Source organism: Natator depressus, chromosome 3 (genome assembly GCF_965152275.1).
Source record: "Natator depressus isolate rNatDep1 chromosome 3, rNatDep2.hap1, whole genome shotgun sequence".
Lineage (NCBI taxonomy): Eukaryota > Metazoa > Chordata > Testudines > Cheloniidae > Natator > Natator depressus.
The window spans coordinates 110704598-110813824 of record NC_134236.1 but is presented as its reverse complement, the minus strand read 5'-3'; the positions used below and the strand labels follow the sequence as shown (position 1 = coordinate 110813824).

Here is a 109227-nt window from a genome sequence, read left to right as displayed (position 1 = left end):
GAAACCCAGTTGGCAGTTTGCTGTCTACATTACAAGTTTTAACTATTATAACTGGGAATGGGAATAATTGTGTTGAAAGCAGGAACCCTGACTCAGTCATAATGATAATGTAGAAGGTGGTTAGAATACCCTTTCTTCCTACAAGCAAACAGGTCTTTCATGATTAAAGGCAGAATGCATTGAAGCAACAGTAAGAAAAATCTAACAGGTCATGAGAACTTCTCAAACCACTTTTCTTATAATGTCAGTATGCCAAATGCTGTGAGGCTTAGTATTAGTATTATTGCTATCCTATGGCATGAACTCCAATTTTTACTGTTTGATGTTTTTAATAGGAGCAGATGAGCTTTGCTGGAAAGGATTGTGAAGTGCCCCCATGTGGGATTTAAAAAAAATTGGGGGAAAGGGGCAAATCTTCCAGTGTGCCTTTGTTTGAAAAGTTGGCCCTCGATGTGTATTTTAAACTTAGTATGAAGTCTCTGTTGTTTATATATATATTTCCCTCTGAGATCTGTGCATACAAACAGTGGAAGTTGCATGTGCAGATCTGCAGCCAGAATTCGATACCAAAACTTTTGATTTTTACACCTTGCTAAATGGAAATGCTTACATACTTGTAAATCTGTTGCAAATGTGTGTTGAAAGCATTTGTACCTATTTTCATATTTACAGCACTCGCCAAAACTTTAAATATTTTTGGTGTACACACCAATTCCCATGCACAAATTCTTGCAAGAGAAAAACTATTCTAAACTTGGGTATTTATATCTACTTGCAACTTGAGACAGAGCTTATGTATTTTAAAATTTATGGGAACAACTGGCATGTAAGAAGACTGGTTCTTGGCAAATAATTTGAACCTAGTTGTAGATTTGGAAACTTCTAACATTTTACTCACAAACAACTACTAATTTGCAGGAGTTTCTCAGAGCCTGCACACACAACTGAACAGCTTCACACTTGATCATAGTTTTTATTTCAGACTTGTGGAAAGAACTGGATGGCATTTGGCCTGAGACTCAATTAGATTTTGCATAATTCACACCACAACTTCCCACTGACTTTTAATAGGAGTTCCACATGCAAAACAATACTGGCTCAAGCATAGATTCTCCATTTCCCTTTATAAGTAACCAGAATGAAGTTTCATTCATTTTGGACCTGAGCCAGCAGAAAATTGCCTCCACAGTTGCTTACTCGCAGAACCCTCACAGGCCTCTGGACCCTGAAGCAGTGGAATCCACTGCATTCTGTGCTCACAGAGTACCACCTCTTCTTTAGTAACCACAGAATGCCAACTGTGTGATTCCACCCCGCCTGATCACCCTTAAATGGCAGCCATGCTCATGGAAATTACGTTGGTTGGTGGAGTAAAGGGCGAGAGCTCACTGAGTATGAGCAACTCATACTCATGAGTATTAATGCAAGGGTGGATTCTCCCCTCTGGGACTGAACATCTACGGGTGAGATCAGCCAAGGGCATGAACAAAAAGTCCATGTACTTGAAAATTATTCTCCTTACTCAAAAAAGTAGTTAGAACAAGGAGACCCGCTATCACAACAGAAGTCCTGCCATAGCACACTGGAAATTGGAAGCATAAGTTCTGTACATCAGCGGTTTTCAACCTGTGGTCTGCAGACCCCAAGGGGTCCGCAGACTTTGTCTAAGGGGTTTGCAAAAGGTTGTTGTTACCATATAACAGTGCTTTTCAACCTGGGATCTGCACACTACGTCTAGGATTTCAAAAGTGGGCTGCACCTCCATCTGAAATTTTTAGGGGTCTGCAAATGAAAAAAGGTTGAAAACCACTGCTGTACACAAATGCACACAGTACAAAAGAATTAACAATGTTTAGCCAGGTTGATCTCAAACTAGACATGGAATTCAGTTCACATTCCCAGTTGGAGATAGTAGGACTACAAAAACTCCCATAGGGTGCACTAGCCCAAATACAGATACAGGGCCAATAAGTGAAAGTTGGACTTCTTTAACTCCTTGGGAATCTCTTTAGTTGTCTCCTGCATAATTTAAAGGATTTTTTTTTTTTTTTTTTTGCTTTTGTATATAGCAAGGACTGGCTCCATGCCTGTCTTCTTGAGCTTACTACACGGGATACTTGTGTCCTGATCCTGTAATCAGATCTATGCAGGAACAAAGATCTCGCCACAGGAATCTGAATGCAGGATCAAGGCTTTTTGTAATGTTGGCAAACTTGCAGATATTCATTATAGGCAAAGCTGGCCGTGCTTCCTATTATTAGACCGTTTTCAGTTTATATATACACCTCTTCTGTGTGTTATTCTTAGAACAAGAAAAAGTAAGAAGTCCTTATGTTCTAAATAAAAATGCATGGGTCCAAGTCTGTATTTCTTACAGTGCACTTATTAGCTATGGGATAAATCCTCAGAGATACCGAGCAGCCACAACTCTCATTCACTTCACTGCAGGTGCTCAGAATTTCTCTGCATTTGACCCTTCAATAAGAGTTGGCCTGCGTGTTGACCATTTGAAGAAGGGTTTTGAAAAACACAGGCGGAAGCGGGGCATGAGGCAAGTACGCCTTTGGCAGCGAATTACAGGCCCACTCTGCTCCCCTTGGCTTTTCCCATGGGGCGCAGAATTTAATTCATTCCAGCTCCTACTCTTGGAACAGATTTAAAGCGGCAATAAGTTATTTTTTAAAACGTTCTCTTTTCCCAGGGCCCACACACGGTCACACCGAACAACGTGCCCGTGTAAAACACCAGCCAGCATTCAACCCGATCACAGCCCTCTCCAGCGGGCCGCCCCCACGGGCGGGGGGGACGCCGCAGCCGCAGCCGGCGTCCGGCTTCGAGAAAACGCGGGGCCCGTTGCGCGCGGCGCCGAAGGGAGCCGCGCCCTCGCGGGGTGACAGCGGCCCGGGGCGGGGACCGAGCCCCTGCGCTGTGACGAACCTAAGCCTGCCCCACCCCCACGGCCGTCAACCTCCAACGCAAACCACACTCGTCTGCGGAGGCCCCACGTCCCAGCAGGAGCCGAGGCGATGACTGAGCTCAGAGTCCCCTGGGCAACCCACACAGAGGGGCGGGCGTACATCCGGGGACTTGACGCGCACGCGCTCACCTTATCCAGTGGGACGTTCCACCCATCCCTTTCTTTCCTCCCCTCCTGCGGCGTGCGTCATAGCGTCACCGGCGACCCGCCCCACCCCCGCTGCATGGAACCTGGGGTAGCGGGACGCCGCTGGCAGCGCCAGTCCCAGGGAGGAGTCGGCGCGCGCACACTCTCTCCTCCTTCCACCCCGGAACCGGGTCGAATCCGGAGGGGCTCGCTCGCTCGCCCTCCCTCCCGGCGCGCGCGTGCCCGCCCGCCGGCTCGCGCGGCGGTTGGAGGCAGGAGCGGCCGGCAGCGGGGCTGCACGGAGCCCTGCCCGAGACAGAGCCGCCGCGCGGACGGTGAGTGAGTGACCGGGGCCGGGCGGGGTTTTCTCCTCAGTCCGCATCTTCCCCGTCGGCGCCGCCAGGGGCAGAGGGGGGCGGGGTCTCTAGGCCGGGCCTGGGGCGGGAGCAGCCGCGCGCCGGCTCGGCAGTGGTGGAAGTTCAGGTGCTGCGGGGCGAGAGGCCGCAGCCGCGAGAAGCTCGGCGACCCACAGGAGAGTCCGGGGCCGGGTGTTTCCCTCCTTCCCACGGCCCGGGGGACGGGTAGCCCGGCCGTGGGTGGGTGGCCGCCCGCCGCCCTTCTCTGCTGCCCCGGGGGGGTGGGGGGGTCTCTCGCTGCATGGGGGGGTTCTCCTAGCCCGGCCCGTGCGGGCCCGCCCGGCAGGGACAGCCCGGCGGGGGGCGGGGCGGCGATCGTGTCACCCCTCCCTTGGCTGCTGGGCTTTAATACCGATCCTAGCCTGCGGCTGGGCGTATGTGGTGGTAACATGCCATTTAGGGTGGCTGGCGAACCAGCTCCACCCCTGCTCTCTAGCTCCCCACCCCTTTTCCCTGTAAGGGCCGCTGCCTGGGTAGGTTTCTTGCGGAGCACACAATGGCTATGTGGCGGAGACGTTCGTCATATGGTTGCTTTCCCCCTCTATTTAGCCTGCCCATTGCTGCTATTGTTAATATTATTAAAAAAAATATGTATTACAGTAGCCCCCAAAGAGTAGGGTCAGGATCCTGTTTCGCTAGGTGTGATCCAAATACAAAAAGTCAGCCCCTGCCCCACCGTGCGGTCTTGCTCTTTTACTCATAGAAAAGGGAGCAAATAATTCCTAGTTGCTTAAGGATTTCTCTGATCCTTTATGTGAGTATTATAAGTGACAGTTCCAACTAAGAGAGGACTTGGTCCCTTAGTTGCTTAATCCATTGAAATAAAAAAAGAGGAGGCAACTTGTTCCTATATAAATACAAAGGAGATAGTATAGCTGAACACTGATAATACTTAGTCTTGCCATGAGTGCAGGGGACTGGTCTAGATGACTTCTCAAGGTCCCTTCCAGTTCTACGATTCTATGATAATAAAGAATAACAAACATAAATATAGGGGGGCTGGGTAGTGACTTTGCCTAAAACTTTTAGCTGTAAAAAAAATCATGCAGTCTATTTTTGAGAAGCCTTTAACACCTTTGCAATTTGGCAGGGAGAAAGCTGTAGGGTTGGGTAAGTGTTTTTTCTTTGTCCCCTGGAATTCCATTCAGATTTGTCTGAGAAACTTTTCAAATCCGCATTTCTCTTCTGTTGTTTGTATTATTAACATGTCAAATAAGCAGCAGCAGCACATCCTGCACTGGGAGCCCAGGGAGCTGATAACCTCCCCAGGAAGTGGGGAAAGAGAGAGCTGGGCTGGGTTCCCTTCCCTTTCTCTGGGCCCAGAACGTAGCCCAATCCCCCACCTCACCCAGGATAACAACCTTCTGTCACTGCTAGGTAATATAACTAATCCTGTAACTCAACCTGTGTTGCAGTTTTGAAGGCTTAGGGTTCAAACTCTGCAGAAGATGCACAATAGTGGGATTGTCATATTTGCATATACTTTTGTTTTTACTTTTTTTAAAAAAAAGTTCTAAGAAATTACACATACAAAACCGTTAAAAGAATATTATTTAGGTTGGGAAGTCAAACACCTGAAAGTTGAAAAATGTCTAAATTTAGGCTGTCTGTGCAATTTTAATTCAGTTCTCTTGTGTGTATGCATTATGATAGTCTCCGATGAAGTGAGCTGTAGCTCACGAAAGCTTATGCTCAAATAAATTGGTTAGTCTCTAAGGTGCCACAAGTACTCCTTTTCTTTTTAATTACATGATCACATACTTTTTTTTTTTTTTTTTTCCTACAAGAGCGTTTCTTTATTCGGTGTAGAGAAATGAATCAGGCTTGTGTGAGCTGATCGCCATATTTGGGGTCGGGAAGGAATTTTCCTCCAGGGCAGATTGGAAGAGGCCGTGGAGGTTTTTCGCCTTCCTCTGTAGCATGGGGCCCGGGTCACTTGTTGGAGGATTCTCTGCTCCTTGAAGTCTTTAAACCACAATTTGAGGACTTCAATAGTTCGGACATAGGTGAGAGGTTTTTCGCAGGAGTGGGTGGGTGAGATTCTGTGGCCTGCGTTGTGCAGGAGGTCGGACTAGATGATCATAATGGTCCCTTCTGACCTTAGTATGTATGAGGTTTTTTGTATGCTCTCTGCCTCATTTGTTGCAGAAGTGTAAAGGTATTTAGAGAAGAAAGGAAGAGACTGAAAGAAGACAGTGGATGGTCTCATGTTCAAGGCAGGTGAATGCCACATGAAAGCACAGTTTTCTCCCTGCCTCTGTTTCAGACTTCCTCTGTGATGTTATACAAGTCACATAAACCAAAATTTTGGCAGGGGGCTTCTTATGTGCTGCTTATATTCTGGGTGCTCAACTTGAAAGACTTGGAGCCTGATAAGCAGAAGTGTTGAGTGCTCACACTGCAAATAAAGTGGATGCTTTGCACTCTGTCAGTCATCCAATGTGGTCTGGAGGTATAAGTATAGGGTTAGGAATCCTAACTCTGTCTGTATTGCTAAATCACTGTATGGCATTAGGCAAATCTCTTGTCTTATTTTCCCCATCTGGGGATAATGCTCTTATCTCACAGTGGAGATAAATTCATTTGTTAGTGAGGCAGTCAGTCAGATGCTACGATGATGAATACCCTAGAAAAGACCACGAGGAAATTAATAATTCTGTGTTAATTGAAGGCTTTGGATGGTATGCAGGAGCCACTATTAGAGGATAAAAAGAAGTATTGAACAGCTGCCTCATTCTGTGAGCATAGTCCATCCTCTCTGCACTGAATGAGGCAATGGTCCTGTTAAAAGTAGTATGTGATCATGTAATCAAAGACTGTATTGTAATACATATACACAAGAGAGCAGAATTAAGGTTGCAAGGGCAACCTAAATTCTTGGATTTTCTAACTTGACTTTGAAAACTAACTAATACATTTTTTTTGTATACACTGTAATTATGAAAGTACCTATGACTTACATATAGTATGTCTGAATATTTTCATGTTGAAATACCTCTCAGTACCATGCGTATATAAAGAATATGCAATGAACATTTATTAATCAGTGGAGGGAATATAATCACATAGAAAACAATTTTTTTCATTCGCCAAAGGCAAAACAATTGTTCCAAGCACTACTATGAAATAAATCCTCTCAAATGGTTTTTTAAAAGCAAATATAAGGTATATTGGTAGCGAAATTTCTAATTAGTAAGCTCACTGCCTTTTAGTACAAAATCTTAGCAGAAGTAATGGTCAGTACAAAAAAATTTAACAAAAGACTTTGGTTCGAGTTGTTCATCAAACTACTGGTATCTGTTGCAACATTTTTTTAAAAACTTCATGTAGGTGCTAAAATTATCTTCAGTTTTGCCAATCATATTTACAGTTAAGGTAAATTTGAGTGGCTTAGAAGTAGAACTCTTATAGAATCAGTAGTCCCGTCCCATTCCCCGCCCCGCCCCCCGAATGTGGGCATGTTTCTGTGCTGTGCAGAAGCATAACAGATTTGAGTGACAGCTCAGTTACAAATGAGGTAGTTTTTTTTTAAAGTATGCTTTGTTTACCACAGCCACAGTGCATTGCAATACTCAAAACACTCTGTTTTAGCTGAGTCACTATTGTCATCAGCCCTTGAGAGGGTTTGGACAAGCATGCTTGTTTGGAGCCCATGGATTATGTATCTTAGTTTCATGTCTGCTGACATTTGGAAAATACTTCTGTTTTTAACTGGCAAGTATAGATGAGAAATTGGTGATTCATTGTCCTCTAAAAATTCATCTCAAAACAATCTTGAAGAGCCAAGCTTTTTTTCTTTACACAGTCGTCTTTATTTTAATTCAATAACTATGAAACAGCTAGTATATTGACAGATATGATCATTGGGCAGTTATCAGTACACATTCGCTTTTGTGTTGCTAAAAGGTACATCCTAGCAACTATTTGAGAGAGCTCTTCAATTTTAAGCCCTTGTTTACACGTCCTTATAACATTCTGAAAGTTACTTTGGGGGCTTAGATATCTCATAGTTACTTGTAGCTCAAAAGTGGGTTTTTAAAGCTTAATGAAAAAACATTGAATTGTTTTTCCTCCTTGTTTTGTATTACTCAGTTACCTGGTAAAAAAGGCCTATGATTTCTGATGCTCTGAAACTCAAATAGAGGGGAAAATAGGGGGGGAAAACATGCTAGACTGCAATGAGTATGAATGTTTCTGATTGTTTAATGAAGCATGGTTTAATGATACTGAAGTTAAGTTCCTGAAAGTAGAAGGGACATTAATTTTCTTAAATTTTAACACACAGGATGAACTTAAGGGAACTGATCATCCTGCTGTTTAGTGTATCATCCTATGTATGGTGTATCATTCTCCTGTCTGTTGTATGTCTTGTTTATTTAGATTGGAAGGTCTTTCAGGACAGAGACTGTCTTCGTGCATTGAAAAACGGGGGCCTGGTTGGGGCCTCTAGGTGCTACAATAGTACAAAAGAATGATCAGATCCCCAGATATGCATGCATATATGTAAAATTACACAACAATGCATTGCATCTGCATTTTAGTGCTTGATCACTAGATAAAGGTTTTCATGTGTTCAGTTTGCATTTAAATATGCTTGTTCATTCCAATGTGGGCACCTACAAATGTCTGTGTAGAAACCACAGAAACAAAGTTTCAACAAGATGTTATGATTGACATCTATAATTAGGCAAAGGTCATGAATTTAGATGTTTTCCCAGCAAAATTGCCACAACATGCATGAATTAAAGTATTAAACTTAACACCCTCTGCAGAAATAATATATATCATATATGCAAGAGGGTGTGTGTAGCTGTGATTTTGGTTGTGCAGCTAAAAATGTCAACCATCGTGCATTAATGTAGATCTTTGCATTTATAAGTATAAACACAGGTGCATAATTATTCTTATCTTTGTGCAGTGTCTCATTACTTCTCTAGGTCAGACTGCTTCCCTCTCATCCTTGTTTCTTAATCTCTGATTTGGCTTTTCTGAAGACAGAACTTTTCTGAGAGAGGGTACCGTCCTAAAGGATACGTTTTCCCCCTTTGTTTTTACCATCCCGGTGCTCCCATATCTCCTAACAGCTACTAGCAGTGCGTGGGTACATGCATATACAGGGCAAAGATAGGGCACCTGAAGGCTCTTTAATGCTGCAGATAAATGCTTAACAAAATCCAATGTCTGGAAATTGAAACTACACAAATTCAAACTGGAAATACAATGCAGATTTTTTAAGACTAATTAACCACTAGAATCTATATCCATGGGCTTTGGTAAATTCTTCATAACTTGTAACCTTTTACTCATAATTGGAGATCTTACTAAAATATGTTCTTATTCAAGATGCCAGTTTTTGAACTAGATGCAGGAATCGCTATGTGAATGTTGTTATGCAGGAGGTCAGACTAGATCAACTTAATGATTGCTTCTGGCGTTAATCTATGAAATAGCAATCTCGTGTGACTGATAACTGGCATCAGACAAGTGTTGCAAAACTTACCACCTTTGGTGCTAAAGCTGTTTGCCCTGTTCTTTATTAAGATTAATAATAAAACTAATTACATTTTATTTGTCCTTTGTGGAATATAGAATTTTGCAAAATGTTAGTCATACAAACCTACTTGCAGTCCCAGATAGGCAAGCATATAACTCTTTTTAGAGGACTGTACAACTAGGGAGTGACCCTTACAGTCAAAAATGAAGCCTTATATCTTTTTTGATTTCATCTTTTGCAGAGTCTGCAACAATCAAGCAGTTGTACTGAGGTCAAGTTCAGAAGTGATTTACAAATGAAGCCAAACTGGCTCTCTAGCTGACTTCCCTCTGCCACCGTCTCAGCAGGTAGAGTGCTTTTGTGCCTGAGCCTTGCATTAAGTATAGTTGCTCCAGGTGTAGTTGTCCTGTAGTAGTCTATTGCCCAAGGTTAATCAAAATTTTGGACTGTTAATTGGGAAATGGGGCAAGAGATCAAGAAAGCATGGCAGACCTGTCACAAAAACACAAAAGGGAAATCCTGGTGATTTAAAATGACAATGTTACATAATTTATTTAAGGTTCTTGGAAGGAAGGCTGAGTTCCACCTGAGAGAGGCTTGCATTCTAAAATAAAACCGGTGTCTTGTAGTCAAAGGCACCAGCTGGAGGGGTCCAATCTAGAAGTGGTATAATGGTCTAATGGTTTTTTTCTTTAAATTATTCTATTTCTGGGCTATAGTCAGAAGGCTTTCTGAAGGAAATATGTCTTAATTCAGGGATTGGCAAGCTTTTGTGCGCAGCCCATCAGGGAAATCCACTGGCGGGCCAGGACGGTTTGTTTACCTGCAGCATCCACAGGTTCGGCCGATCGCAGCTCCCACTGGCCATGGTTCATCGTTCCAGGCCAATGGGGGCTGTGGGAAGCGGCATGGGCCGAGGGATGTGCTGGCCGCTGCTTCCGGTAGCCCCCATTGGCCTGGATCGGCGCGCGACCAGTAGGAGCTGTGATTGGCCAAACCTGTGGACGCTGGCAGGTAAACAAACCGTCCCATCCTGCCAGCGGATTTCCCTGACTGGCCATGTGCCAAAGGTTGCCGATCCCTGTCATCATAAATACTCTGGAGAGTGGGGAGATGGTTTTAAGACAAGAAATCGGAGGCATAAGGGGCCTAGAGACAGGCTTATAACTCCTAGAACTAGTAAAATGTATAAAACTGTCTCACTAATATTAAAATCTAAAAAGGAATAAGTGCTGAGGATTTTTATTTCTTCTACCGAGTCTCATTGCTGTACTACTTAGAAGCAACTATAATTTTGCGTCAGGCATGATTTTAGGTCATTTGCCTTTCAAATCATTATAGTATTTGTTTTGATCATTCATCAGAAATAGTTTGTTGATGCATAGAACTATAAGATGCTAACTGAATCTCTCTTAGTGGTTTTTTCCCCATAAGATATCAGGAAACAGTGTTGTGAATGTTGTTTTTCTGCTTTCTATCGTATGGTGGTTGTAAATAGTCATGCTTTGTGACAGTAAAGTTAGTAGTATGTTCCTTGTTTGTTTTCAGAGCTCTCTCTTCTGAATTTAGTGTCTAAAGTAAGTTTACTGCTTTTTATTCATGTTAGCCATGGAGAGCCAGCACTTTAAGAAAAGGAGTGGAATTTTGTTCCTTCTTGGGCATCAAAAGCCTTGGTCTAGTTGTATACACCTGAGCAAATGCTTTGAGGGCAGTTGCTTTGCACAGGTATTGCTGAAGATGTAACTGGCCTGCAGAACCTTATGATGATGATGGTATGTGAGAAGAAAAGAACCCAGCATGACTTCTAGATGCTATGGGGGAAAACCTCTTGTAAACTGAATACATATGATTTGACCTAATTACGAGAGAAACATACAACTCCATGAAGCTGCCTTTACGGTAGTTTTTTTCTGAAAACGGACTATGGGATTTTATAAATCCATATAAAATACAAAATCCTGTTCATTGTATATGCTTTGTGAGGATTAGATTAATTTGTCAATGATCTCTCTTTTTTTTTATGCTGCTTTCAGACAAGTCATGCCTTCTCAATTCCTTTTTTCTGAACAAAGGTTTTGTTCAAGTATCTCCTAAAACTCACTTGACTCTTGCTACAGGAAGTGTTAATTTGCTCTTAAAAAATTTGTATGGAATCAAGACGTGCGCATATCTCAGCTGAGAAGCTGCTTAATCTTGAAACTATAACCCTTACCCTTGCTAATTCATCCTCCTTACTGTTCTAGTTTTATAAATTTAAAATTAGATTATAAACTCATCAGGGAAGTGCCATATTTTGTATTTATCTGAAGTGCCTAATACCATTGGGTGCTGTATCTATAATAATCACACATTTCTTTATCCAAGAAACAATTAAAAATTGCATAATAATTGTTGTACATAGTAAAATAAAAGGGCTTACACATGTGTATTAAATATATACTGAGATCAGTGTCTAAATGTACCTTGTGTTTATATGTACAGCATTATACATGGCCATCTACTTGTTTTAGATAATTATTTCGTATGAATGATTACCAAATAACACTAGATGTTATTAATTAAGTTCCAATCACTAATTTTTAATAATAGTATGCATTTACAACTAAAATAAAGATTTTATTTATTTACAATAAAGAAACTAATACTGGGTTAAATTCTCCTCACAGTCTGCACTTGCTTACAGAAGTGGGAAGGGAAGTTTGAACAGGAAGTTGAGGCTGCAACCTCTGTTTTGTGGTGGCAGAGGCTGCATTAGCTTTGAAGAGGTCATGGCTGTAGTCAACTTATCTGAGCACCTTTGTTCCTCTGAAGCCCTCAGTGGGCATTAAAGCTACCCTCCTTTGGTCAAAATCCATAGGGATGACAGGTTGTGGTATATCACCTGCCTTCTTTTAGCAGAAGAGTTCTAGTTGAAGCAAGGATATAGAACTTGCATGTCCCTCTACCAGTTAAATGTATCTGCCCCATTATTTGAAACTTAATAAAACTGAAAAAAACAGTGCTACGAATAATATGCATACTTGAAATGTTAGTGTTATTGTCCTGCTATAGTAGAGAATGAGTTCTTATCTCACTTTTTTCTAACTTGTAAATTATTTTAAACTTTTGATGTGGGGAGGATGGGCTGGGGAAGATTATGTAAGAGCTTAAATTTATGTAAGAGCTTAAAAAAATTGCCTAACACTTACTAACCTGAGAACTAAATTTACGAGTTGAAATTTTTCATTTTAACTCGTAAATTTAGTTCTCAGGTTAGTAAGTGTTAGGCAATTTTTTTAAGCTCTTACATAATCTTCCCCAGCCCATCCTCCCCACATCAAAAGTTTAAAATAATTTACATCAGAGTATGCATCGTGTAGTTTAAAAGAGTAAAATAGGTCTATCTTTGTTTTGTATCTAACTGTAACATTGTCTATCCATTTTCTGTAATGCACTTTAAACTTGCATTTCTTTGGGGGGGGCAACTTGGTTCACCATTTTTCCTTTTGTGGGTTCCTTCTCCTGTGATGGATCCTGATGAATATTTTCCTGAGTTGTCTTCAGTTTTTTTTTCTCCTGCTTCCATGTACTTATCTTTTTATCTACATTGTGTTCTTTACCTTCTCCAGTATTTTTTTCTCCTTTCTTCTCCTCCTCCTCCAGAATCTTTCAATCCAGTTGTTTTCTAACACATCATAAATCTTCCCCATCTCTCTCTTCTGCCCACCTACACTCAACACATAAATCCACCCTCTCAAATATAGGATGTGAAATTTTTACCAGACACAATAGACAGAGGACTCAATCTACTGGTGAAAAACCAGTATGAAAGATGGAAGGGTCAGTAGGGTGGCAGTGTCCAGGAGCCATTCCAGGTGAGATGCCAAATATTTCCACATCCTCCCCAAACTACTAGGATTCCCTTCTGGGTTCTCTTTCTGGATTCTGCCTTTTGTATTAACCATCTGGCTGCTAAAAAGGGATGTCTGTCTTCATTTTTTGAGTCATAGAATATCAGGATTGGAAGGGACCCCAGAAGGTCATCTAGTCCAACCCCCTGCTTGAAGCAGGACCAATTCCCAGTTAAATCATCCCAGCCAGGGCTTTGTCAAGCCTGACCTTAAAAACCTCTAAGGAAGGAGATTCTACCACCTCCCTAGGTAACGCATTCCAGTGTTTCACCACCCTCTTAGTGAAAAAGTTTTTCCTAATATCCAATCTAAACCTCCCCCATTGCAACTTGAGACCATTACTCCTCGTTCTGTCATCTGCTACCATTGAGAACAGTCTAGAGCCATCCTCTTTGGAACCCCCTTTCAGGTAGTTGAAAGCAGCTATCAAATCCCCCCTCATTCTTCTCTTCTGCAGACTAAACAATCCCAGCTCCCTCAGCCTCTCTTCATAAGTCATGTGCTCTAGACCCCTAATCATTTTTGTTGCCCTTCACTGGACTCTCTCCAATTTATCCACATCCTTCTTGTAGTGTGGGGCCCAAAACTGGACACAGTACTCCAGATGAGGCCTCACCAGTGTCGAATAGAGGGGAACGATCACGTCCCTCGATCTGCTCGCTATGCCCCTACTTATACATCCCAAAATGCCATTGGCCTTCTTGGCAACAAGGGCACACTGCTGACTCATATCCAGCTTCTCGTCCACTGTCACCCCTAGGTCCTTTTCCGCAGAACTGCTGCCTAGCCATTCGGTCCCTAGTCTGTAGCGGTGCATTGGATTCTTCCATCCTAAGTGCAGGACCCTGCACTTATCCTTAGTGAACCTCATCAGATTTCTTTTGGCCCAATCCTCCAATTTGTCTAGGTCCTTCTGTATCCTATCCCTCCCCTCCAGCGTATCTACCACTCCTCCCAGTTTAGTATCATCTGCAAATTTGCTGAGAGTGCAATCAACACCATCCTCCAGATCATTTATGAAGATATTGAACAAAACCGGCCCCAGGACCGACCCCTGGGGCACTCCACTTGACACCGGCTGCCAACTAGACATGGAGCCATTGACCACTACCCGTTGAGCCCGACAATCTAGCCAGCTTTCTACCCACCTTATAGTGCATTCATCCAGCCCATACTTCCTTAACTTGCTGACAAGAATACTGTGGGAGACCGTGTCAAAAGCTTTGCTAAAGTCAAGAAACAATACATCCACTGCTTTCCCTTCATCCACAGAACCAGTAATCTCATCATAAAAGGCGATTAGATTAGTCAGGCACGACCTTCCCTTGGTGAATCCATGCTGACTGTTCCTGATCACTTTCCTCTCATGTAAGTGCTTCAGGATTGATTCTTTGAGGACCTGCTCCATGATTTTTCCAGGGACTGAGGTGAGGCTGACTGGCCTGTAGTTCCCAGGATCCTCCTTCTTCCCTTTTTTAAAGATTGGCACTACATTAGCCTTTTTCCAGTCATCCGGGACTTCCCCCGTTCGCCACGAGTTTTCAAAGATAATGGCCAAGGGCTCTGCAATCACAGCCGCCAATTCCTTCAGCACTCTCGGATGCAACTCGTCCGGCCCCATGGACTTGTGCACGTCCAGCTTTTCTAAATAGTCCCTAACCACCTCTATCTCCACAGAGGGCTGGCCATCTCTTCCCCATTCTGTGATGCCCAGCGCAGCAGTCTGGGAGCTGACCTTGTTAGTGAAAACAGGCAAAAAAAGCATTGAGTACATTAGCTTTTTCCACATCCTCTGTCACTAGGTTGCCTCCCTCATTCAGTAAGGGGCCCACACTTTCCTTGGCTTTCTTCTTGTTGCCAACATACCTGAAGAAACCCTTCTTGTTACTCTTGACATCTCTTGCTAGCTGCAGCTCCAGGTGCGATTTGGCCCTCCTGATATCTTTCCTACATGCCCGAGCAATATTTTTATACTCTTCCCTGGTCATATGTCCAGCCTTCCACTTCTTGTAAGCTTCTTTTTTATGTTTAAGATCCGCTAGGATTTCACCATTAAGCCAAGCTGGTCGCCTGCCATATTTACTATTCTTTCGACTCATCGGGATGGTTTGTCCCTGTAACCTCAACAGGGATTCCTTGAAATACAGCCAGCTCTCCTGGACTCCCTTCCCCTTCATGTTAGTCCCCCAGGGGATCCTGGCCATCTGTTCCCTGAGGGAGTCGAAGTCTGCTTTCCTGAAGTCCAGGGTCCGTATCCTGCTGCTTACCTTTCTTCCCTGCGTCAGGATCCTGAACTCAACCAACTCATGGTCACTGCCTCCCAGATTCCCATCCACTTTTGCTTCCCCCACTAATTCTACCCGGTTTGTGAGCAGCAGGTCAAGAAAAGCACCCCCCCTAGTTGGCTCCCCTAGCACTTGCGCCAGGAAATTGTCCCCTACGCTTTCCAAAAACTTCCTGGATTGTCTATGCACCGCTGTATTGCTCTCCCAGCAGATATTAGGAAAATTAAAGTCCTCTTCTTCAGTGACTAGCTGCATTGCCTATTTCTGCTCCATGTTTTTCCAAAGCAAACATTAGAATGTAACTGTCAGTTTCACAGGATTCTGAATAGACTGGTCAATTTTCATTCTGCTGCAGCTTAAAAGGTGCTGAGGAGCAATAGAGGCACAGAGATTGGTCAGTCTGGAGTCAAGCAGACGATATAACATCAGTTTATACTTGATTCACATTGGAAAGGTTCCCTTCAAAATCTTAAGGGCTAGAAACTTTTTTAAAAAGTGAAAGCAAGTAGGAAAGTGGCCTTTTTAGCATCCTGACTATGCAAGTTGTGACAAAACGAGACAGGACAGCTACCAGAAAGTGGTGGAAAACTGATATGAGCCCTAGAATGGTAAAAGGCTCTTTTCCCCATGAACTGAAAAGAGGTTACTTCAGGTGAACTTAGGGATACCTCAGTTCAATTAAGGGCTCCCTGTGACCTTTTAAAACCCCTTTTCTAGTACGTGCACATGCGTGTCAGACAGACAGAGACAAGCTGCAGCAGGGAGAAAAATCTTTTCCTGGCTGGAAGACTGCTTTCTTGCTTATAAGGGAAGCAATCCAGCTAATGGACTGTTTGGGGAAGGACTGGCACTCCAGAGCCAGCATAACAAGGCAACACCCCAGAGAGGTGACAGGGAGAGGTATTTCCTTTTTATGTTATGAACTTGATTCTCTTTGTTTGGCTGGAGCTTACTCCCTGGGCCTATTCTGAGGCCCAGCTTGTAAATATTCAAAAATAAAATCTGAGCGAGGAATAAAAATTCTCCGAAGTGGGACTGATTTGCTCCGGGCCCCCAACTGCTAGAGGGGAACATGTTGAGCCCGGTGAGGTGAAGGAGGTGCCTTGCTACAAGGTCTAGAAGATACCGTTTTGAAGCCATTATTAAACTGTCTTAATATTTGTATTAGCACAACAGCTATAATCATGAGGTTGTTCATAACAGCTGGAATTTTAATCCTTTTCATTATGGCAGGTTTTCAAAGCATGTTCTGGCTGATCTGGTCAGCTGACTATATTGTATGTACAATAACATCAAGTGATCCTTCAAATTCTGAGAGCGGTGGTCACCTCACTGGAACTGGATGTATTTTTAGGTTTCTCTGCTAGTAACAGTCAAGCGTAAATACTTCAGCTTCTCAGATGAACTGAACCTAGTTGCTGACATTATATAATCGGAAAAGTACAGCTGTTCATTCTTTGTATAGTCACTAATTTGACAAAGTATGGTAAGTAACTAATATCATGTAGGGTAACATAAAATAAGTCAGTTCTTTTCCTGGCATGTTCTATCTGGAAATAACGTTTATATTTTCCCTTGTCATTTCTGATATGATTGCAACACAACTACTTGATCTGTTTACTCTTCGAGTTTTATATTACTGTTTTGAAAGAACAACTTTCACACACTGTTAAACATTCAGGTATCTTCAAACCTAAATCCTTTTTTACCAGAGTTTTTCTTTTTTTCAAGTTAACACAAACATTAGTGTTTCACGGTTCTTGCTCCCTGTTTTCAGTGAAGTAATAATGACTCATTTTTCATTTAAAAGATTGTAGCCTTAAATTTTAAGTAATAAAGATTTCTTTACTTGCTAGATCATGTAAAAGCTTAGCTGTGAGGGATATTGTAACTAATGAAAATGGAAAAATAAAAATGAGGGGCTTCAGTAGGTATGCTAGCTTGAAAAATTAAATGTAGTAATGGCAACTAACTTGTCATTCATATATTTGATTATTCCGAAAACAAATGAATACTACTTAAACTTAAATTTCCCAATTGGAAAATGTACACATTTTGATGTAGACTTAAACATTTTGTGTTATGGGTAAGACTCAGATTTTGTCTTGAATATTTTTAGTAAAAATCATGGACAGGTCATGGACAATTAACAAAAATTCACGGAAGCCCATGACCTGTGATTTTTACTAAAAATATCTTTGACAAAATGGGGAGGGAGGAGGGTCCAGGACCCATAGTGGCTGGGCTACTGTGGGGTCCAATCCCCACCCTGGCAGCTGGGCCAATGCCGGGGGACTCCCACCACCCCCCTCAGCTGGGCTGCTGCGGGGGATCCCCTGCCATGGCTGGGCTGCTCGGGATGGGGGGTTCCTGTAACTGCCATGGATGGGCAGCTGTGAGCCCAGCTGCCCGTGGCGAGTGGGAGCTCTGAGGGACCCCCAGGGAGGGAGCCCCGAGGTCCCCCTGCTGCCCAGTGGCTAGGAGCTGCTGTGGGCCTCCACCAGCAGCAGCTGAGAGCTGCGGGGCTTCTTGCTGAGACCAGTCCAACCCCAGGGCAGAAAATGTCATGGAGGTTTCTGAAAGTCAGTTTTCATGATCTCCATGACATAATCATAGCCCTAGTTATGGACAATTGATTTTAGGTTACTTTAAAACACTGTCAGTGTATCAGTGAGTTCATGGTTGGTTTAAACTAGTGAAAGTCCACTGTAGATGTTCAGTGTTGATTAGCAGGGATTAAAATAACAAATCCGTGAAAAGAACATCCAAAAAGATTTGAAGTTTGGTAATAAGATACGAATAAAACTGACACAATTACACTTCATCAACTGGGGTTCTGAAGTCCTAACTGTGCAGCATGCAGAATTTTGGTGAATTTGAAGTACTCATTGCCTCCTGAAAATGTAAATCCACTTCTAAAGTATTTTTTTTAAATATTTTTATTAAGAAGCAGATATACATTCAGTGCAAACACAAACACCTAGCTAATACTGGGCTAAATTAGTTGAGTCTGCCTAGTATAAGTGATTAAATTTTAGTGTCTGATCTGGCGTTAATATAGTGCCCATTAGGTTTATTTGAAAAGTCTCCACCACGTCCTCCCTCCCCAGACACTTTAAATTTTGTCTGTATGTGTGTAATAAATACTTGACTCAGTACTAGTGAATGTCAGCTAATGGCTGAGAGAAGAGGCTGGGAACTTAACAAAAGATGAGTTACTAATCACAGAGCTCAAATTTCACACAATCTGACTTTAAAGACTAATATAGCTTGCTAGGGTGCATTAGTGCTATAGTAGCACGCTCTTGTGTAAACTTATATAATCTATTTAAAGATAGTGTTTCATGATGGCTACATTGATTTATTTATTTGTTTCGCGCTTTTGTATTCATAGAGCCAAGCAATAGCATTCTTAGTGGCCAAGTGGAGCTCTTGGAGCCCACCGCCAGATTTGGTTAGCAGGCACTTCTCGACGATGTACATCATTGTTTGATCTGGGCTGCAGCTGAGTTAGTGAAGTCACTGGTCACTTTTAATGATGTTTGTAGCTCTCTTGAAAAATAACTATGGAAAACTGAATAAACCAAGCCTTGCTGCTACAGGGCTATTTCTCCCCTGCCCCCAAGTCCCCCCCCCCCTCCCAAAAAAAAAATCTCAGGAGGGCGTTTGAGCGCATAGAGGGGGAAAGGATGACATGAAGGAGCAGGAGATACGCAAAGGTTCATGGTTGGGAGGCACCCAGAGTACATGCGCCCAGTTCTTGGCATTTTAAAGACGCTACATTTTTATTACATGTATCTCTTTAGGGAATATATGTTAAAGTACACCAGTGTTAATTGGCTGCCATAGTTTGCATGTTTAGTAGAACAAAAAATTTTGTAAACTGACAGTCTGAAAAATATCTTGGTTTGGGTTTGTTAAAACATTTGATGTTGACCTTTTTATTAGATTTGTTTTATTATAACTTAAATGTTACAGACATTTAGAACCAAAACAAAGGATGTTTCACAATTTTGAAACTTTCCAAAGCTTTTGAAACCAAGAAACTTGGCATAACTGACCCTTTCCTGAAAATAGTTTTGGTTTTGACAAATCATTTTCAAACAAAAATGTTTCAAATATTCCTGACCAGCTCTAATATTTATGAAAGACAAGTTTTGAACATCAAGTTTGGGTGACTAGATTTTAGGGAATAGTTACTAAAAATCATAGAATTGTAGAACTGGAAGGGACCTCGAGTGGTCCTCTAGTCCAGTCCCCTGCACTCATGGCAGGACTAAGAATTATCTAGACCATCCCTGAAGGTGTTTGTCTGACCTGCTCTTAAAAATTTCCAGTGCTGGAGATTCCACAGTCTCTCCAGGCAATTTATTCCAATGTTTAACCACCCTAACAGGAAGTTTTTCCTGATGTCCAACCTAGACCGCTCTTTCTGCAATTTAAGCCCATTGCTTCTTGTCCCATCCTCAGTAAGGAGAACAGTTTTTTTTTTTTTCCTCCCTCCTCCTTGTAACAACTCCATTTATGTACTTGAAAACTGTTATCACTTCCCCTCTCAGCTTTGTCTTCTCCAGACCAAGGCTTTGTCTACACTGCCAATTGAACGGCAAAACGTTTGTTCACAGATGCTTAAAAAAGCCTCCCCCTGAAAGACAAAAGTTTTCCAAAGCAAGTGGCAGTGTAAATCGCTCGTTGTAGGCAGGAGCGCTCTCCTGTCGACAACGTGAACCCTGCTCATAGGAGGTGGAAATATTTTGTCATCAGAAGTGCCAACAAACAGTGTTTACGCTGCCTGACTTTTAGCGACACGGCTGTAGTGTAGACAAAGCCTAAACAAACCCAATTTGTATTTGAGGACTGCTGGCAATTTGCTCATACAACAAAAAGTCTTATTAGTTAGCCTTCAACCATACGTTCAATGACTAGGTCACTTTGTGATGGGGAATTTTGTAACATCCCCGTCAATAAACTTGCTTTTCTATTTTCACATTTTGGTGTGGGTTGACAGTTTCAATGTATGATTTGAAGGATTATCAGTACATCCGTTGGGATCAACTGAACATGTTAGCAAAATTAATTTTTGTCACTAGCTAATTTCTGTGATCCAAAGTGAATGTAACTGGTTGTAATTTTTTTCAATATGAATCCTTACTTTTTCTTCTAAAAACAAACACAGCATTCCCTCCCCAATATTCATTTTACTAACACAGTTGCTGCCCTGATCCCAGAATCATGACAGTCCTTCACATAAACCCAATGTGGATATGGCCTCCTCCCAGGCATCACCACGTACCTTATCCCCAGCAGCCCTGAAAGCATCTCTCTTCCCAACCTGAGAATAAAGTTCTCAACCGCTTCCAAAATAGCAGCCTCTACTACTTCAACAATAGTAAAGACAAGCTTCTCTTCCATCACCATGAGTCCTCCTTTTTTGGGTCCCTCTTTCCACCCTGGACTGGGAGGGAGGTCATGAGTGAGTGACTGTTGTGCTTCAGAATTTTTATTTAGAGAGCAGAGATATGAAACGCGGGCAAAAAAAGATCCTCTTTTGAGCTTGGAATAGAGCTGCAAACATAGTCTTGCAAGCACACCCTCTTCTGTGGAACTCTCCATGCCCTTTAGTTTTCCTAGCTTCGTAGAAACAGATTGCAAGCTGCCTGTGTGTGTGTATGTGTGTGCGCGTGTGCGTGTGTGTGCGTGCATGGTGGGGTGGTCCTATCAGAGAAACTAATTCTAATATGGTGAAAAGGATGCTTTCTTTGAATAACCTGCTCGATGTTCCTTTTCAACTAATAGAATCCGAAGGGGAGGGAAATATTTTTCCATAGCTGTAAAGAGGCCATTTTTTAACTATTTCTGTTCAGTTTAGAAATTTGTGCAGGAGTCATCTTAAAAGGCACTCCTGGCAGAATAGAAAATTTATGGAAAATTCTGTTACGGACCTTTCTTCCCCCACCCTCCTTTTAATTATTTACAGTCAAAACATTTTAAAACTTCATTAAGGAATTTCCTTAGACACTGACTTAATCTGTAGGACATATGCAAGAAGCCTTTGACTAATTGCATAACTTTAGTGATTGGTAAACTATTTACAACATATGATGAGTTCCTTTTTATTTATATGTAACAAATTAGCTTTTCTTCATAGTGGGGGAAAAATAAACCAGCTGTGTTGTGCCTGTCAAGTGCAGCACATATGTTTCTTTGTTAGTAGAGTTCAGCAGAGTGGGTGGCCAAAACATTTGAATTATTCAAATTTAGGGGGCTGATACTTCACATTTTGAACTTCAAGACAACTTTAAGCATCAGAAGAGCATAGATTTAAAATCCCATGAATAGCATTCTGTGACAAAAACACCTTAAGTTACTAAAAAATATAAAAACTTGTGAGTTCGTTGATTGGTTACTTACATTTGTCAGTTTAGACAATGAAAAAATTCTAGTCACTTTCATTTCTATTTATAGTCAGTTAATTTCATTTCAGAGTTTTTGCAATAGCATACTGCTGCATTGCTTGAGTTGAAAACATTGCAGGGTATATTTGTTTGCCATTGGAAATAAAAATCAAGCATGGAAACATTTCTGTTCTATCAACTTTAAGTTTTATATTCAGCTTATTTTTAGAAAACTTATTTATTTATTTATTGGTGGGCAGAGGGATGTACATTTGTTCTGTCCCTTTAAATCTCTACAAAAAATTAAAGATTTAAGAATATTTTCCATACTTCATCAGTGTAGTCTTTCAGTAAAACATGTCATGAGAATCATGGAGTGATGCAGTATGATGCTTGTGATATTCTGAGATTGCTAATTGTGCTAATGCAAGCAATGATGAGCAACCTGTAAATTTATTTTTTCCAAGATTAATAGTTTAACCACAAAGGTTTGGGGTAAAAATGGACTGAATGTGAACAGCATGTGAATGTGAAGAACATGTTGTTGAGCAATTGTCTCCTTTTCTCTGCCCTCTAATTTTAAGTGTATTCCTCCCCTGTATCTTAAAAAATGTGTGTGTGTGTGGGGAGAGATAAACTGACTTTGAAACATAGTAATGTAATGTACTTTCAAATACAAATGTTTGCAGTGGCGAAACATGGAATGCCATGTTTACTCTGCCCTCCAAATCAGAACAAGGAATCCAACTTTCTAGTGCCAAAGTGCTTTACAGTCGCGGCTGCTTCACAATAAAACTGATCACATGACTCCAATTATGTGGAGTTTTTTTATTGCTCCCCCATCTTCTCACTAGCATTAGCATAACCAAATAGGGAGGAGCAAAAGCCATTTAGGACACCTGGAAATGCACCTTTTTGTTTTTACTGATGGAGTGGGGGGAGGGGGTTAGCAAATTAGAAAGGATAGTAAAACTGCTGCATGCTAGAGCTTTGAGCAAACATTTTTCATAAAGGTGTGAAATTATTTTAAAAATTTAAGTTTAAAAAGTGTCCATGATCTTGTTTGAGGTCACTTTAAAACAGTGTAACTTGATTTCTTCTTTGAGTGACCATTGCACATTCCCACTCATGGGATGCACTAGCAGTGCAGCTTTGCTGGTGGCCACTGGAGTGCCCCCCTACTGTCTTCCCCTCACTGTTTCTCAGCGTTTTATGGGCAAGATTGTAAAAGGCACCATGACGCTCCAACTGCCTTATTACTTTTCAACTGTGGCAGCAGATGGACTAGGAACATCTTCAGACTTACCCATCTTCTTTAAAGACTTGGTGCCTTAGTTAGATTTCTTAGTTAGGATTAATATTAGAAATTTTAGCTCATTTGTTTTCTTTATAAATGTATTTTTTATGAGTTCCTGCACCTTGCTTCGGGCTTACTGATCCTATGGTGGATTCAGAGGAGAAGAGACTAGCATTTAAGAGGTTTGCCTCTTGTCCTGCTGTGTTCTCCATCTTGAATAACAGTTGAGTAACAGTTACAGTTGAGTAACCTTCATTTCTCTGTTACTCAAACTCTTTTTTTTTTTTTTTGGTAAAGTGTTACTTACGGTTTGTGATCAATTAGTGTACTGTTCATTTATACCTCTGTATACATTATAGACCAAGAATATGTAGTTATTTGTTTTATTAGTAAACTTTAATGAATACTGAGTTAAAAATTAAGATTGTTTTATCTCCTTTCTCTTCCTCTCCCTGCCCAGAGCTGGACTTGCAATCATGGAGGAACATCAGCAGCATTTACACTGTGTCAATTGTGTCAGTCGGCGTTGCATGACCAGACCAGAGACTGGAATTTCCTGTGACTTGATTGGCTGCCCGCTGGTTTGTGGAGCAGTCTTTCATTCATGCAAAGCTGAGGAGCATCGCATTTTGTGTCCATTTGAAAGAGTGCCTTGTTTGAATAGTGGCTTTGGATGTCCCTTTAATGTAGCCCGAAACAAAATTGCTGAACATCTAGAAACTTGTCCTGCAAGTGTGGTATGCTGCACTATGGAATGGAATAGATGGCCAGTCAGTTATGCAGACCGGAAATCTTATGAAAATCTAAGTAAAGATGTTGATGAAGTAGAGCAGTTAGACATGGCTTTAGCCCTTCAAGACCAGCGCATGCTATTGGAATCCCTCAAAGTAGCAACTATGATGTCAAAAGCAGCTGATCAGATATCAGAACCTAGAGAGCAGACTTCTGTTAAGTCAAGTGCTCCTGACACAGTGCTTTCAAATGGGTTGATACCTGCCGATGAAGATTCCTACAGTGCACTTTATCAAGCTACTGTAGAAACTACTAAGAGTTTAGCTGCTGCATTAGATATACTGAACACTGCTACAAGAGACATAAGCATGTTAAGTTCAAGACTATGTATTTTGCCATATGGGATGAATGAAGATTTTCAGATTAAAGAACAAACTGCTAATGGATGTATCCAGAGTAAATTGTCAGACCATGAATATCCAGATGAAGATAACATGGGAGCAGTTGGTGGAATTGACTTTGATGTCTTGAGTCAAAATTCACAATCGGAACAAAATGGTTCAAGTGATTTTTGTTATGATGTAGTGCAAAAACATGACTTCAGTGTGAATCATGGTAATGCTTCTGCTTTGTGTAATGGTTTTCATGCAGAAAATATAGGTACAGAGACATTGGACCAGAATGAAGATCTAGATGTGTGTGATTCAAAACCATCTAATGTAACAAGTGGTGAATGTATTGCATCTCCTGATGGTGGAGCACTGAAGTCTTGCAGCTCCTTTCCTGTAGCAGCACAACAACTTAATGAAGTAATAACGCCCCACAGTTTATTTAATGGCACTGTTAACCATATACAACTGCCACGTGACTCCAGTGGAGAGGAAGTGTTAGAGAGGCAATTGGAACAAGAAAGGTTGAGAAATGTAGATGTGTTTTCTCTAATTCATCATCGATCCTACAATTTTCTTGTTAACCACTATTGGTCTACACCAAAGGAAGACAAAGCTGTTGATACATCAGATTTGGAGATAACAGAAGACCCTATGGGTCTTCAGGGGATAGATCTAATCACAGCAGCTTTGCTGTTCTGTCTAGGAGACTCTCCGGGTGGTAGGGGGATATCAGATAGTCACATTGTTGATGGATATCGCATTGATTTTGGGACTCAAACATTTTCCCTCCCATCTGCGATATTGGCCACAAATACAATGGTAGGGGAAATAGCTTCAGCTTCAGCATGTGATCATGCCAACCCACAGCTCTCAAATCCAAGTCCTTTTCAGACACTTGGGCTGGACTTGGTATTGGAATGTGTGGCTAGATACCAAACAAAACAGCGTTCAATGTTTACATTTGTTTGTGGACAATTGTTTAGGCGAAATGAATTTTCTTCACATTTTAAGAATGTGCATGGTGACATTCATGCTGGCCTCAATGGCTGGATGGAACAGAGGTGTCCCTTGGCATACTATGGGTGTACATACTCTCAACGTAGGTTTTGTCCTTCAACACAAGGGGCAAAGATTATTCATGATCGCCATCTGCGGTCATTTGGAGTTCAGCCTTGTATATCTACAGTATTAGTAGAACCAGCTAAAAGCTGCCTCATTGGTCCATGTAGTGACCATCTGAGTAGTCTTCCTTTTGAGGTTCTACAACATATTGCTGGTTTTCTAGATGGCTTTAGTTTGTGTCAGCTTTCAAGAGTGTCACGATTAATGAGAGATGTATGTGAAAGCTTGCTTCAAGCACGTGGAATGGTCATACTGCTTTGGGAAAAGAGAAAGTACCCAGATGGAAGTTCTTCATGGCAAATAAAAGAAAAGGTAAGATAATTTTGTTTCTTGGAGATAAGAAGGTATGGGACATATCTGCTCTTGTCCTGAGGATGACTGTTTTCCCTAACATCCCCTCGCCCCCTCCAAATAATATGTATTCAGGTTAATTGACGACATGGTGTCTCTTGAAAAAGACCATCTTCTCTGGAACCCAATGCTATTTATTCTGAGAGCCAATTTGAAAAAAAAAAAAAAGTGCTACAGTAAGTAGTTTGGTTGTCACCTTCCCAGCACATTCAACGTATCCCCAACAGTTTGGGGAATGGGATTTGAGGTAATTCCTGTTCATTGTTTCTGTTGTGGTAATATGTAAAGTAATAGTTCTGTAATACTGGGAAAAATTGAAATATTTATCTAGAAATCAGAAATCTGCTTCCATAACTTTATTTAATACTATATATATCTGAAAGCGGGAATTTTGTCTATTTTAAATAGTATATAGATAGCAAATGAAAGCACAGAATTCTAAGTTCTATCTGGGTGTTTATATCATGTCTCTTGCCATGGTACTGAGTGCCTTCGTCAGGTAAGTAAATAATTTTTAAACATTCAAGTGACCTGAAAAATCAAGCACAAAGTTACACATTACATGAAGAGCTGAGTACCTGCATCTCCTTTCTCTTCAGTTGGACTTGAAGATACTCAGCACGACTGATAACCAGAACCTTACTTTTCAAACTAGAACCACACTGACTTAAAACTACACAATGTTTTTGCCTGACATGTAACTTCCTGATCAAATGTGTTCAGTTTAAAAGTAAAATAATTCTCTTCCCCACCTCAGCTCCTGCCCCAAACTTCCATCTTGTAAAGTCAACCTAGAATCTGAAAGTCAAGGTGGATATTACTGACTGGAACTTAGTAAACAGTACAAGCTGATAATGTTGATTTAGCTGTAATTAATGGGGGACCCAAATTAGTTACAAAACGAAGTGTTCATGGTAATACTAGTTTGATTCTCTGTTTACAAAGAACGATTTGACACTAAGCATGTACTTGTTTTCCAGGTGTGGCGGTTCAGTACAGCTTTTTGTACTGTGAATGAATGGAAGTTTGCTGACATCGTAAGCATGGCTGACCACTTGAAGAAATGTAATTATAATGCTGTAGAGAGAAGGGAGGAGGCTGTCCCGCTGCCATGTATGTGTGTAACACGAGAACTCACTAAAGAAGGACGTTCACTCCGCTCCGTCTTGAAACCTGTACTTTAAATGCTATGTCACTCCACTTGCACATACACTCAAGCACCTGATATAACCTCTGTGTAATACTATGTGACACTTTATTAATGTACTAAAGATAATTTCTAGTTAAATCTACTCTGTCACTATGTATATAATGTTTTGAAGTGACATTTATTTTTTATAATACTGTTTAGTTGAAAGTATTGAAAGTTGCCTTAATGTTTGAAAAATTTGGAACTTGCTGGACAGGGTAGTTTTATCTAACTTATATAATTTTAAAAAAAATTCTCTAATGTATGTTTGTTTGTTTTTTCCTGATTCACTGGTGCCCATATTTTTGCTGAATTAATAATATTTCAGAAATGGACTTCTAAAGGTATGCACATTCAAATAGGATACTTTGAGTTGTAGTGAGACAAGATCCTGACTAAACACATTTTGTGTGTTTGGTCTTGTTACAAATTACTAAACATTCAAAAGCTAAACACTATTCAGAACTTTGAAGTAGATGTCTCAGACAAACCCTTGACTTTTTAAGCACACGTGTGCGAATTTCTTAGTTTAATCAGTGTTCTAGTGCTCATCCTAGTTAATATACATGTGACCTAGGATATGAATTTTTTAAAATATGTAGCAACGAGCTAAGTGAACTCTGATTTATGGCAGATTAATTTTAGCACAACTTTCTTTTGATGTTTCAGCAGTTGTTACTTTTCTTGGGAACTAACAGTTATTTCACTTTTGGGAGAAAAGCTCTTGAAGTTAAAACCATGAAATATTAGCCCTTAGTTGGCATTTGAGTTAAAAATTACTTTCTTTTAAAAAAAAAAAATCCCATTCCCCAAGCCTGTAGTTGATTAAGGGAGAAAATGCTTGAACAAAATCTTCCTATTTCTGGTGATAAATTGGAATATGGGATGCACAACTGTGGATTTAAAATGCAGATAACAAAAGGGCTTAACTTGTTTTATGGTATTGTAACATGTATTGTCTTTTGTTTCTGTTAATTTGTCTATAAAAATGCTACACTGGTTGAGGGCATTTTAATTGCCTGAGTGTATCAAAATGTGTCATCTTCATAAGATGAGGCAGTTTCCATAAGTTGCATAAGGCATATCCAAAATGTTCTGTTCAGCCACAACTTTGATTAAATGAACAACTCTAAATTGTTTCCACAGTCTCCTGTAATGTAGAAACTTGCATAGCATTTTGTGAATAGGAAGTATGTGCTATGAGAAATGCCCTGATAATTGCAAAAGTATAATAGCTTAATTCAAAATGACTTTCAGACTTTTGTGTTGGTGACCATGGACTGTTGCACTTGGTAACTGTGCCACACACTAAAACAGAAACAGACCAGAGGTTGGAACGATGAAATATAGTATGTATTTCAATTTTAGGTAAAAGAGGATGCTACAAAAATGGCTACATTTAAAGCTTGTAACTTCTAGAAGAGATACTTGTTTATGGCTAACCTGGCTACAGTTCACAATTGCAGCATCTGTGTATTGTCCATTCTGGGTCCAATCCAGCTAAACAGTCATTGCCCTTTTCTGTTCAGAATGCTAAAGATGCTCCAGAAAGAAACCAAACCCAGTTCTTCAGTGCCATATGACAAAACTGTTGAAGAGCTCAAGTAAAACAAGCTCTCTGCATCCTGTTCTCTAGAATGTCTGAATCTTGGGATCATGTGTCCTCTTTTCACACTTCTTCCTCCCACCTTGGATGGGAGAAAATTGGGGAAGAACCCTCTGGAAAAAAAAAAGTTCATCTGTTTTCAGTAACTCTCCATACATATCCATGGTGCTGGCTGCAGGGAATGTGGATGATATAGTAATTTGGACATACAAATTAGGTTTTGGTTGGAGGTAGGAGGATCCCTACTTCCCTGCCCTCTAGTGTGTTGGTAATGCTGTTTACTCCCAAAACCAAGAGAAAAGAAACCTCCAGTCTCTTGCAGGGAAAATTTCCCTTTCAGCACTGTATCTCTTAGCTGTAATGGACCCTTTGCTGCCTTTCCCTGACTTCCAGAAGTAGCTGTTATACTGGAAGAACTCAGACTATTTAGATGCATCTTTAAAGCTGCCTCCCAAGGTAATAGATATTCACTTAGCCAAGGACTACTGTGACTTTGGTACTTAGTATTCTTTGTAACTACCAGGATCCTGCTTCCTGTAGAACAACTGGGCTGGGCAGAGGTGTTTCTCTAGAGAGAAGAGGGTACTGCAAGGGCTTATGTTGACAGAATCTAGCCTGTAGCTCAGTGCAAATATGCAGCTAAAGTAAAATCGGTTCTGCTGCTTTGTTAAAATAGGCATTTTAAATACTAGATATTTTCATCTTGACAGATAACACTACATTCTCAACACATGCACTTTTGTTCTCAAATATTAGATACTGACTTTTTTGTTAAATATAAGTTTCTATTTTTATGAAAATCTAGAGCTATTAAAATATCAATGCTGTAAACAAAATTTCTGCTTGTAAATTGTTTCATATGCAGGAATACATTACGTAATTAGTATAACAGCATTTATTTTACACTGCTATGCAGTCTGTAAAACATCAGTAATATGTAATCAGTTTATCAAACTTGGCTGTTTTTGTTCATATTTGTCCTGGGACTTTAAAAATATCTCTCATTTTCCCCAAATCATGATTTCCCTGTTGCAATCTCCTTTACAGCATATGTACACAGCAGTTGCATTCTTTGTCCTTTACTTGATGCTGCATTGCTACCTTTTAAAAATGTTGTTTTCAATCATTATGCAATTTTTTTTGCAATGTCTGTTAAAATTCTAATAAAATACATTTGGAGTTTCCCTTTATTTAGTATGAATTTACCTTATTTTTTGTTAAGCTTCTGAACATTTCTTTCAGTATTTAAATGTGGCACTCTATGGCTGGCTATTGGATTGCAGTTAGGAATATTTTTAAAATCAGATTAACTCAAGGGAATTTCATGGTCAAATCAGACTTCTGAAAACTGGAAGATACATAATCTATAAATACACTTAATCTCTAAACCCAAATTCACTTTATGCTCCTGAAGAATGTAAATTCCGTCTCAATATGTGTTGATTTCCACATAATTAAAACAATGATCAACTTTGATGTTTTGTTTTTGAAGCTGACAGATGCTGTTATGTAGGTTTTCCTCCACAATTAAAGATAGTGGCTTTTGATTAATCTAGTTCTATCAGTTATCCTTATAACTCATTCAAAAAGCTCCAAGTGGAAGTAGTAGTAAGGAAAAATTAAACTGACAAAAAGGTTATATTTTATTGGTTGTAATGCTCCTCATGGTCATGAAGAACACTGTTCAATATCTAGTCTCCTGGGCCTATGGCTAAAGTTTTTGGGCATATGGAGAAGGCTGTTGCTTAAAATAATAGTAGCAACAATGCAGAGCAATTAGGCTGTGAGGAAAAATTATAGTGGGGGTAGGCTTTATACTAGGAATGTGAGGGGAAAATGTAAATCGGAAAACCCTTGAATTTTTTTTAAAACTATATTAGAATTCATGAAAGACTAAGGCTCCATCCACGCAGCGGCTTTTTACTATGCTACAGACTGGTATGGGGATATAGCTTTAAAAATAAAAAGTTTGTGTCTACACAATACATGAATATTAATCATTTAACCCACAGCTGCCTAGTCTGACTCATGGCTTGGTTCCTATCAGTATATAGGCATATGTGGCTATTTTGTTAGGCAAATCAAATTTTCAATTGAACATCTCACATTGTGGAGGATGTCACTTGGTTTTTCCTCTGGGGACTCTTTCTGTGTGCATAAGGTATTCCAGAGGACATACCTGATTAAGTTAGCAGGAAGCCACAGGCAGATTTAAAATGTCTTACCTGTTTTGCTGGGTAAATTGTTGATAGCTGTGACTGGCTGTTTGGCCCAGTGGGGACTTTGGTTACTCTGACAAGAGGAGAGCATTCAGGCTGAACTTAATTCTTCCAAACACAGTCAGAAGGTGTATTGGGGCATCTCTTATCTTGTGGAGAGCAGGATCCAGTGAACTTAGGCAGCACGGAGAGAAAATAATGTTCATGATGGTGCATTACAGTCGGGAAAGATGTTGAAAAGGTCTCTGATAATCAGTGCCCTGTCACTATTTCAAGGAGCCGGTCAGTTCTCACAGGCTTGCTATGGAGTTGGTTAATCTCATAGACTGGTGGGTAAAACAACTGGAGGAGCGAATGGAGGAGGAGAGTAATGACAGTACTGATGAAGCAGTCTAGCCACAAGATGAGGACCTTCCCAATTCAGATATTGTTTGTAAGAGTGCAGTGAATTTATGGCATGGACAGGGTTGGGATAGAGCATTGGTTCCTCATTTATGTATTCGCAAAAAGAAAAGGAGTACTTGTGGCACCTTAGAGACTAACCAATTTATTTGAGCATAAGCTTTCGTGAGCTACAGCTTACTTCATCAGATGCATCCGATGAAGTGAGCTGTAGCTCACGAAAGCTTATGCTCAAATAAATTGGTTAGTCTCTAAGGTGCCACAAGTACTCCTTTTCTTTTTGCGAATACAGACTAACATGGCTGTTACTCTGAAACCTGTCATTTATGTATTGTGTGTGATGGGAGGGGAGAAGAGACATGCTGGTGGATCCATCCTTCAATGATAGCAAAAATTCTCTTGCTACTACTGCAGTTCGCTTTTGAAAATTTTACTCCCAGGTTTGAAAATTTTGGCTGCTGTTGGATAAAATATGCAGTTAACCTGTTTTCTAGGTATATATTTTCAGACTTCTCTTATTGCGAGCTTTTACTTTCCATTCAGGGATACATTTAAAAAGGGTTGTTATGACTACATTTAGCCAGAGGTGTCTATGCCATTGTGTATGTGAATAATCCTTTTGATAAGAACTCCATCTGTCCATTCAAGTAGAATCATAACTCTGCTGGCTAATCTTAGTTCTAAAGCCTGGCAGTGTTACAGATTCAGGTTGTATTATGCACACTGGATCTTTTGACACACAGACAAGTAAGATGTTCATGATTTAGCCATGCAGTTAAAGAAATCTGCCAGCAGATAGTATTTTATACAGCGTGGAAAAGCAGTTCTGCTTTTGTGCTAAAGCAGCTGCATGCAAAATGACACCTGAAGGACTTAACTATAGTAGTACATTTTGATCAAATCTGTTCCAGCGGATGCCATTTTGGGCAAAAACTAAAATAAACTAAGGGTAAAAATATGATTAGTCATATAGACAGAACATCATTCTGCCTCTGTGTGAGAAGCATGTGTCCACAGACTCTTGTAGTGGAATTGTGGAACTAATGATTATGGGAAGTGGTGATGCTATTGCACAAAAGTAGCAATCACCTTTGCTACATGTGCATCGGATTCCACTTGTCCATGACTAAGAAATGAAGTTCCAGGATGGACATCATAATCACTTTCTCATGCTTTTAATCCTCAAAGTACTCTTAAAAATAATCCATGTAGAAAAAAGAAGCTTAAATCATATTTAAAATCACTGAAAAATTTCTTCAGACACTATAATGACTTCATCTCGGAAGTCTAGCCACTTGCTAATCTGTGTCTGTTTGAACAAACACCTGAGACAAATCTTTCAAACAGGGAAAGTGCTAGGATTCTCATTTTCCTTTTATTCAAGCAGGCAAACAGATGTGATTCAAACTTGGTCTTTTTTTTTTTTTAAACACTATATGTGTAAAATTTTGTCCTAAAAACCATCCTACTCACTCAAAAAGTTAGGAGATACTAAAAGCAGTATTTAGAATTGATGTGGTTTTCTCAACCTTAGCATTCATGATAAATGTCAGTGAGTAAATACTAATTCGCTACATAGATGGGTGTAGCTCAATATGCACAGTTACACAATATAACTATAGGAAAAGTATTCAAAATCTTAAAATTCTCTTGAGGAAAAAAGCTACAAGGCTACCTTTATCAGCCTCCCTTGAGATGAGCAGAACTTTCCTTTTTCATAGATTATGACTTTTTCTGAGATATGTTAAATCTTTTTTCAAAGAGATAATATATTTATTTTTTGCCCATCCTCTTTCCTTGAGTTTTAAATAAGGCTGACCTAAAAGCCCCAGTTTTGCACCCCTTCCACAGTCGAGTGAAGTACTAAGCCAAGTAGTCCCATTGACCACAGCAAGACGATGTAGGTATGTGCTTGCCAGTCTGAGTGATAGTTGCCCAATTGGATCCAGGGAGGGAGGAAGTGATGATGATACTGAAATATTGTCCCAGTAGCTCATGGTTTGTTCTCGTAGTAGGACGTTATATTTTGCTTTGTCTGCAGCAGCACCTAGTCACTTGGGACCAGCGATGGTGTGGCATATTGATCTAAATGAATCTTGTTTGCCTGTGATAACTTGGCTTTTGAAAACGTGTGCTGAATCTCTAATGTTAAGAAGGCAATAACATCTAGTGAAGAGGATCTGCCAGTTTCTCAGCTGCTGTAAATCATAGCAGTGATCATGAGATGGTCGAGTACAGGATCCTGACAAAAGGAAGAAAGGAGAGCAGCAGAATACGGACCCTGGATTCAGAGAAGAAGACTTTGACTCCCTCAGGGAACCGATGGGCCAGATCCCCTGGGAAGCTAATATGAGGGGGAAAGGAGTCCGGGAGAGCTGGCTGTATTTTAAAGAAGCCTTATTGGGGGTGCAGGAACAAACCATCCTGATATGCAGAAAGAATAGCGAATATGGCAGGTGACCAGCTTGGCTTAACAGAGAACTCTTGGTGATCTTAAACACAAAAAGGAAGCTTACAAGAGGTGAAAACTTGGACAGATGACTCGGGAGGAGTATAAAAATATTGCTCGAGAATGCAGGGCTGTAATCAGGAAGGCCAAAGCACAATTGGAGTTGCAGCTAGCAAGGGATGTGAAGGGTAACAAGAAGGGTTTCTACAGGTATGTTAGGGACAAGATGATCAGGGAAAGTGTGGGCCCCTTAATGAATGGGGGAGGCAACCTAATGACAGACAATGTGGAAAAAGCTGAAGTACTCAATGCTTTTTTTGCCTCAGTCTTCACAGACAAGGTCAGCTCCCAGACTGCTGCAGTGGGAAGCACAGTAAGGGGAGGAAGTGAGCAGCCCTCAGTGGTGAAAGAACAGATTAAGGATTATTTAGAAAAGCTGGACATGCACAAGTCCATGGGGATGTATGCAATGCATCCAAGGGTGCTGAGGGAGTTGGCTGATGTGATTGCAGAAACATTGACCATTATCTTTGAAAACTCGTGGCAATCAGGAGAGGTCCCGGATGATTGGAAAAAGGCAAATGTAGTGCCCATCTTTAACAAAGGGAAGAGGGAGAATCTGCAGAACTACAGACCCGTCAGCCTCACCTCAGTACCCAGAAAAATCATGGAGCAGGTCCTCGAGGAATCCATTTGAAGCACTTGGAGAGGAAGGTGATCAGGAACAGTCAACATGGATTCACCACGGGAAAGTCATGCCTGACCAACATGATTGCCTTCTATGATGAGATAACTGGCTCTGTTGATATGGGGAAAGCAGTGGATGCACTATACCTTGACTTTAGCAAAGCTTTTGATACAGTCTCCAGTAGTATTCTTGCCAGCAAGTTAAAGAAGTATGGATTGGATTAATGGACTATAAGGTGGATAGAAAGCTGGCTAGGTAGTGATCAACAACTCAATATCTAGTTGGCAACCGGTATCAGGTGGAGTGCCCCAGAGGTCGGTGCTGGGGCCAGTTTGTTCAACATCTTCATTAATGATCTGGATGATAGGATGGATCACACCCTCAGCAAGTTCGCGGATGACACTAAGCTGTGGGGAGAGGTAGATATGCTGGAGGGTAGGGATAGGGTCCAGAGTGACCTAAACAAATTGGAGGAGTGGGCCAAAAAAAAATCTGATGAGGTTCAACAAGGACAAGTGCTGAGTCCTGCACCTAGGATGGAAGAATCCCATGCACCGCTACAGGCTGGGACTGACTGGCTAAGCAACAGTTCTGCAGAAAAGGCCTTGGGGATTACAGTGGATGAGAAGCTGGATATGAGTCAACAGTGTGCCGTTGTTGCCAAGAAGACTAACGGCATATTGGGCTGCATTAGTAGGAGCACTGCCAGCAGATCGAGGGAAGTGATTATTCCCCTCTATTCGGCACTGGTGAGACCACATCTGGAGTATTGCATCCAATTTTGGGGCCCCCACTACAGAAAGGATGTGGACAAATTGGAGAGAGTCCAGCGGAGGGCAACAAAAATGATTAGGGGGCTGGAGCACGTGACTTATGAGGAGAGGCTGAGAGAACTGGGCTTATTTAGTCTGCGGAAGAGAAGAGTGGGGGGGGATTTGATAGCAGCCTTCAGCTACCTGAAGGGGGTTCCAAAAAGGATGGAGCTAGGCTGTTCTCAGTGGTGGCAGATGACAGAATAAGGAGCAATGGTTTCAAGTTGCAGTGGGGGAGGTCTAGGTTGGACATTAGGAAAAACTATTTCACTAGAAGGGTGGTGAAGCACTGGAATGGATTATCTAGGGAGGTGGTGGAATCTTCATCCTTAGAGGTTTTTAAGGCCCAGCTTGACAAAGCCCTGGCTGGGTTGATTTAGTTTGGGTTGGTCCTGCTTTGAGCAGGGGGTTGGACTAGATGACCTCCTGAGGTTTCTTCCATCCCTAATCATCTATGATTCTATGATAAAGTTACACCATCTGAGAATCTGACCTATTCCATCTCCAAACAATTTTCAGTTGAAAATAGCAAACACATATTTCCTATGTAGTTCAGAGTTCATGCTTTCATTGTTACTGGATCTCCTGGCATTTGTTTTGGAGTGCTTGTTAAAATAGTTCAATTATAGGGTACTGATAATCGCATGTGGGGCTGTCAGGAATAAACTTGATGGGTTTGTAATTACTGTGCAGCATTTTTAGAGACCTAGCAATAGACTTCATGTAAAAGTTTGAACTTCCTTTGCACAGTGGGTTAAATGATTAATATTCATGTATTGTGTAGACACAAACTTTTGTGAGTGGCCTTTGTATTTATTATTTGTTTAGTTTGCATCAAAATATGGCATTTCTGGTAACTATTTGGATCAAAGAATCAGGAATTACAAATACTATTGTTCATTAAATTCTTGCTAGAGCCAGAAGTGATAAATAAGTTCTTACCTCTAGTTTACAGTTTTCCCTGAAATGTAGATTCAATATTATATTCGTGTCCAAAATGCTAAGAATCCCAAAGAGATGAAATTACATAATTTAAATGATACATGGCTAATAGTGTTGGAGGCAGCGTTGGTCTAAAGGTCAGAGCAGACTGGAAACTTAAGTTTTCCATCACTCTGTCAATCTGCACTGGAAGAGTGATGGCTGGCAACATGAGCCACAGAATTATTTTCAGTGATTAACCATTATTGGGGCAAGATTGTTTCTCAGTCTAGTGTTCTAGAACTGAGTATAAAAGCCCCTCTTCTGCCCCAACTCTCCTGTGTGAGAGGATCATCCCTTTTAGGAGAAGGTAGTACTTACTTCATCCAGGGCTTCACTGCTGAACTCCCTTATCTCTTCCCTAATAGGACTAGATCTGTGGATACTGTTTATCATTTGCCTGATTCATTCTTAGAATTTGTTACTAAATTATTATTGTTCCAAGACGGAAATAAGCAGGATGAACATCAGAGGCTCCACATCATGCAGGGATTCCCCCATGCCCGGGGTAATCTCAGATCCCAGCTAGTGGTAGTTTGAGGGGGACATAGCATAGACCAGGATCTATCCCTTAGTGTCAAACTGATCAGCTGTTTATGGCTTCCCCTAACTTGCTCAGCCGTTTCTGTTTCCACCTGCTGGCACTAGTCCCTGGTTTGTCATTGTCACTCCTTATTCTGCTCTTCTTCTATCTAGACCTCATTCTGATCTTGTACCAATGTAAAACAGGAGTAATTCCACTGGGGCAAAAAAACCATTGGCCTGGAGCGGCGAACCACGGCCAGTCGGAGCCGCAATCGGCTGAACCTGCGGACACGGCAGGTAAACAAACCCGTCCGGCCCGCCAGGGGCTTTCCCTGAACAAGTGGCGGACCGGCTTTGAGAACCACTGATCTAAACCACCTATATTGTGAGTGCATATAATTGCACCTGCAAAATTGCAGGCTGAAAGGCAGGCCTGGCGTAAGTTTGATCTGAAAACAAATGATCCTCTAATTGTTAATTTAGTTTTAATCTTTCAAATATTTTGAGATGATTTTTATTCCTGAATCCTTTTTGCTATATAAGTCAAATAATGGTTCAGTTCCTGTTGAGGCTATGCATATTGTCTACTGTATATGTAAATATGCTGTGTGCATATATACACATTATATATAATTATTTTATATGGTATATAAAATTGAGAGATTCTAAATAAACAAGGATTAAATCTTGAGCTTCTCTAGGCAGAGAATATTTAAATAGAAGAATATTTAAGACATGCCATATGTCATTAAGAAAGGTAATTTTACCTATTTTTGCAAAATATGAAGCGTTTGTGTGTGTGTACAGTGTGTATGTGTATATGTGTATGTATATAAATGTTTATGCTGAATATAGACATAAAGCACAGTGAATATTGTTGATGTTGATTGAAGGAGCAAAAACTCTCTCTAGGTATCCTTGGTGGCTGTTATTGGGAACTCAGCCAGTTGCCCAGATGAACCAAGTGGGCAAAAAAGGGGAATTAGCAGAGTAATGCAGAGTAAATCCACACCAGTGGCTCCTGTTTCTATAGTTGTGCATATTTATATCCTTTTCTTGTGGATCTCCTCCACATCACTCCCTCAACTTCCCTTAAAGAGCCATGCAATTTTACTGACTCTGGCCCTTTCCTGCTAGTTTCCATAGCCCCTTCTCAGTGGCATGTTTGAACAACCTCAGATTTGATTCAAAAATTGTCTACTGCCACAAATAATTTCTGTTAAATTTGAAGCTGTAAGGATTTTTCCGGGGAATTCATAGAAACCTGTGCATAAAGGACTTCAAAATCAGAATATCAGCTATGAGATCCTATGAGATGTCATTAATGTTTTTAGTATGATAACCAAAGCCACAGGTTCTGTGTGACAAGTGGACTTAAATTAATGGGTTTTAAAGACATTAGGAACTTCGTGTTAATCCAATCTGTTCTCCTGCATAATACAGGCCAAAAATTTCAAACAATACTTCCTGCATCGAGTCATAATTTCTGAAAGAGTTACTGCCTAAATTCAGTCACAAGATTGCTAGATTCCATCTGTGACTGCTTCAGATAATCCTATAATATAGGTTTTGTATTGAATAAAATATGAAAAAGAATAATATAGTCAGTGCAGTAGCTCCTGTGTTGTTTGTTTTGTTATTCAGTTTACTTTATACTCTTCCTACATTTTCATTTTTCAGTATACCACAGACTGTCATCTTTAAATTTCAGTATTAATCATCTATTGATATAAATGGGGCAAGTCATGCCTCCCAGAACTATTTTTTTAGGCTGTCTGCAAACTCCGTCAGACCATCACTGCATTTGCTTTACACTCGGTTCATATTTTCAAGCTTTTCTTTGCAGCCACAGAATAGAAACTGTGTTGATTCTTCAGCAGGTATTATTCTATGTTATGTAAATCCATTGAGTTAAAAAAGAGCTATGCTGATTAATCCCCACTGAGGATATGCCCCAGAATTTTTGTTTAAATGAAAGATGAAATTCTGGAGCACAATTCTGTGGCTGCAGAATTGCTGAATACACGGAGTCAAGATGATGAAGGAATGTGTTCAGTACACTGGTACAGAAATAATATTAAAGTTTATTTAAATATATAATATTACGTGATAATTCCATTCACCTCTAGATTATGGAATAAAACTTGTGATTTTTTTAAATACAGAAATGCTAAATGCTATTGGATACTTATCAATTTATAGTCTTATTTTGATAACTGTAGTGAAATACTCAAATTAGCAAAAGCTATATCCAATTCCTTTAGGCCTCATCTTTGACAGCTTGACTCTAGAGAAACATGTAATCAACCTTAGTGTGGTCATGGCTTGCTGTTCAACTGTGGAAATAAAAGATTCAGGATATAGTATGATATCTTTCATGGACTCCATAACTTCTCTGGATGCTCCTCCAGTGGCCTTTGTCTTGACACAGGAATAACCTTCTAAGGATAAGAGTGTATTCAAAGTACCTATCTGATCACTTCTGAATGGATGCCAATTAGATTTGCTTTTCAGGTGTGATGGGTGCTTTCTAATCCCAGTTTTTAATCACAAATCCAATTTTCTTCTATTTTGCCTTTTTCTCCTTCCATAGTGAACTTTGGTACAAGGTGCTTGGTCACTCTCCTGTGTCAATATAAAGGAAACAACAATAGGAGAAGGTTAGATGCCTAGATTTTTATAAAACTGGAGAAGGTTGTCAAGGGGTGAAATGAGAGCCCACCTGCACCATCTCCACACATGATTTAACTTTTTTATGTTGCACACCAAAGAGCACCTGGGCACTGTATGTTTAATAATAATGATGATAAACCAATCCAGCTATATTTCCCTCCTCCACACCATTTCCTCCCCTTTTTACAAAGGTTGATGGAAACACAGTTAAATGATCCAAGAAGTACAGGGTTATGAAAAGCCTGACTGTTCTCCCCCTCCCACTATTACTATTATTACTGTTATTAACTTTAATTTTTGAACAGGAAATGGGTTACATCTGCTATATTAATTGTTACAATGTGGTCAGCTGGATCTAGTCTCAAGCATATGCCCATCTATACATAATCTCTTTCATTTTTCTGATACCATTATAACTTCCAATAAAACTATGGAGCTGTAGCTATGCTAAAAGCATAACATCGGGTGCTAGAGAGTATAGTGAAAATCTTCTTTTCTAATTTCACTCTGTTTCCCATAGTTGCTTGGAAACTGACCATGGCACTCCCATACCCCTCCTCCCCTTTTATACAACAGTGGGGATTTTGGTTTGTTCCTGAATTCAAGACAAAAAATTGCGGCCACCATTATTCTAAAGAAGGCAAATGAAGCACAATTAATATTATTTAAGTGAAACTCAGATCTTCCAGATGAATCAGTGCCTAATGTTTTGCCCTCTGCTGCTTGGACTTCTTCAAGTGTTGTTAGTCATGCATAATGCATTTACAACAGAGAACCCCACGTAATAGTGAAAACTAAGCAGTAACTCTTTCTTAAAGTAAGTGCCAGGAAGGTAAAATATAGGAATTTTCTACCAACTGGTAGAAGTTGCTAAAGTGCATTCATTTCTAAGGACAGACTACAACGATGCACTGTTACAGATACTACATTAATTGGGTACCATTGCAGGTCTGTTACTATGGATTGTGACAGGTTTCAGAGTAACAGCCGTGTTAGTCTGTATTCGCAAAAAGAAAAGGAGTACTTGTGGCACCTTAGAGACTAACCAATTTATTTGAGCATGAGCTTTCGTGAGCTACAGCTCACTTCATTGGATGCATACTGTGGAAATTGCAGAAGACATTATTATATACACAGACACCATGAAACAATACCTCCTCCCACCCTACTCTCCTGCTGGTAATAGCTTATCTAAAGTGATCATCAAGATGGGCCATTTCCAGCACAAATCCAGGTTTTCTAACCCTCCGCCCCCCCCACAGACAAACTCACTCTCTTGCTGGTAATAGCCCATCCAAAGTGACCACTCTCTTCACAATGTGTATGATAATCAAGGTGAGCCATTTCCTGCAGAAATCCAGGTTCTCTCACCCCCCTCCAAAAGCCACACACACAAACTCACTCTCCTGCTGGTAATAGCCTATCCAAAGTGACCACTCTCCTTACAACGTGCATGAAAATCAAGGTAGGCCATTTCCAGCACAAATACAGGTTTTCTCACCCACCCACCCCCATACACACACAAACTCACTCTCCTGCTGGTAATAGCCTATCCAAAGTGACCACTCTCTCCTTACAACGTGCATGAAAATCAAGGTGGGCCATTTCCAGCACAAATCCAGGTTTTCTCACCCCCCCCCCCACACACACACACAAACTCACTCTCCTGCTGGCAATAGCTCATCCAAACTGACCACTCTCCCCACAATGTGCATGACAATCAAGGTGGGCCACTTCCAGCATAAATCCAAGTTTAACCAGAAGGCCGGGGGGGGGGGGTAGGAAAAAACAAGGGGAAATAGGCTACCTTGCAGAATGACTTAGCCACTCCCAGTCTCTATTTAAGCCTAAATTAATAGTATCCAATTTGCAAATGAATTCCAATTCAGCAGTTTCTCGCTGGACTCTGGATTTGAAGTTTTTTTGTTGTAAGATAGCGACCTTCATGTCTCTGATTGCGTGACCAGAGAGATTGAAGTGTTCTCCGACTGGCTTATGAATGTTATAATTCTTGACATCTGATTTGTGTCCATTTATTCTTTTACGTAGAGACTGTCCAGTTTGACCAATGTACATGGCAGATTGTGAGTGTTTGCTTTTGAAAAATGAAAGGGTTATATTAGGTTTGTCTCTACAAAGGAAACATTTTTTCTTTGTAAACACTCATTTTGTGTATGTCACATTAATTTTGGGTCACCCACTCCCTCCTCTAATGGAATAGTGTTTTGATGTCAAATACAGCCATATATGTTGTTCTTTTGTTTTGTGCCTCATTTCAAACTGAATCTTTTTTTCTTCTAAGACCCCAATTGTTATAATTAGATTGACTTTGCAATAATAATTTGCACTTACTGTTATGCAGCACCTTTCACCTGAGGACCTCAAAGTACTTTGCAAACACTAAGTAAGTCTCAACACCAGGGTGGATTTGATTTAAATCAATTTGATTTAAATCACTAGTCAAGAAGACTCGTTTTAATCATGGATTTCTACATAAAAGTGCATTCTTGTTCGTTGTTATAACCTTTATACACCTCTACCCCGATAAAACGTGACCCAATATAACACGGGTTCGCATACAACACGGTAAAGCAGGCCTCCCCCCCCAGGGTCTGGGAGGCAGGAGCTGTGGGGGGGCACTTTGGGGGGCCCCGCAGGCCCAGAGTGGCCTGGGGGATTAGTGGGGGGCTGGGAGCAGCCCAGTCTGCTTCCCTCGCCCTGTCCCCAGCTGTGTCGCTTGGGGGAGGGGGCTTAGGGGAAGGGATCTCTCACAATTCAGAGATAGATGTAGGTTTCATTTTTAGAAGGTACACACACTACATTTTTAAAGTGATTTATTTTGAAAACTTTTCAGATTAGTTTTACAGCTATATCAGAAAATGAATGATTGGTTATTTCATTTACCAAAGGTAATTGAAGCAGATATTTATGAAGTCATTGGGAGGTGAACTATCTCCAATTCAACAGGTTAATCATTAATATTTGGAGGATTTTCTTGCTATGCTGTATTAGGAGGAGAACATGACCAGACAGACATTTAAATTGTTTTATTTAATTTAAACAACAACATTATGTATTCTGGATTTTTTCTTCAACAGCAAACATATTTTAACAAAACAAGTATATGAATTTTTGAATTTAGTTAAACATTCAAGTTTTTTAAAATCAGGTTTGTTTTTGTTAAAGTTGTTTTTAACTAAAATAGTTAAATGAAATAGTAAATTTTTTTTAAATATGTCAGCCAGGTCAACATGAGAAACATAAAATGTTGGCTTCTGCAGCTAACTCAGTTGTCTTCACGTTCATTTTCCTATTTGTTCATAATCTGGAAAAGAAAAACAAACTTTCCTGCTTTTTCAGGTCCCAAACGATTTCTCAGTTTGGAATGAATTAGTTCAAAGGAAGAAAATATTCTTTCTACACCAGCAGAAGAAGCTACTGCTGTTAAAAGTGAGATGATCACTTCAACAGTCTCTGAATCCAAGTGCTTGAGTGACTTCCTCCAGTTCACTGGTGTGACTTTCTTTAAAACATCATCAGCAAACACAGGTTTCAGAGTAGCAGCCGTGTTAGTCTGTATTCGCAAAAAGAAAAGGAGTACTTGTGGCACCTTAGAGACTAACCAATTTATTTGAGCATAATGGACACAAATCAGATGTCAAGAATTATAACATTCATAAACCAGTCGGAGAACACTTCAATCTCTCTGGTCACGCGATTACAGACATGAAAGTTGCAATATTACAACAGAAAAACTTCAAAACCAGACTCCAGCGAGGGACTGCTGAATTGGAGTTCATTTGCAAATTGGATACAATTAACTTAGGCTTTAACTGGGAATGGTTAAGTCATTATGCAAGGTAACCTATTTCCCCTTGTTTTTTCCTCCCCCCCCCCCCGTTCCTCAGATGTTCTTGTTAAACCCTGGATTTGTGCTGGAAATGGCCCACCTTGATTATCATACACATTGTAAGGAGAGTGATCACTTTAGATAAGCTATCACCAGCAGGAGAGTGGGGTGGGGGGAGAGAAAACCTTTTGAAGTGATAAACACCCATTTTTTCATGGTCTGTGTGTATAAAACATCCTCACTGCATTTTCCACTTTATGCATCCGATGAAGTGAGCTGTAGCTCACGAAAGCTTATGCTCAAATAAATTGGTTAGTCTCTAAGGTGCCACAAGTACTCCTTTTCTATCAGCAAACACATATTTCTTGAATGGTTCACCCTTAGCTCTGAAGTTTATTATAGTTGGCAGTATGGGAGGGATGATTGCTGTATGTCCATGTCATAGCCAACTCCTCTTCTTCAGCAGTTAAGGTTTGACCGTGGTACCAAGTACGGAGAATATTTGCAAGAAAATGAGCTGAAGATGGTGCTTGTCCCATTTGTTTTTTTAATGCTTGTAATTTAATTCTGTCATTGCATATTTCTCTTTTTAAGATCTCACTCAGTTCCTTCCAAATTTCAACAGGGTCAGTAATAAAACAGGCAAAGATCAAGTGATCTCTCTCCTGCCATCCATCTCCACCCTCGGACAAACAGAGGCTAGGGACACCATTCCTTACCCATCCTAGCTAATAGCCATTAATGGACTTAAACTCCATGAATTTATACAGTTCTCTTTTAAACCCTGTTATAGTCCTAGCCTTCACAACCTCCTCAGGCAAGGAGTTCACTCAGAGCACAGTCAACCTGTGGAAGAAGAACTTCCTTTTATTTGTTTTAAACCTGCTGCCCATTAATTTCGTTTGGTGGCCCCTAGTCCTTATATTATGGGAACAAGTAAATAACTTTTCCTTGTTCATTTTCTCCACACCACTCATGATTTTATATACCTCTATCACATCCCCCCTCAGTCTCCTCTTTTCCAAGCTGAAAAGGCTCTTTAGTCCAGAAGGAAGACCGGCAGGCCTTAAGAAGTATGAAATAAAAAAGTTTACCAACCTGAAGATCCTGCATGTTCAGACATGTTCCTTTCATCATCTTCAACGCAGCTTCTGCCTGAGAAGAAACATTTCTCATGATGTTGTTTCATTCGGGCAACTAGGCCTTGCATTTCTTTGTTGCACTGTTTGCATTTTGCACACATGCCTGTCTTACCCACAGGTAGCGGAACTTCATTAAAATATTCCCAAACTGGATCTCTTTTACGGCCTGCTGCCATTACAGGTTTTCCCTTCTCGTGAGAGAATGGTATGTTAGATCTCAAATCAATGAAGGCTACACTCAGAAAGACCTCAAGACTTCTAGAATATGCTGCTCAAATAGTTTCACTTTTGTTTCTACTGCTTGTCCCTCCCTTCTCACATTTATCTCCAGACTGCTTCTCCTTGTCCAGATCTATTCCGCCTCCAACAATCTTCTATTCATCGAACTTTTTGAAACTTTGCACTTTTAGAGAGTGGTCAGGGATTGACTCTGTGTACACAAATTTGCTGAGGGACAATAGGGTAGAGGTCTGTTATCTCTCCCCTCTATATATTATTTATTTATTTTAAAAGATTTTTGCTGTTAACAAGCATGTTATCTCTGGAGACCCAAATCCACAGTTTGAGAACTGCAAAACTGAGCATCTCTGATGGTATCTTCTAGACTGAGCACTGAGTCCCAGTGTGTAGATAGAAAGATTAACCTAAATAATCTATACAGAAGCCCCTGGAACCCCATAAGATTGGGTCCCTAATCCATGAACTATTGGAATTCATTTACAAAACTTTTCTTAAACATTACATTAATGTATTCTCATACTATAGAATTAGAATTTTTAATCCCTATTATGTGATATCTTTGAGCTATAATGTATCTTAATTAAAACTATCTTTAGATAATTTTTTTCCTCAAAAAACATTGTATTAAAAAAATCTGATTTAAATAAAAAAAATCAGATTTTTTTAAATTGATTTTTATCCACCCTGCTCAACACCCCTCTGAGGTAGATACGTATTATGTATAAACCCTGTGAGTGAGATCCTCACCCCCATTCCAGCCCCTTCATATGAGGTTAAAGGGTCAGAGTAGTGTAAGGGGGCCCTAAAAGCCCTGTATTCGGTCAAGGAAGAATTGCCTCAGTGCAAGCACTGCAGAAGAAAGAAATAAGGACATCTTTGCAGGATGACATCTTGGAGAATGAGTCTGCATCATGCAGTGCTGCACTGATTCTGGGCAGTTCTGTAGCCCACATGGTACTTGGGAAAGCCTTCAGAGCTTGTACAGGCCCTCTGGGCTTTTAAGTTACAGCAGAGGGCATGCCCAACACCCAAAACAGCCCAGGATGGGAGGATGTAAAAGTGGCTTAAAGCCCCCCTAGATCCTCTCCTTCTGGGCTGTGACTTCTGTAAGAACAAGAGGGAATTGATAGCTATTGTACTGATGGGTAAATGAAGGCACAGAGAAGTAAAATTTTGCCAAAGTTCACATAGCAGGTGTGTAGCAGAGTCAAGAGTAAAACCCCAGAGTTCTGAGTCCTCACACCGTCCCTACTTGAAACCACTAGACAGTATTGCCTTTGCAGACATTTTTTAATGGTCTATGGTGTTTATAACTTCTTTCTGTATTGAGAGTCTTTATAATGTATCATTCCCACCTTTTTTGCCCATTACTGTAGTGACACTTGTAGGGAAATACTTGACTGGAAAGATCTCCTAGACTCAAGGCTGCTTTTGCAATTAACATACAACTCTTCTCATCCCTACAGGGGGTAAGCTATATTGGCCAACGCAGGCGGGGATGAGAGTTATGACTCTGGCCTCCATCCCACTCCCAAATGAGGTAGTCTTTTGTGGACCCCTGTGGTATCTAAGTTCAAGTACTAAGAGTACACTCAGCCCTGGCATTATTAAATACTTTCAGATTTTTTGACCATCACCAGCTTTACTAGTACTGAACCGTGTATTTCAACATGCTGTGTTATGAATAAGTAATTACTATTTTTTTTTTTGGTCATCCTCCAATACCCATTTAAGTCCAATGGGGCGTCCTTTCATTGACATCAATTGGCTTTGATCAGGTCTATATAGCATTAAGTACTATCTTTTCATAAAATCACTAGTAAAAACAAATATGAAGAAACTATAAGTAAGAGAACTACAAACTGGTGTGATTGTGTGAAAAAGGTCATAAAGGCAATGTTAAAAAGGTGAATGTTATTTTATATAAATAATACTGCACAAGGGAAAGGTTTTTAGCAATTCATGTTTTACCCTGAATACCGCAGTGTGCTTCAATATGGTAACAGTGTAACTGTTTTAAATTAGATGAGCAAAGTTATTGCTGACATTTAATCTTTAGACTAGATTAGATGTTAAAAAGAAAAGAGAGTATTAGCACCTCCAAGACATCTCATTGTGTTCCTGCAACTGTGGTAAATGCTAGCCTCATGATTAAAGCCTTCAGAACAAGATAGCAAATGTCTTTATAGTACTATAATCCTTTATAAAATAGCACATGCAGACACAGAGTATAATTTATTCAATAATTTCTTACATCTTCACAAATAGCCAGTAACATCACATAAGCTTTGCACAGCTGAGCCTAATGAGCTCAGACGGTCTTAACTGATGTCATGGCAAAGTCAATATAATGTAAAAATAATTCAATTTGATTAAAGCTGTTAGGATTTGATTTAAGTCTTGAGATAAAACTTTCCCCTTAAGAGTCTATTATCAGCTCTTGCTATGACTTACATGCACTGTTACATGCAAACATGCAAAATTCAAATTGGCTGGAATATTTTCATAGTGATTTTAACAGTCCTGCAATGTCTATGTTCGATTTGGCATTTCATTACAGATATAGGCTTCTGGAAAATCAAATACATACTGACAACAGTAGCAAATTATTTACTCTATAAAAATGTTACTGCATATTCATACTACCCTATGCTTCCTTTTAAATAATACTAATAGAGCTAAACACAAGGGATTGCTTATCTAATATCACAGAATAAATCTCAAGATTAAGTGCACTTACTAAAATGGATATTCTTGTCATAATTTTTATAATCTATCCTGCACAAAATATACTCTTACATCATAAACCAGCAGCAACAGTTACAGCAGCCTCTGGAGTTATTATTTCTGCTATGCAATAGCGCCAAAACAATGTTTCTCTCTTTATCAACGAAGTTTTATGTGATAACCAGCTTCTTAATTTGCTTAATAGTCTTCCCCCAGACATCGCATATAAAAGCTAAATTCTCTACTTTTCTCTGTTACTGTGGTTTCATTAGATTAGAGCAAACAGAGATCTGAAATAGTTAAGTCATGCAATTAGACTTTAATTACAGGAGTTGGGTCCGTGCCTCATTAATTGGTCTAGGCAGTTCATTAGCTTCAGTTTTCTATTATTAGCACAATCATTTTAACATCACATTTTAAACCCCTGAGTTCACTTTGTGGTGTTTCTTTAAAAAAAGAGATAACAGTTGTTGAAATTTTCAGTAAAGAATCTTTCTTTGATTCTGGGTAGTGCTGTCCAATTAATTTATGCATCTAAAAAACAAACATATAAATTAGAAAAATATATTTGCATTCCTCCTAAAAGAGTGTGTGTTTTAGGTTCAGGACAGATTATATATAAAGTGCTCTGTTTATACTTTCTCTCTTCCAATGGTCCTTGCCCATGCCTGCTGGAATTCAGCTGAACATTCTAAGATGGTTCCTAGCAATCAAAATGCATTTACAGAGTCCTCAGATGTTACCTCACTGTCTTATGTCCAACCACAGGCTTCACTTTCCCTATAACTCCATATACAAAATAACACTAACTGAACACATTACTTAACATTCTCCACAGGCACCAATCCTGCAAACACTTCTAGTCTGAGTAGGTGTTTGCAAGATTGGGGCCTTAAACTGTAAGCTAGTCAGTGTAGACACTATCTCTTTATTTGTATGTACAGCACATAGCACAATAAGAAAAGGAGTACTTGTGGCACCTTAGAGACTAACCACTTTATTTGAGCATAAGCTTTTGTGAGCTACAGCTGTCTCTAAGTTAGTCTCTAAGGTGCCACAAGTACTCCTTTTCTTTTTGCGAATACAGACTAACACGGCTGTTACTCTGAAACCTGACATAGCACAATGGGGACCTAACCTCTACTGGAGTCTAACAGATTCTATAGTATAAACAGTAATGTGAGCAATGCTATATTTAAAGGGGTAGCTGGTTACAAAACCAACATCTTTCTATACGAGGAAAGGAATAGGATTATTTGTTTGAGCTTGCTCAAACCTTTGTTGAAACGCTTTAGCTATGTGGTCGGTAACCAAAGATAAAATATAGCAGATATATTGAAGACACAGGGATGAAATATAAATATTAATTCATGTGTAAGTGTCAGGCTTGTAAAATACTTAGCTTAGCCAAATTAGATCTTAGGATAAATTAGCTATATTAAAAAGTTAAATTAGCATAAGTAAGTTAATAATAAACTTGCTGAGCTTGTGGTGGTTTGTGATATACTGATATTTTGAAAATAACTGTGTTTGGATAATTGTGTCTACAAGAGATGACCATTAGTAGCTAGGGTGAAAAGTTAGAGACTTCCTTAAGGTAAACTGCCTGTTACTATGATGATAAGGTGATGTAAATGTTGATAAGGGGAACTCACAAGTTCACCTATGGAAAATGGGGCACCCCAAAGTAGTGGGGTGTGGAGGTTCAAAGAAGTAAGGAAAAGGGGTTAAAACCTCCTTAAATATACATGAACCTAACACATTCTAAAAGCTATATCCCAACCTGCGAGCCCTGAGGGGGACACAGAAGGATGCCAACAATGGTGTGGCTGATGAGTAACACAGGATTTTTCCAGAAGACATAGTGCGAGTAATGCAAATACTAGGCGTTCTGTACTGGTCTCTCTGTCCTTTACCAGACTGCTGTTTGGTTTGCTAGTAAAGATGACCAGTAGGAGCAGAGTTGAACTGTGTTGTCCCTGTTGCGGCCCCCTCCTGTTGATAACTTCTGCAGGGTAGCCAGTGCCGGGACTGAACTCTCCCAGAGCGAGGAAGGTGTCAGCCCTCCCCTGGGGGTGGGCACCCGGCTGCACCCACCCACCCCCACAGAGAAGGCTGCAGCTCAGTATCTGTTGCAGAGTGGGCTGGCAGCAGCCATAATTTCACAGAGCTAAACTGCGCTCCGACAGCGCCTGAGCCCCCGTGCCCAACGCCGCTCCCCGCGGTAGCACCGCTCAGCAACCTGCCCCGCCGCCGCCGCCGCCCAGGGGTTCTCTTCTCCATCGCCCTCCCCTTCGCATCCTGCCCGCGCCCGCGCCTCCAGCATGCGCATGCGCATGGGCCGCGGCGCCCCGTGGCTCAGCGAGTCGCGTGCTAGCTCCCCGCCCCTTTCGTGCCTCGCACCCGTTCGCCACGCGTTTACGTGATGACGACAGAACGCGGAAGTAAGCGGGGTCTGTATGGTCCCTCGGGCGGCCGGGAGGTGACGCTGCCATGTTGTTCCGCTTCGGGGTGGTGCTGCCGGCCGGGCTGACCGAGGGGGAGGTGGTGCTTATGGTGGCCGGCTCGCGGCCGGAGCTGGGCCAGTGGGACCCGCAGCGCGCGCTGCCCATGAGGCCCGCGCGCCCGGCGGCCCCGCTCCCGGCCCAGGAGCCCGCGCTGTGGTTGGCGGAGGCGGCGCTGCCGGACGAGGAGGCCGCGGGCACCTTCTGGTACAAGTTCCTGCAGCGCCGGGGCGCCGACACCGTCTGGGAAGGTAGCGGCGGGGCGCGGCCGCCGGGTTCCCCTCCCTAGCCCCTCCCCCCGCGCGCTCTGCTGGCCCCTGCCCCGGGCTGCTGCTGCTGCTGGGCCCGTGGAGGGGCGGGGGGAGGCTCAGCCAGCCGGGGCCGCGCTGAGAGCAGCCGCTTCGCGGGAGGGGGCGCTGCCCGCCGCCGTGTCGCTCCCGTAGCGCTTCGGTTCTAGGGAGCTTGGAGTCTCCCCCACAGCGCACCCGCACCGGGCTCTGGGCGTCCTCCCGCTGCTCCGCCTCTGCCTGCACGATCCCCCGCTCAGCTCCGGCGTGGGGCGAGCGCCCAGCAGCCGATTTCTAACCTAAGGCTTAATCTGCACCGAAAGGCTAGCTTGACCTCACTGTTTCGCCCCGGGCTGCAAGCAGTGTCACGCTGAGCCACGCACGAAGGGTGTTGAGGTGGCTCGGTCGCTGCTGGAAGAATTCTTCCAGTCACCTATGGGTTAACTCCAGCGACGGAAAACCCCCTTCCCTCCGTACAGGCAGCATCTGCACTACAGCCTTGTAGGGGCACAACTGCGCCACTGTAGTGTAGAGGTGCCCAGGGCTAAGTGTCTAGTAATAAGGAAGGAGAGGGAAGAAGTACAGGATTTGGGGCAGGCATCAGCACTCTGTAATCCCTTTATTGGTGTGTGTGTCATACGCTCTTGTTTTGCACCTGTGAACAAGCTGTTCAGCGGTGAAGAAGTTAAATTTCATTTATTGGATTACACTGTCCATGAAAGATGTCAAGAAAGGGTACCATGTGCAACCACTTGTATAATGGAAAAACACCTTTTACTGTACACCACAAAGTATTCAGTGTGTGTCCAGTACAAAGGCCAAGAGAAAACCTGTTAAGAGCTTTATCACAAAGTTTACCTTTTACAGAAGGAAATCAGCACATGGTGTAAAATTTGCTACCTCACATAACACAACAAGTTAAACTGCTAATTAGAACCGTGGCATATCCAAAATATAGCTTTCAGTCAAACAATCATTTGACTGAATTGTTTCATCATTTTTTAATTATTATTTGTGTTGTGATAGCACCCAAAATGTGCTAGGTATTTTTACAGAGATAGGCTCTTCCTTGAAGAGCTGAAGAAGCCAGACACTGATAAAAGGTGGGATTATAGTTGCATAGTAAATCACTAAGCTCTGTGTTTGATCCAAATAAGTCTCTCAACTTGTAAGAAATATACTTCCTTGGTAATCAGTATTTATGTAGAGCCCCGTTCTAATAAAACTGTCACTGTGGCTCAGATTTTATCCAACAGGGTTACAGCAGTCTGCCCCAAAAATATATAAGTATGTCAATGTAGCTGGCTCAGCTTTCTTTGGAGCAAAATTGCAGCTTTATTTTTCTTGTCAAGGAAAGTTTAGTTCAGAGGTGGTAAGCTTTTCAGTATTTTTCTATTTTATATTATGCCAAACTCTGAGATTGGTTCAGGGTCCAGACAAATACAGTAGGAGCTTTCTTTCCTATCAGATCATTTACTTTACAGGGAATTTTAAGGATTCTGTCTTTACCGTGTACATGTGAGGAATCCAGAAAATACCTGGTATGGTAGTAGTAAAGCCTTTCTGCCTTTGTCAACCATCTGATTGCTTGCAAAATGTGGGTTTTCTTTATAAAGTGGAAGGATTTTGGTGATCATCTTCTTGAAGGTATTAGAATTGTAACTTTCACTTTTTTCTTGTAAACACAGAATAGTTGAATTATGTATACACAGAGGATTTTCTAGGATTTCAGTTACTTGCAATCTTGTTCCTTTTAAATTGGTAACAGGAAAAAGTCAGATAAAGCATCCTCTTTTCTAGATTTTTAAGACTACCAGAAAACAATTCCATTGGTCATTCTTCTATATATTCTTTCTTCCACATTGTGCATTCCTAGAGTTTTAATGCAACAAGGGAAGATTCTGATCATCTAGTCTGACATAACAGAGGCCATAGAATTACACCCAGTAATTCCTGCTTCAATCCCAGGATTCATTAAAATTTTTAAAATGAACTCAACATCTGAACTAGCATGGTGGCCTTTTGTAGCTGGTGAGCTTTTTGGTTAAAATAATCAAAGGAAGAATTGGAAAAAACATATTACATCACCAGTCTCCTGCCAATTCATGGTTGTTCCCTACACCATTTTCTAGTGCTTAGGCAATCTAGATTTTAAAGGGACTTTCACTTCCCTTAGGGTATATCTACAATACAAACCTGCAGTGGTGCATGTCCACACTACCCTCCTTATGTTGGTGAGGTCTGTCCTCACCAGGAGAGCTTCCACTGACCTAAGAGGGGCAGTATGGGGAGCTGAGAGCCAGGTCTCTCAGGTCAGCCCCATGGGCTTCCAGTGGGCTTCTTCCTCCCTCCCCCCACCCTCCCGTTCCCCACTTGGAGCAGGGGCAAGCAGCCCAGGGCCTCTGATCACAGGGGAATGGGTGGGGGGGGTTGCTTGGGCTTCTCGCCCCAGTACCCAGCCGGGAGCGGGGTCCAAAGTCACCCCAGCTTCCAGCCAAGAGCAGGATCCAAAGCTGCCCCATCTCCCAGGGGAGCCGAGGGTTTCTTTTCAATTTTATGGCTCCTGCAGTAAAACTGGCAAGACAGCAGATGTAAGGGACGCAGCGTCTACACAGACAGTGTGTCACCCTAACTACACCAACATAAGCCTTAAGCCCCTTGGGGAGGGTGGAGTTATTTTGTCAGTGTAGTAGTGCACTTGTATTGGTGGGAGGAAAGCTGTAGTCTAGACACTGATATAATTAGGTCGTCATAAGCGTCCTTATGTCGACCTAACTGTGTAGTGTTGACCAGCGGTTCTCAAATTTCATTGCACTGCGACCCCCTTTTGACAACAAAAATTACTACATGACCATGGGGGTGGGGGGGACGAGACGACTGAAGCGTGAGCCTGAGCCGAAGCTCTGGCTTCAGCCCTGGGTAAGGGGCTCGGGCTTTGGCTTCAACCCCAGGCCCTAGCAAGTCTAAAGCTAGCCCTGGTGACCCTATTAAAATGGGATCATGACCCACTTTTGGGTTATGACCCACAGTTTGAGAACCATTGCCTTAGACTATTTCAGTGAATTTCACTGTAATATCTTGGACACCAGAGAATGGGCACTTAGTTGTTTGCTTAATCTGCTAAAGATCTGATTCTGTGCCTCCTCAGCGATGGGTGCTTGAGACTTAGTGTAAGGGGGAAAAGATGAATTAAAGGATATTATCTTTTTAAATAAGGAGCAACTTGTATTTTAAAATGTATAAACTATTACTACTAAAGTTTAATTCTGGGCACAGATGAAGCAAGTGACCATACAGCTGTGCTTCGCACATTAGGGAGGATACATATAAAATTTCAGTCGTCTGCACATACAGGTTATGGAGGAAGACATGTCATAATTACATACAAAGGAAAGCAAAGTAAATTTAAAAAGAATATGCAGCTAACAATCTGTGTCTTTGAAAACATCATTTGATGTTATGATATACTTAGGACATGTGACTAATGAAATTTGTTATATATGACAACTGAATTAGACATACTCAGCCTGTTTTGACAATTTCTTTCTTTTGCAGAAGTCCAGGAAAGGTGAACTTATGAAATCAAAATCTCTCATCCATCCAAAGGAGCAGTAAATGAGGCCCTTTTCTAGAAGGGGCAATGTCCAAAATAACACGTTACCTTATCAATGATGGTGTGTAATGAAGGTGTGTAGGAAGTCCCGGCAGACTCTAAGGTTACACAGTATATGAGCAGCAATAAAGATAAGTGTTTCAAACTTGCTTTGGTGTCAGTCTGAAGTTATTATTCTGTAGCTTGAATGAGAAGAGAAGCTAGGAAAGTGGGGGCAACTTTATCACCAATTGTGTCAGATACTCTTACAATGATTGACTGCTAATAATCAGGATAGGACCCGGGGCACATGCAAGAAATGTACAAGTGAGGCTTTTGGGTGACTGATTTTGGTCAGAAGAGCCCAGTTTAGCTAGAGTGAGTGAAAACCCCTTTTGTGTTGTTAAAACATCATTCAGCTTCCCATAGAATTTAGCTGCAGTGAGGCTAACCTGTACTTATTGGGAAATGTTTCTCCCCTTTCTCTTTTACATTGTGAAAATGTCTTGAACCAATTTACATGTAACCACGGAGGCCCAGTTGCTGTCCAGTTCAGACATATCATAATAGCTTCTATTAATCTCTGGGTGCTTGTTTAATGGGTGGTGTACTGAGTATATTCTAATTTTGCCATAAATATTCCTTCAGAACTAACCTGTATGGAATTTTATTCTTTATCATGGTGAGTATTCAGCAATCTGAACTTCCTGCCTGGCTGCAAAGGAAGAAAACAGCCTGTGGATTGTCAGCGTACTGCTGAGGTTTTATGGTACTCATCTGAGTGGTTCCTCTGTTTTCAGTCACCAAAAATGGTTAGATCTTTAACTCTCAGATTGCTGGATATCATTGTTCTTGATTATAAGTGTGGAAGGGAGCTTAACAAGAGGTTTTCCCCTTCCAACAATTAAAAAAAGGACTGCAAGACACTGTCAAAGATGGATCAATTAAAAACTTTGACTATTATACCTGTGATCCTCTGTATTCGGTTGTAAAAATTACAGTTTGAAAACATCTGGATTCTTTTCTTTAAAAAAAGGTTTATAAAATATAAATCAACATGTGTCGGATGTTCAGTACCATCTGTGTTTAAGGTGAAAATGAACCAATCCTCAGGAAAACATTTATAACACAGTTATTAGAATATCTGCACCTCTGAAGGCATACTCACAATCAATAGTGGGAGTGCTCTAGGAGTGGGCAGAATTATATTTGTTACAAATATCTGGGCGTAGGCAGTCCTATGCAACTAAAGGGATTTCCATCCAGTTGTGTGTGTAACATGTTATATCACATCAGTTATGATGTAATGCTTAGTTGTTACACATTGACAGCTTTAGGTAAGAAAACTATTTTGAAATAGGATTTTAATCTGATAATGTTCCTTAAAATATACATCAAAAATACTGTGTATAATACTTATTTACATCTTCAAAGTATATTACAAAGATAACTAATCCTCATAAATATTCCTGCAGGATAAGTAGGTATCACTATTTTACAGATGAAGAAACTGAGACAGAGAGCTCATGGTTCTTCCAAGCCAGTGAGACAACCAGCATCAAAGCTAGAATTAGATAGATTTGTGCTTAGACCACAAATCTATATGCATCATGGCCAAAGGAAGGCTACTGCAGGTATATTACTTGGCTGAGCTTGCTTGTTGTGGCCCTTACCCTCTCTATGTTCAAGTCCCTCCTGAAGATACATCTCTGCCAAGATGCCTATGGAAAAATTGATGGCTGACCATGATAAGCTTGAGGAGTAGTTTGGAAAAAGTTTCATATAAATTTATTTATATATAATATATTTGCCCATAACTATATATCCTATACAGCTTCTACACTGTTTGTCTGCCTTTGTATCGTAAGCTCCTCAGAGCAGGGATTGTGCCCTTTTCTATTTGTAAAGTGCCAGCATATTGTGGCTGCTACCACAAACAAATAGTTGTATTTGTGTTTATAGCCTCAGTCTTAACATCATACTAATACAGGTTTTTTTCAGTGAATTCACTTATTTAAACAGTAGAGAATGGGCAGGGTGTGTTTACTATAAAATGACATAATATACACTCAAAGCACTTAAACACATTTTGTTTTCCCCAAAATAATTAATCTTGTTCACATTAATCTTCCCACTTTTGTTTTCTAGGGATTCTCTGGATTCCAAATGAAATCTTGACGATCTCTCATTTTTCTTGCTTTCAGGAACAGCTGATGCCTTATGGCAAACCTTGAAAAACAATTCAATTTAAAAACAATTATGCTACAAAGCTTGGGGCTGAGTCTGCTGCCTCTGCAGCATCCCAGCCCCTGCCAAGTTGGGTTAGGCAACTGAAGTTGGATTTTTCTCGCTTGGGAGATGTACATCTTCTGAAAGCAGTTCAAAAAGTTTTGTAATTTCAGTTAGACATACAGTTAGTGTTGGCTAATAAATTGATATAAATTGTGTCAAGATGCTGGTGTTAGTGCCTACATGCTGGATGCTTTAAAAACACTGAGAACAGCCATGCCTGTGGGTTTAATTGTTGCTCTTCTTCAGACTCCAGTGAGACTTCTTGCTTCCCACTTCTAGGTGTGTTTAGTCCATATCTCTTATCAGTCCTCTGCTCCCTATCTTACTCCGTATGAATTATCAGTCCCAAGTAGGGAGTACTCCTGTGATTAGTGCTCTACTTTTTCTCTGGATCCTGTTGGTGTGGTTCCCAATATTTTGTGTCCACTTCTTAGTAGGTGTCTTGTTAAGTTGCTCAAGCCCGGGCCATAGTACAAGTCACTACATTTGGATTGCCTAAGTATGTCCCTCGACCAGTCATCATTGCAGGGATTTGCTTTCCATTCCATTTTGGGTTAATGGGTAACTTCTAGATAAAATTGCAGTATGCCAAAAACATTTTCAAAGACTAGTTTTGGTTTTCTTTTCTTCTCAGTATTTAAGCAAATGACTACATCAAGAAATAGTTCCCAAACTTACTGTAGTCTCCCTTGTGATGGACTGGTGAATCCTCTTTAACTTCTCCCTGTTATATGGTTGCCATGTGCTTTTCTTTCATGACCTCTTTCCTTTTCAACTTTTTCATTCCCATCTTTCCTCTTCTTTACCTTCTGTTATTTTATTGATTTTTGTAGCTCCCCTCCAATTTTCGCCCACTCAAAACAAAAAAGAAAACAAACACTGCTTGGGGCAGGTGGTCTTTACTCTTGGCTGTGAGGGACCAGCACACATGCTGTCATGGCTGATTGAATGTAACAAAAGAAGATGTGCGAAGGTGTGACCTCTGGGATTCTTTCTGAGCTTGCAGAACTCTGGGTGTGTGCCGTTTATGAAGAGCTTCTCATTAATTTACTCATGGCATTGTGTTGACAGTTGAATTTAGTGACTCTAAGGAAACCTGTCATTAGTGACTCTAGATCATGACATTTTATTTAAATCTACAGTTTGTGCAGGCTTCTTCTTCTCTCAGTGCTGTAGCAGAAGGCTAGTAGAACTCTGAAAGGGGGAGACTTTTCAAAGAAGTGAATGGCAGTTAGATGCCTAATTGCCATTTGTGTCTTAAAATCTCCTTTTATTTTAATCCTTGAGGGCAGCAGTAGAGCACAAGTAAGAATCCTTCATGATATCTCTAAGGAAGCAGGTTTCAGAGTAACAGCCGTGTTAGTCTGTATTCGCAAAAAGAAAAGGAGTACTTGTGGCACCTTAGAGACTAACCAATTTATTTGAGCATAAGCTTTCGTGAGCTACAGCTCACTTCATCGGATGCAGAATTTCAGGCAAATAATTCTTCCTTCCCTGCCCTATTATTCCTTTCTGGTGAAATGTATATCTCCTCCTACCCCCAAACTAATATGTTGATCCCCTGGGTGGGGGAAAACAGCTGTAAATTAAAAATAAAAAATGAACTTCTCAATCCTTGTGATGGACTGGGTTGAGAAGTTTCTATATAGATGTTTTACTTACTGATTGATTATTACTTCCACTAGGTGTCACTATTTTACTTGTCTATAACAAATACCTCCTCAACCCTTGCAGAAGGCAGCTACATAGAAGTTTAATAGCATAATTCATTTTGTTTTTTAAGGCAATGTAGGACTTTATTCTCTCCTCCCACACCAAACTTATTGTTAAATGAGTAATGTAAGGGATGGAATATTAAGTATAACTGGATATTGATGTTGACTAATTGTGTAATATACAATGATTTACTGAGAACCCATTGCTTTGTTCAGAGAGAGAAAGTGTTAGCAATATTAATGCCTTTCAGGTGTGAGGAAACATTGTTGATATGAGTAAATAGGAATCAATTTGAAATCAGCCTCATACTTTCCTTTTTTTATGTGACTGCATTTAAACACCGTTTCTCAGTAAATTTGTGCAACCACATTGTCAGCTTACAATAGCATATAGTGTTTTATCTTCACCTAAAATATCACTGTGACTTAGTTATGACATGGCTGGGAACTAATTTTCATTGATTGCTTCATATCAGTTTACTATATATCAGTATGTCTTGTAAGTCTTTAAGTTCTGATTCCAGGTGGTAGTGGTGGTGATTGTTTAAATTTATCCTTAAAAAGGAGGCTATCAGGATTGACGGGATTCAGTCCTAAACCCAGTGTACCCCTGAGTAACATTTACTATTATAACTTATCCCCCTGATAAAATATCAGGTCTGTAAACAGAGTGCTGCAATAGACTTAACATTCTACCTCAAAGATGGTCAAAAAACAAACATCACTAAGTGTGTATGATACAAATGTGCACATTATACCATCCTTGTACTTTACTGATATCTCTTATAAGTCAGTAAAGGATTGAAATTGACATGACTTTTACTCTCTGAAGTCCCTCAAGTGACAGGAAATTTGTTAATTTCATTCTTTTGTCATCTCAAAAGTCCCAAGCCCAAATTCTCTTTATCTTTCCTGTAAAAAATCATGCCAGGATGTACTGTGTGGTTAGTTCAAACTAATCACATGGTACTAGCTTATGAAATGAGATGTATTTAAACAAACTACTGATCTAGAAGTGCAGTATGTGTGGGAAATGAATAATACTGTCATCATACTTAACCAGTGTGAAAAAGCTAGCTGCTGCTTCTGAACTATTGGAAAGACTGTATAGAAACAGCAGGAAGGCCAGCATTAAAAAGCATAATAATTAAGTCTCTCTATTCAACTCAGGAATTAGAATCTCTGTATGAGATGTAGAAAGCAAGTGTTTTATCTTGGCAACATTCATCAGCTGTGTGAAATCAAAACCACATCTGAATTTTCATTGATTTAAATTTTCATATGTTAACATTAGAAAGACATGAGTCTGAAGTGACCCTAAGAATTCCTAGCAGGATCAACTGCCAAAATATCTGACCCATCTTAATTCAGGTGGTGGAAGTTCAACCTTCCCATACCTCTATTTTGTAGAAATCAATAGCAATTCAGTCTTGGTTGTGTTGAGGCAGAGCTTATTCCAAGCCATCTAAGATTGAATTTCACTCAAACAATTAGACAGCAGGGAGACTTTCATAACAGGCTCTGGTGTAAAGGATAAGTAAATTTTGAGAACTGTATGTGTATCAGTGGAAGTCCAATTGTAGTAACTGCTGATAGACACCATACGGTAGAACATACAGATAACACAACGAATTAGGCCCAAAATAGAACTTTGAGGGTTTTCATCATTGTAATGCAGTGGTCTCCAACCTTTTTTGTAGAAGATCACTTTCTGAATTTAAGATCAACCCAGGATCTGCCCTGCCCCACTCACTCTGTTTCTCCCCCTTCCTCCATTGCTCACCCCACCCTCACTCACTTTCACCAGGCTGGGGCAGGGGGTTGGTGTGTGGGAGAGGGCTCTGGGCTGAGCCTGGGGCAGGGGCTTGGGGTACAGGAGGGGGTGAGGGCTCTGGGAGGGCATTTGGTGCAGGAGGGGGCTCTGGGCTGGTGCAGAGTGTTGGGGTGCAGAAGAGGGTGAGGGATATGGGCTCTGGGAGGGAGTTTGGATGCAGGAGGGGGCTGGGGCAGGGGGTTGGGGTGTAGGAGGGAGTGACGGGTCTGGGAGAGAGTTTGGGTGCAAGAGGGGGCTCTGGGCTGGGGAAGAGTATTGGGGTTTGGGAGTGGATGAGAGGTGCAAGCTCTGTCCGGGAAGCACTTAACGCAGGCAGCTCCTGGTCGGCAGCACAGTGGGGCTTAAGGAGGATGTATGTTAGTCAAACCTTTATCTGCTCATAAACTCATCCAGATTCTTTGTTCTTTAATTAGAAAGGCATATGTGACTGGTTAGAGAGGTCTGTAGATGGATTAAATACTAGAAGAGCATTTTACAGGCTGGGTTTTATTTCACAACTTTTTTTAAGTTTGCTGCCTTCTCAAAAATTAAACCAACATTTGTTCCCAGAGAAAAAAATCAATACAATCAAGATTAAAGAAAAAGATCCATTTATAAAGTGGTCTGAGTTTTTAAAAAATCAATGCTTTTAGTTGTGTGTGGCGTTTTTTCCACAGGGTATTTGTGTTTGTTTTACCCTAAGGATAGAAGGGTGAGTGTAAACTTTGATGTAAATTTTTTTTTAACACTAGTTGTAGAAGGGAAAAAAGGTGGAAAAACAAATGCTGGGGATTAAAACATGCAGGAACTTTAAATTGCATAATAGTGACTTTGTGATTATTCATAGTTTCCAAGGCCAGAAGGGACCACTGTGATCATCTAGTCTGACTTGTAAAACACAGGCCATAGAACCCCCGCAAAATAATATCTAGAGCAGATCTTTTAGAAAAAAATTAAATCTTGATTTAAAAAATTGCCAGTGATAGAGAATCCATCACAATCATTGGTAAATTATTCCAGTAGTTAATTACCCTCTGTGACAAAGTTCCTCCTCTACCTTGGTGGGTCTTGCGCTTATTGGCAGATTTGCTCACCTTGGAGCTTCACGGCAGCCCTCAGCTTGGCCGTTGTTCTGAACCCACAGTCCAGGTCGACGACTCCTGTGTCTGACCTGGAGTTGGGAGGTTTGGGAGGAACCCGGGCTTGCCCTCTACTCCAGGTTCCAGCCCAGGGCCCTGTGGAATGCAGCTGTCTAGAGTGCCTCCTGGAACAGCTGTGCGACAGCTACAATTCCCTGGGCTACTTCCCCAGGGCCTCCTCCCAACACCTTCTTTATCTTCACCATAGGACCTTCCTCCTGGTGTCTGATAATGCTTGTACACCTCAGACCTCCAACAGTCCACATTCTCACTCTCAGCTCGTAGTGGCTCTTGCTCCCAACTCCTCACACGCACACCACAAACTGAAGTGAGCGCCTTTTAAAACCCAGGTGCCCTGGTTAGCCTGCCTTAATTGATTCTAACAGCTTCTTGATTGGCTGCAGGTGTTCTAATCAGCCTGTCTGTCTTAATTGTCTCCAGAAGGTTCCTGATTGTTCTGGAACCTTCCCTGTTACCTTACCCAGGGAAAAGGGACCAACTTAACCTGGGGCTAATATATCTGCCTTCTGTTACTCTCCTGTAGCCATCTGGCCTGACCCAGTCGCACCTCACAGTTAAAAACTTATGCCTTATTTCCAGTCTAAATTTGTCTAGCTACAACTTCCAGCTACTGGATTCTGTTATACCTTAGGTTTGCTAGATTGAAGAGCCCATTATTAAATATTTGTTCCCTGTGTAGGTACTTATAAACTGTGACTAAGTTACCTCTTACCCCGTCAGCAGCTCTCAGTCATGGCAGTAGTGGCTGCATTCCTTCTAAGATCAGGAGTGTAGGTTTATCCCTATCTAGATGACTGGCTTGTCAAAGGCTGGTCTAAATAGCAAGTGCATAGCATTACCCTGATCCAGTCAATGATCTGGGAAAGTTAATCAACACACAAAAATATCCCCTCTTCCCAGTCCAGACGATAGAATTTATAGGGGCTGCACTCGAATCATCTCAAGCCAGGGCCTTTCTTCCATGTTCCAGGCAATTCGATCAATTGTCATAGGTCTGCTGGTCACAACAGCACCAAACTGTTTGAGGCTTCTGGGTCACATGGCCTCTTGCACCTATGTGGTTCACTATGTCAGACTGTGGCTCAGAACTCTGCCGGGCTGGCTGGCATCTGTTTACCCACCAAGCTGCCATCAATTGGACTCTGTGGTAAGAATGCCCTCCCATGTTCTCAAATCCCTAGATAGGCATTCCATTTGTCCACCCACAACCAGCTTTCATGCTAGGGCCAGATGCTTCGGTCCTTGGATGGGGACCCCATTTTAGTTCTCTGCTGGGTCTCTGGTCTTCAGAGAACTTAGCTTTACACATCAGTGTCAGAGAACTGAAAGCTGTGCCAAGTATTTCTATTGCAGATCAGGGGAAGCAGGCTGTTAGTCTTCACAGACAACTTAACAGCAATGTTTTACCTCAACAAGCAGCGGGGAGCCCACTCTTCCCCCACTCTGTCATGAAGAAGCCCAACTCAGGGAGCTCTGTATTGCCAGCTCAGTAGATCTAGAAGCATCTTATGTGTCGGGTGTACAGAATGACTTAGTAGGCCACCTGAACAGATGGTTTGAATCACCACAAGTGGTTTCTTCACCTAGTTGTAGCCAGATACATCTTCTAGTTGTGGGTTTTTCACCAAGTAGAGCAATTTGTGACAAAGTCCAACAGAATGTGTCAGCAGTTCTGCTCCCTATGGGGCCACAGCTTTTTATTATTGAAATGGCTCTGGAGGATAAAAACTAAGAGACATGAATGCTAAATGCTATTAAAAGTAGTTTATGAATTATAAATTGCTATCTCACTTCTTTTCTTCAAACTTGTTTATGTAGCTGTGTAGCAAGAACTTTTTCCTTGCATTGCAACTTTACAGTATCTAAATAATTTGAGGCAGCCCAATAATTTGTGAAAGTAAAGATGTCATATAAACTGATTTAGTAGTTTTTTTTAATATATATACCCCCTTGACCTTGTGTTCTGTACTTATCTTGTGAAACAAGCATGTTTTAGGAGGCACTTCTGGGGGACGTGGCATCTTTTGGATTAGACTTACAGGTGCAATCCTGATCACTCGCAATAATTAAGGTCTCATGGCAATTCTTATATGTAATTGTAATGACACTAAGGGATGTAAACCTCAGTGTCCTGGCTCAATATTGATTGGGTAACTTCATTCCACCTACCTACTTTCCTGGCTTTGGTTTCAATTGGATATGGTAGTTTTCTTCCCTTCCTGTTTCAAATTGTTGTGTTGCTGTGCACTGTATGTTGTTGCTGTATTTCAATGGGGGGTGGAATGACTGACGTATGTATGAAAAATTGCTACTAAAATAATTGGTGTAATTTTGAATGAAATGCACTATATGAATGGAAGGTGTTTGTTTAAAAAGTAAAACTCAAATGAAAACATGCCTCTTTTTTATTTGATTGTTTACTCCTCCACCTCTTTCAATGATAAATAGTGATCAGAGAAAGGAAGCTACTTGGAAGTGACAGAAGAGAAGGACCAATGCCTAATGAAGACTATAAGCTGTAGCTCACGAAAGCTTATGCTCAAATAAATTTGTTAGTCTCTAAGGTGCCACAAGTACTCCTTTTCTTTTTATAAGTTGAAGGAGTGGCTACAGTTTTGTGTATGGTTGTAGATCCAGTGCCATGTGGGAAAGGAAGTGAATGATGGCAAAGTTGAAAGGATCATTAACATGGCAGTTGAAGTCATCAAGAATTAAGATGGAGGATTGGGAAGAGAGGAAAAGGAGGACCAGGAATCCAAGCTAAAGAGGAAGTAGGATGAGGAGACAGGGGAAAGTTAGTCAGCAGATGGCATAAACCTCAAGGGCAAGGAGGGAAAAGAGTTAGAAATGGGAGAGCAGGAAGCCAGTGCTTCTGTTATTGAGAGCATGATGAATGGGAATATTGCTTCTGTTGCTGCCTTCTCCTTTGACGGTCTGCCATGTAGGGGGAAAGCCAGTAAGAAGAAAGATGGAGGAAGTGAGAGAGAGCAACATCCCAGGTTGTGTCTGCTTGCTAAAGAATAAAGCAGGAGCCCCAAAGGGAACAGGAAAAAAAGGAACTTGAGCAACTCCAGACTGCACTAAAGAGAGACAGAGGGGTTACTCCTGGGGGAATTCTGTATCTAAAAATTCTGTGTACAATATTTTAAAATTCTTCAAAATTCTGCTTATTTTATTTGTCAAAATAACACACTATAATAATGCTAGTTTCAATTATTTTGATAATTTATTTCAAAATACCTGTCAGCAATATGTCTGTAATAATACAGACAACAAAAAAAGATTCAAGTTACAGCCCCGAGTCTGATACTATACTCAACCAGCAGAGCAGGGTGAGTGCAGGGCCTCCCACCCCAATCTCCATGGGAAGCAGGACCCACCCACGCAGGTGAATAAACTGAAATAACACAAAAATCAAAAATACCACAAAAAATATTTAACAAAAGAATTTCATGAGGATCTCCTCAAAATAATCAAATATAAAATGTAAAAATGATCTCAAGACTATTAAAGAAAATAAAAGGAAGTAAAATAATCTGTATTATCAGTGAAGCCTTATAGTGGAGGCCTCACAAGTAGATTTTCACTATGATCAGAGTATGATTCAGAAAATGTTGTTCAAATGGCCAAAGTTCATTGTCCATTATCTCTAAGTCACTTTGAGTAAATTAATGTTCAAAACTGGTGCACAAAGTTTACAATCCAAGAAAAAATTTCCTCTATGCCTGTTTCCCCCAGAAGATAAACTCTATGGAAGCCCGTCTCAGTGCTTGGTAAAAGAAAAGCAAAGACTTCGATATAAGCAGTGAGGCAAATGCAGTCTTGTTAAATGAGCACCAAGCTAGGAACCAGGAACTCCAGGGTTCTCTCTGGGGACACTCACTTGCTGTGTGACCTTGGGCAGGAGGTCACTTAAGCTTTCTGTGTCCTTGTTTCCCAGTATTTAAAATGGACAATGATATTTCTGTACCTCTGCAGAATGCTGTGTGGTCTTTTAGGGGACAAAGTTAAACCCCATTGAGCATATTAACTTTTTTATAGTGCTAAGGATACTTAGCATGGTGAGTCCAGGAAATCGGACTTCCTTATACTCGTACCTTTAACTAATTAAGACTGTTTGTTTTTAATTGAGGGAATGGGACAAAAAGAGAGCATAAAGGGAATAGGAGACTGAGAGCAAAATGTCCAAACGCAGGTGGCTACGTGTACTGATTCCCCCCCCCCCCCCCCCGTGTGTGTGATGGGGGTTGTGGGTGCCCAACACCTTGGAAAGCTGACATTGGACCACTTCCTAGTGCCCCTTAAGTCGCATTTTGAGGCAGGGGAGTGAGTTCTCAGCTTGAAGGGCTCCCTGGCCATTAGCCCACGTGAGGGTGGAAGCAGACAGTGGCCAAGCTGTCCCACAGCCCCTCAGAGACCCACACTGTCCCTGGGGAAGAAGGGATCATACACCCAGCTGCCTGGTGCCCTCAGGAAAGCGGCCTGAGGAGCACAGCTTGCGCCCAATCACCATGTTGGATGTGCCCTGGTGCCCATTTCCTCTGCCTGACAGTGTCCCCCTGAGGAGCGGGGAGCCAAGCCGCAGGGCACAGCTCCTCTTCCCTGCCAGCCAGATCCCCCTCCTCACCGGATGGCTTTTGTGCCCATGGGAGCCTCCAGCACAGCTGGGATGAGCCTGAGCAACAGCAGCCACAGCTGCTGCCTCCAGGCTCTTGGGTGCCCACCATCTCCATGTCTCGTGCCTGGCACTGGCAATGCTGTCCCACACCTGCATCCTCTTCCTCACTCTTCAGCAGTGCCAACTCCCATCCTTCTCTGGGGGGCGGGGAGAGCAGTAGCAAATTCTGCATGAAAAAATAAAAATACAAAAATAAAATTCTGTGGGGAACATTAACTCTGTGCAAATTCTTCATTGTGTAGTGGCGCAGAATTCCAATGGAGAAAGGGGGAGGAATAAGAGCAAGAGGGAGAAAGGAGGAAAGTGAAAAGGCCAGTGTAGAGTTGGAGCAGATATTGCCAGAGGTGAGGGAAAAGAGCGCAAGAGGAAGAGCTGGAATGTGGTGTTAGACTTGGGGAGGGAAGGCATGACTCAGTTAATATGAAAGAAGAGTAAAGGTTGTAGAGTAAACTGGAGCAAGAGAGGGGTGGGGGGGAAATGATATAGTGATATGGAGAGTTAGGATGAATCGGTGAAGAAGAGTGATAAGATGAGAAAAGTAAGCATTGAGAAGGACGGCCAAAGCTGTTGAAGAAGGCAATCAATGTGGCTATTTAGTGGACAGTAGTTAGTAATCATTTATTTATTTTAATGAATGTAACATTATATGCTTTATATGTATAAATTCTTCAGAATGTCAAAGGAATGTTTTGGAATTTCTAAAGAAAAATGTTTTATTTAGGGTTGTTCACATTGTAAAAATGGACTTCAGAAAGTTATCCTGAGTAGGTTTGATGCAAGTTTCAGGCTAAGTTCTGTTACCTTTATTGGATCACTAGTAGTCGTTATACAGGAAAGTTGTTCCACGTTTGCAGGACTGGGGCCATTAACCTTCCAGTTTAAATAAGTTTTGTAAATAAACTTAAAAAAAAAAAAAAAAAAAAAGGAAGCTGTTGCTTACCAATGATAGCCCTAACCATCATGTATTCAGCTGGTTTATTTGTGTGTGTTCATAAATGTCATTGTTTTTCTACTTTGATGGTACTTTTGATGTCCTCTGCTGTCTTGAAATATTATTTAAAAGCACAAACACAATGAAAGATATGAAATAAAAATATGCATAAGGACAAGAGTCATAATGTTTAAAGCTATAAGCTGGTCTCAATGACCATATTTTAATGGAAATTGCATTGTGTTGTTGCATATGGAATATAATATTTAAGCAACATGGGAGGGAGAAGTGTTTTTCTCTCTTGTGCTTTTACATTCCTTATTTTATATTAAAATAATAACCCATAATTAGGGGGAAAAGTTCTGCAAGCAATGTAGAAAATAAAAAACTATTCAATGTTAATCCTAATCATTTGCATTAGTATTTCTCCTGAGCTCTCTTCACAGTAGATTTCCTATAACATTTATTTGTCTCACATATGTGTTCACTCCCCATGATTAAGACACCATCACTCAGTAAGCACTAGTACATTGAAAGTAGTGTACATCTGCTTAATTATCTAGCTACACAAGCAACCGTTCTGTTACCTCTTAGGACAAGCAACCGTTCTGTTCCCTCTTACCTCTTAGTTATTCAGTCTCATTTTTTACAGCTGCAGGGAGTCTACTGAAATATTTTCCTTTTTTTGCCCCTATAAATTATACTTTTTAAAAAACACAATTTCACTGAACTGAGATATTCTCTGTTTGTTATTAGACCTTATTAGACCCTAGCCGATTGTGCAATATCATCAAATAAGCGTCAAGATAGAAACCCTAATTATATTTATAACTTTCTTATGCTCCATACTAATTCTTTAATAGAAAAAACAGTGTTTTCATCTTTCTTTAACTGTAGATTTGATCTGTAGTTCTGAGAATTGATCTTTGTATCAGAAGGATAGTGACAGATCGGTCATTATACCAGTCCAATAACAGAGAAAGTAAATGGATATCAGTATGTGATTTTATACTTTAAGGATGATTACCTGAATGTTGTTGCATTTGTGAGAGAGAATTATCTATTGCTTTTTATTATTGATTGAGCCACATATTGTATGTCTAACGTAAAGCGTTTTTTTAAAACAACAATTTGAGATTCCCACCTCATGGTCATAACAGGAGCTTAATTATGCCTCTTGTGAGGCTGAGGCAAGATGCACTCCCAGCAGCAGCCGTTGGAGACACAGTTCCTTTTAAAGTTGTGATGCTTCTTGGGTGGTGTGGGGAGCATCCTGTGTTACACCCCTATAACAGACATAGCCACTGCTTTCCCTTGAGCTGCCATACTGCTTGCTTGTGTCTCACCCAATTTCTGGGACCACTTACACTGCTGGCGGAACTAGCTAGTACACCTCCGTATGCTTTCCAGTGTTGGAATTTGGATTGTGTTGAACCCTGATTTGGGTCCTTTTAGCCATCTCCCCTTTCTAGCATCCCCCTGCAGGAAGAGGCATAATTTAGCCTTCTGACGCTAACCTTTAAAAATGACAAGTGAAAGCATTATAACAATGAACTGGAAAGGCTCTTTATCTGTCAAGACTTGAGTTTTCTGTTTGCCTTGCAACAGTTGACAACACCACAAATGTGTAAATGTAGAAAGAAAGTTGTGTTTTTGTTGTGGCTCTGTACTGCAGTAGTGGAAGTGCAAGTGTGGACAGGGCTCCCAGCATTTAAGCACCCTGCTGAGAGCAGGCCTACACAACATGGTACTTAAAACCTGGTGCGTTGTCTAGTCTAGATTTCTTTACCATGTGGGGAGCTGAACTGACGATAGCAACAGTGGAAAATTTTAGGAAAAATCTCTTATTGTAGATGAGGCCTTCTTTTAGGTACTAGCGATGTCCTCAAAAGTTGCAGGGGAAATGCAGAGCATTGAACTCGGGTATTAGTAGAGAAGAGACATACATTTGAAAAACAAACTGTTTCATCTATCTATTTTGCAACCTTTAAGTGCTTGGAAGTATCCTGGTGATGATTTGGGATCCTCTACAGCGCTTATTATTTCTTCTGTAAAAAGGTTTCAGTGATGGTGGTTGCTAAGCTTTTATTTTGTGGTTGTGCCTAAGGCCAGTCAGATTGGGTGATACGAATTGTATTATGCTGGGTGTTCTGCAAACATATAGTAAATGGGAGCAACCCCACCTGGACTGTCCCCTTTCTTCAGGCTGAGGCACAGCAACCAAACCTGCCCCAATTTTGCCTTTCAATATTCCCAGTAAATCCAATGTAGGCTCTCTTGATTAAATAATACCCCCCCTCCTGCTTGGGGCTGGTTTATTACCAAAACACAGTTCATTGAATCCCCAGCAAAATCTCAGAGGTATTCCATGTCCCACACACAGTCCAAGCAGTCATTGCAATTCAAGACATCTTGTCCCTGGATGCCCCACATACCATGCACTGGCACCTTCGGCCATGCCCAGACTCTGTCAATCCTCTCCTGTTCTTGTACCAGGACAGCAACCACAGGTCTTCTAACAAGAGTGCAACCTTGCTCTTCCAGGAGGAACCCCACAGCTGCTCTGCTGGGAGAGCATCTTTACCAGGGGAGCATCGGTCACTCCCCATGGGCTTCTCATGATTTCTCTGGGTCCAGGGCTCCAGCCCTGGAGATGTCAGTGAGTAAGCCCCTCCAATGGTTCTCCTACCTTCAGCTCTCTCTGGCCCTTGGCTCCAGCTCTCTGGCTTAAAGCTAGCAGGCAACTCCCTCTGCTGCTCCTCCCATCTTCAGCCTCCTCCCCTCTCTGGTTTGGGATGTCAGTGTGAAAGCCCCTCTTGCTGCTCTCCTTGCTTTCAGCCTTTCCCCAGGAAACACCTTCTGGCTCTGGCAGTTCTCATCTGCCCTTCCTGACTTTCACTCAGGCAGCTCTGATTCACTGTCTCTGATTCTCCCTTTTTCTTTATAGCATCAGGTGCTTCCCAACCCTCTTACTTGGGCAAGTGGAAGCACCTGTTCTGGCAGAGGAGAGCTAGATCTACTTCATTTATGAGGCCAGCAACCCTGCAACACAGTCCCTGTTCCAAAGACCTTAAATTCATATTTAAATTCACATCTACTTTGATTCCATGTAAACAGTGTTGATTCACAAGCTGTTATGTTGCTGCTTCTGTTTCAGGTAATGGGCCCCATCATGACCGCTGCTGTGTCTACAATGAAAGCAACTTGGTAGATGGAGTTTACTGCTTGCCAATAGGACACTGGATCGAAGTCTCTGGACACACTGATGAGATGAAACACACAACTGACTTCTATTTTAATATTGCTGGCCATCAAGCCATTCACTATTCCAGGTAAAAAACAAACAATGAGAATTCTCAAGGGCTCGTTCAATCCAGGCAGCTAAAGAGGAAATCTGTACTGAAAGGATGGATAGAGACTTAGACCATATGGTGGCAAACGGGAATTTGTGTGGAACAGAAAGTAACGACCCATTCACATACACAGAGAAGCAACTCAGAAGGCTAAATTTACAGTCCCTCAGTAAAGCTTAATGTAAATTAACTGCCCCATAGCAGGTAAAAATCAGATATGTCTGCATAATGGAGAGATTTTGAGTTCAAGCCTACTTTCATTGAAGTCAGTGGCAAACTCCCACAGAGTGAGAGTACTGATCAGTAATTTAAGGTTAAAAACTTTACAGAGCTGTCCAAAACCAAGCATAACAAATCCAGAAAACTCACAGTTAAGGTTATACTTAAAAGAAACCCAAATATGTTAAGTATGAGAATGCACAATTAAGGCACCCAAACAACCTTAACGTTGCAATGTAGTGATGCCGAGCAAATGAAAGGAGAAGCAATTTCATTGCAAACACTGTGTGTGCATTTCAGGTGGCATCCTGTTAGCTATGACAAATGGTCACCCCTCCCCCACAAAGTGTGAGGGTCCACTGTTCCAGAGCACAAGCTACCTTTGTGGATTTGCCGCAAGGAATTCCTCTCTTAGAGATCTGCAGGTGGCCACATGGAGCTCTGTAGGTATTTTTACTAAGCATTACCCCCTTATGCAAGCTTCAGCCAGAGGTTTCCTTTGGAGCAGCGGGTCTGTGATCTGTGATGCAGCATAGTTCTTCACACCTTCCTCCTCGATGTGATACAGTTTGTGAGTCACACACAGTGAATACTCATAGGGACCTGCACTTGAAGAAGAAAGAAAGGTTTCTTACTTTATAGTATCTGGAGTTCTTCAAGATGTGTGGTCCCTATATGTATTCCATGACTCGCCCTCCTTCCTCTCTGCTTTGGAACCTTACTATAATCCACAATACAGTAAGAACCGGAGAGGCAGGCAGGCAGGCAGTCCGTGCCGCCTCTTTTGTCCCCAGTTTGGAGCATGAGCAGGCACAGGGCACAGGCACAGACCAGCGGACACTGCTAGTGAAAAATCTTTCAGTCTCAGGCACATGGAGCACACCCATAGTGAGTGCTGAGAGGGACCACACATCTCAAAGAACTCCAGTTACTTGAGGTGAGTAACCTTTCTTCATGAAAAAATGTTTTTATTCAGAATATCTGCTCCTTGTTTATCTTTGACGTCTGTTGGTTTAATCTGATGGGGGAAAATATTTTTACCACTCTGTGCATTACAGAGCTAATAAAGCTATGGAAGAGTGAACATGGTTCTGTAAAGCCTCAGACAACATCCAGAAATTTTTTTCAGCTGAGCTGTGATTGCAGTATTTTTACTAATGGTGATAACTGGAGAGGCAGAAAAAACATAACCTGATTTTTAGTGTCAGGTTGAATTTGGGGAAAAAGTGAATGTTTGATTTTTAAATGAGCAGATGAGATAGGGAAGTCACTGAGCAAGACTAGTCATGGAGCCCCACCATTATTTGGCAGGGGCAGGCAGGGCTTTATAGGCATTATATGTACTTTAAATACCATGGAGTTATTTCAGTCAGTGTAGAATATAAGTGAAGGTTCTGCCCAGTTAAAATATTAAACAAGTAGCGACACAGTCGTGGTTATTTGGAAGTGTCATGCAGATAAAATCTTTTCAATTTAAAGAATAATATGTACTACTACTATCACCAAAGTTACCTGTTGTAAATATCAATGAACTTTTTTTATTTCAAAATGTGCTTGAAAGGGAATGGTTCAATACTTCTCTCTTTCAGGGCTGGTTCCCTCCCACAGCCAAAGGCAGCAGCCCTACGACACTATAATGAAACATCACCAGGCCCACCATGGACTTGGGCTGCTGCTGGAGGGAGCCGAGCCGGTGACATGGCAGAGAGCGTAGGAAAGGGGCGCTGGGACCCCAAAAGTTATGGTGGCCGCACATGTGGCCGCGTTGTGGTGACCATCTGCGGCTACCGTGGCCACACTTGAGAATCACTGCTGTAGAGCAACAGCATCAGTAACAGGACTAAGAAATAATGAGCTACAGAGCAAAAGAGTCACCCCTTCCACTGCAAGTGAAAAAAAACCATAAAAATCCAAGACCCAGGTTCTCATTAAAAATAAGGAACAAGATTGGGGTAGTTGTAAAAGGTCACTAAGGACCTGCTCCTTCCCCATTTAAGTTAATAGGTGCTTTGCTAGTGATTTTAAGGGAGAAGAATGGGATGTGAATGATACAAAACAAGCCAATAATTTTAGCGAATCATTTATAAATTAAATTCAAAAAAGTAATTTAAACCATATTTGTGATACAAAAATCATCCAGAGCCAGGACATTTGAAGTGAAGGCTTGATGAAATTTGAGCTTTATCTAATTATTGTGAGCCACAATCTTAAACTTGTTTACATCTGTTCTCTTGTTTACTTAACAATAGAAATAACCTTTTATAGAATAGTTTAAAAAGTCACTTTATTTATGTGTGCCATGTATATCTGCGTTTGGTGTCATATCAATTTGTCTCCCTCATCTGGAGATGTATGATGACATTACTGATATCTGCTGTCAGGGAGAGAGATTAAATGCAGGAGATAGTTTTTAAACAATTTATAACGTAGTTATTTTAAGAAATACGTGTGTGTGTGCATGGGAGGAATGAGAAAGATGACCACATTATGGGAACAGAACCTTATCTGTATATGCTGGGCTCATTTATTTAGATGTCTTTAAAATTGTGCCTATCCCCAGCTATGATGCATGAACAAAATTTTGTTCCAAACACATACAAATCAAAATTGGATTCTCACCAATGAAAGACCTTCCCTAACCTACCCAAATTGAAACTCTCCTTTCTCATTAACTTCCCACTGTCAGCCTTTTCCCACAGAGCCTAGGGGCTTGTCTTCACAAACAGTTAGTTCACAGCAAGCTGGGGTGTGAATCTGCCCCCAACTAGCCTGCCACAGTCTAACCATTCATGTGGCCCCTGCTGACATGCATTAATAATCTGCTAATGTGCTTTGATCTAGACCTGTGTCGAAGAGGACTCGATCAAAGCTCTAAATCTCCCTCCTCATTAACTTCCCGCAGGCCCCCCGCACAAAGCCTCGCTAAATAGATAGGCATTGCAGTGTGGCTTGAAGGTAAGCAAATTCAGACTGGGGGAGAGAGAAAACAAGTTTCAGAGACAAGGGATCCCCTCACTGAGAACACCTTGTCCTCAACTTCCTCAGGTGTAAACCTGAGGACTGCTAGCTCAGATAACTCAGCTGATTTCAACTTCTGTGGTGTTGCACAAGCAGTCTAACAGTTTCTAAGATAAGCAAGGCCCAACCTTTTTATAGATTGAAACCAGCTCCTTGAATTGCAACCAGAAATGTATGGGAAGCCAGTGCAGGTCAAGGGGCATAGGTGTAATATGCTGCCTGAGGGAAGTACTGTTGAAGAAGCAGGGAGCTGTATTCTGTACTTTCTGACATTTCTGACTGGTCTTCAAGTGTTGTTCCATGGAGAACACATTGCAATAAGACTCGGAGTTGACAAAAGATATAAGGGAAGGGGGGTGTGGGGGTGGGTGGGGAGTCTCCATCTAGAAAAACAAGTCATAAATGGAAAAGGGCACTGTTGGCTACTGCCCCTTCCCACCAGCCCCTGATATTGGTTAGACGTTGGGACAACCAGTCAACTTCAACATCTGGATCTGATTAACTAGAAAGGTCAGTCAGAGGAGGTTGCTCAAGAGCAATGGAGGAAACTCTTCTGGCGTTTAGGACCTAAATTTGCACCTTCTGCGTGACAGTGCATTGCCTTGCCACTAAACTACTGGCTAGTTTCATTATAATGCCTGCTCTAACCATCCTTTAACTTTAGTATACTATATGTGTACACGATATGTATGGATGCATAAACATACAGTTATAGTTGGCATGGACGGATTAGATTTTTATTGGTAAATGTCAATTTCACCATATGCACACAAACGAAAAAATATTTCCATTTAGTCTCAATTTACAGATAAGCAAAATAAGAAACATGCTACTTAAGAACTTATTAGAGTTTGATTTAAGGATATTTACTTTGTGTATCTTGACATGACGTTGACAGTTTGTGTTTTAATTATTATAAAGCTTTCACTTTGCATCTACTGTCATTAAATAATTGTCTGACACCCCCCCAATTTCCCACAACTGTGAAAATATAAACAGATAAAAAAATTGAAAAAAAAATACATAAATCCCATACTTTTGTGCTACTGTGAACATTTAAAAATGCTTAAAAATAAACATTGATATTATCATTTAATTCTGCCAAGCCTAGTTATAGTTGTTAAATAACATTCACAGGCTACTGAAAATTTAAGAATAAGACCAATTTTAATTCTAATACTGCATAACAAAAATATATAAATAACAAAATACAATTAAAAATAATTTCAGAGAAACTATTTAAGGATAGTAGTTTCTATTTTGATACCACCTTATACCTGACTGATGTTGAAACAATTCTAAACATTATTTAAGCCTTACAACATTCCTGTGAAGCAGCTTGTTTGACAGATGAATGAAAGTGGGCAAGCCACTTATTTTGTTTTCTGAATGCAAACAAGAAGTGCTTATCCACATAGCCCTAGACTTGTCCACTGTCACATAGCAAGTCAGTGTCAGAATGGGGAAGGAAGTTGGGACTCCTGGCTCTCAGTCCTGTACTCTAGACACACTTCTGGTGAATACCACAATTATAAGCAGTCTGGTACTACAGAGCAGATATTATAATTTTGATTGACTAGAAGATCATAGGGCAATTTGGTTTAGGATTGTCCAGTGGTGGAGTAATTTCAGAGTAGGATTTTTGCTTGACTCTCATCAGTTGTTAAACTACCATTATTATCATTATCTGCATTATGTCTTCTATTAAACCTGAAGAATGGCCACTCTCTAGTACTCTGTCAGATTTATTGTGTACTGTGGTATCAGTGGGACAGAAAATATTTTCTAGACATTGGCGTGACACGGTGGAATTAACTACCAAAGAATGATAGATTGTCTGTATAAACATGATGAAATGGGAGAAAAACGGTTGTGACAGCAAATGGGTCTGTTTAAAAACCTTGCCAACTTTGGCAGCCATTAATTATTTTTTTATGTCAAGGTATTTATTAAGTGATAGCCATCAGTATGATTAATGTTCACCTGGTTTGGGGGTATTTTGTTTTCCTTTCTCCTCTTTCCAGGAAAGTACCATGTATGTTGCTTGCATTATTCATATATTCGTAGTCCAGTAAACCTGAGATTTTATATTGGGATTTTGCCTACCTTTGGACATGGAGCAGTTGGAATTATTCTTGATGTACAACAGGAATTTTTTCCAATGACATTTCATGATTTATTTTGTGTAATTGCACTGGTACGTGAGGTAGTATCATTTATTGGACCAGCTTCTGTTGGTGAGCAAGACAAGTCGTCGAGACACATTGAAAATAGCTGATAGTCAGCTCAGCTGAACTAGAAGTGGTGGTATTGGGGGAAGGAAAAGATGCATAGGATTGTATTAAAAATAATGCTTCTATTTCACAGAAGCAGCTGGCTATTTGTACAGCACCAGCAGTATGCTGGGTGCTTGACAGACAGATACGAAGGCAAGGCCTTTGCTAAAAAGAGCTTACAATCTAACCACGCAATCTACAACCCCAGGAGTAGGGAATGGGCAGTAACAATGTAAAATGAGTGAGCGATGAAGTTTAGCACCCCTCCTCGTAGTTTCCTGTTTTGTTTTGTTTTTTGTTTGGATTTTGTTCTGCTGTATGTGTGTGTGAAAGGGAACTGGCTATCTGATTGAGTAGATTAACTAGGCTATGTCTACACTGCAGAGTTTTGTTCCCAAAAGTTATGCCACTTTAGTTAAAGCGTTTTAATTAAACTGCTGTTGCATGTCCATGCTATGCTCCTTGTGTCAACAGAGCGCATCCACACTAGCAGCACTTGCATCGACACAGAGAGCAGTGCACTGTGGGTAGCTATCCCACTTTGCAGCTGGCTGCAGGGTGCTTTGGGAAGGGTTTGCAGTGCTTCATGGGGCAGGTACTGTGTCACGTGATGCAGGTTTCTCAATTCCATGGTTCCATGGACATCCTACTAGATCTTTACTTGCCAAAGGCAGCTCCCAGCAAAGCGTATATTGGCAGGCCAGTCCTTGCCTACAGACAGCCCCCCAACCTGAAGCAAATACTCACCAGCAACCACATACCACACAACAGAACCACTAACCCAGGAACCTATCCTTGCAACAAAACTCGTTGCCAACTGTGCCCACATATCTATTCAGGGGACACCATCACAGGGCCTAATAACATCAGCCACACTATCAGAGGCTCGTTCACCTGCACATCCACCAATGTGATATATGCCATCATGTGCCAGCAATGCCCCTCTGCCATGTACATTGGTGAAACTGGACAGTCTCTACGTAAAAGAATAAATGGACACAAATCAGATGTCAAGAATTATAACATTCATAAACCAGTCGGAGAACACTTCAGTCTCTCTGGTCACGCGATTACAGACATGAAAGTTGCAATTCTTCAACAAAAAAACTTCAAATCCAGCGAGAAACTGTTGAATTGGAATTCATTTGCAAATTGGATACAATTAACTTAGGCTTGAATAGAGACTGGGAGTGGCTAAGTCATTATGCAAGGTAACCTATTTCCCCTTGTTTTTTCCTAATTCCCCCCTCCCCCCCCAGACGTTCTTGTTAAACCCTGGATTTGTGCTGGAAATGGCCCACCTTGTTTATCATACACATTGTAAGGAGAGTGGTCACTTTAGATAAGCTATTACCAGCAGGAGAGTGGGTTTGTGTGTGTGGGGGGGGGGGTGAGAAAACCTGGATTTGTGCTGGAAATGGCCCAGCTTGATTATCATACACACTGTAAGGAGAGTGATCACTTTAGATAAGCTATTGCCAGCAGGAGAGTGGGGTGGGGGGTACATGCTTTGTGTGTATAAAAGATCTTCTACACTTTCCACAGTATGCATCCGATGAAGTGAGCTGTAGCTCACGAAAGCTTATGCTCAAATAAATTGGTTAGTCTCTAAGGTGCCACAAGTACTCCTTTTCTACTGGCTTCTTTGTTACTTTAATTGCCTATTCATTTCTTTAAGTAGCCTGTTGCTTGTTTTGGGGCTTTCTGGCGGGGAGGGAAAATTTCTGCTTTAACAAGCTTGTATTGGCTTTTTTGCGTATGTAATTGCCCATTCATTTAAATTAAGTAGCCTGTTGCTTTTCTTTAAGTAGCTTTGTCATTGAAGTGTGTGGCTTGTTTTTGCCTTGGTGAGTGGCAGAAGGTGGTACCTCTGAAATGGGATTGGCTTGGTTTGGGCTTGCTCTGAAAAGGCAGTGTAGCTTTTATTATCTTGTAGATCTGGGAGCAAGAGGAGAAAGACAGAGGCCTTGTCTACACTGCCACTTTACAGCACTGCAACTTTCTTGCTCAGGGGGTGTGAAAAAAACACCCCCCTGAGTGCTGCAAGTTTCTGCGCTGTAAAGTGGCAGTGTAGACAGTGCACCAGCGCTGGGACCCGCACTCCTAGAGCTGGTAGCTATTCCCCCCATGGGGGTGGGTTTTTTACAGCGCTGGGAGAGCTCTCTCCCAATGCTGGTGCCACGACTCCATAGCCACTACACTACACTACACAGCCACGTTAAAGCGCTGTGAGAGTGAAGAGTTTTGTTGCCAAAAGTGACATTGCAGTGTGTACACCTCCACTCTTTTGTCGCCAAAAGCTGCCTTTTGCTGACAAAACTCTGCAGTGTAGACAAGGCCTTCGAGAGATGGTTGTGAGTGAGTCAGGGTAGAATGATCTCCCCTCCGTAAAACCACAGTGAGCTGAGATTGGCTGGTGATGTCAAAATGGATATTTTCCTAAATTAGCTGCCAATGTGTAACAGTTGCTTAAAAACATTGCTGCTCTTTGAAATGGAAATTCACATAGCTGTGTTGCTGCATAAGATCTCCTTATTTCTTAAGGAAAATAGACACTGATACCATTTCTTCAGGGAAAAAAGGAGAGGCAAGAACAGGAACCCTCTTGGCAAGGAAACTGCAGGTGTAAACAAACTGATTTGCACTGTTTTCACCCTGTGGGCTGTCAAAAGGCAACTGTTGATGGTCCAATGAATCAAATATTAGGTGAGATACCACAGTTAGAGGGAAAATTGGGTTTGGTCATTACTCTTGTAGTTTCTACTTTCCTCTTTCTTTGTTAGTTGTCTCTCTGTTCCTTACTCTATTTTTCTTCTGATTGTTTGTTTTTTCCCTTTTTCCTGCCATTTTTATTCTTTAAGGTCCAAGCTGTCAGAGACAGAGTAGCCTTGTGCTGCTATACAGAAGCAGTTTGCCTACATTGCCAGCTGTGAATGAAATTGATTACGATTCCAAAATCGGACTCATTTTCACTCACAGCCAGCACTGTGGGGAAAGTGCTTCAAGGCTAGAATGCAGGACTATTCTTTCTTGGAAACTGATCGACAGCAATCAACAAGCTGATATGATTACAAACTGACTTAGTTTTTTTGCTATGATGTTTTTGTTAGGTGCACTGTATTTCTGAAACAGGTATCTTCTAAATTACAGAAGCCCAGATTCATAAAGGGAAATAGGTGTTGCAACACTCAGCGTTGCAATGCTTAACTTTTAAGTGCCTAGAAAATGACTCGAACAAAAAATGGGATCTGCAAAGCCTGAATTAGGTGCCCAGACTTCCTGTAAAAAGAATGGGAAGAGATAGGCATCTAAGAATCATCCAAAAAAGCCAGCATGCTAGATGGGGAGCCACCTAACAAGCTGATGAGAGGGGTGAATCCTAAACCCTGCCCCTCTCTGCTTCCATCACAGCCAGGAGCCGATCTCCTGGAGTCAGCTGTGTAGGCACCTAAGCCATTTCTTGTGCACACGCCCAACTCTATCCAAAAGAGCCCAGCGGGAGAGGAGGAGGGAACACCCCTGTTATTCCCTGGTTTGTAGACTATGCTGAGGCTTAGGCAGGTGATAGGTGTCTGGATGTCTTGGGGGAGGAAGCAGTGCTTATGCTCAGAGGTAGAAACTTAGGCCCCTACAGAATTTTTACAGCAAAAATTTAGGTGCCAAGATAAGTTTAGGCATCTACAGTATTGGGCAGCAACTGAATGGGGCGGGGGGGGGGGTTGTGGATCTCAATAGTACCTTCAACTGGGCTTTAGGCACTTCAGTTCCTTTGTGGTTCTGACCCAAAATGCCCTACATAAAATAAGCAAACATTGCTTAGCTATTGTAACTATAGAACTAGAGTAGAGAATATCTCTAAAAACTGGTGAACTACAGCTAACCTGCAAAATTTCCCTCATGCCTTATTTCAGAGTAACAGCCGTGTTAGTCTGTATTCACAAAAAGAAAAGGAGTACTTGTGGCACCTTAGAGACTAACCAATTTATTTGAGCATAAGCTTTCGTGAGCTACAGCTCACTTCATCGGATGCATCCGATGCATCACGAAAGCTTATGCTCAAATAAATTGGTTAGTCTCTAAGGTGCCACAAGTACTCCTTTTCTTTTTCCTCCTGCCTTAGGAATTTATAAAACAGACAACAAATATAGATTCAGGTTTGCAGCTTAAAAACCCTTGATGTTTGAAAGATGAATTCAACAAGGTTCCTCTGTGTAAAAAAGTATGAAGGATCATATTTTAACTGTAAACAAAAAAGCTATTAGATATGAAACCTGAATATCTCCTTTAGTTTCCCTGAAGTTTAGTTTCAGAAACATTACTGTTTTATTTCCTGAGAATAAATAAATATTACAGAGTTGCTGCTATATTTGCTAGAGTTTTGTTTTATTTCTGCAGAAGAAAACAAAACAAAACAGATGAACTGCTGCTGTCTTCCTAGAGAACATGGAAAAGGGCTCTAACTGAAAATCTTTCATTTTTTGCTTTAATGCTGTGCAGTGGAAAATTTCATTTCAGATTCAAGGAGTTAGGTGCATAACTCTTATTATTGTGAAAGTCCTCAGTGAACCATGACAAAAATTGAGCAGAGTGTCATGCAGGTTGCCAATCTATGTGAAATATGGATTTCAAATCCTTTTTATTAATGGGTGGAAAAACCCAGACCAAAAAGAGTTGCAAATTAGAATGAAATGTCTTAGGGTACTTTTTTTATTTTTATTTTTTTTCCTGTGGTAAGGCTGCATAATTTGAAAATGATTATAAACATCCAGGGAGAAAAAACGGAGAAGAGGGAGGAAATGCAATGAAAGCATGAATTTAATTTTTAATGTGGCGAAAAGTGAAATGCAAATAAGATTGTGAAAGTGATAAATGTTAGTAGTTGTAGTTCTTTTTAAGTGTGCTCTTTAAGGGTGAAATTTACCCCTTCAAACACACAGCCCAAGTATTTGGACTTTGTACAGGTGTTGAGTGAGGAGGGAAGGAGGAGCAGTGAGATAGCCACATTCACCCATAGAGTCTGTTGGTGGGTGTGGCCATGAACTGACTCTCTGCCCTGCAGTTTTGGGCCACTGGATATGTGTATCTCTAGCCAACCCCAAAACTGGCATATTCAGAGCCTTTGTGGGAAAATACCTTGCTCTCCACCAGGTAGGGTGTGCAGAGTTTCCCAGTGTGCTGCTCCTTTGGTGCCCCCTCCCTCTGTAACAGTCTTCAGAGATGTGGAAAGTCTTATGTGGACCCTTCACATTTGTGTGAATTTCACCATGAGCACAACATAGCACTAAAGAAGGCTAGATCCTTTATTGCTGAACTTACCGTAACGCTGAGGTGCTTCTGTGATGTCCACTTTCCTGATCTACACATGGGGGATTGAACCAGGGATCTCTAGAGCTGAAAGCCTCAGTTGCCACAGTTTGAGCTATGGATCCAGGGCACTGTAGTTGTGGGCTGTAACAACTCATATCCTTTATGGTTAGCCCAGAGAGGCATTTTCACCACTCTCCAGTGGGTAACATTTCCACCACAGGAGACAGAGAAAATAACAAACAAACCCAGTTTCCCTACTACACTTGTGGTGTAGGAAGTAAGGCTATCTGTTATCCAGGGCTGAGTAACACTTTACAGAGTTACGATAATAATGTTTGGCAGGGGATCTAGAGGTACTTACATAAACTACAGTCGGTCACTTTTAATACCTTTATCAAAGTGCCCACAGTTTCTATTTCAAAGCAGATGAAATCATAATCCTAGGCAACAAAGTAAATCTAAGTAAAAAGTAGTTTTAAAAAAACCAGACAACCACTCCTCCCTTCCCAGTGCTTGTTAACTTTATGCTCCCATAGAAACAAACTGCTGTAGGCCAGCTTCCTAAAAGTTCTAGTCAAACTAATTATTTTCCCTCCTTGACTTCCAAAGCTTTCTCAGGACTCCATAGTATGATTGTCAGTCCTGGCTGAAAAAGACTAGACACATCTCCTCTTGAGATCTCTCTGCCACTGGAAAAAGCTCTACTCGTTACTGCACTTAGCCCTCTTTGAAGCTAGGACTGAGCCTCCTGCTACTGCTGGGGAAAATTCCCTTCCCATACCACCTCTCAGAGTACATCTCACATTATCTCCCTTCCTACTGCTCCAGTGCCAGAAGAGAGTCATAGATTCCAAGGCCAGAAGAGGCCATTGTGATCATCTAGTCCAGTGGCTCTCAACCTTTCCAGACTACTGCACCCCTTTCAGGAGTCTGATTTGTCTTGTGTACTCCCAAGTTTCACCTCACTTAACTATTTGCTTACAAAATCAGACATAAAAATACAAGTGTCACAGCACACTATTACTGAAACATTGCTTACGTTCTCATTTTTACCATATAATGATAGAATAAATCAATTGGAATATGAATATTGTACTTACACGTCAGTATATAGTATATAGAGCAATATAAACAAATAATTGTCTATGAAATTTCAGTTTGTACTGACTTGGCTAATGCATTTTATGTATAGCCTGTTGTAAAACTAGGTAGATATCTAGATGAGTTGATGTACCCCTGGAAGACCTCTGCGTGCCCCTAAGGGTTCATGTACCTCTGGTTGAGTACCACTGATCTAGTATGACCTCCTGTATAACACAGACCATAGAACTTCCCCAAAATAATTCTTAGAAGTTCTATGGTCTGTGTTATATAGGAGCTCAGGCTAGATCAGAGAATACAAACTGATCCTTCATAAATTGTTCCAAAAGTTAATCACACACTCTGTTAAGAATTTACACCTTACTTCCAGTCTGAATTTGTCTAGCTTCAACTTTCAGCCATTGGATCATGTTATAGCTTTCTCTGCTAGACTGAAGAGTCCATTATTAAATATTTGTTCCTCACGTAGGTACTTACAGACAGTAATCAAGTCACTCCTTAACCTTCTCTTCATTAAGTTAAATAGACTAAGCTCTTTAAGGGAAGAGACAGGGCTCTTCTGTTGCATTGAGCGTGAGTCCTGCAGCCCACCTTTCTCCTCACTGCTGTCTGTCTAGCCCAGAGTTTCAAGACCTGGTAGTGGGAGGGAGCCTGGTGCCTTATTCTCAAACCAATCCTCACAGCTGCAAAAGTACTCATCTTCTCCCTGCAACACACACCACCTGAGGGCCTCCTCTAAGAGTCAGGAGCAAACCACTCAACTCCATCAATTCCACCCCACCTCAAATCCACCAGTCCCTCCCCATATAACCCAGCCCAATACTTCTTAATCCACCATGCTTCCCCCTCCCCGGCACATCATGGAGGCTCCTGTAGGTAGCTTCCCTATGTGACAGCTGCAGTGGTGATGGTGGTAGTGGCATGTAGGACATTTTATGGCCTCTGGCTATGGAATAGCTAGTTGGGTATCCAGTCATCTCTGGTGATAGGCTAGGTGGTAGGTTGGAAAATGGAGTTCTTCAAGTGAGTATTCCCATGAGTGCTGGAAGTGTCGCTCAGGTAGTGCTTAAAAGTATAAAATATGTTTGTTTATTTAAAGTTGAGAGAAGAGTATTTACTCAGAGAATGACGTGTATGGCTGACTGAGGCAGTCCCATGTTAAAGTTCTGGCAGCACACCATCCCTGTCAATATTGCTCTTCCTGGGTTTATAATGTAGCAATGGATTGGTACATTATATACAATTGAAGTGTCCTGCCATCTTGTCCCTATGCCTTGTCCTTGTCCTGCCATCTTGTCCCTATGATTGTCCCTATGATTGTGCTTTGGGATTACCTTGTCTTAGAACTTTTTGGAGTTCTCACTGTGGTCAGATGAGTTTTTTCAGATTTTTTCTATTAGTATTTATAAGGCCTAATGCTCCCATCTGTAATTCTCTAGCATGTCTCTAGCTTTCTTAACAATTCTTACAATTCACTGTGCTGTTATTTTTTAAAAATATGAATAACTAAGACATTTTAACTACAAATAAACCTGTCCGAGGGGTTGCATTTGAGTGACATTAAGTGGGCTTCAGAGTAGCCGCCGTGTTAGTCTGTATTCACAAAAAGAAAAGGAGTACTTGTGGCACCGTAGAGACTAACAAATTTATTTGAGCATAAGCTTTCGTGAGCTACAGCTCACTTCATCAGGTGCATCATGAAAGCCTATGCTCAAATAAATTTGTTAGTCTCTAAGGTGCCACAAGTACTCCTTTTCTTATTAAGTGGGCTATTTCCATCCTCTTCACATACCACAAATTCTGAATGCGCTTCCTCCAGAGAGCTCCAGGCTCTTCATGTCCAGCAGAGACTTTGTCATCTTCATATTTATACACTGGCACTAGCCCACAAAGCCAACTCTCAACCAAAATAAGTTAATTTTCAATTACACAATTTTCGTCTTCAGGGCTTGTCTCTAATGTGTACCCAATGGATCACAGCAGTAGGATTTTGGGGAGTAGCTCATTATTTGGGAAGTTCAGATTTCGAACCAGCCACTGTGAAGTTAACTTAGCACAAAGATGAAATAAGACATTTTCACCAGCAATGCCTGAGTCTTCTGAACTGTTTATGTAAAGTTCACCCTTAGGGGATGAATTTTGTAAGAGGCATTTTGACTTTAAGGGTGCTAGTAGTGGCATCAGTCCCATCGTTAAGCTCTAATGTTAGAAATCCTGGTTCCTGGTGCCAACAGATTCATGGCTCATTTCTATCTGGCTTAGTTAAGCACCCTGTTGTACCTCACATTCATGATTATTAGTTCTAATTCAAAACAAATTTGAATGCTGGCAATGTGATGAAGACATATGTAGCAAGTAACTGTTGGCAACCAATGCACTAAGCAGTGTTCTGTAATCAGAGCATTTAAATATTAATTCTCTGAAGCCAAATGAGAAGCCATCTTCATGACTAACTTCTCAGATCATTTGGCATGAGCCCACTGGACCCGATTCTTCTTTCACCCTGGCTTTTCACCAGTGACATGCCACTTACTTCAGTGGAGTTACGCCCGGTTTATACCAGTGAAAGTGAGGGAAAAATCAGGACCAAGGAGGACCAAATTCTGGTTTCTGCTGTATATAGTATGCAAACATCTCCTCAGAATCAATGAGCATGCACGTTAGAAGGTAAAATTTGACTGCAAATTTCACAGGGCTAACTTTGGACGTCAACTCCTATAAGGCACTGGAGTGTATATAAATAACCATCTGGAACAAGATTTTCCACAATTGCACAATGCACAAATGCAAAATGCAGACTCACGTAACATAGCTTACATATCAGGTGATGTGGAAGAGAACACTTAATTTTCCAAAGTTGAGGGTGGTCACATACTTAAAGTATTGCATGACCATGGCAAGTTGTGCTAGGACATTCCCAGAAAAGAAGACAGAATCAAAGTAGTTTTATTCTACCATATACCATTTTATAACACAGCCTTATAAGATATAAAGAAACCGACTAAGGGTTTTGATTTTGTTTATTTATGTATTTATTTTACTTACTTATTTTGTAGGGCCAAATTAATTGGTTTGACAAGCAGGAATGTCTCAATTGAATTCAGTGGAGTGTGCCCTCTGCTTTTAGAGGCTTAAAAAACATTGGGCCAGATCCTTGGGTCCAGCTGAGCTCTGATTGGGGCAGAGGAGCAAAGCTGGCTTAAATCTACCTTTTCACTTCCTCTTTCCTTGGGGTAAGCCAGGTTCAAGCTGTGACATAAAAGAGTATAGCTACTGGGATGCTTTAATTCATGCCATCAGTAACTGCCCCTTAGGGGTAATTCCATCAACCCAGGATGACTGGAGCATACTGCACTCTGGTCATGCCTCCTTCCACATCTTATATTTGGGAGATGCATCAGGGAGTGGTATAAAGGAGAATCCCTAGCCACCTTGCTAGGGCAGTTTTCCTTCCTTTTTGTATCATTGGTGCAGTGGGGGCTGCAGGTTTGACCTGTGAATGCCATTTAAAATGGTAAACAGGGGAATAAGTACTTTGTTTCCATTTCTGCAATTTTCTAACATATTCTTCCTCTCCTCAAATCAATATAAGCTGAGGGTGCGCTGCACCTTCATGAGTTGCTTAGCACCTTGATGTCAGCATAGCCTCATGTCTCAGTTATCAGCACGGTATTATTTTTATATCTTAGCCTTTGTTTTCATTTGATTCTATTGTTAACTTAAGGTTGATTGGCTTAATGCCTTGTTCATCTTGCAGATCAGTGAACCAGGCTCTTTGATGCCATATTTCATAAATAAATTTGTGAACACTGAATAAATAAGCGTTTATTAAGCATATCAACCAGTGTTCAAGGGCTTCAGAAATTTTGCAGACTGATAAACTGTGTTGTTCTGCAGTGATAAAAACAGGTGTTTCCATTCAGTTGCCAAGTCTACTCCCACCTGAGAATCCCAGATAAGTAGTCCAAATTACATCTAAGAAGAAAATTTGCCAGAGCTTAATTACTTTTCATCAGGGTGCCACAGATAATGAGAAGCGAAAAAGCTCCAAACCATTGGAACTATATTGTAGTCTATTTAATTCTCCTAATTTAAAAACCTGCAGTTGAATTCTATACTTAAAAATAAACCTTACAGCTTTAATAGTAAACTGGGATGAATTTCTAATCACCAAATTATATTCCTTTTGCTTGTGGCATTAGATAAAAGTAAACTTTTGTTCTGGAGCGTAAGTAGCCTTAATAACGTTGCTGCTATGTCATTTCAGCAGTATATGTTTTCCCCATTAATCAGCTTTTTTCCTGTGTTGGCTTTTGCTCAGGTTATGGCTGTTCTATGTGTCTTTATTGATAAAATTGATGTTATCATGCCTGTCTATTAGATCATAGTTTTCAATGATTAGATCATACTGCTGGCAAATCCTTGTATCTTCTTCTCTTACTCCAGTCAGTAGTGTTTCTGCTCATGCTGTCAGTAGTTCAGTGCATCAGTTCACTCAATCCTATTCAAGTCAAGGCTCTCATTGTAAAACTTGATCTGACTGGTCTGTGGGAGAACTTTATCAGTAAGTCACCAGCAGAATGGGTCAGGTCTGCAGAGTAAACAATTGCCGCTTTGAAAAACCTGGGCCTCAATCTGTCAGTTCTACTCCACTGTTTCATCAGATAAGGAGTTATTTTGATTTGTTTTTTATTTTCATGTAAAGTGAATTTAATGGAACACAGGAATTCTCACACCAGATCAGATCAGTGATCCAGATAGTGAAGTATCCTTCAGTGACCAGTACCAGATACTTCAGAGGAAGATGAAAGGAAGGAAATATGTGAAATAACCATCACATAAGAGGATTTTCTTCTTCTTAATAGTTTGTTTATGCCTGAATCATGAATGTTTATATCCTTTATATTTTTATTATATGTATAATGGGAGGATTCAAGTATATTACATAAAACTGTCTAATCCTTTTTTTGAATCCTGATAAACTCTTAGCCTTTGGCAATGAGTTCCACAGGTTGATTATCCTGTGCACAACCCCCCCAACCCCCAAACTTTTTATCTGTTTTAAATGTGCTGCCTTTCAATTTAATTGAATATCCCTTTGCTCATGTATTATGAAAGGATTAATAGGATTATCCAATTGATGGGGCTGCACAGAGGTTTGGAGGGTCCTGAGACAAAATCTGAAACTGAGCCCCTCTTCCCTCCTCTCCCCAAAAAAATTATCACTGAGGAGAAGTGAGGGAGGGGGGAAGGGGAAGTTGGAGAGCAAGTTTGCACCATATTCACCCTGCAGTGGTGGCTCAGCTCCTATCCCACAGGGCTAGGCCCAGTTCCCCACTCAGGACATTGTGACCAGGTACGCGGGGTTATTTGGGTTTGGTCTGGCTGCCCTTCCATCATGATGGAGAGACCCCTGGGCCAAACCCGAGTGGCACTGTGACCCTGCGCACTAGGTTGCAGCACCACTCAAATGGAGGGCCCAGGGCAAAATGTCCCTTTCACCCTCCCTTCCCCAGAGGCCTTGCCAATTGGCCTTCTCTATTCCAGTCATTGTTTTATATACCTCTGCCACGTGCTTTCTTATTTGTCTCTATGTAATGGTCTGTCTGCCTCTAAATAGGGCTATTATTTTCAGTCTCCCTCATATGGAAATCTTTTCATGATGCCAATCATTTTTATCTCCTTTTCCATTTTTCCTGTATCTCTTTAGAAATGGGATGACCAGGATTGAATGGTGGACTCCAGATGTGAGTTTACTATTGATATGTATAATGGCGCTACCATATTTTTAGTATTACTTTAAATGCAGTTATTTGTATAGTCTAATGTTGCTTTCTGACCTCCACTTGGAATAATGATTTCATTGAACCGGCCACAGTGACACATTGTTTTCTTTCCTGGTTGATTCTAGTTTATTTAGAACCCATTGATCATAGAATCAGAGAATCAGAGAATATCAGGGTTGGAAGGGACCTCCGGAGGTCATCTAGTCCAACCCCCTGCTCAAAGCAGGACCAATCCCCAGCTAAATCATCCCAGCCAGGGCTTTGTCAAGCCTGACGTTAAAAACTTCTAAGGAAGGAGATTCCACCACCTCCCTAGATAATGCATTCCAGTGTTTCACCACTCTCCTAGTGAAAAAGTTTTTCCTAATATCCAACCTAAACCTCCCCCACTGCAACTTGAGACCATTACTCCTTGTTCTGTCATCTGCTACCACTGAGAACAGTCTAGAGCCATCCTCTTTGGAACCCCCTTTCAGGTAGTTGAAAGCAGCTATCAAATCCCCCCTCATTCTTCTCTTCCGCAGATTAAACAATCCCAGTTCCCTCAGCCTCTCCTCATAAGTCATGTGTTGCAGTCCCCTAATCATTTTTGTTGCCCTCCGCTGGATGTTTTCCAATTTTTCCACATCCTTCTTGTAGTGTGGGGCCCAAAACTGGACACAGTACTCCAGATGAGGCCTCACCAATGTCGAATAGAGGGGAATGATCACATCCCTCGATCTGCTAGCAATGTCCCTACATATACATCCCAAAATGCCATTGGCCTTCTTGGCAACAAGGGCACACTGTTGACTCATATCCAGCTTCTTGTCCACTGTAACCCCTAGGTCCTTTTCTGCAGAACTGCTGCCGAGCCATTCGGTCCCTAGTCTGTAGCGGTGCATGGGATTCTTCCGTCCTAAGTGCAGGACTCTGCCCTTGTCCTTGTTGAACTTCATCAGATTGATGTATTAGAGTAGTTCATATTATTTATTCCAAGGTGTATTACCGCCACTGTTCTGCCTATTTGTTCAGCTATGTTTGGTACCTGTGGAATTCTTAACAAACTTCTCTAGTCCTGACTATCCAGAATAATTCTCAGTCTTTTGCAGATTTTACTCCCTTTTCTTGTGAAAAATGTTGACTGAGAGTCTTGGAGACTGAATTCCTCCATGTATCCACAGAATAGGTGTAGTGTAGGCAGTGGCATTCCAAGTCAAACCACAGCACAGCGTGTTTCAGTCCTTGATTGGAGGGAGAGGACATCTAGCTATGAGAAAGTAGGTCAGTCATCATACCCTCTCAATCAGTCTTTCTAAGTCTGCTGGGTATGAGGAATTACATTTTGGAATAGAGCTGCAACAAACAAACAACAGAAGAAGATGAGTAGTGGAAGCCTAATCACTAGAATCATTTAAAACTCAGATGGATAAAGTAGGAAGTAATATACCATAGGGGAGAGTCTTCATTGAGATGATCATGGACTAGACCCAATGGATTTAGCTACACTGATGTAAATCTGTAATAACTCCATTAACAGTAGTAGAGTTACTCAGGTTATACACAGGTTTAACTGAGGTTGTAATCCAGCACTGTAGGTCTAAGTCATCTGTGATCTCTGAGATACTGTGCTACAATACAATTTGATTAACAGAGTAAAATATACCAGAGATCTGCCATTTAATTTGTGAGAAGAAAGTGAAACTAATCTGTCAGCTTCTTGTGCATCTCAGTTGTATGGGGTTGGAAAGATTGAAACACCTGCAAAAACAGAGTGCTCCATACATTTTAGGATAAGATGTTCAAAAGCATCAGTGTTGACCTAACTCTACTGCTCCTGAGGTTGTTGTTAAAACTAATAGCCCAGCAGATTAGGTTATTTTCTAAGTATTTTTTCTAGATTGCTTTGAATATGTTCTCCTTTATCATCATAATTATCATCATAACAAGATGCAAGGACCCTATCTGGACACTAGCAAGCAAACTACTGTTACTTTCACATAGGTTTTCAGGGAGAGGGAGCTCAGAAGGCCCAGAAGCAATAAGAACAATTAGGTACTCAGGTGGGAGGCAGGAAGGGTCATAAGAACAACTGCCTGTAGGTGTTAAAGAAGGTCACTGCAAAGGAGGGAGCTCACAGATGATGATAGCTGTGGGTGTTGATGTTGTGGTGGTGATGTTGCACTTTGGTGTGATGTGACGTAACACAGAAAAGAGATATCACTAGGTAGAAGGCAAAGGTAGGATGAAAGAGTTTTGCAACATCATCAGGGAAAGATTCAGAAATGCACTCTGAGCTGCATCCTTAGCCTTTCAGGGAATAAAAGCCTTGAGGGAAGGCCTGGTCAACCTGAAGACTGTTTTCTTTGTCACCTCAGGTGAATGATGATGCCCTTTTTATCTGTATATATTAGTATTCCTCTTGGCATCCTCGGATTCTTATTTTGATCTTCCTTAATCCATGTGAGGTGGTAGTGCAGTGTCTGAGTGGCCAAGTGAAGTGAATTTCAAGTTTTGATTACATTAGATTACATCTTGAGTGGGCCTCAGAGGAAGAATCCACTGCCTTGTGTTCAAAATAATGTACTGACTGATCTGAATGAGATCAGCAATATAAACAAATTGCAGGTTGAGAGTGACTTTATGGCCAATTACCTGTGTGAAGTACTTTGACTCTGACAAACTACTGTTCCTTGACTGACGCTGTCAGCCATAGGTATAAGCAGACCTTGAAGGTTTGAATCATGCTGTTTTCTACAAGACCACAAATGCTAGATTGGCTTTAGGCTGCAGGTGGAGATCTGGGGTTGAAAGGCACAGTGGTGTGGCTCTTTGGTGGATATATTTTTAGCTTGAAAGTGGCAATCCACTCTGCAAAAAAGTATCAGGACACTAATCTTTCACTGCTTCAGACTCAGTACGGCCGTATGGGTGAGCAAACTATTGCATATGTATTGATTATATGAAATAAATATGTGGTTTCAGCCATAATTAATCAAGACTAAAAGAGTCTTGGAGGAGAATCATCCAAGCACGATATATGTTTGCATCATTGAAAATAATTAAAGTGTGAAGAGTCAGAAAAGCAACTGTACAAGTGACTTCACAAGGTTCCATGTTTGTTTTCTATGAGTGATGATTCCAGATTGGTTGCCTCATTTTACAAGTCAAAAGGATGCTTTAGTCTGCACCAAGGGGGTGTTAATGTTAGTCCTCACTAGTGTGTCTGCACTTACTGGCCCACGTGGACCCTCCTGCCATCCACTAGAACAGCAGTTCTCAAACTGTGTGTTGGCACCCCAGTTTAATGGGGTCACCAGGGCTGGCGTTAGACTTGCCGGGGCCAAAGACAAAGCCCAAGCCCCACCGCTCAGGGCCAAAGCTGAAGCCCGAGGGCTTCAGCCCTGGGTGGCAGGGCTCAGGTTACAGGCCCCCGGCCTGGGTCTGAAGCCCTTGAGCTTCAGCCCTCCCTCCCAGGGTGGTGGGATTTGGATGGGCTCAAGCTTTGGTCCTCACTCCTGGGGTCATGTAGTAATTTTTGTTGTCAGATGTGGGTTGCGGTGCAATGAAGTTTGAGAATTCCTGCACTAGAAGTTCCTTAGTTTACACAAGGGTAGACTTTTTGAAACAGCACTACATTGGCATGCACTGGGGAACTTTTAGGGTCCACACAGGCCAGTCAGTACATGACAGGCTCGTGCAGACTAGCATTTACACCTCTCTGGTGTGGCCTGAAGTAACATGTAAACAAGCTCTTAGTCACTGGACCCTAAGTGACTTGCCCAAAGTCACACAGGGTGTCTGTGTCTGAGCTGGGATTTGAGCACGTCTTCTGAGTCCCTATATAATGTTTTAGCCTTAGCCCTTGTCTACACTACAAAATTAAGTCAACTTTATCTAATTTGATCTCAAGCCCCCGAATTAATGAAATCGATTGCGATGTCCCGCGACCCACAAGACTCCAAGGTTAAAAATATTTCCTGGCTCTCGGGGAGAATGGATCCACCTCTTGCCTGTCTCCCATTCCTCTTCTCCTCCTCTTCCTTATCCACAATATCATCCTCCTTGTTGTCCCTAGACTCACACATCTGTGAGGTGTCCACGTTGCTTGTGGGGGTCACGCCCGATAATCGCATGCAGCTCGTTGTAGAACTGGCATGTGTAGGGTTCAGCACCAAAACAACTGTTCGCCTCCCTTGCCTTCTGGTACGCTTGGCAAAGTTCTTTTATTTTCACATGGCTCTGCTGTGTGTCTCTCTTGTAGCCCTTCTCCCTCATTCCATGAGCGATCTTTGCATAGATGTCAGCGTTTCTTCTGCTGGATCGGAGCTCTGCCTGCACAGACTCTTCTCCCCACACAGCGATGAGATCCACCACCTCCTGTGCAGACCAGGCTGGAGCGCGTTTGGGGAGTGTATTCTCCATGATCAGCTGTGCTCAAGCTGGCATGCTCCCAATGCGGATCAAACAGGAAATGGGAAATCAAAAACTCCTGGGGCTTTAGCAGGGGAGGGGCTGTTTCCTGTGTACCTGGCTGCAGTGCAGCAGAGTTGAGAATGATCTCCAGAGCAGTCACAGATGAGCATTGTGGGACACCACCTGGAGGCCAATTAAGTCGAATTACACAACGCTGCATCTATACTACCTCGCAGTCGGCCCATGAAAATCAAACTAAGCGCTGCAGAGGTGGATTACAGAAGTCAACATTAGAGGCGACTTAGGTTGACATAAAGGACCCAGTAGTGTAGACACATACGACTTAAGGCAGCTTCCTTTGACCTAGTTCTAGTGTAAACCAGGCCTTAATAACACACAGTGCACAGATACATTGAGTAAGAAAGGGCCATTTTTACAGTGAGAGACAAGGTGGGTGAGGTAATAACTTTTATTGGAGCCTCTTCTGTTGGTGAAAGAGATGAGACACAGACCCTGTTTCTTCCACCAACGGGAGTTGGTCCAATGAAAGATATTGTCTGTCCCACCTGGTCTCTCTAATGTCCTGGTACCAACACAGCTACAACAATATGGCAAACAACATTTTTACATTGACATATTATACCTATAATTCCACTTTAAAAAACCAGTGTGTCATACTATTTTTGGCTCATTGCTTTTTTAGGAAGAGAAGGGGATTAATGGTTGAAATGATCTTTCATTTACATATCCCCTTTAATCTGTAAATGTTTTTCAAACTATATGGAAAGGTTACTTAATCTACCATTGAAAAGTAATCACTTCTGGAGCTGGAAGGCAGCAACGGTTGAGCAGCTCAAAGCTGAAAATGAAGAGGTTGCTCACCCCTGGTACTAGTCTAGTCCAAACCTGGTTACCTAGTGAAATAAAGTGGCAACTTCCAGAAGGAAACAAGTTCATTTTTTTAAAAAAGGGCATACTTTTTTGGTAAGGGAAGTGAAAATTTGAAAGTATCACCCCCTAGCATTACACCCCCTAGCATTACAATTCTTTAACTTCCATTATCTATCATACAGTGAAACCGTTGATAAGTGAGGAATATCTGGCATAAATATATAGAATACAATTACTGAACTGTTCATCAATTTCTGCAGATTGTATTTGAACTGAAACCCTCTTTTAAGTGAAGAGAAAATAAAGGAATGAACTTGATAAAGCTGAATGAAAGCCCAGGCACCAAAGAATGAAATAATCATAATTAGATCTCTTAAATAAATTGACTAAATAAACAAATCTGCTTGGTGTCACTGTGCAGTGCACGTTAACTATAATGAATGTCGTCCTGATAAAAGAACAATTAAACCCAATTAAGTAATGCATGCACTGTATACCAAGGCTTTATGGCCATTACTGGTAAACAGAAGAGGGAAGACCAGAAGCCAAATCCTGATCCTGTTGACTTCAGTGGCAAAACTCCTGGAGCTGGTCTCAAGGAACCAGTTTATAAGAGTCATTTGGTCTAAATCCAGGCAGGTGACAGCCCTAGTCTTGATTCTGCTCTGTGTACTGCCATTTTCCTCCATTCCATTGAATGGAAATGTGATGATGTTCAATGGTAAAGCCACCAGACGATTCACTAATTGTGAACTGAAGTACAATGGGGACTCTAGAAGGTCCAAAAGTTCTGGTGGACAGTCTCAAAGCACCTGGTAGATAATCTGGATACAGAATATGTTGCACCCACAGATTTTCATCTGCATGTATGCTGGATAAGCATAGGAAACGATTTCTAAGGTAGTGTTTTCTCTGTAGCCCAATTTTTATATTGCATTATTGGTCTAAGGACTCTAGTCCCTCCTGGTTAAATCATCTGCTAGAATCTACACTTCTGTCCCTTGGAAGAGATGATAACTCTGTACATTAGTTGATTCCCAAATCATAAAACATTGGGGGTTTATTATATGAATATACTGAACTCTCAGGAAAACTGTGAAGAAAAATACAAGGTGCTCTTGTCCTCAGAGAACACAGTTGGCTTCTCATCATGTACCATGAAACGCTGTGGCCAACGGGCACTCAGCGCAGCTTGGTATAGGGAGAGGAGCCACAGAGGTGGCATTAAGCCACTATTTTGCTCTCCCAATCGTGGGGTCATCCAGGCACTGATCTGGTCCTCAGTGAAAATTAGCTGCTTCAATTTATACTGATAACCAAGTGCCCTAAGGGGCCATGATGATAGAGGCAGATCTTGAATGTGTAAGCAAGTCCTGACCAGGCCTCCTTTTCTGTACAATATCTCTTATGTGAGTGGAAGGTGGGGTGGTGTAGCAGTGACTATGGTAGGTTTGTGTAGTTTTAGAAATGAAGGGACTGTAATCCTGACATGGGTGTTGCCATACCAACTGTAACGAGACTAATCAATTAAGGTGGGCTATTATCAGCAGGAGAAATGAAAACTTTTGTAGTGATAATCAGGATGGCCCATTTCAAACAGTTGACAAGAAGGTGTAACAGTAGGGGAAAAATTAGCATGGGGAAATAGTTTTTACTTTGTGTAATGACCCATCCACTCCCAGTCTTTATTCAAGCCTAATTTAATGGTGTCCAGTTTGCAAATTAATTCCAATTCTGCAGTTTCTTGTTGGAGTCTGTTTTTGAAGTTTTTTTGTTGGAAAATTGCAACTTTTAGGTCTGAAATGAGTGACCAGGGAGGTTGAAGTGTTCTCCGACTGGTTTTTGAATGTTATAATTTTTGACATCTGATTTGTGTCCATTTATTCTTTTGCGTAGAGATTGTCTGGTTTGGCCAATGTACATGGCAGAGGGGCATTGACTGGGAGTGGATGGGTCATTACACAAAGTAAAAACTATTTCCCCATGCTAATTTTCCCCCTACTGTTACTCACACCTTCTTGTCAACTGTTTGAAATGGGCCATCCTAATTATCACTACAAAAGTTTTTTTCTCCAGCTGATAATAGCCCACCTTAATTGATTAGTCTTGTTACAGTTGGTATGGCAACCCCCACTTTTTTCATGTTCTCTGTGTGTATATATATCTTCCTACTGTATTTTCCACTGCATGCATCTGATGAAGTGGGTTTTAGCCCACAAAAGCTTATGCCCAAATAAATTTGTTAGTCTCTAAGGTGCCACAAGTACTCCTCGTTTTTTTTTGCTGATACAGACTAACACGGGTACCACTCTGAAACCTGCCTAATAAATGTGCCCCAATGAACCGTTTTTATCAGTTCTCTGTAAACTGGGGAGATGGGGCCCTGCTGTAAATACAGAATTTTAAAATCACACTCTTCATCTTCATATTAAGAGAGGTGCCTTGATTGTAACCTCTTCAAGGCAGGGATTGTATGTTCCCATGTGTTTAATGGGTACCTAGCATATTGTGGGTGCTAGCGCAATGCAATTATAAGGAAAACAAACTGCTGACACTGAATTTGGCTAGTCTGATGGATGTAATCATGATCAAAAGTCCATTTGCAGAGCCTTTACTCCTATTAGTGACCATTTATTCCTGAGGGTAGCACCATCAAATTTAGGGGCTGGGGGGTATTTGCATTAGAATTTAATGAGACTACTCATGTGAATATACGCTCGTTTGGGGGAGCAAGGACTCCACAGTCTGACCCCAAATGCTTAGAATTTGCAAAAAGCTGTGGGCAGTACATCCTTGGCCTATTTCATTTTTGAAGTACTTATGTGACAGCTGCTGTCTTGGCCACCACACTGGGGATGAAACCAGAGCTGAAAGCATGAGTGGCTATAGCTTGAACTAAAGGGAAAAGGCTCTCTAGGTGGGAGCTGTAACCATTCATATCTGCTGTGGATTGCTGCAAAGTGGGACTTGTAACACACACTCACAGTGGGCTACACTTACTTTCATCATAGATTGAAAGGAGTCATGGAAGCTGACTCTTAAAGATGCCATATTTTTTCCTGTGAATAATTAAGGGCCTGATTTGCAAAATTACATGTGCAACTGTGTGCCTATTTTGCGTGTGTGGTTACTGTAACTGCCTGTGCAAATAGGATATTTGTATGTGCCAGAGGCCAGGTAGATGTGTAGCTGTTGATTTAAACATGTAAATACTCTATTGGGAATGCAGTCACATTAATTGCATGTGTAAATTAGGCACCCACTTCTGTGTTTCAGTTTGTTTATGTACCAAAGCTTGCTAAGGCATAGAATAGTTTTTATGATCATTAGAGATGGGAAAACCACAGAAGGTTTGGAGGTTTGGTTTGTCTAAGTACCAAAACTTGTGGCTATTTATACAAATTATCCAATCCTCTTGAGGTTCTTCTGGTTCTTCCAGGGAGCCCAAACATAGTTCACATTTCTGTAGCTGGTCCTGCCTGGACTCCAGAATTGCAGAGGCAGGTGGGGACGAAGTAATCCAAACTCTTTGGACGACCACAGAAAATATGGCTTTGGCTGGTGGTGACTTAACCTGATCTGATTTGCCCGCTGCGATGGCAGTAGCTATAAAACAACAAGAGTTATATGGCTTACAATTTGTTACTGTAACATTTGAATTGTGTGAGCCTGTTGGGTTTCTTTCTGCATAGAGATTGTGTGAGTCTTCTGAGTTTCCTTATTCTCATCAACGCTGCTAGTAAGCTTCAGCTGCAGGATTGAATGAGTGGTGTCTTTGCGACCTGTGCTGCTAATTAGGCCATGGTTTTGCTAGGGCTGCAGTCTACGCAGGTGAAGTGAATTTGGCTGCGTGCACTGGGTTTAGAGTTTGGTTCTTAAAATACAACATTACTGGTTAAATGGTAAGGAAACGAGAAGCAGTTTATCACCGGACACAAAACGGGTGTGTTTAACAATGTATCTCACGTGCTGATGTTTTGAACCGGAATGCCTTTTCAGCTGACAGAAAATGTGAGTTTTGTGCAGGGGTGGGGGAGTTCTTTTGTTGAAAGTGCTTAATGAGCTACGCTACAATTTTTTTCAATGCTAGGATTCTGCCAAACATCTGGCTGGGAAGTTGCCCTCGGCACGTGGAGCATGTGACCATCAAGCTAAAACACGAATTGGGTGTTACGGCTGTCATGAACTTCCAGACCGAGTGGGATGTTGTTCAGAATTCCTGGGGCTGTAACCGCTATTCAGAACCCATGAGCCCAGAGGTGCTTATGAAACTGTATAAAGAGGAAGGTCTCGCTTATGTCTGGATGCCAACCCCAGACATGAGCACTGAAGGTAATGTTCAGACCTGTCTTACGACTGGATAAGTAATAGCAAAACCTCTCAATGACATGATGACATTGCTTTAGTGTTGTTGTTTTCTGAATAACTTTTGTTTATTATTACTGTGATAGTAATTGGTAACTTTGCTGTGTTGTCCCTAATGAATTCTGTACACTTTGTCATATGCAGAGAGGTCATCCAAACGATTTCTGATCTATATCTTCCTCTCTCGGTATATCCCCATCCCCTCCGAAAATTGGTGACTGCTTGAAAACCTTTTCTTTCTGCACTGATTTAGTGAGAATGCAAATTCATCAGGTTGATGACCATTGGCTTGCACATCAAGACAATGAAATTGCCATAAATGCTGGTTTTAACCAAATAAGCAGTGCTAGGTAACCTACTCTGGTTCCCTTAGTACACCACTCTCTTTGCAGTTGTGTGCCAGTCTACTGAGCCACTGTATTGTCACATATAATAATTTGTAATCATATAGGATATGCATAGCACACCAAATTGTAACGTAAATTAGGATATGTTATTTGGCTGTTACAATCCTTGGTACATTGATAAAAATAGATTAAGTGATAAGAAACCATGGATAAGCAGGAAGTTGGAAAACTTGAGTGGTTTGCAATACTGGAAAATATATAGGATAATTTTTAATTATAGTGAAATATTGGTGTCACAGAGAGAGAACTGTCATGTCAGTTATATGCATCAAGAGAGGCAGGAGACTTGGAAGAAAAATGAAATAAAAATATGGATTGGCTTTGTGTTAATGCTCAGCTATGCCATGGGGAAAAGCGAGGGTTTGATCCTTGGACTGATAGGGACTGGGAGTTCTCAACCCTTGAGGGGAAAAGATTGTTTTGCATTGCATAACCATGTGCTTGATAGAAATTAAACGGCAATGTTGATGAGTTTCAAAGGAAATCCCATCTAGTCCTCCTTGCCTAAAGACCTAGTGACCCTAGTGGCCCTCAGAGGGCTATAGGAGATGCCAGCATATGCACATAATTGAAGAAAATGGGTCATGAGAACCTCATGGTTCCAGCAGTACCAAATCCATCCCCCACCCCTCCCCGCACACACTCTAATTTGCCAGTAGGAGTTTTGCCATTTATAGGCCCTAAAAACATATAAGTAGAGAGAGGTGTGTGATAAGGAGGATTTCTTTGTTACTTAATGTTCAGAATTGAACATGATACGAAAGGTATGTCTGTGCTCTACACAGGATGTTCCAATAGATTGCTAATGTACTATGATGGCAAAATATAGCATTTTCATAGGAGAGACTTGGGAAGGCTTAATTTACCGCAGCTGCTAATTTTGCACATTTCTAAAATTGAGACTGAGACATGGGTTTATGGAGATGCTCTTGTCCCCATCGTTTTGGATAAAATGTGAAGTGTACTTTCCATATTCTTGTTTTAAATTGGAAATATAAGAATACATTTATAGTTCAGTTAAAAGTTGATTTTTGAGGGGAGGAAACAGTGTTCAGATTAAATACTATACAGCCTCCATATCTGAACTGATGACAAACACCGTCTTTGGCACTGAATTCAATTTGGCAATGAATTAATTGAATACATTAATTAAAGTATATTTCATCTAAAGTAACCATACTATTACATAAATCAAGTTAGTACCTATTTTCCTTATGCCTCTGTGGACCGATTCTGCTTCTAAATTGGTTGAAACATTTATACTTCTCATATAAGTTGCTATTTTTTTTATTATTCTTTGTATGAGACATGAAATGAAAGGGAATCTGGATGGCTTCGCAAACGCTGTATGACAAAAGCATTTCACTTCTGGCTCCACTGTTTTAACATAATCTATAGTGGTATGTGACATAAAATTGGTTGTCTCAACTCAGTCTGTATGGGACAGGGGGCCATATAAAAGTAATCTTTGGTGGTTCTCAACCGGGGTATGTATATCTCTGTGGGTATGCAGAGGTCTTCCAGGGGGTGTTCAACTCATCTAAATCAGTGTTTCTCAACCTGGGGGTTGCAACCCCCAGGGGGGCACGGGACAGGTATAGGGAGTGGTGCAGGTGCAGGGCCAGCATTAGGGAGGTGGCAAGCAAGGCAATTGCTTGGGGTCCCAGGCCACAGGGGGCCCCCGCAAAGCTAAGTTACCTGCATCAGCCCAGGGTGGTGGGGCTCGGACTTCAGACAAGGCTCACAAATGAAGAACAGGCACAAGTATCACACTGAAATGTAAGTACAATATTTATATTCCAATCAATTTATTTTATAATTATATGGCAAAATGAGAAAGTCAGCTATTTTTCAGTAATAGTGTGCTGTGCCACTTCTGAATTTTTGTCTGATTTTGTAAGCAAGTAGTTTTTAAGTGAGGTGAAACTTGGGGTACTCAAGACCAATCAGACTCCTGAAAGGGATACAGTAGTCTGGAAAGGTTGAGAACCACTGATTTATTACACACATTTTAGTGCAGATCACCATTTGTTGCCAAATAGGTCCTGGGTCCAAGTTATGTGGACTTTGGTATTACCTGGACCTATTACTTAGCAAAATGTGAGGTTGAAGTTCATTTGGGAAAACTGACACTACAGTTTCACATGTAGGCCAGATTTTTAGGAAGTGCTTCGCATCCACCCTTTTAAAATCGAGCCTTTGTAAGGCATCTCAATGTGGACACCCAAAATCACTAGTCACTTTTGGAAATCTTAGCCCTAGCCTGTGCAAAAGGGTACTTAATTTCTGACAGTCCAGAAAACCTATGTAGACATTCATATTCTCTTACCAGAGAAAGAAGAGAAACTAGCTTTAATAGATTTCTCTTTGCCTGCCACTATGACTTCACAGTACAGCAGAATAGAGAAACGTATTGTTAACAGTGATCCTCCCTTTCTTGTGTTCATGGGAATGTGCCCTGTTTTTAATCCTAGGAAGAATACAGATGTTGCCTCAGGCTGTCTGTCTCCTGCACGGGCTGCTAGAGAATGGACACATCGTCTACGTGCATTGCAATGCTGGTGTTGGCAGGTCCACAGCCGCCATCTGTGGCTGGTTAAAGTATGTGATGGGATGGAACCTGAGGAAAGTGCAGTACTTTGTGGCCTCCAGGAGACCAGCTGTCTACATAGATGAGGAAGCTCTGGTTCGTGCCGAAGATGATTTCTATCAGAAATTTGGACCGCTTCGCTGCTCATGCAAACCTTAGTGGTTGAAAAGCTGATTGGAGGAGGGGAGAGATTCATCACAGAGTTGCCAACCCCAAGCATTCAAAATTCATAAGTCAGGCCCCCCAGATTCGTGTGTGAGTGAGAGAGAGAGTGTGTGGGAAATCATGAGATTTAAAAACAATAATTAGTTTAGTCGATTTTTATTTGCCTTCTGTTTTTTAGCCTTTGGGGTTCTTGTTTTCAAACTTTTCTCTGCAACCAGGAGGGCTAGGAACTTACTTTGCAAAGTGAAAGGTGAGATTCTCATGTACTCATGTGACTCCAGGAGCTGGGACAAATATCACAAGATACAGCTGTGCGAGATGGCAAGACTGTGGTAAGAAGAAGGTGGAGCAATTCAGAAGTGCTATATAAAGAAATAAAAGTCAGTGGTGTGGTTTTTGGTTTTTTTCTGGCTTCGGTAGTCAGGGTTGTTTGACCATTTCAGGTAGAGCCTTCTGTTTTGGTGTGTTTACAAAGACGTTTATAATGAAATGGTCTGACTGAGAAAAAGAAGAAGGAAATTGATTTTTGCAGTTCTGTTTTTGAAACAAACAGCAAGTTAAATTCAATTAATTAGGCAAGAGCTGCCCTTTCTCTCTCATTTAGGTTTATAGTTAATGTCATTTAGTAAAATTTACTGCTGTACTTTGTTATGGTGCTGAGTGTACTCTAGATGCTGTGCATAAAGGTGGGGAAAAGTTCCACTTATGCATATTTAATCTACTGCAAGGCAGAACTCCTGGTTTATTAGATTATCCTAGATTGTAAGATTTCTGGTGCAGGAACTGTTTTTGTTTTCCTTGTCTGTACAGTGCCTAACACTGCCACAATCCTTGATTAGGGCCTCTTGGTGCCTCGGGAAGATAAATAACAATAAAGAAAATTGAGTTAAAGCAGAAGATATGGGAGCTGGCCTGGTGAGCCTATATGCAGGCTCTTGCCCGGTTTAGAGTCCCCAGGTGCAGTGTCCATCTCATTCCCCTATTTGGTGTTGCCTGGAAGTTCTGCAATACCAGCTGTCTCTTGCTCCTGTGGAAGACAAGTGCTTCCATTGCTGCTCAGACATTGCTGTCCCATTAGCTAAAACTGGGAAGGACACCACTAGGCTCCAGAGTCCAAACATGCCCCACTCAGCCAAAAATAGGTGCTGCAACTCATGACCTTGAGGGGAGGAAGTGGAGAAATTCCTCCACTGAGGGTCTGATTGGGTGGGAGAGTCGCTTGTTGAGGACACAAAAATTAAGAAACTAATTTCTAGAGGCAGATGGGTGAGCTAAATCCCTTTTCCAGTTATTTTTAGAAAAACGATTTGTCTATATAGAGTTTTATTCCGTGATAAAGAGGTGTTGAGAGACACATGTGACCCTAATTATAAGGAAATCCTACTACTGAAGACTTATTAGCGATCTCACTGTTACAATATGCTGGGCACTGTTCACGGAGAATGTCCATCATAATATATTTTGCTTTATCTTCTACCCCTCAGATGCCCTCAGATGTGAAGAAGCCACTGGAAGTTATTTTAAATGTATGTATTTGATCATCACTTTATTTCAGATTTCTGTTTTGAAATAATGTATGTCACCAGTTAGATACGGGATGAAACTATAGCCCGATGTTAAATAAAAGCCTTATGACACTTCCATAAGTTTTGCACACGTGTTTGTTATTTGTACTGAAGAGCGGACAGTAGCCATTGGAACCATAATTGTTTATTTCTAGTCTCCCATGGTCTGACTGGAACAAGAATGGGTTTTCTATCTGTGTGCCTGACCTTGTGAACTAAAGGTGTTGATGATGCCCATCCTACTCAAGGAGCACAAGAGTATGCCAGAATGCAACTCAGCTAGGGGCATACGCTTAAGGCTAGAATGTGACTTTAGGCACAGCCCTGGGGAGACACCGCATTGCAGTAACTCACACCTGATTCCTAATTACTCCTCTTCTTCTCATTTGCTCTTAGGAGGTAGTTATTTGCCACTGGCCTATACCAGCAGTAAATTACACCCTACCCGTGCTGGCTTAGCTATGGTGTCCAGTGAGTAAGAGAAGTGGGTCAATTCGTTGCTGCTCCCCCACCCATTCTCTACCTCTTGCTGACCACTAACTCTGGGGAGGGAGTGAGCAGGCAAGTAGCCCTGCTTCCTACTATGTATCTGGTCCCAAGGTCTGGGTAGCCCATGTAAAGAGGATCCGTACTCCTCTACTCCCTTGCATGGGGTCAGAGTCACAATCTGGCCTTTAATATCCCTGAGAACTTCTTGGACTTGATTCAGTATAAAACCAAGCATGGACAACTTGTGCAACAGAGAGTGCCCCACAAAGACCAAGCCCTGACATCATGAGGTTTGCATGAGAAACAAAAATCTGAACTAACACCAAAGTTATAGTTCTGTCACAATGCTTTTGAACCTGCAAGCTTAAAGGATATTCCACGTGTCCCTGCTGTATAGCTGGGCAGGGTACAGCTAATTCTGTTTTCAGTGGTTACATTTGTAGTTGTAGGCTAAGGCTAATCAAATTCTGTACTTCAGGGCATCCACTGTTTGGCAACAGGAGCCAGCCAGGAATACCCCATGTTGTGCAGATCTGATGTACAGGTTTATACTACGTTGTGTTCCCTGTCTTTTTGGACAAGAACATCAGTAATTTAAAATCCAATGGATACCGTCAGCATCAAAGAGCTGCAAATAGCAAAGAAATCGTAGTGCTACACACATGATTGTTCTAGACTGATACTTCTATTTTTAAATACTGATGAGGCACTCACATGCAGTAGTAATGGGGACATGTAGTAGGTGGATTACATAAATAGATTAGATAGATGAAACCAGCCTGCCAAAAATGTACTAGTAAATGGCACGAAGAGTTCCCCGGGGTTGTAGACCCACAGTACATAATCTGTAACATACCCAGTTGTCATATTGTCCCCAGAGCACTGATTCCTGCCTCCTTATTGAAAGGCACTCTACTAGGTAACACTAATTGAAAGTCCTGCCTGTCAAATGCAATTAGTAAGCACCAGACATTTAAATAATAAAGAGCCCATTGCAAAAGGCTACAGCAACAAGAAAGCAAAGGTTTCAAAATATTCCATTTTCCCAGCTGCATAATGACATGATAAGCCTGTATCTAATGCTTATCTATTAAAATTCTAATTTGAAATGTGTTCTTGTGCTGATTGGATCATCGGCCATTTCCCCAACTAAACTGTTTATGCAATTTGGGTGAAAGGATGAGGGCATTGCTGCTGTTAATATGCTTGTATATTTCCTCTTGATAGTAACACCTTTATGGCTAGACTATATTTAGAAGAGAATAACTCCTAAGAAGGGAATTAAGAATTGATAAACTGCAGTAGTTATTTTAAAGTGGGCAAAATAAATCAAAGTAGTGTACAAGGACAAAGAGGGAAAACCAATGCAAAAGCTCATATAGGTCATCATCATTGGAAGGTATCATTGGGGAAAACAGATGTCAGTTAGAATTGGCACATCAAGTATTTCATGCCCAGGTAGAAATAAAGCCCCCATATTATTTTATCTAGTTTAGTTGAAGAAGCTAATGGAATTTGCTGAATGAACCTGGGCCATTTACAACTTCAGGTTAATAATGATATCTCAATATTAATATTAGGATAGATACTAATACACATATTTATTCCTATGGCCAAATATGCAAGACCCCAAGTGCTCTGAACTCCCCTCAATATCTTTGTAAGAGGCATTCAGCCCCTCAGAGGGACTTGCTTAATGTGCCTGTGCTTTGTGACTTCACGAATAGTTTTCCTTCTGAGACCAAAAAATGTGACCAAGGAAGAAATAGGGTACACTAACTAACAAAGTTAATTAGCAAGGCAGCGTGGTCTAGTGAATAGGGGACTGGATGTCAGGAGCTCTGTATTCTATTCTTGGCTCTGTTGCAGACAGGTTGTGTGACCACTGGTAAATAAATTCCCTACTGCTGCTTCCTTTGCCACCCTTTGTCTGTCTTACCTGTTAAGAATGTAAGCTCCTCGGGGATCACTCTGTGTTTGTATAGCTCAGAATGGGGCCATGATCTTGGCTGGGGCCTCTAGGTGCTACTGCAATTAAGTCGTAACAAATACATTTAGTTTCAACATCTCGTTAGTTTTTTCAACTGTGTTCTATGTACTGCAAAAGTTACCAAAGAAACACAGTCCCTGCCCTCAAGAGCTTACAATCAGACACCTGCACACACTCCTCATGCAAGAAAACCCCTGGTGGGAGCCAGGTGCCCAGGAAAACAGTGATGTCCCCTCACTGAATTAAATCCAACTTTTTTGGGTGCATGGTGCTGGGAAATGTGAGACCTATGTGTGTCTGGAATACAATGCCAAGGGAACTGATAGAAACCCAATCTCAGGAGAAGCACAAGCACTAGGAAAGGTACTGTAGGGAATACTCTTTCCCTGACAAAAGAATGGACTTTAGCACCTACCACTGTAGGGTTTTTTCATCTCTACTTTACAGGATTACACACTGACTTTACTGTTCTGGAATTGGGAAAATCGTTGATTTGATATAGTAAAAAGAAAATTGCCATAAAACCTCTGTTCCTCTCTCCTTTTATTCCTTCTCACTAAATTGCAGTGAGATGTTTCAAAGCTAATGTAGAATTTAAAGCAAAATAACCCCATTCCACTAATCAAAAAAACAGTGGAGCTATGTAATGGGAAATCATGAATATATAAGTAAAAGCATAAGGACTGTAGAGAAAGCACATATCTGGCAAGCAGATATCAGCCTTTAAAATGAAAATGGACAAAAGTCTGCTTAATAGGAATTGCATCCATGTAGCTGAGAGCAAAACTTGGGTAAGAGTTTCTAACTCTCAGCGTTTCTGTTCTCATGGGTAAATGAACAGAACTGTATTTTTTAACATATTCAGCTAAGGGAATTTGTTTTTCTTTTTTCTTTTCTCTGGCACTCCTCAGGAAAAGGCACTATTTTGGGGGGCATAGTTTTGAGTATAGTATTTATAAAGGGGTTACTTGAACCCATTCCTCTTGATGTCAATGGCAAAACTCCCATTGACATCACTGTCAGTGCGATTGTCATGATATGTATTACTTCTGAACAAGTTTTATTCTCAAGTTTAGCCACAGAAAGCAAATCTTAAAAGTCAATAGCAATGCCCCGCATGGTAGGTGCTGGATGTGAATGCACTTTGTAGGTGGTGGTTTTTTGAGCATTAAAATCAACTTGTTTAATAAAGTCAAGCCCCAGGAATAGGTGTTTTGATCCTAAACATGATGTGTGGGATTGTGTTTCAGAATAGGGTAAGTAGGTGGGGAAGGCACTTCCAAACGTATGCCTAAACAAATGGAAGCATCAGAACGTGTGTGGCTGGCTGCACTCTTTGTTGTCAGACAGAAATGGCTGTTCTGTAGAGCTGCTACAGCACAGCCTCTCAAGTGTTACTGGGGAAAGGACCCCCATGTATTAAGCCAGAGCCCTAGAGTGGGAGAGTGCAGTTGAAGCAACAGTAACTTCAAAGTCAGTTATTTATAAATTGAATGATTTTCATATTTTGCAGAGGTACTATCTGCCTTTGGCATTTAGGGTGGGAGGGATAGCTCAGTGGTTTGAGCATTGGCCTGCTAAACCCAGGGTTGTGAGTTCAGTCCTTGAGGGGGCCATTTCGGGATCTGGGGCAAAAAGTGCTTTGAGCAGGGGGTTGGACTAGATGACCTCCTGAGGTCCTTTCCAACCCTGATATTCTATGATAACTGACCAAGTGCACAGAGGGTATGTTGTGTAGTTGGAAGAGATGTTCCAGGGAGAGGAGCAAACTAGTCCTTTTAGGACAGGGGCGGGCAAACTTTTTGGCCTGAGGGCCACATCGGATTTCCAAAATTGTATGGAGGGCTGGTTAGGGGAGGCTGTGTCTCCTCAAACAGCCAGTCATGGCCCAGCCCCTGCCTCCTATCTGGCCCCCACTTCTCATCCCCTGACGGCTTCCCCCCGGGACTCCTACACCATCCACCACCCCCTGCTCCCTCTCCCCTGACCACTCCCGGACCCCCTACCCCTGACTGCCCCCTGCCGCCCCATCCAACCCCCCTCCCTCATTCCTGACTTGCCCCCCAGGACTCCTGGCCCATCCAACCATCCCTTCTCCCTGTCCCCTGACTGCCCCCCCACCCCATCCAACCCCCCCTCCTTCCTGACTGCCCCCTCAGGACCCCTGCCCCATCCACACCCCCGCCCCTGACCACCACCCCCAACTCCCCTGCCCTCTAACCCACCACCCCCAGCTCCCTGCCCCCTTACCGCGCAGCCTGGCGCGGTGGCGCGGTGTGCTGAGACTGCAGGGGAAGGGGGACGGCGGGGGAGGGCTAGCCTCCAGGGCCAGGAGCTCAGGGGCCGGGCAGGAGGGTCCCGCAGGCCGGATGTGGCCCACGGGCCATAGTTTGCCCACCTCTATTTTAGGAGCATGAAGGTGGGGGAGGTCCAGTGTATTCCAGCATTCAGGGGGCCAGCCTGGAAAACAAGAGACATGGGTGATGCTCGCTGTTGTGTCATTGACTTGCTGCATGAGCTTGGACAAATCACCTCACTTTTCTGTGCCTGAGCAACCCTATCTCTAAAAGGATGATGATAATGCTAGTCTCACCTGGGGCTTATAGCTGGGTGGAGAGAGAGAATCAGTGACTCCAGCTACAGTGGCAGTAAAGACTCCACTGAGACCATGGCTCTGTGTTAACAGAAGAAGCTTGTAATTGAAAGTTAACGGTATATTAAGGATCTACGTGATTGATTCAACTATCACAGGGATCCCCTCCTTCCCTCCAAAACCACCGGACCAAACCAAAATATTGCCAACTTGATTGCAGCCACAGACACCCTGTGGCCTAGTTCCTAAGAATCCCGACTCTCTGGCTCTGTAATGTGCGTCTACTTTACGGAAAAAGTCTTATGTTCCAAGCTGGAATAGGCTGTTTCAGTTCAAAAACAAGGAACAGATTCAAGCATCAGCAGGCACGTGTTTCTTTTGTCTTTCCTGTTTCTTTTGTCTTTCCTTCGTAATAATACTTGGGGGCTCATATAGCACTTCACATCTGAGGATCGTTCAAAGTGTCCTTCAAATACTAGTGAAATCAATGAGAGCTGTGAGTGCTCAGCATCTTTGAAAGTGAAGCATCCTATTTAGTTTCCTGTGGATCTAGGTACCTAACTTTAGGAATTGATAAAATAAATAAATTAAATAGGTACCATACTGTGTTTGTAGAATTAGAATTGCTTTACTACACAATATGACAAAACATTCTGCAGAATGAAAATCAGGAATATACTAATAAAAGAGGAAGATTTAATAGCAATAGTAAGAGAAGATGTGACTTAAGTGGGAGGGAGTGTTCCAGTTAGACAGGGCAGAATAAATGACCTTCCAATGGCGCAAGGTCACATGAAAAGATCCAGAAGAGGCGGCTAATGCTGGGGAAGCAAAGTAAGAAGGAGGAGCAGAGGGAGATCAAGGAGTTCGTGGAGAGTGGCAAAAATCTTGAGGACAGTTTTGAAATGAATAGGAACCTTGTGAAAGGATTAGTGGATGGGATAATAGATGGTCTGCTTCCCGGGAGTGAGAGCAGTGTGACCTCAGTGTACAGCTTACCTCTATTATTTCTATTTGCTTTGGAAGTTTCATTCCCCTTATTGCACAGTTTACTGTTTGGAAGCATAAAGACTGGATGAGTGAGGAAATGCCGCATCAAGACAAAAAAAAACAACAACTGGCAAACTATTTAACAAAATTTGCCAAGATGATTATTTTAAAGAGGAAAAATTTGATTAGTCTTGTCTTGATTGCTGAGAAGAAATAATGTGAAGCATGACTAGAATACACTATGGAAAATGCTGAGCTATGCCACTTGTCCATTTGTGAGCTTCTGCGTATGACATTGAAATCAAAAATGTTATTTCAGTGGTGAACATGGCTCTTGTTCTCCATTCCTGACTAGCCCTAACATTAGTGCTGTTCCAAGGGTCACCAGATAAAGGATCAAATATTGATCTCAGAGATTCTGGTATATAGCTGGAGTATTTTCATTGTCTTCAGTGCTACTCCAGAGTCATACCACTGTTGCTGAGATCAGAACCTGGCCCACCATGTGCAGCTGTCATCCTCTCCTTTTCCTAGTTCCCTCCCCCACTCCAGGCTAAAGCACATCACCTCTGTGAAGCATAGGGATAAATCACCAAAAGCTGCTTCCATAACTGGTTCTCCATGTGCTGTTGTCAAGACACTGAGTTCTTCCTATTTAAGTCTGTGATAAAGAAAAATCCACTGGCATTATTACAGAAAATCAACACAGATGAGAAAAGCAAAGAGTAACCTCAGCATCTCTCCTCCTATGAATCTGCTTACTTGATGACAAAAGAGGAGAGAAAGACACATGAAAGGAAGATCATTGAGAACCTGTTTATACCTATTCAAAGTACACTTGCTTTTTTTTGGCGAGGGATGTGAGGGGACAGTAATTGAAGTAAGTAGCAAGCAATCAAACATTCTATTTGTTCTTCAGAATTATAAAAGCCTTCGTTGAGTGTACAGGACACATTCTCCCCCCAGTTAGGACCTGATCCAGCAAAGCACTTCAGCACACTTTAAGTATTAGAATAGTCCCATGGACTTCAGTCATAGCATTTCACATGTGCTGAGGTGCTTTGCTGGATCTCATCTTTAACTAATGATGAGTTGACTTCTAAATTTGTATATATCTGCCATCATAATGCCCTGTGCAAATATCATGATGGCTAGCATTTAGAAGTGCACTCAGGACTTTGTTGTCTGTATCACAGTGTCAGTGTAATAAATAATACCAGTAAAATAGTCAGATGAAATGGCTTAATTTTTCCAGGGGAGTGGAAACTAAATGACGCTGAAACTGGTTCTCCCACTTACTTTACTGTATGTCTGAAATCCAGATTGTGCTTGCTAACAATGTTGGGCAAGCACCCATACCCAAATGTGGCATGTGTTGTATATATGCACAAGCCCAGAAGGGAGACAACACACTCTGGAATGAGAAGAACATGGCAAAAGAGCAAAATTCCAAAGACTCGCAGTCACACTCATTTTGAAAAGGAGATGAATGAACTTCAGAAGCATAACTGACACCTACATTATTGAACGCTCCAGTCGTGACACTGACCTTGGCAGAATCACGGGGCAATCTTCCATAAAGACTGCAGTTCTTAGCAATGTTTCCCATGTGTTATGCACACATATGATTGTCTCAAATTCCAATGCATGAGTTTACTCACGTGCTACTTTTCCTTTGGCGTTTCATCCCCACACTCCACCCCTCTTAAAACAAAGCTACAAACTGTAGATAGTTCAAGGAAAATTCCTTTCCTTGTGTGGATTTATATTCTGCT

At 41.3% G+C, this 109227-nt stretch overlaps 2 protein-coding genes and 1 long non-coding RNA gene across 11 annotated transcripts; 2 read left to right on the top strand and 1 right to left on the bottom strand.

Annotated features, from left to right (window-relative positions):
• Positions 1-3360: 3360 nt before the first annotated feature.
• FBXO30 (F-box protein 30) lies at positions 3361-29359 on the top strand. Of its 2 annotated transcripts, XM_074948551.1 has the most exons (4): positions 3361-3438; positions 9255-9360; positions 23341-25438; positions 26458-29359. In XM_074948551.1, exons 3-4 carry the CDS (start codon positions 23357-23359, stop codon positions 26659-26661), a joined length of 2286 nt encoding a protein of 761 aa, XP_074804652.1. In that variant the 5' UTR covers positions 3361-3438; positions 9255-9360; positions 23341-23356; the 3' UTR covers positions 26662-29359. The 2 variants fall into 2 exon arrangements, with proteins under 2 accessions (XP_074804652.1, XP_074804653.1); XM_074948552.1 differs by lacking the exons at positions 3361-3438; positions 9255-9360 and adding an exon at positions 16632-16674.
• Positions 9292-101448, top strand: EPM2A (EPM2A glucan phosphatase, laforin). Of its 8 annotated transcripts, none has more exons than XM_074948556.1 (5): positions 49607-49735; positions 53327-53458; positions 69110-69284; positions 96389-96630; positions 99545-101445. In XM_074948556.1, the coding sequence occupies exons 2-5, from the start codon at positions 53440-53442 to the stop codon at positions 99817-99819; spliced, it is 711 nt and encodes a 236-aa protein (XP_074804657.1). In that variant the 5' UTR covers positions 49607-49735; positions 53327-53439; the 3' UTR covers positions 99820-101445. The 8 variants fall into 8 exon arrangements, with proteins under 8 accessions (XP_074804660.1, XP_074804659.1, XP_074804655.1 ...); XM_074948557.1 differs by having other exon boundaries at positions 49645-49691; XM_074948559.1 differs by lacking the exons at positions 49607-49735; positions 53327-53458 and adding an exon at positions 9292-9360.
• On the bottom strand, positions 38500-49560 carry LOC141984962 (uncharacterized). The gene is made up of 3 exons (XR_012638844.1): positions 49384-49560; positions 43970-44026; positions 38500-38973 (listed from the first exon to the last, which is right to left on the bottom strand). It is a non-coding gene; the product is annotated as an uncharacterized LOC141984962 (long non-coding RNA).
• Positions 101449-109227: the final 7779 nt, after the last annotated feature.

Bases quoted from the DNA above. Each gene is read 5' to 3' on its own strand.
- FBXO30 (XM_074948551.1), top strand. From the start codon at position 23,357: ATGGAGGAACATCAGCAGCATTTACACTGTGTCAATTGTGTCAGTCGG. The intron at 25,439-26,457 runs GTAAGATAATTT...CTTGTTTTCCAG, and splicing joins CATGGCAAATAAAAGAAAAG to GTGTGGCGGTTCAGTACAGC.
- EPM2A (XM_074948554.1), top strand. From the start codon at position 49,474: ATGTTGTTCCGCTTCGGGGTGGTGCTGCCGGCCGGGCTGACCGAGGGG. The intron at 49,736-69,109 runs GTAGCGGCGGGG...CTTCTGTTTCAG, and splicing joins CGCCGACACCGTCTGGGAAG to GTAATGGGCCCCATCATGAC. The intron at 69,285-96,388 runs GTAAAAAACAAA...TTTCAATGCTAG, and splicing joins CAAGCCATTCACTATTCCAG to GATTCTGCCAAACATCTGGC.